Source organism: Periophthalmus magnuspinnatus, chromosome 6 (assembly GCF_009829125.3).
Source record: "Periophthalmus magnuspinnatus isolate fPerMag1 chromosome 6, fPerMag1.2.pri, whole genome shotgun sequence".
Classification (NCBI taxonomy): domain Eukaryota; kingdom Metazoa; phylum Chordata; class Actinopteri; order Gobiiformes; family Gobiidae; genus Periophthalmus; species Periophthalmus magnuspinnatus.
Genome location: NC_047131.1, coordinates 3198662 through 3342840, shown reverse-complemented (window position 1 = coordinate 3342840; position 144179 = coordinate 3198662). Strand labels below are relative to the sequence as shown.

Here is a 144179-nt window from a genome sequence, read left to right as displayed (position 1 = left end):
CGGGATAAGTAGGAGAAAATGGATGCATGTTCTTATTATGAACTCATACATTCTTACTGTGATGGGCTTGCCTCTCCACAGATCTGACCTGTAACTCAAATGGAGCTAGATAATACCATACCATGTGGAGTATTCCAGGCAAAGCAACAACTTATGGGATAGAAAAGTGTCATAGTGCACCTTTAACTCTAATAGTTAAGCTGAATAAAACAACATTTCACTTCTGCAGTCCACGTGTGTACTTTCCCCCATTATCCCTTTCCTCTTTTTGATTTATTCCGATCTCTTGGTCAATATTAGTGCTGTGTGAGGGTGAAGCGCCAGATGCTACAGAGAGGTCAAACACAACATTTACAACATTTATGAATGCTGTGTTGAAAACGGTGTTTATTTGAGCCAAGAAACACTGAGGAGGATCTGATCTCCATATCTGACACTTCCTCTAAGGAGAAAATACAATGATTTTGTCCAAACCAATTTCATCCAAAGTCAGCGCTCCTCTTTGAACGTGGAACAAGTCAATAAACAAAAACAGCCTTCTGTTTGGTATTTCAGGGTTAGGAGAGAATCCAAACACATCTGCCTCCTCTTGTGTTACCTTGTGCTATTTGTACTTACTTTTTGGCAGAAAAAGGAAGTAAAACCTTGGGACCAGTTGCACCTGTTTTCTGAAACGTATCATTTTTTTTGTTATATTCAACAGATTTGTAGCATTAATCTTGATGTTGGAAGTTCTTTGACTGACCCTGAGTGTACTAGTGTGTTGAGTAAATCACTTTTGAATACTAAAGTCTGAGAAATATTTCACCTTTGTTAGTGACAGACAAGACATTGACCTTTAAAGTAAATGGTCACATTTTTATATAACGCTTACATATAATCTTCAAGGCTCAAAGCAGTTTGCATCAAGGAACCACTCACACATTCACACACACATTCATACACCAGTGCACACAGACACTGGTGGGTTAACAACATGTTGGATCGCAGTGTGACTCTGAAGTGCTGTATGTTTGCAATGTGTTTTCTCAACAACAAAACCCACAATATCGATGAAACGTTCTGCACCGACAAAGACGCCGACGAAGGTTTGAACTTTGAGAGAGTTTAAACAAGAGAGAAATGTGAGAAAATGTTAATACCTGTGTGAGAAAAGTGTATAAAGTGTGTGGTGAAAAACATATAGAATATTTGTAAAAAATAAAGCTGATACTTTTATAACAAAACCCCCGAGATAAACCAAAATTCTGATTTAAAAAAAAAAAAAAATCATACACGTTTTTTTGTAGTTTTCTCAGTTCTGGTCAGTTTTATAATTGAACTTCCTTTGACACAGGCGGCAGATGTGACTTACACCATAACCGTTAGCTAAACACCATTCTGTAAACAACGGCTAATTTACACTAAAGTAATTACTGGACAAATAAAAATCTTTGACATCTTTATTTAGTTCAATAAATAAAATGTGTTCCTTGCGCATACATTCCACAGGACTTGTTTGGATTTCTGTTCTGTGGGGAACTTTGCTGTAAATTAATAATTGAACTGAATGCATTTTTAAACTTTTCAACTTTTCTGCACAAACTGCCACTTAAAACTATGAAAAATATTCTCCATAACTAAACAATAATTGGAAAAACATGAAAAGCTTGAAACTATAGGGGCGGTTTAGAATATTCGTCACGTGAATGAAATCATATCGACCCAAAATAGCGGGCAACACTGGATCCGGCTGCCTCGCTGACCCTGCACTCTGCTCCATAATAGATCCCATTTGCCTGGACATGTAAAGAATAACCTCACATATGAGACACATTTACTGTTCTTTACAGTTGTGTTGGATGATTGAATCTTGGCTGGTTTTTTAATAGTGTTTCATGTTGGAATCACGCGAGGGGGGGTGGTCTTCCTGCAGAGGTCATGGACAGGGTGAACGAGCTAGATTGGAACATAAATTGATAGAGAAAAAAACACATGAGCTTGTTTCAGTTTGTTTCATCTCAGTCAGAGCAGATGGGAATATGGAGATTCGGATTCAATCGTGCAACACTGTAAAAAATAGTGTCGATTTTGAGTAAATATGGGCAAGTTTCAGATGACATCACAATATTATATACACTGTGTACCGTGTTTCCCGGACTATAAGCCGCGCTTTTTTTCATAGTTTGTCCGACTTATACTTGTGTAACAGTGTGACAGCTACGCAGAAGAGGAATCATCTACTTCCTGAGCAGGTGGAGTTGTTCAGAGGCGACAACGAGGATGAAGAATTCAATGGATTTAGTGATTTGGAGTGAGATTCAGAGTGAACTTGTGAGCTTGTTTTTTATGCTTTATTTATCTGACTAGCTGTTAATTCATAGATAAAATGTCTGCTCTTGGTCTTAGATTTTGTAAAATAAATTTCCCCAAAACTGATACTTATAGTCCAGTGCGACTTGTGTTTTTTCTTCATTATTATATATATTTTTTATACTCCAGAGTGACATATAGTCTGAAAAATACAGTAGCTTTTCTTGTGGAGGGTCTGCAACTTTCTTGTCTCCATGACGATGTTATTGCTTTGCCTGGAATGTTCCCCAGTATAGCATCAAACTTACATATATCTCCAGGGAAACAAACAAGCTAGCAGTCAGATCTGTGGAGAAGCAACATCGCAAGTTCACTGCAAGAAACTATGACTGATAAAACTAACTTTAGCTGAGTGAATAAAGGATTGTTATATAGGCTGGTTTAATGCAACACTGTGGGACATTTTATGCAAAGGAATAGCATCCCTCCATGAAGACAGAAAAGTGACATAATGCAGCTTTAAATTGAATGATGAAGTTGTGTGATTTCATGTATATTTGTACAGTGAGTTCTGCTCTCTGGTCTCCTCTGCTCAGTGTGTGATGATCTTCCAGGTGTCATTTCAAAACACACACATCGTTCATTCAGTCTGTGTTTCTCCTTGATCTAAGTGAGATTAAAGGTCAGGAGCTGCAGGAGACGGCGATAACAAACCAGATGTGTAATTCTTGTCTTTTTAAATGAGCCATAAACCTGTCTGCAGAGTGTTGCAGCTGAGGAATGATAAAACTCTGGCTGATATCTGTGGACACTGTAACTTTCAGAACAGAAGAGGCCAAACTTTTTCCACTGAGGGACAAATATTGGAACATTTTAAGTGGAGGACAATACAGTGAGTCAGGACCTGGATCCTATTGTACTATATCCTATATGTTTAACCTACAGTATAATAACACATAACAACAACAGGCAGATTCTGAATTTAATTAATGTTGTCTCTGTTTTAGCAGTGCAGCTCGTTCAAAGTGTTTTATTTTGAAAGGTCTGCTTTTCCAGTGTCCGTAATCACACTCTCATCAGAACAGTCTGATCCCGGCGCTGTCAAACAAGGAAAACATGTTTGAACAAAACGCCAGAACCACTCATGTGCTTCCTGTAAATGCTTTGACTTTTTAATGAGCTACATGAAGTGATTTTATCCTGTATTATTTAAATGACAAGAGACACGTGGGTATTTTTGCAGTTGGGTTTAGAGACGAGTAGCAAAATACTTCAGGCTACTCGAGTAAGACGAGTGTTACCTCATAATAATGTTACTCAAGTAGAAATACAAAGTGAGTGGGTCCAGGAGTTTACTCAGGTAAGAGTAAAAAGTATTTGTCAAGGAGGTAATGTTTGAATCATAATTTTAAAGTTAATGTAATATCATCAACATGAAGTTTTTCACAACATGAAGTTAGTGTCACTAATAATAATAATAATAAATTTTATTTATATTGCACTTTACATTTCAGAGAAATCTCAGAGTGCTACAGACACAGAAGAAACATATAAAACATTATAAATCAGAGAAAGTAATAAATAAAAAGACATTACAACTTAATTTACATTTGCAGACATTAAAATAATTAATAGCTGTAAAAAAACAAGTTAAAAAGTCATAAAACTTGATAAGACTTTAAACGAAAGAATGTCTTAAGGCCTTTTTTAAAGGCCTTGACACTTTGTGGTGCCCTCAGAGACTCTGGGAGGACATTCCACAGTCGAGGGGCAGCAGCCTGAAAGGCCCTGTCTCCCATAGTGGAGAGTCTGGTCCTGGGCTGGTGGAGGCAGTGAGTGGTGGATGAGCGGAGATTGTGTGAGTTCGTATGTGGGGTGAGGAGCTCTGTGAGATAGGCAGGGGCAGTTCTATGGATGCACTGGTAGGTGAGGAGACAGATTTTGTAGTGTATCCTAGACTGGATAGGCAGCCAATGAAGTGAGTGGAGAACAGGGGTTATGTGGTCATATTTGCGCCTCCTCGTCAGGATCCTGGCAGCACAATTCTGGATGTGCTGGAGCTTTTGCAGGCTCCTGCTGGGGATCCCGACGAGGAGGGCATTACAATAGTCGAGCCTAGAGGAGACAAAGGCATGGATCAGTTTTTCAGCACTACTTCCTGTTCAAGTTTATCTCTATGAGGGTTTTGCAGAGTCATGATAAAATGAATAAATATTTAAAGATGAGGCAGTGACAGGGAGCTGCAGGTGGGTTAGGGGTCAGGGGTCAGAAGTTAGGGGGTTAGGGTCAGACATTGGACAGGGAGCTGCAGTTGGTTGGGAGGCAGGGGTCATATGTTAGGCCCTAACATATGACCAATGTCTGACCCTAACCCCCTAACAGTTAAGGGGTTAGGGTCAGACATTGGACATGGAGCTGCAGGTGAGTTAGGGGTCAGAGGTCAGGGGGTTAGGGTCAGACAATTGACAGGGAGCTGCGAGTGTATTAGGAGGCAGAGGTTAGGGGGTTAGGGTCAGGCAGTAGACATGGAGCTGCAAGTGGGTTAGGGGTCAAGGGTCAGAATTAGGGGGTTAGGGTTAGGTAGTGGACATGGAGCTGCAGGTGGGTTAGGGGTCAGAGACCAGAATTAGGGGGTTAGGGTTAGGCAGTGGACATGGAGCTGCAGGTGGGTTAGGGGTCAGGGGTCAGAGGTTAGGAGGTTAGGGTCAGACAGTGGACATGGAGCTGTGGGTGGATGTCACTGTCACATGTTAAACACTACACAAATAAAATAAATACTTACCAGAGACACTTCTGTGTTTAGAGAGAGACATGTTTGTGTCTCAATGCTAATGCTAATGCTAATTTTGGGGTATAATAAAAATTAAAACAACAGCAAACTGAAATATTCCACATATAAAAATAATAGGGTAGCCTTTATTTTCATTAATTTGCATTTTAATAGGTTGTTTAAGTTATGTTTTTTTGATTTGTATAAATGTGACTGTTAGCTTTACCCATCACATTTACCCACAATGGGAAAAGTTACTAAGATTACTGCAAAATGACTCAAACAGGAGTAAAGATGTGAAAGGGTCTGAAAACTACTCAGAAAAGTAGACCTACCACTTTATTAAAAAGCCTGAGCAACTGCATAACTCAGTATCACCCTCCTCCACGTACATAAATATACATTCATTGTAATACTGGCAACATGAAGCGCCAATAAATCAGAAAATTGCAGCAAAATAAACATCTAATTTAGTTGTGCGGCTGGGTCGTCTGAGGCTGAAATCACTCTGCAGGCATGCCTTCATAAATCTGGATCATTTGTCTCATATTTGCAGTTGCAACAGCGCTGGCTAAAAATGAACACTGCACCAGGGAGTTCCCATAATATTTACCTCGATACATAGAGCAACCGATAAAATCTTTGCCAATAATAAATCTTCTCTATATGACCCACTGGCCATCTGCTGCTGCTCTCCCAAGATGGCTGCGTTCCTCTCTGTTTTCGAAGGATAGCAGAATAAATGAATTAGACAAACATGCAGGACTTTTACAACTGGCCAGATGTTTGAGCAGCTGTGTGAGTGAGAGGAATGCACCGAGGATCCTTTTGCTTTCTTTAAATGTGAAACTAAAATAATGTGTGTTAGTGGTGCGTTTAGAGGTCGTAGGAATATTGAGCGCTGTATTGATCTGGTCTGTGTCTACTAATGTATCTTACAAATGGGTATAGATTTTTTTTACCTGTTGTTAATGGTTTAAAATGTTTTTCTTGTAGATGTTGAAGTCATTATAAAAGTTAAATGTGCAGGGTCGGTGTAGGGTTGCCACACGGCTTTTTCATCTTTTACCTGGCATGTTCTGCAGTATGGCATTAAATCAAGAGACAAGCAAGTTCTAGGTCATCAGGGGTTAAAACAGGTTTGATGCCATACTGTGGAACATTCCAGGCAAAGCAATGACATCTCCATGGAAACAAGCAGCACCTTTAATATTAAGGAGGAAATAATATTAAGCAAAGTTGTAGTATGAGTACTTGTAGTAGTAGTATAAGTAGTAGTAGTAGTAGTGGTAGTATGAGTAGCAGTAGTTGTAGCAGTAATAGTAGTATGAATAGTAGCAGTAGCAGTAGTAGTAGTAGTAGTAGTATGAGTTGTAGTAGGACTAGTATGAGTAGTAGTCGTGGTGGTAGTAGTAGTCGTATTAGTAGTAGTAGTTGTAGTAGTAGTAGTAGTAGTAGTAGTAGTATCAGAAGAATACAAAAATCTATTACTAGCATAGTAATGTTACAAGTAGTCATAGTAGTAGTAGTAGTAGTATGAGTAGTAGTAGGACTAGTATGAGTAGTAGTCATAGTAGTAGTATCAGTAGTAAAATGTATTCCTAGGATATTAGCAGCATCATAATTCGTGGTGTGGAGAGAGCCACATCTAAACATAAAAACATGCAGCACTTGTACAATTTTTTTTTTTTTCAAGGAACAGCAAACCAAAAGACAGAACCAAGTGTCAGAACAACAGACAGCGCCATTACTCTGAGCTTTATTTTCTTAAACTTGAATGAACGGAGTAAACAAAGAGAGTGAGCTCTTCTCCAAAGTAAACATGCTCAGACTGCACACGAGGCGATCTCAAATGCACTGTTATATAAAAACAATCACATCCAATGTTAATACAGAAGGTGTCTCTGTGAAACTGACGACTTGTTTGGACGTGTCTTATGAATGAAAAGAACAGCTCCGCTCCACAACACAGACTTACAATAGAACACAGAGAGGAGTCTGGTATGATTGGTGTTTTATTTATCAGGACATATTGTGCAAGATGCCATTGTTTTGAGGATCTCTGTTACACTCCCCCTCACACAGGCTCAGTGTTGTGTACTTTCTACAACTGGCTCAAAAAATAAAAAATAAAAAGAAATGTGTTGCTCATGAACATGATCTGCAGCTATAGCAGGTCTGGCAGCGTGGCACGTTGTTTTGATGATGTTTATGACAGAAGTGTTAAACCAATATTGTAATTTAAAATGTCCAAACTATACGTTATAAATATTGACCTTATTCCACCCATCTTTGCCTCTGAGGGCTGCTGAACAGCCAAAACATGTCATAAAGTACACTGATTTGTGTAAAATGTCATACTGATTCTGTGCGAGGCTTTGGAACGGCTTTATAGTCCCTATAGAACTTATACTACCTGTCAAAAGTCTGGACACACCATCTCATTCAATGTTGTTTTTACTACTTTCTACATGTTAGATGCATATGGAAGACATCAAATATATGAAGCAAGATATGTGGAATAATGTAGGAAAGAAAAAGTTGTAAAACTCTACAAAAATATTTTTTGACAAAGCAAATATTTTTAATATTTTATATGTAGTTGTTCACCTTTATTCTTTGCTACATAATTACATATAACTTACTTCATATATCTTATGTCTTTCTTTAAAAAATAAATAATAATAATAAAAAAAAAAACATTGAATGAGAGGGTGTGTCTAAACTTTTGACTGGTGGTGTCTTTGCTGTCAACATCAGCAGCCCCACGTAAAATAATACAACCCGAATGACGACTGAGGCACCCACAGTAACTTACTGAATAAGGTGGATGTCACAGACAAAAGCTTAAAATGTCTTCTTTAATTAATTTATCCCCTTAAGACCTGAGCTCTTGCAGGGCATGGCATTATTCATTCCTCTTTGTTATTTGGGCTGATTGGACCTGATGAGTGTAAAAATAAAGACTTTCCTTTATACATTTTGAGAAAAATGATGTCCACATATGACGATGTTCATTCTACAAAATAAAAGCACATTTGAATAATGATTTGCAAAAACTATTTATTAAGTGAATGAACACAACAACATTTGTCCTGAGTAAAAACAAAATGAGAAACAACAATTGTGCCTCTTGGAACAATGTGTCTCATGTGAAGAGCTGCAGACAGGAGCAGGAGACATGAGCCTTTAACAAAGTGCATCTTGAATCTAAACTATGATGTGTTAAACTCTTCTGTTGCCTTTAAATGACAACTTAATGTCCTCACATGTGGACACCAGGACTTTGGAGAGTTTTGAGAGAAAAAATTGCATTGTGGCCTAAACAACCGAAAAATGAGTTGTCAACATATGAGGACACCAGGTCCCAGGAGGTCCCTGTCCCATTTACACCACCCGCTGTCCACCGGCCTGTCCCTGCCCCATTTCCACCACCCGCTGTCCACCGGCCTGTCCCTGTCCCATTTCCACCAACCGCTGTCCACCGGCCTGTCCCTGCCCCATTTACACCACCTGCTCCTTTACTCTTTTTACTCTTTTTCATGTTATTCCTTCTATCTTTCAGGTATGAAGGGCATACACACCGGTCTTCAAATACCGCCTTGCCATAATTTTTTTTTATAAATACTTAGTTTAAAATAACAAAACTAAAACATCAATGTCGAACGTGGTGCGTTTAGAGGTCGTAGGAATATTGAGCGCTGCATTGATCTGGGGTAGTTGGATGAAGCAAGTCCAATGTATCTTAGAAATTGGCTATGGATTTTTTTTTACCTGTTGTTGATGGTTTAAAATGTGTTTCTTGTAAATATGTTGAAGCAATTATGATGGTTAAAGATGCACTATGAAACTTTTCTGATGGAGAGACCACCACCTGTTTGTTGTCATAGAGATGTTATTGCTTTTTGCTGGAATGTTCCACAGTGTGGCATTAAATCTCCATGGAGACAAGCGGGTGGGGTCAAGTTCATATTTACACTGTATGAGGTTGTGGTTCTTGGACTGTACTCTGTGGTATCCATGGAGATGGAGTGCTTGTCCACTGATCCAAAGGTTGTCGGTTCAAATCCCACTCTTGACATAAACATCACTGGTAGAGCAGAGGCAGATTCACTCATCCACAGTTTGGTGGTGCGATTCCAGCTCCCACCATACACATGTGTGTGTACAGTGGTGTATGAATGTGTGTGTGAATGTGTGTTGATGTAAAGTGCTTTGTGTGCCTTGAAGGTGGAAAAGAGCTTTATAAAAAATGTGACCAAATACAGAATGACCATATTTACCATATTTCTTATGAATGAGATTGTTCTTCATGTGTTATTAAGGCTATTTAAGGTGTAGTTTTTATAAAGAGTAACCCAGTTATTATAAAGAGTAACCCAGTAGTTGCCCCAGTATACACAGAAACGTCCTGAACTTGAGACATGTATATCTTCAGTTGTGTTTCCCGGTGTCAGACATCCATTTGGTGCTTTTCAGAGTCTGGACTGTGATGATGTCATACTCACAGATGGGGGCACGAGACAGTTTCCACATTGTTTACATTGTACTTTGCCATGAAGTATCCAAAAGGTAAATGCACAAATGTTGAACCTGATCATTTCTCTTAGTGACTAGACCCTAGAGTTCCTTACATTTTAATCATTTTAGTTGCCCCCGTATGTGTTAAATATTATTGGCTTGTGGAATGTTGTGAAACCCAACAATTCTGAACAAAATATACAATCACATTTTTCAGCGGCCTTGTGACTATGGGCACTGTCTCATTGAAACTGGGTCAATTTTGTTCTTGTAGATTAAGTCTTTGTTCATGCTTTATTAAGGCTAATTAAAGGCTAATTATATAAAGAGTAACTCAATAGTTATGTCATTGTGCAGTCCATCCTTTTAAGACGTCATTTTAGGCCATAATCTGTGTTTAATGTGGTAAATTCATGGACCCATCGCTAAACTCCAGATGGATTTTCTGACTAATTTAGTTCATTAATAAATTCTCCCATAGCGTCACATAGAGACCCCTGCCCTCCATCTCAAATTATTACTTCAAATTCTTTAACGTCATGATCTTTCACTCAGAAAGCAACCCCATGCATTATATTTCATTGTTGCTATGGCCACACTGTCTCTAGGGAACTGGGTTAATTCTGCACATATAGATTGAAGTCATAATTCAATTTCATCCAGTACATTTTCATTTAAGACATGTCTGCTTCCAGCTAACTCTGATATCACACAGCACTCCATAACCAATACGTCTGCACACACACACATACACATACACACACATACACACACACTGGGTTTGGATTACACTGATTTGCTTTAATTTTCTGCAGACTAATTTTAACTATTGACTACTTACCACAACCTAAGCCTTAACCTGAACCTATTAATCCCATGTCTTAACTTTAAATCATGTTGTTGATTTAACTATAAAGGATTTACACCATGGGGACTGGAAAATATTTGCAAGTCCCATGTTATGCTTTTGTCTGCTGTAACTATAATAATAATATGACACATGCAGAACATTAATTTAACTAATGGATCATTTTGGAGCATCCTGGGCAACTTCTGAACCATTTGAATAAACAAAACAACCGTTGCCCAAAAGAAAAAAACAGACACAGATGTGCCGGGGAAGATTTTTCAATGACTTTGTATTATATTATATTGAGAATCAATAGGAAACACAATATAGCATTATAAATATACAGTAATGCATTATCAGCTGTAGAGTGTTGCAGTGTGCCTAACATTTTCATTTGGATGCACCGAGAGCTGGAGGCACCAAAACACACTGTTTATTTAAGTCATCATAATATATTGTTCTTAAATAGCTTCAACAATAAATAAATGGCTAAATAAATGTAATATGTTAGTGTAAATAAGTGCAGAGTGAGACCTCTTACTTTCAATTTCAATTTCATTTTGTGTCTAGTTTTATTTTGATTGTCACCTCGCTCATTGGCAGCCTCATTTAAGTAACTAAACCCAGTGGAGCTGCAGGTTTGATGCTCTAAAGATAAATAGTGTCTCATTCACAAACAGATGAAAAAAGTCAAACTTCTGAGCTCTGTGGTGCAGTTAGCTCTGTGCTCAGAGTGTGACCTGACGCAGCGGCCTCTGACTGGCTTTAACAGTCTGCTCGGACATGAGGCCAGAGTCAGGGAATTAATGATTTTTTCATTTAGTGGTCAATTAAAACTGTGATTTAAGTGTGTTTTATACAATTTAATCCGCATTTATAATGAGGAGAGAGGAAACAGGAGAGCAGATGTGATGAGGATCTGTCACGTGCACCCAAGGACATTTTTAGTCAAATAAATGACCTTAATAAAGAATGAACAAAGAATGAACAAATAGTTTACTAAGAATGACTCACTTATAGCTAATTCATTAAAGCTCTAAGCTTAACTAAGCCCTAAATCATTCTTATTAAACTATTGTTCATTATGAATTAGGTCTTTGTTCATGGTTTATAAGGTTAATTAGGCTGCAGTTATTATAAAGTGTATCCAACTAAACATACAAAAAAACTATACCAAAAATATAATAAGCAGTTTGGAGGTAATAAATAAGGTAAATAAGGCAAAGTAAATGTTGTTTCCCTAAGCCACATTGTAAGACCCCTCCTCTTCTTCTGCAGCTCCTTGTCCGTGGAGCCTGGAGGCTGTGCATTATCACACATTCACATGTTTTTGTAGCTCGTGGGGCTCTGTGAGTGTTGGAGATTAAGCAGATTCTATCCTATAATAATCGCATTAGGGCTGTGGACACAAAAGCTTAAAGTTCAGAGGTAATGTACAGAGACTATGTCCCGGATCACTGTACTTACTTTAAATATTGTACTGCACTTTTAAGATTTAGTACATCAAAGTGTAGAGTGCGTGGAGGGGTGAGGGGGTAAAGTGCACTCAGGGTAAGGTACAGTGGAATAATACTCATAATAACCAACAAAATAGTGCTGGAGACAAAATGCATGTTCCATTTCATTTAAAATTTCAGATTAAACTGATTATAATGTGGAATTATTCTTGATTACAAAAACACTGGACTTAAGTTGATGTTATCATTTCATGTTTTGGTTCTCAAGACATTTATTCAATACAAAAGGTTGCCACTTCCTATGACGAAAACCAGCTGGAAATAAATCTAAAGGGACACGCTCTGATGCAGCTCACTGAGTGAATCCTGAATTCCATATAGTGAGAATGAAAAAAGAAAAGTGTACGTGTTCTCTGTAGCTCTGCAGGTTAGGACATAGTGTCTTACATACAGTACGTTGCCTTTAACTTTAAGTCTGAACATCTTTTTACTTTATATGGTAGTTTATGCTCAGATATTTTGTCTAATCTTCTACAGGCCTAATGAAATGACCCCTTGTTCTTGGTGCATGGTTTGTGATTAGTAACAGTTTGGGGCCGTCAGGACTGAGTAAGGGGCCAGGGCAGATCCAGGAGCTGATCTGGGGTCATTCTGGGGGCTCGTTCACAGGTTTAAGTCAAGCAGAAGACACAGGGGCGAGCGACTGATCAGAACACATTAAGATTTCAGAGAGAGACATAAGTTCATCTTTATTTTACTTTCTGTTTAGCGCAGTATTGATCAAAAACAACTTTAGCTAAGTGTTTCTTCATAGTAGTTTTACATTTACGTTGAAAATGGTTACACATCACGTTTTAACCCTGTGTTTGATCTGTGAGTCTAAATCAGGACATTAACGCAGAGCAGATGTGGAGTTAGGTGCAAATTTTCTGAGCAGTCAAGCCTCAAATGCTGGAAAATACCGGATTACTCAAATATGCAGGACTCAATCACAAGTACAGTTCAGAGTAAGCGCTAGTGATGAGGGAAAACCAATACTTGACCAACGCTTTTTCACCTTCAAGGCTCAAAGAGTTTCACATCAAGGAACTACTCACCCAGGGACAGACACTAGGTGGGTTAAGTGTCTTGCCCAAGGACAGAAGGCATTACTCATCTGTGGGAGCACTGCCGACCTGTGGGTGAGTGAATCTGGCCGCTTTACGAATGATGTCTATGTCGAAACTGGGATTAGAACCGTCAACCTTCAGATCAGTGGACAAACTCTCTACGCTCCTGTCGCCCTGGTGGTTAAAGCTGATTTTGCGTAATATTTCTTCTTTTATAAATCGATATCTTAACGCTGTCTCTCGTACGATGCGTGCATAATATTGATTTTCATGTTTTCTTTGTTTTTTCTTGACAGATTTTTATGTAATGTTTGTATTAGGTTCATGAAAAGTATCAAAAAGCAGATACTAATCGATACTTAAACTAGTATCGAAACTAGATACTCATTTACTCAAATATTGATACTGAAAAAACCCTCATAACTGAATAAAGTTTGAGTTTTCCTGAACAGTTTCATCTTGAGTTTCATAAGAACCCTGCATGGTGTAATACACAAATGATATTTAGTGTTGAAAATTACAATACTGTCAATGGAGCTTGAAATGTTAGCATCGTGACAACACTAGTTTGTCGGAATGGGGCACAAAGGAGCAGCTGTTTGATGTTAAAACATTTGTATCTGGAGATTTAAACAGAAACATTGTGAACTTGAGAAACATCACGTCTTCATGGTCCCTTATGTCAGATTATGTCAAAGATCCAAATGTGAACAAAACAGCCAATCATATTCTTACTATGGGAACTCTGTCTCAAACAAACTGGGTTAATTTCATCCCTATAGATTAGACTGAAGTCACAATTCAATTTCTCCCAATAGATTTTCATTTAAGACGTGTCTGCTTCCTGCTAATGTGCTCTCATTTCAGCTCACAGTTCTATGCGATTAGCCAAAGAAATAGTATTTGAAGTTTAAAAGTTGACAATGTAACTTTTCTGGGTGAAGGTCTGTCATGTGTTATCAGTTAAACACTACAACATGATGCGAAAGATGTTAAAGACGTAGTTAAACCATCGAATGATTTGCACGTGCATAAAGGCTGTCCAAAGAAATGCGGTTTTATAAAGACATTTGCTGAGACTTGAGATTTGGGCTTGGACAGGACCCAGACAAAGATCACTGGAGCTTTATGACCCATCAGGGACTAAACAAATTAGTGAAAGGACTAGAACAAATAAACACAGCGATAATCCAATTTCCCACAATCTAAATTTGATGGGATTTTATTTAATAACAGATTACTGTAAGTGATTGTGTCATAGATGAACTCAAATTAACCTTTAGTCTTGCCCAGTTTCTTATTTTGTGCTGGTCCGTGGAGAGACTTGTTCAAAAGTAGAGCTGCTTTAAAATGTGCTTGTACTTCCTGGTTCTAGTCAGGACCCGAGCAGCAGTGTTCTGGATGTACTGCACCTGTGTTAAGGCTCGTTTAGAGAGGCCAGTGAGCAGGACGTTACAGTCGTCTAACCCACTGGAGATAAACGCATGGATAAGTCTCACTCAGTCTGGTTTTGACAGTTCACCTTTGATTTTTGCAATGTTTTTTAGGTGGTAAAACGCTGCGGATGTTATTGATTTGATGTGGCTGTTAAAGTTCACGTCTGAGTCCATTATTACTCCTAGATTTCTAGCTTGATTTGAAGGTTTTAGAGAGAGAGACTGGAGGTGACTGCTGACACTTTCTCTATGTTTCTGTGGCCATAGACTGTGACTTGAGTCTTGTCTGAGTTTATCTGGAGAAAGTTGTTTTTCCTCCACACATTGATCTGTTGGATGCAGTGGCAGAGTGAATCCACTGGTCCATATTCACCTGCTGCAGTGAGACATAGATCTGAGTGTCGTCTGCATAGTCGTGGTAGGACACATTATTGCTGCGTATTAACGGCAGCAATTCAATTCAATTCATTTTATTTTTGTAACGCCCAAAATCACAACAACAGTTGTCTCGAAGGGTGTTCATGTTTTGGTTGATGGGGGAAACCGGAGTACCCAGAAGAAACCCATCCAGACACAGGGAGAAACATGAACAACTCCACACAGAAAGGCCTGGGCGACCTGGGGATCGAACCAAACCTTCTTGCTGTGAGGCATGAGTGTTGCCACTCAGCCACCGTGCTGCCTACACACAAAAACAAACAGGAAAATCAAACAACAGGAAAAATCAGACAAAACAAGAAAAATCGACCAGGCGAGGAGGAGGGAGGGGGGCGGAGGAGGGCCGGGCGAGGAGGAGGAGAGCCGGGCGAGGAGGAGGAGAGCTGGGTGAGGAGGAGAGGGAGGCGGGTGGAGGAGGGCCAGGAAGGCCAGGCGGGGAGGAGGAGAGGGTCCAGCTGTCATCGGGGCATCTGAAAGAGTTACACAGGGGGAGTGGGACAGGGGACAACATGTGAATAGCATTGCTGATGAGAAAATAGCATGTAGACATTGAACAACCCCTAGCAATCATTATGTTAACATGGCCCAAAAAGCTAAATTACACAATAGTTATGATTAGACAAATGCTTTAAACTGTCTGAAAAATGCCTTGCTCCTGCCTGAATTGTCTTTGCATTATGGATGGAATTTTCTCCCAACTACTTCCTGTATTTTTGTATTTTTCATTTTTACCCCATAAAGTGCCACTTAACTGATGTCTGGCAGTTGATTTTTTGCCACAGCTGCCCTGGGGGAGGCTGACGATATATGCCATTGGCCCCTCCAGACTCCAGCCACCACACATTTACACATTCAAACAGGATAGAAACATACTAGAGGCTTTCTCTGTTACAGCCATTGTATTAAACTGCGATGATTAACAACCATCTGCAAACCACCAAAATGGATAACCATGAAGAATACATGTACACTATATATGTCCATGGCTTGTGTACATTTATGTTAATATCATTAAATATCCTCTGTGCACTTTCCTTTTATGCAGCTCAAGCTTAAGCGTTTGAAAGGATTGTTATAATGAATTTATGGCCCAAAAGATTTAAGAGCACTCCTCTTTTTCTCCAACTATTAATCCCCAAAGTTTTCCGTAGACTAAACCACATTGTTCCATGTTATTTAAAGAAACCATAAGCCATTTATTTGTTCAAGTGCTGAGTTGACAAGTGCGCTTAATGCTTCACACAGCATTAAGCGCACTTTCCACACTCCCTCAAAATAATGGAATCGTTCTTATTAATGCTGCCGTACCTGATTCTTACTTGACGTGAAATCATGAAAGGCAGAACTAGCCTATTTTAAAGAGGAGGTATTTTAATTCTACGTCATATCTGCTGCTAACACATAGATCACCATGTTTTCTTCTATTGTTTTGAAAATGCTGCAGTATATTCGCCCCAAAACAACGTATTAACATGATGAGTTTCACATCTGTTTTTTTTTTTTTTTGACGCTTTGTCTCCCTTCCCTTTGCTCTCCACGCTAAGTCACTCCCTCTTCAGAGCGCTAGTAGGTGACATAGACTTTTAAGGATTTTAAGTTTTAAGATTAGCGCTGCATAGAATCTTACAGCTAACAGTAAGAAGTGAGAGATTGCTAAAATTGCTAAAATACCCAACCATGCACGGATGATATCTAAAACCTCTCAAGGCTGTTTTTAATGAAGGAACAATGTTACAACATGGTAGAAAACAAACCAAAAAAAAAGTCGCCCCCAGTCCAGGCAGTGTATATTTAGCATAGTAACAATTGCAGTGGTCCAAAGTTATTCCCCACTTACCTTATGCATTCTGACAATCCTAATTATTCAGTGTCAAGAGTGTATAAGCCTTTTCACAGTTCTCAGACAGCCATGATGGTAACGCAACAAATAGCATGTCAACGCACACTTCCTGATTATCTGAGAGTAAAATGCTTTCTACAAACAGTACACAGCAGACTTATTCTGATCTCTAGACGTGCTTCTACTCTATATCTGTTCTGGGGTAAGACACATTTAGCTGAAATAGTTTAAAGGCAGCACTTTCAGCTCAGTATGTTCATTATTTTGTGATGTAACGTTTTCACGGACTGTTTGCAGATTCCCTCACGAACGGCTAATCAAAGAAGTGACAATGGTGTTCGTGTGAAAATTCCCGGAGGAGAACTGGGCCACACCATGAAGTAAAAGCAGCACGGGTCAGTGATTACAGTGAGTTATAATGGGAAACATGCTTATTGCACAGTACAATAAAATGAAAGGTAATAGACTCATTACTATGTCAGTTTAAACCAGAATTTAATCTTTGTTTTCTTTGTTGTCAAGTTGTGAAGATTGAGTTTCCGTGCAGAGAAATTTTCATGTGGTTATTGTTAAATCAAACTCAGTCCCACAACAATTTGGCTGCAATTTGATTTTGCATTTGATTTTTGTTACAACACAAAAACTTCCCACTTTAAGACAGGGGCGTAAGAGAAGCCCAAAGCACCTGCCCAACGCAACAATTCAATTCAATTTATTTTAGTTTTGTGAAGCCCAAAAAGAGCCTCCGCCACCGAGACACGCATACACTCACACACACCACATTCACAGTAGGCAACGTGGGTGATGTGTCTTGCCTAAGGACACAACAACAGTATTCCCAGCTGTTTCCCGTCTAAATACTAAACAGGCCTGGACGTACTTAGCTTCTCTCACCACGATATGGACAAGGATACGTTTAATGTCATGGGATTTTCAACAGTCTGATCCTTAACAGACCCAGTTTCACTTCAGTATCGTGATCCCATTTGAGCAGCGGTGGAACAAAACAAAGTAAAAGTAGTAAAGTACTGCACTTAACTACAAATTGTTGGTACCTGTACTTTACTTGAATACATTTTTAAGCGTATTTTTTTACTTTCTTCTCTACATTTTGAGCTGGACTGAAATGTTCTAGTGCTGCAAAGGCTGAGGGTTTAATTTGAACATGTTTGCAGTCTGAGCAAACACAAATTAAAACAGCAAAGTGAAACAGCTAGAAAAAGTGATTGATTCAGTTGTTTCTGTTGAACAAAATTTACTGCATTTTAAGCTTAATTAGATCAAAATCTGCACAAAATACTTGTACTTTTTCCTCTAAAAACAGGTGCTTTAATACTTTTACTTAAGTAGATTCATGTGATACTTAGTACTTCTTCCACCACTACACCTGAACCCCCCACACACATTCATCCCGTGTAGTAGGTACATGCAGTAACCCCTGTGTGAAACCCCTTTAGTCCGATTAGATTACCTCCTCCAAACACTGTACACACACTCCATGGTGATGTTGTCTTTCCATATGTTAACACTCCGTCACGCGCTCTGACCACCGGGGGCGCTCTGAGACAAATGTGAGGATAAACAGCTCAAATCCACAAGTAACTCCCTGGGGTCGGGTGGTGGGCAGGTGGGGGCCTTCAGTAGACACACTGCTTATGTCCACAGAGCTTTAGCCTGTGCTTTGGTTACTGTACATTTATTTCACTGTGTTCATTTCCAAGAATCATGAATTATTTCACGTGAGCTTGGGCCAATGCATTTGTTTTAATTTACATTTCTTCATCATACCAAAATAAGCAACTAGGAGCAGAGTGGTTATTTGATTAACGAACTGTGTAACTGTAAATGTTATCTGTGACTAATTATGATATTAAAGGTACACTGGATCTTTTCCAGCGGGTTGGTCATCCCACAGTTCCACAGTACTGTATTAAGACTGTATCCTGTTCACTGCAAAAACAAAAACCCCCAAAAACTTGCTTTGTTACAGTGAGCAGGATCACTTCTTCACAGATCTGACCTGCAACTTGGCCTGTTGACGTCACCTCCTGTGGAACATCCCAAGCAAAGCAATAACATCTCCATGGAGACAAGAAAAAAAAAGATGCTCCATACATGATACAAAGGAGCTACAGGGGAGAAAGAGGCAGGGATGTGCAGTACTTCTTATAATTAAGTCCATTTTAAACAGTGGTGGAAGGTAAAAAAGTAACAGTAGTAAAGTAAAATACTTGCCTGTGCTTTACTGAAGTACATTTTGAAGTGTATACTTTTTACTTTTACTTCACTACACTGAGAGCAGTATCTATACTTTCATCTCCACTACATTTATGAACTGGGCTGAAAAGTAAAATTATTTTTCTTGATTCTCTGAGACCTGCTGAAAAGTCTGAGGGTTTATTTTTGACACATTTGCAGTTTGAAAAAACAGGAATACACAAATAAAAACAGCTCAGAAAAAACTATCAATTTACTTGTTTCTGTTGAACAAAATTCAGCATAAATCTTTATCGATCTAAAACTTTTGAAGCTTTATTACATCTCAAAATAAGCGTTAAACACTTTCACTTTTTACATGTTTGAACAAACACTTTACTTACTTTTACCTTTTGATGTATGAGTACGTCTTCCACCACATGTTTGTACTCTTTTGTGTGACAGCTCAGTCCCATCACTTTTAAACTGTACAAGATGAAGCCATGTGTGATGTGTGAACTTTGTGGATTTGAGGAGTTTCATTTGGGCGTCCTGCTGTTTGTAAATGTTGGTTTAAAGCTTTTATGTTGATAGTTTTCACAGGAGGTCACAGTATAATTGTGTGGGAGCTCAGGGAGGTCAGAGCAGTCATCAGAGCTGCTGTGTGTCTAATGTGAATCACTGTGAGGGGCCAGTGTGAAGCAGGGACAGAGCTAAACACTGTGCGTGCATCACTCAAACTCACACACTGCTCAAACTGTGTGAATGTTTCCGCTGTGTTTCCGCCAAATAAGTTCTAGGCATCTTTTCTCAATATGTGTTTTTAAACTGAGATGTTATAGCTTTACCTGGAATGTTCCACAGTATGGCATCTGTATTCTAACTCTAAGTCTTTTTATTGCTGCTAAATATTAAACATAAATTCTCCTACTGACTCACCTCTCCACAGACCTAGAGTCCTATAATCTTGATGTCATACTGTGGAACATTCTCAGAAAAGAAATAACAAAATAAACAACTAAAACAAGCCTATAGAGAGAGTAAGCTACTTCTGATTAAACTCAAAATCAGGAGGTGGGTCAGGTGTCCTCTGCTCCTGACAGGTCGCCCCAGCAGTACTTGGATGGGTCAAATGCAGAGGACAAATTAATATATGGGGACAATAAAGTGTGTCTTAACCTTAAGATTAAATGCCTATTCTAAGTAACATAAATATATATAGTAAAAGATTGGAAATGGGTTTAAATGATGACTTCACCACAAAACAAAGCAAAGTTTAAAGAGCTTGTGGATGTGAGTGTGACTATCATCCAGATAAGTCCATTTCACAGACTTCACTCTTAACTTGTTTACTTTCTGTCCACAGCTACTGCTCTTTTCTCATTGGATCATTTAACACTATAGTCCCTCTGAGTGGACCGCTCTCTATGTGATTCAGTGTTTTTATGTTCTCCTGATTGAGCTGCAGTTTTTCCCAGACGCGGTGACGATGAGAAACAAAACAAATCTTTTCCAGATGTTTGAAATCTGCGACCCTCATTTACAACGAGAGGCGCTTTCCTTCTATAGAAAAGACCCATCAAACCCAAACAAAGGCCAGTACGTATGTAATTACAGCGCTACAGGTTCAGACAGCTGATAAAAGACTGTGCAGTTCTCCAACGCACACAGACACATTTGTACAACTGCAGTGTATTGTGGTTTTAAGACTCCATGCTGTGCGTTATATTTAATTATATATGTATATATATATATATATATATATATATATATATATATATATATATATATATATATATATATATATATATATATTTAAATGAACTGTATGTAGCCTGCCTTACAGTTTTCAAAAAGGTACTACTGACACAATCGATGTAGGCCTTGTTCCAATTCACCAAATGTACTGTTTGAAGTACCCTTTGATGTACCTTTTGAAGTACCGTTGGAAGTACTCGCCCAACGAAGGGTACTCCTCCGTGCTGAAATGGGAAGCAGAGAGTAGTTCAACCTCTGTCTGTGTGTTGGCGGAGAATTTGGCACCAGTGAATAAATAAATAAATGCATTAAAAAAATGTATTCTGCCATCTGCTCCTCGCTCCCCAAAGACAAAAGAATATTCTCAAATAAGGACAAATATTAAACATTATGACAGCTACACCAATATACAAGTGTAAGGGATAAGTCCTCTCACCGTTTGGTCATTTACACAACGATACACAAATGAACAGGATTTCACTGAGGTTGAGTCGCCTCATACAGATCTTTACTCACATTGTAATAGTTTCATGTCGCACTGTTGTAGGTGATGTAAACCAGTACTTACATTTAAACGTGTATTGCATTTGCGTAGGCACGGTGCATGGTGGGAAATAGCAGTGTGTGAAGTGTGCTTGGATGCACGCTTTGGCTTCAGTCGATCTCCGTGGAAACGCACAGCACATTTTCGGCCACATTCGTTGGGTCCATGAAAAGGGACAGCACTTGTCATGTCGGAAGTTATGTGACGAATTGGGACACGGCCATAGAGAACGGACACAGGTTTTTCTCATCCCCGGTACATAAACAGCATAGACTGGAGCAGCACAGGCTCTGGTTAAAGACTGTCTGCAGGTGCTGGGGTTTAGGGAGTGAGGATTCAGATCAGAGTCATTTCAGGTTTAAACCAACAGGATTCAGCACTGAAACTGGCAACCCCAATAAGAGACTCAAGTGAGGCTCGATCTGCTTTCTGATTGCATAATCCTACTGAGAACAATTTGGCCATCATGTCAAATGTTTTTGTAATTAAGAATAAATCAGTGTTACAGTTTTTATCAGTAAAAGCTATATTTAATTTGAACGTTTGCCTCAGATCTGGGGACACTGTTAGGTCATGTTTATGGAATTTAAAATCTACATACAGTTCCTTTAGTCCTTACTTGTACTAATATTTATGTCTAATCTTTACATGTACATGAGCAAGAAAGCGGTAATTCTTAAATAACCATGTTGTTTATTATGAGTTTATTATATCTACAGTTCTGGCATGGGTAAATGTTTACTACAGGTGTCCTGTTTTTACGGTTTGGATTGAATGTGAACTACTCTCGGGAGTGAAAAAGTGTTATCAATTTTGCCCTATGAAAGACTCTATAGTGTGCTTGAAGGAAACCTGGACTCTTTTGTTAAGGACTGGACGCCTCTAAGTGACTTTTTTGGCCCAGAATGGCAGAACTAAATAATGGTGCAATAATGTGGTGCCTCTTGTAACTCCATAATCTGTCCTATGAATGTACAGCAACCCCCTTGTGCATTTTTTTTTCTTAACGTATTTATATGTGCATTTATGTGTATCTATCTATCTATCTATATCTATCTATCTATCTATCTATCTATCTATCTATCTATCTATCTATCTATCTATCTATCTATATATATATATATATATATATATATATATATATATATATATATATATATATATATGTTGATATGTCCTCTCTCTGCATCTTAAAGCACTGGCAACAGATTCACTTTTTTTAAATCAGTAAAGGTGCAGGCTTCGTAGAGTACCTTTAAACTATTTCCTCTTTGCCAAAATCAATAACATTACAAGTTATCTTAAAAGTAAAATGGATTTTAAATGGACTGGAGTATAAACTATCTTATTAGAAAAATGGCATGTTTCTTTCATCACTTAAACACATCATCAAATTGGAATAGCAGCTCCGCAGCACGTGTTCAGACAGTGTTTACATTCTACAGGAGGACTGGAAAACACGCTTAACCTGAACGGGCTTTTCCAGACTGAATGAATGAAAGATTATGTTCAAACTCAGCTGAGAGCATTACCATGTGCTACAAAAACAAACTCACTGCACACGACGTTGTCGGAGCTCAAAAAAAAAAAAAAAAAAAATCCCTCACAAACCTAACGCCACCTTGGCAGCATGTTACCGTGACGACAGAAGAATATATTTATTGGTGTGACAAGAGTATAAGTCTACCTTTTTGTCATGATTAAAATATATGTGATTTTCCATCATCTGCAGCCTGTAATAACAGAGTAATGAGTGAGGGGGGATTGTGCTCAATATTAGCCAAAGGGAGGACAGACAGTGAGAGGTCATATAGGTCACACAAGTAAACTTATACTCAAATGTATATGTTTTTTTCCTCATATGATTAATCTTGCCAGGAATAGTTACGTAATTTGGCTTAGAGAGCTTTAAACCAAACACTGGTTGGAGGTTTTGAAAAATGTGGTGACATTACCCCATGTCAGAAGACTCACTATGACAGAAATCCTCCTGTCCTCTGCTGGAGAGTGTGGACACCAATGAGCAGATCACTTCCACATTCTGTGGGACTGTCCACTGACTCACCAATACTGGCCTGACGTTCATAGAACACTGCAGGACATATTCAAATGTACATTTCCCTTTGGAATAAAAACTGTCTTGTTTGGATGTGTACCACAGGACTGGATGAAGGAGGATAAATGCCTTTTTAGTGCCTTGTTGGTCGCTAGTAAGAAATGTATAACAAAGAAATGGTTTTCACAGGAAAGACCAAATCTGACAACATGGTGGGAAAAATCATTAGACATTTATCAAATGGAAGAGATGACAGCATTTCTAGCAAGTCTTATTGGTTAAAGTGGGTTGAATATGCAAATCTAAAAAGGCTCAATTTTATTTAAGAGTGTAAGTAAATAGATAAATAATGTATATTTAGTGGTCACTCCCTTTGGTTCCGTCTGTGTTCTGTTTTCTGTGTGGAAATGATGGGAATGGGTGTTGGGAAGAGAAAAAGTGCTTGTTAAATGTTCCCACCATTGTAAAACATTGAAATTTATAAATAAAGAATTTAAAAAAAGAAAGAAAAAAAAGAAAAAACATGGTGTCAAATCCAAAAAAAAAAAAAAGTCAACATACTTTTCTCTTCATCACCTTTAGCAGAATTTAAATCTGAAACTAGGTCTTAGCCAGTGACGTGCAGTCGGGGGGGCATCACAGAAAAAAAAATAATGAAATGGTTATATTTATCCAATGATTTGTACAATAAAGTTATTTTATATTTAACTTTGCAATTTTAATTGTGTGTTGTTTTTTTTGTTTTTTTAATCGCAGAATTTTTACTTTTACCGTTCAAATACTGGGAAGAGACGTACAGAGAGGCATCAACTCATGCCTCACCATGGACTGACTGTGCTGTGCTCAGCAGTGACAGCTGCTGATTTAAGCGGCTGTGAAAAGACGCCGGGGGAGGCTGTAGTTACCTGGCCTCATCGTAGGGGGCACTCGTGAGCCCAGGGATTCTTGCAACTCCTGGGGCAGCAGAATAGTGACAGAAAACTACAATTTAGAGTTAGCAAGTCAAGTTTAGCAATCCATTCAGTTTTTTCTTCTTGTCTGGCCCTACTTTTTAAATAGAGGAAGATTACAGATTACATATTAAAGCTGAAGCTGTTTTCTAAACTGGTCTTTCGTTCAAAGCAGGAGGTTATAATTAAAGGAAGACCAACACCGGAGCTAAAGGGTTTGCTCCAGACTATGGCACGAAAGACTCGCTCTTTTCAAACAGAGTGGTAAGAAATGGTAAGATATTTCAATCCACTGAAAATTGTGGAACCAGAATAAGAATAAAAAAAACAATACAAATCCAGCTTGCTTTTTATTTCATACTGTTAGAGCTATTTCATATGGACTTTGGAACTTTTATTTTGAAATTCTTTTTTATTCTGGCCCCAAGTCACTTACTATGAGAGAAATTGGTCCAGGGCCAAAATGACTTACCGACACCTGGTTTACATGTTTGTAAATCTGATTGTGAAGACATCAGTGCCTCACTAGTCACTACATAGTATTCAAATACTTGAGTTTGTGCTTCTGGGTTTGCAATTGATGGAGCTTATTTAAAGTATTTTACGCTATTTTCTGATGTGTTATAATGTTGTTTCCTCATTAAAAACAACAGCATTCTAACATGGCTTAAACCGCTCAAGAATCCGTTTTACATAATATGGGACTTTTAATAATTAGATACAGTCTGAGTGGTCTGATTATGTCACAAACTGCTGCTTGTAAAAATCTACTCTAAAACAACATGCACGCTGCTTACACAAATACGGTTTGGTATGTCAGCTTCTTGTGGTGATGTACACTGATACATTTAAGGATTAGGAAATTGAACTTTTTTTTTTTAAAGAGATTAGTTAATTTGCCACAATAGGCACAGAACAGAGGTAGCACCTTTGAAGCTAAGATGGCCTTAACAGTGCTCTTAAAGGTGCTCTTAAAGGTGCTCTTAAAGGTGCTCTTAAAGGTGCTCTTAAAGGTGCTCTTAAAGGTGCTCTTAAAGGTGCTCTTAAAGGTCTACCATCTACTTACTTTGCCTGGAGTATTTCACTGTATGGCTTTAAATTTATTTATTACAAGTGTTCATTGCCAAAAAAAACTTGCATTCACACTGTCAGTTTGGATAAGTTTAATGCCATATTGTGGGAAATTCCATAGCGAAATCCAGTCATAGTGATAATTTCATTAGTTTAAAACATAATTTTACAGCACAAAAAAATAAATGAGTCTATACACAGAGTTGACTTGTGTGATCTTGTGATTAAATGACAGTGATTTTGTTCTTTCCACATGTGTGACCCTGTGGGAGCTGCCCCTCGTCCATGTTTAATCCATTCTTTATCTCTTCCTTTCTTTACATGAAGAAGCACTTGGCCCAGTGGCTCATGGGGCAACAACACTAATGCTAATTCAGGACTAAAATAACACTGCAAAAAATGGCTTTAAGATTAGACCCTATGATTCAAAGGCTTTACCTCCAGTGAGCTCTCCACAACACATGTACACAACAGGATCACATTAATCCATATGATAATGTTTATTTTCTTGATTTAACATTTAGATGATTGGGTGAACACAGCAGTGACTGGAGTAAAATGTAAATTATTGATGGAAAATGTAAAATATAAGTAAAGGAGTAAGTAAGTATGCATATGCAGTGTGGTGGAGACCATGGATCTTAAACGTCTCACACCAAGTTTCACCCAACTTAATATTTGGATTTCCAAGTACTACCAGACCTAAAACTGGATTTTATCAGGCCTACATTAAAGCTGAAATGATCTACAATGAGACTATATGGGTCTAAAACAAGACTAAACCAGGGTAAAGTAGTTGTAGATCATCGTTACCTCAAAGGAGCTGAAAAACATGAAAAAATGTGTCTCCTAATAAAACAAATTCTCGATATTCACTATTGTAATATTGAGATTCCCCTAAATCTTACATGTGTTCCTATGCCAATAGATTGACTGGTTTTATGGGATTCACTACCGCTTTGTTAGGGTTAGATGAATTCACTATTTTATGTCTATATAAAGCATCTTCAGTAAGCCTTTCCCAAATAAGTTTTACAAAAATTGAAAATCGAATAAGATGTGTCAATTCGTTATTATCATGAATAAGATGATGTTCCAATCCTAGCATTCATCTCCACCATTGTGCCTTTGAGCAAGGCACTTCAAGTGATTTGCCTAAGTGAGGGTGTGATTGGTGGAGATTGGCAATATCAGTCCAAGTTATATATTAGCAACTCTGTATTATTGAAATGTTCTGAATGTAAATGACATGTACATAAGTGCTACTTTAAAGCTCCTATATTACATAAAATCGACTCTTGTAACTTTAAGTGATGTTATAATGCTGTTACCTTCTCAAAACATAGCTGGAGTGTTTTTATTATTAGTCTGTAACATCTCCAAAGCTCAAAATGCTCTGTTCCACCTTGTGATGTCATGAACTGATAGTTTTCAAGTTAACAGCTCCTTTTACCTTTAGTTCAGTAGAGATACGCAATTCCAGGTCTGAACTCATCCAAATGATTCTAGTGAAGGTGCGTGGAGTTTAGAAACACAGCGGAGCACTTCCTGTATTACCACATGACATCACAAGGTGGAACAGAGTGTTTTCAGTTTGAGAGAAGAACTCAGCCTAAATATACAGGGTTTGTGCGTTAAACATGTGTGAATGAAACAAAACACAACTCCAGGTCTGTTTGTGACGAGGAAACAACATTAGAACAGAGATCAGAGAACAGCACAGTATGAGCCCTTTAATGACAGTAATAGATTACCCAAAATACTTATCATTCAGCAGCATTTGATATTTCTCGTATAGTGATACCTGTTCGTCCTATACACTTTACTTATTGTGTTCATGTTTATTCAATGCAATATTTTCTCCTAATCACTTCCAGCTACACTACATACATAGCGCACAGTGACATATTGAGGCCATGTTTGGAGTGGTGTGCTCTTTCAACATCTCCAGTCCCATATTTGTAATCCATCTTTTTACGCCGCCTTTCGTTGCCAATAAATTTAACATGTGGCTTGCAATACACACAACATGCAGCAGGTGGTGGGTCTATGCTCGGCTAACAGCTAATTCCTCCCCCGCTAACACATGTCCGGAGCGGTATGTTTAAATCCGCATATGCTTGGGAAATTGACTGATTACATGAATGTTTCGAGTTACACGAAGGCAAAAATAACAATTCCTAGAAATAAAGGAAACTTGGGGTCACGATATTCCATGGAGGGAGATTTACTGTATAGCGGTCAGATGTACGACTATCTTTGAATGCATCCCCATAGAGTTATCACTGCTGTGTCTTATCAGGGCTCTGGACAGTGTAGTGGTTGTGGCAGATGGGAAGAAAACATCTGGTAAACATTGCGTTATTTCAACACGCACATTATCGAGCCAAATATTTGTAACAGCTCCACACTTTTAAGGCCAAACAATGCAAGTTATGAAAATTCTTTGAGATAGTAAACTTTAAAATATGTGTTTTGGGGGGAAAAAATATTATTGGTTGCTTGTCATGTCACTTGCTGATTCAGCATTATAAAAAATAACTTATTTTTCAGCTTTTAGAGCTAAACCGTGGTCACATACAGTATATGTTTCCAAAGCTTGTCAATATCTGTACGTTCTTATAGTCACCTTTGTTTTTTGTGTCATATCCTGACTGTATACATAAAGGCACATAGCTAATGCGCTAGCCACTGCATTCCAAATAGTTAGTGAGCATGGGCACGCTCCGGCTCCATCAACTCTGGATTTAATTCACTTTCTATTGAAAAACCGTGGCCCCTCTCTCTGTAACTGCTGGTGTCAGACTCGTCATTTTAGTCTTAAAATGTTCGTATTAACCGGCTTTACGTGTTCCAGCTGTTTTTGTTTTGCTATTTTATCCATAAATCAAGATTATGAACATTAATAACAAACAAATGAGGCACCTTCTTTCCCCAAGGTCGCTCATGCTAGTGTTAGCAACAAGTTTGATTGACAGCGTTGCTAAGTGCCCACTTCCTGATAAATGAGTTTAGTGAAACTGCAGGCCGGAGGCACAAACCTCTCAACCCAGCGATTTCACGCTGCAGTTTCACGCCACACAAGTTATTTGTGACTGTGCCAATCTTGTGTAAGTGGATGAACACAATACAACAGCCACATGTCTTAATACAAGAGTAAAAGTTTTGTCAATAAGTTTTTACATGTGTCTGTGTTTTATGTAGTGTTAGTACAAAATCAGTGTCTATAGTATAAATGATGTTAGCTTGACTGGATTTTGTGTTGCAAAGAACTTACTTGTGTATGTACTGTTAGAATTGAGTGTGCCCTGTAACCTAAGTACATTTCTATTTTTTAACTAAAATAAAGTTAGACATGCTTTAAATTTAACAATGCAGGTTGTCACGGTGATCCTTAATCCACACCTAATACATTTCCAAACCTTAACCATGACCATAAGAAACCTAACAAGATTCTTAAACAGTTAAAAAAAATAAATGCTATGTAATTAATTAGTTAACTCACAGTTTATTATCATTTGTTGGGTCAGACGACAACATAGACATCTTTATAATGTAATATTATAACTTGAACAGTAGGTGGCACTGTCTCGAAAAAACAGAAATGTCAGTGGGATTCAGCTGCTGAAGAAGAGCACCGCAGTGTGAGACTGTGGCCGGTTTGAGAGTTCTGTAGTTCTTGTGGTCGGAATTCCAAATATGGACCTTGTCTCCAGATGCTGCCTCGATGAGATTCATTTGACTGGAGCTGAACACTGCGGGTGACGTTAAACTTAGTCCACTCCTTTATACAGTCTGTGGTCATACCTGGACATGTTTGGGCTGCACTCTGCCGCCTTCCTCAGGAGTGTTACGTGATGTTGCTCTGATGTGTCTGGTGAGCTGATTTAAACAGATTTTGGAGCTGTCTTTGTACTTGGAGCAGTTGAACAACAGCACCACCTGCTATCCGACTTCTTCAAGACTGTATCCCAGGTATGAGAAAGTTAGTATGCCCCCTCGTTCCGATGTACAGTCCGGTGTTCACGTTTTTGGATCTCGATGGCCTCCCTGATGGTGGCTTCTGATTACTGACACTGATTATGAAGTAAAGTAATGATGTAATTTCACATTTGTCATCTTTATAACAAAAGGCAATGGAGGTGATGTAGTCCAAAACATTTATGGAAAGCACATAGTCTTGGAAAGATCAAGATATAATTTCTTTCTCAAACATATGTAAATGACTTCTGATAATAAACCTATGTTCCCACAGACTCGCATTGAACAAAAATATATGCATGAATAATAAGTACAAATATATCCCAGAAGGCGCAAGATATCCAAAAAGTCAGAGGCTGATTTTTGGCTGAGAAGTGAGAACATAATTGAGTGACGAACCCAGAGATTGAATCAGGACTTTATCTGCAGCTCTGGAAAGGCCAGTCTCTTTTGGCAGAGTCCTCTTCAGTCTCGGCCCTCTCAATGACATAACACAAGATAACACAAATTTGAGGTTTGTGCTGACGGGTTATTTGAAGTTAACAGCAACATTTCTCAGTAAACTATACAATTGTACCAGATAGTGTGACTGAGTGCTTTCTTTCTTGAGTTCTGATCCAGACTTAGATTGAACCGGTTCCAGTCTTGGTTTAGCATGGGTCTTAAAGATGCACTGTGTAACTTTCTGCTGGAGGGTCCGTCCGATGAGGTATTGATACTTTGCAGCTGATGTCATCAACAATCCTTGAGGGGGGCGCTGCTCTGTCTGAAGCTCTGTTAGACTGTAATCTGAGCTTTATTTTAACACAATCTGACCATAAAGAATTGACTTAGCTGGAACTACAACAGGTGAGCTGATGTGTGCTGTTAAACAAGTGTCTCATATGTAAAATTACAGTCGCTAGCATTAGCCAACAGTTTTAGAAACAGTTGGCTAATGCCAGCAGTTAGCAGTTTAAACAGGTTTGCAAACAGGAGCTTCTCTCTTAGTGCTCCATGTTCTCTGTCTTTGTCTCTTTCCCGCACCTTGTCCTCCTCTCCCTCTGCACTTTGTCTTCCTCACTCTCTGCACCTCATCTTCCCCTCATTCCTCTCCCTCTGCACCTCGCCCCCCCTCCCTCCTCTCCCTCTGCACCTCATCCTCCTCTCCCTCTGTCCCTCTCCCTTCTCTCCTTCTGCACTTTGTCCTCCTCTCCCTCCTCTAACTCCTCTCTCTCCCCTCTCCCTCCTCTCCCTCCTCTTCCTCTGCCCCTCGTCCTCCTCTCCCTCCTCTCCCTCTGCCCCTCGTCCTCCTCTCCCTTCTCTCTCTCCTCTCCCTCCTCTTCCTCTGCCCCTCGTCCTCCTCTCCCTCTGCCCCTCGTCCTCCTCTCCCTCTGCCCCTCGTCCTCCTCTCCCTCCTCTCTCTCCTCTCCCTCTGCCTCTCATCCTCCTCTCCCTCCTCTCCCTCTGCACCTCGTCCTCCTCTCCCTCTGCACCTCGTCCTCCTCTCCCTCCTCTCCCTCTGCACCTCGTCCTCCTCTCTCCCCTCTCCCTCCTCTCCCTTCTCTCCCTCTGCCCCTCGTCCTCCTCTCCCTCCTCTCTCTCCTCTCCCTCCTCTTCCTCTGCCCCTCGTCCTCCTCTCCCTTCTCTCCCTCTGCCCCTCATCCTCCTCTCCCTTCTCTCCCTCTGCCCCTCATCCTCCTCTCCCTCCTCTCCCTCTGCCCCTCATCCTCCTCTCCCTTCTCTCCCTCTGCCCCTCGTCCTCCTCTCTCCCCTCTCCCTCTCCCCCTCGTCTTCCTCAGAGTGGTGCAGACATCTGGCAGGTCGGTCACTTGTCTGCAGTGAGTCTGTGGAGAACTGGTGTTTGATAAACTTGTACCACTGTGTGCGTATTTAACATTTCTCAGCAAAGCGGAAAAGAAGGGATAATATAAATGTGTGTACAACATCTATTGGTTATTTATGCTTAATATTACCAAAGTTGGGGTCAGTTAAATTGTCAGGGACTTGGATGGAGATAGGCACGTGGAGAGACAGTGGTATGGTGATTTCAGATTTTATAAACTATGTCCCCAGATACAATATAGACGTATTAAAATGAAATATAGCTTTTACTCAGAACAACTGTAATGCTGATTTATTCTTAATTACAAAAACATGTTTATCTTATAAAGTCAATTATCCAATCAAAAGCAGAATTAGTCTCACATGAGTCTGTATTTGGGTTGCCAGGTTCAGTGATGAAATTGAGTTGGTTTAAACCTAAAAGAACTGTTCCTGATCTGAATGGTCACTACCTAAACAACAGCAACTGCAGCCAGTCTTGAGTCAGAGCTACTGCCCTTCTCACCTTCTCTCCACCTAATTCTGTAACTCCATAATGTTGTTCTTCAATCAAAACATTCACACGCTCCATGACCAAATTCTACAGAACATCATGTCCTGTGCCCCCACTCGCTACACCCTCTTCACACTTATTATCTCAGTAAGTTTACCCGTCCCTCCCGGTGCTTGTATTTCCAGACTCTGAGCTACTGTCCGTTGTTCATCCCTTTATTTCTTCTGGTACTCGGGGGCAAGCACACTTGGCTTTCCTCTTTATTCATTCTCCCTTCTTTGCAAAGAGCTGTCATCCACTTGTCGCTGTGTTGTTTTTTGCAACTGTAGGAAGTGTGTAGAGTGCAATCCTACTGGCCCACTCAGCAGATCTCACAGGCGAAACGGCACAAAGATCATGGTCAATGTTTAACTGATTTTGTCCAGGCCATAGCACCCAAGTGTAAAAGGCCGAAGTTTACCCCCTGCCTGGACAATACTTGGGTTAAAGGGGTAAAGCTAGATATTTGTTTGAGAAAAGATCAGTTTAAAAAGAATGTAATCAATAGTCATGCACAGTGAAATAAAGTAAAACATACAGTCAAACAATAACATCAATCAGTAAAAAGCACCAGCACCAATACAAAATACAAAAGAAAATCACAAAAATCTAATACTAAACAAGACCAAACTTGCCAGTGACTAATAAAAAATAAAAAAAATTAGAAGAGTTTGAGCTCAAATTTTGGTTGAGACTCAGAGAGAAAAAGAAAAAAATGAAAATAGTGCCTCAAAAATCAATTTACACTATGTCAACATAAAAAGATGAAGCTTAAAAATAAAACATAAACTAAAATGATATGATGGCCTCGCCCTAAACCCTACAGACAGTCATATAGGATCAAACCCTGGAGTGACAAAAGTGCACACCATTGTTCTTTTGACATCTCCTCCAACTGTTTTCATTACAAACACTTCAAATTTGTCCCAAAGACACCAAACCCATGTGCAATTAACAATAATCAATTAGATTTGTGACACAGGGTTGGGCGTGGCCATGGTGATTGTTCAACAAAATGGCAAATGCGTGCAGGGAGATTTAAACTCCAGACACCTTCACCAGAATCATTTTGATCCTTTGTCTCATTAAAACTGCTTCACTCCTTGATGCACCAGCAGATATTAGAGACGTTCCATTGGCAATCTCAGCTGTACAAAAGGTAACTAATAATGTTGTTGTGGATTATAAATTTGGATATTTCTTTCAAATGTTCTAACTCTCCTAAAAGTCCAGTGGTTTACGCAGGTGGGTTGGAGTGACTGGGGGGTTGGCTGTTTGGATCGGTCTCTCCTGGAGCATCTGGAACTGAACTGGGTCTAAATTAGTGCTGAGCCAGGGCTAAACCAGGACTGAACCAGGACTTAACCAAAACTGAACCAAACATTAAAAAGACATGAGAATCACAACACAACAAATCAAAACATAAATAATCATAAATACTTATCATAAAATTAACATTAAAAGAGAAGAGTACAGAATAAAACCCTTTCAGTCATATGCACAGATAAACAGAACTGTTTTGAGCCTGGATTTAAACATTGTCAAAGTAGAGGGCTGTCTCACATCTTCAAAAAGACTGTTCAAGGTTTCAATTACATAAAACTGAAACACTGATTCTCCATGTTTAGTCCTGACTCTAGCACCAGCAGGAGGCCGGTCCCTGAAGTCCTCCTCATGTGAGATGGTTCATGTGGCTCTAACATGTGGGAGATGTTCTTTGGTGCTGGTTCATGGAGACACTTGTTCACACAGAGCTGCTTTAAAGTCTATTCTCTGAGCCACAGGAGCCAGAGACCTGAGCACAGGACACATGTGTGAAGTACTTCCTGGTTCTAGTCAGGACCCGAGCAGCAGTGTTCTGGATGTACTGTTCTGTCTTAAGGCTCGTTTGGAGAGGCCAGTGAGCAGGACGTTACAGTAGTCTAACCTACTGGAGATAAATGCATGGATAAGTTTCTACAAGTCTGGTTTTGACAGTATATCTTTGATTTTTGCAGTGTTTTTCAGATGGTAAAAAGCTGCAGATGTTATTGATTTGATGTGGCTGTTAAAGTTCAAGTCTGAGTCCAATATTACTCCAAGATTTTTAGCCTGATTTGAAGGAAGAAAAACATATTAATTTGTCAAATGCAGTTTACCATATCGACTGATCATTCAATAAGTGACACATGGAACAATATTTTTGGGGTCAATATATGTTGTGGGTACTTTTTAAATGTTTAGATATATTTCTGTACTACAGTAAGATCTGATCAGTAGATGGTCGAATAAAAAACTTGTATGACTCATTACAGATGTAAACTACTGAAATGTTTAGCTCAATGCTATTGTACATTTAGAATGTTTCTGTGGGGCTGATGATTAGCTTTCAAAAGTGCATGTTTAACTACAATATGTTAATAATGTTAATAGTCCTGCATAACATGTGTATATCTCTCTACTCACTGTTAATCAAGCCCCGAGCTCTAAACATGGCCACCCATTGAAGTCAATGGCCCGTGCTCAGTGGCACATGTCGTGAGTTTAGCCTTTAAAAAGCGATTTTTAAGACAACAGACATATTTTAACCTGAGAAAATTTTTTGATCTGAAAATAGGTAAACGTAGCAACAAAATTTCACCTTTGTGAAGGCTGTCAGCTCCTGTCAGTCCCAGAACAGTTTGTGATTACATTGAGCTCTATAAGAACAATCCTTTCTGGGCACGAGGGATTTTTTTTCACTGTAGTACCAATGACCACTAATCCAACTCAAAAGAGCTCTAAGCACCATTCTGTACAGTTATTTTAATAGATCCATGCTGTTAATGTTACCTTAGCCGAGTATAGCTTCTTATCTGAACTTGGTACACTTTCTGTCACACCTATAGCCTTGTTAGTGCTAAACAACTGTAATTCCTTTTGAACACAAGATGTGTGGTAAAATAAAGTCACCTGTAAACATGTCCATGTTTTCAATCAGTTGATGCTCCTTGGACCCCCAATCCTACATCGAGCTCAATAGTGACCACCCACCATATGGTTCTGTAACTACATTTCCTATAAATTTTTCTCATAGACTTTCAGAAAAAAATTCATATTAAAAGTTCAAGGATAATCAGCTTTATGGTAACTAATGACCACAGGACCTCGGATTTATTTAGAGTCTGTTTCTGAAACTTTATAAACCACAAACTTATTAAAACATTTTGCAGAATCATCTATTTTCGACGCCCTTCTTGGACTTAAAGGGGAGACTATGCTTTTTGGGGAGAGACCATGTGTGAGACCATACTTTTGGGGAAGAGACCATGTGTGACCACTGTGCTTTTGGGGGGCAGACTGGGCCTCTCCACTGCCAGAGCAATATAGCTCAGAGTGATGAATGCAAGGAGGATATGCTCTAAGAGAACAGAGGAGGTGAAGATCTGGAACATCATCTGCAGCCTGCACGTCACACACAGGTCAAATTTAATGAATAATAATATTCCAATGTCCATGGACTCAGATGCTGAGCAAAAATAGGCCTTGGACACAGCAGGTATATTAAGTCAGAATTAAAAACATTTGCACAAGTAGAAGTACAAGTGCAAGAAATAGAGAAAATATTAAAATGGAAGAAAAAGTACTAATAGGCCTTTAGAGCCCTCCCCACTTTGTAGTGTCCTCAGGGGAGGGTTTTCCAAAGGCATGGAGCAATGCCCTAGAAGTCGCCCAATTTGATCCTGGGCTGATTGAGACAGGTGCTTCAACATTTCCCACCTCCTTTAGGTTAGTCCTTGTGTAGAACTAGTACAGGAAGTGTGCAGTCCTTTTGTAGATGTGGTTTAGCTATAGTTTAGACTCAGAATAGTCCTATTTTAGACTTGATACTCCCTACAACAGAAGCATAGCCAGACTAGACTGTACTTGACTGGAATAAGTAACACTATTATAATGTTTTGAGGGTTCATGTCTCCGGGTCCGGGGTCTTGTGGTGATGGTCAATAAATGTCTCCTGTGGTAGAACTCTAGCCTCTTGCCTTTTCTCTTCATCTCTTGGACTACAATGATTTATTCTAACACTGGTAATATTTAGAAAGGCACATTGCTGGATGTGCCTTTAAACTCTTAATATTCTAATTTTTGAAAAGTCTGACAAAAATAAATGGAAAATGTATTTCTGGTGCCGCAGTGGGTGGGACTGTTGACCTGCATAAAATGTGATGATTTGGGTAAATGAAGGAGAGCAAAGCCCTGAGAATGTTACGACCTCTTGTGATCATCTGCAGACTGTCATGGGAGTGGATCTCTCTTTCACTGTGGTTCTCCTCGAGGTTTCTCTTTTTCCCACTGTTTTTTTTTTTTTCTTTTTCCTTGCCAAGAAGGAGGGTCTAAAGACAGGGGATGTTCTGAGATTCAATCTGCTTGTTTTCGATAAATGTTGGTTAATTTGCTTGTCCAATGTCTGTTTCACTGTTGGATTTTCTAACTTTCTCTTGGTTAAATCAATGATCTTGTTCAGCCCTAAAAGGCAACTGCTGTGAGTTTGTGCATTACCAAAATAAACTGAATTGAAGAACAAATGGACAGTGACAGATGGTGTGGCAAAAAACCTGTTTCTCAGGCCAAAGTTGAACAGTGAGTAGTCTTGGCAATGTTCGTTCCACCTCAGGATTGTGTAGAGCAATACCACCTCCTCTACAGCGAAGAAAAACAAGCAGCCTGTGGACTATAAGTGCGCTGAGCATGCCTGAGAAGAATGTTCAAATATCACATTCAGATCAAAGACACAAACTGGCAGCTATTCTGTGCGGTTGTCATTGCCATAAAGATGTTATTGCTTTGCCTGGAATGTTCTACAGTAGGGCATTCAACTTATCTAACACGTATTCAATTACAGGTCTTTTTACTTCAAACTGTGAGCGTGTTTGCCTCTCCACAGATCTGACCTATGAATAGTTTCCAGTGACATCACCCTGCGGGGTTCTGCATGTATGTCTATGGAGAAATATTCAGCAGTTACAATAGTGACACAGTGCACACAAGGTTTTACTTTTCTGTCTAAAAACTCAAGAAAAAAAAAACAAACACATTTTCAGGAGCCTTTGATCAATATGAGCGCTCCTGTTTAGTTAGCAGCATAATCAAACCAGGATCAAACCAGGATCAAACCAGGATCAAACCAGGATCAAACCAGGATCAAACCAGGATCAAACCAGGATCAAACCAGGATCAAACCAGGATCAAACCAGGATCAAACCAGGATCAAACCGAGACCAAGTGAAACCAGAAAAACCCTAACCGACCTGGAACACGATGACCATGGCCCACTTGAGGTTGTCAAAGTTCTTCCTTCACATTTCGTCCTTCACCAGAAATGAACTTACAGCCAAACAGGTGCATGCCCAGCTGGTGTGAGGAGAGAGTGAGAAACAGGAGGAGGAGGGTGGTGTGGGAGAGTGAGAGTCAGGGGGAGGAGGTGTGGGAGTTTGAGAGTGAGGGGAAGGAGGGAGGTGTGGGAGAGTGGGAGTCAGGGGGGAGGAGGGAGGTGTGGGAGAGTGAGAGTCAGGGGAAGGAGGGAGGTGTGTAAGAGTGAGAGTCAGGGGAAGGAGGGAGGTGTGGGAGAGTGAGAGTCAGGGGAAGGAGGGAGGTGTGGGAGTATGAGAGTGAGGGAGAGGACGGAGGTGTGGGAGGGTGAGAGTCACTGGTTCAGTCCTGATTTAGTCCGGGTTTAGTCCGGGTTTAGTCCGGGTTTACTCCGGGTTTAGTCCGGGTTTAGTCCGGGTTTACTCCGGGTTTAGTCCGGGTTTAGTCCTTGTGTAGCCAGGCCTGGAAAAATCACTCTCTGTGGACAATCGCAGACATTTTAATTCTATTTTAAATGTAATACTGAAAAAATCCTGTATTTTTAAAGTTTTTTTTTTTCATTTTTGGTGGAAAAAATTCTGAGGCACAACAAAGACAAATGTGGAATCTAATGTGCCAACGTGTGCTTCTCTAAACGTGGCAGGGCTTATGGTTTTGCTTTTGTTTTTGACTGGATTTAGTGAAGCCATACAATCAAACTGTACTCCTGGCAGTCCCTCAGCACACTAGTGTTTGCTGGTACATTGGTGGAAAATCAGGGGAATAAAGGTTTGGAGTGTAAACCATAAAGATGCACATGTGCTGCAGTCCTAACCCCTGAGCCATCAGACACATACTCACCACACATGTACTGCCTCAGACAGTGCCACCTTCAGGTCTACTCTGTCAGAGCACCTGCAGGTACACTCTCATCTCTCTCTCTCTCTCGCCTCATCCTCCCTTCTTCCTCTCCTTTCTTCCTCCCCTCACTCTCCTCCTCATCCTCTCCTCCTCTCACTCTCATCTCACTTTCCTCCTCTTCCTCTCCTCGTCCTCCTCTTTCTGATATATTTTCTCAAGTACTGAAAAACTGTCAAACTTGAGGTTAAAATCTATTTGAATCTGTTGAATTGTGAGACTGACCAGAGCTGTGCAGAGGATCCAGTTTGTCCTTTTTTAAAGTCAACAATCCAGCCTTTGGAGAGGTTAGTGTTCAGAGAGACTTCACTGGGGCCAGGTCCTGGTTCAGTCATGGTACAGTCCTGGTTTAGTCCTGGTTGAGTTCATCCAGGTCTGGAGTTTTCCATTTTCCTCAAATGAAACAAACATAGCAGTGATTTAGGTGTGACGGAGCATGTCTATGTCATGATAGAACTTTCAGTGCAAGTAGATTAATGACAGTTGTATAAAGTGACAGGTGCTACAGAGTGACTGGTGTTATAAAGTGACAGGTGTTATAGAGAGTTCATGAGTCCAATGGCATAGGGGAAGAAATTGTTCATGTGCCAAAAGGTTCTGGTCTGCATGGATCATAGCCTCCTGTTTGAGGGAAATTAACCAGAAGTTTAAATATACTATATAAAAAGACACATACTCTTTTTTTCTCACTTTCTGACATAAAATCAGACTAAACTTTTCCTGTTTTATGTCAGTTAGGATTACCAAAATTATTCCTATTAGCAAAATACCAGAATAATGAGAGAATTATTTTTAGACACATTTTTATCACTTTCTTCAAAGTCAGAAGTTTTCACAAGATTATTATGCATTTAAACAATATGGGAAAACCCAGATGATGATGTCATGTATTTGGAAGTTTCTGATTGGTTTATTGACAACATTTGAATTAATTACAGACACACCTGTGGATGTACTTGAAGACACACCTGAATCACTTTAATTCTTTGTGTAGCATCATGGGAAAGTCAAAAGAAATAAGCCAAGATATCAGGAAGAGAACTGTGGACGTCCAGACTCCTGAAGGTGCCTCATTCATCTGTTCAAACAATTATCCACAAATATAAAGACCATGGGAATGTCCAGCATCACACCACTCAGGAAGGAGACGGGTCCTGTGTCCCAGAGATAAACGAGCTTTGGTCTGAAATGTGCAGATCGACTCAAGAACAAAAGAAAAAGACGTTGTGAAGATGCTGCTGAAGTTGTAAGAGTGTGTCATTATCCACAGTGAAATGAGGACTGTACTGACATGGACTGAAAGGCCCATTTCTGTACATGGGTCTGTAATAATGTCCGGAGGGACCAAAGATACAGACTCGGGAAAACAGTTCAAAAGAGTTTATTAACAATTTTAAAAATGTGAAAGATAGTTGTTGGAACAAGTGGTGGAAGGCTGGGTCGGCTCTGGGGTGTTCGTATTGGTAGAGGTGAGCTGGGTTGGAGACTGCACTGCACGGATAGTCCAAGCAGCAAAATCTGGCAAAAACAAAAAAGATCAATTGAGCACAAAACACAAGACTGAGCCAAGCGGACTGAACCATGAGGAGACACTGACAATCTAGCGGCGAGTGCCCACTAATCCAGTTAGTAGATGCTTTGGCTGCACAAAAAAGTTGTTAACAGTACAGAAAAGAGAGATAAAACTGGTCTACAGCTTCAGCCTCTTTCACCCGCCATAATCCTGTTGTTACCCAACCACTAAGTCATGTCTCCCTGAAGACTTCACCAAGTTTGATTTCCCAAGTCTCCTCTGTTGAGGAACCAATGAAAGCAAAATTGACTCCTATGTAGCACTCACGTAGGATAAAGACTGGTGAGTGTGTCTATTGTGGCCAAGTAGGACATTTTATAGCCACTTGCCCCATTTGGCTAAAAGGGGAGGCTCACCAGTAGATGTGGGGGTGCTGGTTCAGTCATTCTACCATTGGCTCTGCCCCATCAAAATGTTAATACCAGCTACAATTTGTTTCAAAAATTTAACAATTTAGCCTTAGTTGACTCTAGTAGAAGAATTTTCTTGACAAACTTTGGCCTGTCAAAAAGTCACTAAAAGCAATCGAGTTTTATTTAAAAATATGTGAGTATGTGTTGATTTTTCTTTAACATTACATAATTGATAACTTTTTGAAACATCGTGCAATTTAGTTTGCTGTAGTTTGATTAAAAAATTTGTCAGTGGCTTGTGAAAATGGGACACTTTTCCTATGAGATGTCGTGATGTAAGTGATTATCTGTAAATGTAACAATTACTGAGATTAATAAAGTTAAAGTGCTGAATATTGATATCTGTCTCCCATCTTGCTGTCATTGTTAATAATTATTGTGAGAAATCATTAAAGTGATCAGTGTGTTCACATAGATGATTATCATTAATCTTTATTAATAATGTAGAACTAAAGGCAAACTGAGCAAATGTGTTATTTAAGAAGAGCGTATCAGCCCTTCGTATGACTCAGTGCCCATGAAGTAGCTCTCAGTTTCAAAAAGGTTGGTGACCCCTGCCCCATTTTGATTGCGCTGGTGGGAAGGTGTTAGGACTATCTGTTTGCAGTCTGCTCTTCCTCCAGCAGGGGCTTCCACTCACTTTTTGACTCCCATTAGTCCCTCGTGACTATCACGACCTTCAAGAAGATTTCAGTATGGACCGAGCAAAGTCTGTGCCTCCACACAGACCATATGACTGTGCCATAGTCCCTGGTACTCTGCCCTCCTCTTGCCTTTACAGTCTGTCTTGCCATGGAAAGCTACATCAAGGAATCACCGGTAGCAGGTATATTATGACCATCTTCTTCCACTGTTGGTGCTGGCTTTTTCTTTGTGGATGAGGATAAATACCTTTACCCATGTATTGACTATCAAGGTTTAAACAAGCCACTTGAGTACTCATTGGACCTACCACTCACTTATTTGGTGCCACTGGACTAGCGAAACAATTCACTGACTCTGGACAACCTCAAATCTCAATGGGACTGTTATGTTCTTATTGTCCATGTGTATGTATGTATATATATATAGATATATTGCTGTAAATCTCCATTTTGATTTTTGCTTCTAGAAGCTGATTGTCCGATCTGGTGTTGGTGGTGGTTTGATGGCAATAGTTTTTTATACTTACAGTGCACTGTTTATTTGTGTGTGGTGTTCATTTTAAGTATCATCCTCAGTAGCTCCACTCCTTTTCAGAAAGGCCTGTTTGTTGGGGTGAGTGTGTGTGAATGTGTGTGTGGGGTGTGTTTTAACAAGGGTCATATTTGGATTTTAAGTGAAACTATTCTAATAAAAAAAATTGCAATATTTCTAAATAACATTTTACCTTTTTCAATAAAAATTGTGAATTGGAATTGTCTTTTGGCCTTAGGCTTAGCATTTTATACTCTCCAGGTGAAATTCCTGGTGTGATGTTGTTGGATGTTGATGATTATTAATGTAAAAGTGCCAGCCGATTAAAGTTTCTACAGTCTGTACTCCACCACTACCACCATATATTACAGTTAAATACAAATATGCACTTAATAATAATAATAATACATTTTATTTATAACGCACTTTACATTCGAACAACAAATCTCAAAGTGCTAATTCCACTTCCACTAATTGATTCTTCATTCCAACCATTACATCAGGAAACAATATTTTCCAAGCTTGATTTAGGAAATGCAGACCACCTAGTTTGTATTTGAAGGGGAGATGAATGGAAAACTGTTTTCAACACCCCTATTGGACATTTTGAGTATTTAGTAATGCCCTTTGGCTTGAGCAATGTCCCTGCTGTATTTCAGACTCTCGCCAATGACGTTCACAGAAACTTCCTCAACAGATTTGTTTTTGTTTATGTAATTTTAAAATCTCCATTTTACTCTATTGTCTGAGCTATGTTATGTTTCCTCTCACAAACAGACCTGAAGTTTTGTTTCATTCACATGTTTAACACACAAACTCTGCATATTGACTTGCTGCAGAAGACATGGGGCAATACTTTAAACTCCAAACACCTACAGGTGTTTTATTGCAAAAAAACAAAACAAAAAAAAAACAACCCAAAAAACTAAAAACTACTGGTCCTCAGGGAGATAGATGAGTTAACTTTTATAATGTGAAACATTCTAGACAAAGTGATAACATTTTGTTGGTAGATTGGAGATTGTGAAAAGACCAGATCCAGCCTTAGTCAGGACAGTGACAAATGGGTCAACTGGCAAAAGAGAAAGTAATGCATGTAATCAGTTATTTCAGAATCAGAATCAGAATCAGAATCAGAAAACTTTTATTGCCATAGTCTGTGAACACAGTTCACAAACTAGGAACTTGCTTCGGTGAAAAAGTGCAACATAAACACACTGAATAAATACAAATACAAATAAGGGCATGCACAAAGTTAAAAAGATATGCTTAAAAAAATCAAATGAAATACTTAAAGGGAGAAAATATGTACACTAGCAGCATCAGAACAACAGTGCAAAGTGGCTTATTAAAGTGACCGGTGTTATAAAGTGTCCAGTTTAGTGCAGATATTATAAAGTGTTCATGAGACAAACGACAGAGGGGAAGAAACTGTTCTTATGACGAGAGGTTCTGGTCCCAATGGACCGTAGCCTCCTGCCAGAGGGAAGTGGCTCAAATAGTCCATGTCCAGGGTGAGAGGTGTCAGCTGCTATACGGCCTGCTCGCCCCCGAGTCCTGGAGACGTACAGGTCCTGTATAGATGGAAGGCTGCAGCCAATCACCTTCTCAGCAGAGTGTACAATGCGCTGCAGTCTCATTTGAAGTAAATGTATTTAAAAATGTTCTCCCAATTGAGAGCCAAATATGGTTTACCTTCAAGTGACCATTATAGATACTTACAGTTAAGAAATGATATTATAAAGCATAAGGACTGGGATTATATCAGGACAGACGCAATAATGATGGAAAATATTTTAATCATTTACTTAAACTCTGGTGTACTGAAAAAGCAAGTGTCTTTGATTTACCAAAAACTGCTGATGGATGTGTTAACACAAATCATATAAAACCTCAATGGGGAATGAATATGAATGCAACCTTGGATGATGTTACCTGATTTGCTCTGGTTGTCATGGAGGTTTGGGAAGTCAAATCTGGAAGGAATTTGACTGGAAGATTCTTTAGAACTCCACTGAAAACGTTTATTTCAAAATGTAGTGTAAGTGACAAATGTTGGAGGAATTGTGGACTTGTATAGGTGATCAAAGTGACGTATTTAGGGACTGCCCCAGTAAACAACATTTCTGGATTGATGTTGAAGCTGCTTTACAAAATATATTAACAGTCAGCCTCTCTTTGGACCTACTGATCTTTTTGCTTGATATATTTCCTGATGGTCTCTCTCATGATCAGTGTTTTCTGCTGCATCTTCTCCTGATGATTGCAAGAAAAATGATCACAATCTACTGGCTGAAAGCTGCACCACCTACCTCTGATCAGTGGATGTTTATACGATGGAACTGTTAACAGCTCAACTACAGCTAAAAGTGCCAATTTTTGTCCAGCTAGGTTCCGTTGGAAAAGAAAATAGAATTCTGTCAACTTTTGCCAACTGGAAGAAAGTTTAATGAAAAAGTGGTCAGAATTCAATTTTCTTTTGTAACCCTGGTAATGCCTTGCTTTCCACAGCGACTCAAAGAGGCAATTTGAGCACAAAAATGACCGGAACAATTTTGGTTAAGATCTCTAAAAAGACAAGAAATTTCTTGGAGTTTTGAGCTCTGGAGAGGGAGACACTTACCTGGCAAGTTAAAAAAGATATGTATTTTTTTATACAGATGGATATCATTCAGGTCCCACTCCCTCCATCACGCATCAGGCCAGAACCATAGATGATTGTGCATTGTATTCACATTTGTTTATTTCACTGAAGCATGTGAAACTTAGGAACTCTAGTCATCTATCATTTTGACCAAAATCACATTACTCTTACCTTAGATTAACCTTTCTGCAGAAGTCAGTGATATTTTCCAGTCCTCTGTGATATTATTTCCCTCTTTTCCTCGTAAGCGACCATATCTGTTTGATATGGACGGACCATGTGTGTCCCTGGTTGGCTTATGCACCTGTCAATCATGCCCATGTGATCTCATTCTGGAAACAAGCACTAATGAAAGCAGAACACTCCAGGTACACTCTACGATGAAGAACATAATGAAAAAAAAAAAAAAATTAACTATTAATTTAGCATATAGCCCCTTTAATACCCGGTTGGCTGTAGCTGTCATATTTGATTTGTTTAGAAAAATCTTTGTGGCTCTCCTGGGACCTGTCTTTGAGAAGCAATTTTGACATTAAATGACATTTTGGTGCTTTTCACTTTGGGCTGTGTGGGCTGAGCTCTTCTGACTCCTGCTTTCCTTTGAACCCACATACAGAATTCATTATTAGTTGCCATCATATTGCACTAGGTGGGTTATATATTACTGAGTATGTCCAGGTTATATGTCTACAATCCCCCCACCACACACTGTGAAAATATTATTTTTTATACTGGTAAATTGTTCAAACGACCTTTCTTTCTGTACTAGATTAAGGAAATATCAACTACATGCAGTGTGTACTTTGAAACCTTTATATAAACTCTTTAACTCAGCCCATCGTTTCATAACAGGTGATGAATTTAAAAACCATCTCTGTTCACTCTATGGAAAAGTAGGTTGGCCATTGCTATCTGTTACAAGAGAAGAGAATAACACTGTATAAAATGTATTTATAAAGGACTACGACTCAATATCTCATGTTTGTTGAGCTCTGGAACAGAACAGGAACTTTTAATTCAAGATCACATGATTGTCCACATCTAAAAACTGGCTGCACTAGAACTGATTTTTTTAAAAAAAAAAAGGTTTTTGTTATTTTGCTTCCCAAAAATTGAACATATTTCAAGAACAAGCAAAACTGGATGCATCGGTGCCACAAATACAATTTAATAATAATGTGGTGATGAACATTTATCATCACACCTGCACCTGTTATTGATGTTTTCACCTATGGACCTATGCATGTTTGTTATTTTTTGTTTGTATTGTACTCTATTGTAACAGGGCACCCATGACTGGGCTGTGTAAATAAAGATACATGAAAAATAAATAAAATTACATTAATTACAGCGACTGAAAATAGTTGTTTCTTTACTGCAGTTCTTTACTCCTCCCTGTTTTTATATGAAAATGGGTACAGTACTTACAAATGCACAGCTCAGAGTAGGAGAACAGGTCTATAGTTGCAGGGCTCATACAAACCCATTATTATTCACCAGTTTGCATGTTTTGGTAGAAGGAAGGGCAGAGAATACATGAAAGGCTAAACCAGATCTAAACCATACTCCAGAACAAATTGTTCAGTCAGTGCACAGCAAAACAGTATCTATAGCAACTATGGACCTCAGGTGGAAACCATGTCAAATTGAGTTTTTCTGTGCATTCAGTCACTATAGCAAAACATTAAACTGGGAATGAACCTGGAACTAAACCAAAACTAGACCAACCCCAATCTACATTCGCACTTAACTGAGCCCAAACCATGACAAGTGAAGACCCACTTTATACAGAATAGCTTTGAGTATTCGACAATTCTCTTTCATTTCTTGGGAAACTATAGGAATAATCTAGCAATAAACCAAGACTAGACCAGAACTAAACTAAGAGATTAAAATAACTTCAGCACCACTAGCCATACTGCCAGCTGCCGATCGTGTCTGAAAACATAGCTTTAGATTGAATTTGTATCTGAGCTGAGCTACTATGACCCCCTTTTGAATCGATACAGTTTAAGTCAGGAGTTTTTTAAACAGGAAGTCAGTGATGTCCCATATTTGGGCCCAGCGGCTGTTTTTCAGCACATAAATGTCGTCATCGGAGACATAGTTTGTGGCAAAGTTCATTAAAACAAGTGAGTTAAGGCCATGGTGTATTTTTAGCTTCAGATAAGACAGGCTCTTAGGAAGTAGATGTAGAAATATCCCTTTCCTCTGATTGTGTTGGATTGTTTTCCCTCTGACCCTGAAATGCACAGAAGATTATATACAAGGAGCACATAAGTGCCTTCAAACAATGTCACTATTCTCATGGATGGTCTGCCACGTTGTCCACATGGAGATGTTATAGTGTTGCCTGTAATATTCCACAGTACAGCATCAAAAGTATCTATTTCCATCCAGTAAAGCAGGTAACATCACCAGACCATTTTACAGGTCAGATCTGTGAAAAGGCGACCCCATTCAAAGTATGAAGGCATTTTGGTGTGTACCAGTGCACTATTGATAAGTTTAATGGCATACTGTGGAACATTCCAAACATAGCAGGCGGAGACAAGAAGAGAGCAGATTTCTCATCAGAAAAGTTACATAGAGTGGTTTTAAATTCCGGTTCAGTTCTAGATTAGTCGTTAAGTCTTTTGGATCTTGCACTTGGTAATCACTATTTATTTTGTTTTATTTCCTAAATGACCTTTTCTGCATTGATCTCATGGGTTTAGTCCAGTTTCAGATCTGGCTTAATCTTGGGCTCATTTTGCTTTAATAAAGATGGCGCTGTGATAGATAATCCAGAGGTTGCTGTGAAAGTTTGAGAATTGCCACCCACCCTCGAGACACTCTGGGAAGATCTGAGTCTGACCAATACTTTAATGTCACTTAATTGAACTTTAATATGATCACGAGAACTCAAGCACGCACTCCCTCCCTGCAGATGCTACACAGTCCACAGCCAACATGAGAATTTATGAAGGATCCTAAAAATAAACATTTGTGAATAGTTTTGGGGGGCGATTTTTCTCTCTGGGACAAACTAAAGCAGACTTATTTTTGGTTTAATATTGTGGATCACGACTTGAATAAAATGTCCTCCCCATGAGTCTTGTTTTCAATATAAACACATTTCACAGCTACTACTAAAAATAATCATAACAATTTTAGACACCAAAATGTCATTTCAATTCAATCTGTAGGTCATAAATGTTTATCTAAATCTGAAGTACTTTTTTATCACATCCATAAGTTTGATTTCATAAAGCTACAGGGCCTACGCTGGTCCACTTCCCTGGACAGAAGAGTAAGCAATGGTGAATATGACAGGGTAAAAAGTCTTTTTCACTAAAACATACTTAATCTATTTTTATTTTTTATTTTATTTTATTCTGGTGAAGTTTTTAATTTACTTCCTGGTTAGACCGCAGATATTACATAGGTAGGTTAATTCCAGTTATGTTACCTAGCAACTATAATGTTAATAAGGGCCAAAACTTGTCTGAATTACACAATAGTTATGATTAGACAAGTAAAAATAGATGAATAGGCCAAATTTTTGTTTCTGTTACGTCTTGTATTTTCTCAATATATATATATATATATATATATATTTTATCACAAACTGCCACTTAACTGATGTAAAACTATGATTCATGCAGGCAGGCCTCCTATCCCACCAAACAAAGTGCACAACAGCACACGCCAACCTCAGTGTCACTGCTTCCTGTCCAACCCGATCTCTGTGAGGGTTTTGCAGACTCACGCTAAAATGAATAAATATTTAAAGATCAGACAGTGGAGAGGGAGCTAACATGTTAAACACCACACAAATAAAATGTACACTTCACTGGAGGACACTTCTGTGTTTAGAGAGACATGTTTGTGTCTTAATGCTAACCCATCCATCCATGTTCTTCCTCTTATCTGGGGCCGGGTCGCAGGGGCAGCAGTCTAAGCAGAGACTCCCAGACTTCCCTCACCCCAGACACGTCCTCCAGCTCCTCTAATGGGACCCCAAGGCTAACGCTTATGCTAATTTTGAGGTACAATAAACATTAAAACAAAGCCACAAACTGAAATATTCTAGAGATAAAAATAATTGTGTTGCCTTTATTTTAATGAATTTGAATTTTAACAGGTTGTTTATTTTATTTTCTGATTTTTATAAAGGTGACGGTTAGCTTTGAGACACAGTGTGTTAGCTAGTGTGCCTATTAGAAAAACATAAAAATGTGTTTCGTGCACTTTAAACGAGGCTTTGTTTAAAGGAGGTGTAGAAGTGTGACGAGGCTGCATACCTCGCATATACTTTACACCACTGCACAGAAGACCTTGAGATGAGACCATGAAGGACAAACCTAAACAGGGCATCTGAATCTAATCACTCTGAAAAGTGTCACCAAGACAAGGGCGTCTAAAAATGTGACAGCCACAGGCCTGTGTGGATGCACTGCTACTGCAGCACCTCTTTATGAGTTAATAACACATCATCTGCTGACTCACACTAGTATAGGGCAATAAGAATGGACAAGGGCACACAGGATGTAAAACACATCAGAAGTTGTAGAAAATTATACACATAACCAATAGCCAATCTGAACTTTGAGCAGGTACTGATGAAGATTACTTCAACAGGACCAATTTGGACCTTTCCTGGGTAATTTTAGAATGATCTTGAAGAGGGGGTGTACAGTATTTGTGAAGTTGTAGTATATAGTTTTATATCATGCTTTTGTATATTTATGCTTTATGAGGTGAGCATTGAACAGAATTGTACTGCTAACCGTAAGGAGGGTTTGAATAGGGAGAGATTGCTGGAATAATACTCAGACATGCATGGATGGATTTCTTCTTCATGCATGTTTTTGATGAGGGAACAATGTTATAACATGGTAGAAAGATCCTAAAAGTTGATTTTGTCTTCATCTTTATCAATAGTAGGCTTCAGTATTGTCCAAAAGCTCATGTTTCGCCACACTTCTAAAAATAACTGACCCACTGACACACCAGTCTTTTTAATCATATTTTATAGCTCATATATTTTATGGCTGAGTCAAGTCCACTGCTGTGGACTGCTGCTGTTTGATCATGTATCTGTGTTTGCGTGCTTGTCTGCCTCATTTATGACCTCACAAAAAGGCAGTTCCAGGTAATTTGAAATGTACTGAGGCTGATGTGGATTCAGCTGAAGTCTGGTTTCAAGAAAGCACAAATCAAAGACAGAAAATGACTTTTTTACTCAAATAATTAAAATTACCATCAATACATTTTGTACTTTTGCTGAGGTGTTTAAAGAAATACGTGGAGTACAGAAGATGAATAGTGAATAAGTAATTCTTTGAAATATAAACCTGTTTGCAGCCTTTATCATGCTGGTGATACATACTTGGATTGAGTGAGCGAGAGAAAGACAGACAGATAGATGGCGTTAATGACATGTTTGTGCTAATCAAATTTACACTTGAATACAGACTCTACATATGGATATCCTGAAGGCTTGGTTGGCTGTATTAATTGTATCTCAAATCAAATATCAAATAAGCTGGCATTGGCATTGGCAACAACCAAAGACAAAGAGACTTCCCATAAAAGCTAACACAATGAGCTATAAAAATGTTAAATTGTATTGTTATTGTTTTAGAATCATTGCATAAGCCAATAAATAGCAGTCAAGTGAAGTTTTCATGTGATTATAGCGCCATGTTCCGACCCAATACTTTGGCAAAAATAAATACTTTTTTGCCAGACTGTTCTGTTTAACTTACTTTTATTTATGGCTCATTTGCAAGAATTCTGTCCCCTTGGTTAAAAAAGGCATTACAACATCATACATAGGAAATTGCCTATTTGTGTTCAATACTGTCTCATATAGTGATGTTTATTTATTTTCACAGCTGCAGGGGCAGGATGTATGGGATTAGAGTGAGTTTATTTTAGGTTCATGTCAGGGTTATTTGTGTTATTTTTAATAGTTAAGGTTAGGTTATGCTGACAGGAAAAGATAGATTTGCCCTGTTTTTGTTTTGACTTGCAGGAGAGCTAAAAACCACCATTAACGAAAACCCTTCTCTTAATGCAACCATAGCATGTACTCACCGTAACACGACTAATTGGTTTGGGGAAAGCGCAACAAATAGCATGTCTCTAGAGTCTCCTCTTGACTCGTATTTGCACATAGCTCCATGGAAATGCCACAGTGCAGTAATTGCTTGTTGTCATCTCAGTATAGATCAGAACACAATTGCTTTTCACAATAGAGACAAATCATATCCAAGTCATTAGCCTATAATTGCATGTGTGAAGGCTTTTGTAAAGACATGAGCACTGACCTGCCCTCTTTTAAGTGATAGGCTGCATGCTCATGGAGGTGGAGGTACTTTCTGTATTTTTTTCTTTGCTGAGAAGGACAGTCTAAGGACAGAGGGCAGTCTGGGACAGTTATCGATTTGCTCCTTACCTGTGAATGTTGGTTAATCGGCCTGTCTATTATTGACCAATGACTGCTTCATTGTTTGAGAACTTTCTGTTGGTTCAATCAACAATCTGGTAAGCACTGTGAGGCATCTGCTGTTGTGATTTTGGGCTATGAAAAATAATAAATAAATAAACTGATAGGTATTGTACACAAAATTGTATTTGGTAGAGAGTTTGTCACCTGTTTGTCTCCACAGAGGTGTTATTTCTTTGTCAAGAATATTCCACAGTATGGCATTAAACACATCTATCTCCAATTAGGATAAGGCAGGTGGCAAATGGTCAAATTACAGGTCAGATCTTTGGAAAAGCAAGCCTGTTAATACAGTGAGAATGCATGCTTTTCATTGTTTTAAGCAATCAAAACACATGTAATTAAATAGTAGGGACATGTCCATTCCAGAGACTAGCATACCACTAAAAAAACCCTACTAAAAATTACAACCTGTTTCCTGTTATCCTGTGTTTTAAAGGCAGGCTATAAATTAGGTTAATGCTAGCATTTACATTGCTAAATGCTAACATTGCTGTAAAAGAGGATTAGATCATGTGCCATAAGGCGATATCTCGTTTTCTGTATGTGCCAGTCCGAGTTCATTGTTTTTACAAAGGAAATGTCGCCATCGCGTGTTACTTTTGGTCTATTACATCTTCAGCTTTCTCAACCATTTCTTGTAAACCAACCTTGTGACTATCTACAAGGCTTTCTATTGGTCAGAAGACACGTCAATCATCCAGATCTGCGTTCTGATTGACTGATGAAAACACCAACAACCAGCATGCACTTGTGAGGGATTTACAGTGCTTAGCTTTAGCTATGTGAATGTGTATGACGTGAACTGGACAATCAACAGGTCAGTGATTAAGTTTACACATTTGATCAGAACATTAAAACAATATGTTTGTAAATCCGCAGACATTAATACACAAAACGTGCTTTGTCTGGTTGGGTTTCGAGTAGCATAAGTTATCCATCTTTGATAATTAGCGTCCATGTACAGTTGGCACTGGCAGCATTGCACTTTTTTCACAGAACGGGTCATGATTTCAACGTTGTGCAGCTATTTTCTGTCACGTTTCCTCTCAGTCGTGTGAATATAAGCGCACATTGTAGCTCCAGCCGTGCATAAAGTGTTTAAATGTGGCGGTTTGTGTGATTTGGAAATGACGCCGTGGGAGGCGCTGCGTGCAGCCAATTCTACGTCCTGTTACTAGGCAACCTCACATAGCGCGTGATGTCCTGCGCTGTTCCTCCGGTGCTACTTCAGTTTATTTCATCTCTGTTATTACTGTACTTTCAAATAGACATTGGCATTTGTTGTAACCCAGCTCACGGCAGAAAGCGCTGATGGAAAATAAATAAGCATGTTTGAGGTAACGTTATGCTCATCCAACAGATTGCCATAGAAACAGCAGGATTTGTTCCGATCATGCTACTAGCGTAATATGCGACTGTTTACATGGGACAGGTTTAGGAAATGATAGGTTTGATAGGTATCTACGTGGGCTAAGCTACCTGCTAAACCAAATCGAAAGCTAAAAAGGACATCGTTTTATAAGTGATGTATCCAGGTTTACCGGGTAGTACAGAAATAGTGTTTTAACCTTAGCTTCAATGGCAACTGTTTACATACTATGCTTTTGATCTCAATATAGATGTATGCTCATTTTAAACACAATTTTCAAAACAAACTCATTTTGTTAACTAAACGATGCTTTTACCTGCTCACGGTTTCTGCCCTCTTTGCTAATCCGATTTTCGCCCCTTTTAGGTAAAGATCTGAATGGCAGGTAGTGACAAGGCGATGTTGTGCTGTCGAGTACAATGAAGAAAATATTCAACTTTGCCAAGAAAAAGAAGTCATCAACAGGGACTCCCGACAATGGCAGCGTGCTCTCTGTCGGATACGAACTGAGAGACAAGGATTTGGGGAAGGTGCACAAGGCAGCATCTGTGGGAGATTTGGCCAAATTAAAACAACTAGCCACCAAACAAAAGAATGACATCAATCAGCTGGATAAAGAAAACAGGTATGGGGTGTAGTAACAGAATTATGACTTGATCAGATTTTTCCCTTTCAATTGTTTAAACTATTCTATATTCCGTACAGTAAGCAAGTCAAATACAGTGTCAGCGAGCCATTCCATATGTGTTGTAGTAAGTTGGGCTGCGCCAACTGTCAAGTGTGAAAACTACCAAGTCAACATTTGACACCTGTCCTGTTGTGTCCTTATGTTGCATGGTTGGATCTAGTTACCTCTCACACAGTTAGCCATTGTCTGAAGCAAGTGGTATCCATACAGAAGGCATGTTTTACTAGTATTCTTAGTGTTATTATTATAGTAATAAAAATAATCATAGAATTCTCATCAAATAGTCAAAATAAAGGTGCATCATATCTCAAAAAAAGTTTAGTATCAAAGACGACGGTGAAAATACATGCAATGTGTGTGTGTATGTATATATATATATATGTGTATGTGTATATTATATATTTATAGTAATTACTTTCAAGATGATTTCTTAAAAAGTGCATTTTCTCCTCTGCTTTCAGAACTGCGCTTCATATCGCCTGTGCTGCTGGACATGTTGAAGTGGTGCAGTTCCTTGTTGAGAGTAAAGCTAAGCTTAATCTATGTGACAATCAAATTCGATCCGCTTTAATGAAGGTAATCCCCAGCTACATGCAGCACTGGTCATTATCTGTACATGTTTTCATATTCATCATATAAAAACAATCCTTAATCTTTCTGGGTTTTTTTACATAAACACAGTACAGTTTCTTGATGGTTCTTTTCGTGTTTTTTTTTCTTAGGCGGTGCAGGGGCAGCATGAGAGCTGTGTTAACATCCTTCTGGAGAATCATGCCGACCCAAACCTGGTGGACATCAACGGTAACACAGCGCTGCATCTGGCTGCTAGCATCCCCTCTGTGTCCACGGCAGTGCTGCTCCTGGAGCATGAGGCCAACATAAATGCCCCAAACAAGGTACTGTTTTTAAACAAACTGATACTGTAGTGAGAACCATGTTGTAACAGTGTAATGCTTGTCCACACTTTTCAGGAGGGCCTCACACCTTTGAGTGTAGCAGTCCGTGAAGATCATATTGAGATGGCCGAGTTTCTTTTAAAAGAAGGCGCAGATGTCAACGCTGCTGATGGCAATAAAAGGTCAACAGCAAATCAGCTATTCTCTAATTTTGAGAATGGAGCAATAAAATTAAATTTCATTTAAAATTCATGTGCAGGTCACCATTGATGATGGCTGCTGGAAATGGCCAGTATGACATGCTTCAGCTGCTTTTACGTTGTGATGCAGAAATCGCACAAAGGGATGATAGAGGATGGTCCGCTGATGACTACGCTATAAATAATGGACACCATGCGTAAGCCCTTCTATCAAGTTTTTTCCTCCTATCCCTAAATTTAACAATCATATAATTTTAACCTAACACATTTTTTATATGTGTTCGTAGTTGTTCTCATCTTATCGATAATCACACTACACAGAAAAGTGATGGGACGTCTTTATTACATCAAGACCATGGCAAATGTAAGAAAAAAACATCTGCTGCCTCCCAGCGTGCTGAGGCGGGCTTCCCTCTGGGCGGACCAGCCATCGACAAAGACGGTAAATATCTAATGGGTCTAAAGAAGTCATCAAAATTAAACTTGTGGATGAGGCTCAGGTAGTGATGGTGTGACATTAACAACTGTATTTATTCCTCATGCAATACCACTGACTGGATCTAGAGCATGGAGCAAATCAAGCAGGGGGAGGTATTGCTTTGCTTAGCTGTAGTTTAGTAGCACAATGTTAAATGCAGTTTCTTGTCATGGTTAATGTTTTTCCCAAATGTGAGTGCCATGTGGAAGCTGTGTGGTGTGTTGGGTTTGAGTATTGTGCCAGTCTGCCAGAGCCTTGGAAATGCTATTGCAGAGAACTTCAACAGAAATTATACAAACTCTTTTTGCTTTTGTAGATTTTGAGGACATCTCCCAATCAGAGTCTGTAAGTCGGTGAGTAGAATCAATTAAAATACTTAATAAATATCTATATATTTGGTATTACATTTCTGGTTCTACTTGATAGTCCATAAACCAGTTTTCTATCCAGTCAGTGTTATTTTTTCTTTTCCATTGATTAAACAAGCAACAATAGTCTCCCTCTCTGTTTTAGCATCTCAAAAAGTGGTGCTGATGATTGGCCCTCTTCAGATAATGACGACGAATCTCCCATGATTCAAAAGGTTGGTTCTGATCATTGGCTACTGACTTGGGTAATACAATTTTGTATTTGCCTCAACCCCATTTTATTTTATTCTTCAGAAACCCAAGAAGTTCAACCTAAGGCAAATGTTTGCATCTAAAGCAGGAGGAGGTAGTTCACGTGACATTTTTTAATATACTAAAAACACGCATGCAGTCTAAGTTTATGGTAAAAATGAAAACAGTTCTATTCACTGACATAATTACTGTATATTGTTATCCGTACACACAGGGTAGGACAATTACATATTTTCTGTCATGAGTTAAATACTAAACATGGACTGCAATTTTAATCACAGTGAAACTGAAATTTCAGTTATTTGTATTGCAAATTGCAAAATCAAAGGCTGCAATTATTTTGAAGGTGAACAATCAAGAAATATTGCTTAAAATATAATAATGGAAAATAATGCTAAACCTGAAAATTATTATATTGTATTAGTTTAGCTAGCGGTTTAAATTTCAGTCTTTTCTCAAATGTTAATGCTCATGCACGTGTAAAATCCATACTGTGTACTGAATCCGAATGTGAAATTATAAATCGCAGCTTTTGTATAGTCCAAATGTACAGTTGCATTAGTATTTAAACTACTTGAATGATCAGTAATTTCCTTATTTTCTAGTATATAACTAGTCCAGTATATATTTCTGTGTACCCTCTTTCCAGTTTTGTGATAGCCACATAATTCCCTTTTGTGCCTTTAGCCTCTGCGCAGCTTGACACATCTCTGAGTGGTGTAGAATCTGAACCAGAGCCTGAGGTAGTTCCCCAGATCGCTGCACCTCCCCCCAAGGCCTTACCCTCCACCAGCGCCCCATCCAACCCAGTAGACCCTCACCCCGAGACGCTCCCTTTCAAACCCCCACGGATGAGCTCCACCCCTCTCTCCAGCTATAACAGGGTAAAATATGTGTTTTAATCCTAAAGCATTTCTTCTGTCTTTTTCCAAAGCGTTTAAACTAACAGGAAGTAGAGCTAAGAAGGGGAAAGCTGCTATGTCTGAGCAGCCTTCATGCAGTAAAGCAGCGATGAAATCTCAAGAGGAAAGCTCTGATGAAGAAGAGGAGGAGGAGGAGGAGAAGGAGGATGATGATGATGATGATGATGAAGAAAGTGAGGATGAGGATGAGGAGTGCGAGGAAGAGGAGAGCGAGGATGAGAGCGAGGAAGCAGCTTCTAGTTCGAAAAATATGCAACATCTTTTTCAATTTCATTCCCCTAAAACTGTTGATATTGCAGACCATCAAAATGAAACAAAAAATGTAGCCCGCGTTTTAAAGAATGGAGAGAAAAATGAAACTACAGAAACTACTGCTAACATTCAGAGTGAAGAGTTTGACCAGCCACTTGATTTGCCGAATTCTGGTGAAGATGAGAGTGAGGAAGAAGATGACAAAGCTCAACCTAGTGTAAAAAACAACCTTTTAATCGGTTCAGACAGTCAAACTAGTCCAACTTCAAATAGTGAAGCTAAAAAAAAGTCTACTCAAAACATTGCTACATTACAAAATGAAGAGTTTGATATGCCTAAAGATGTGGTAAACTCTCCACAACCAGTCAGATTAAATGTGAAAGAAGACTGCATTGTATCGGCCATTAGAGTCGAATCTAAGTTTTCAGATGAAGAGGACAGCATTGGAGGTAAAGCTGGCATTGAAAATCCATTGGAAAGTGCAGCTAGACCAAGGAGCCAAGGGTCTGATTGGGACAGTCTTTGTGAAGATGAGGATGCAATACCAAGAAAACGCAAGTCCTCATGGGGTTCTTCAATAGAGAGTGAACCAGAGTTACCCAGTGACAAACAACCAAATAATACACAAGAGGAGAGCCATTTAAAAGATATTACACCACCAGCAGAAGGAGTAGCAACAACGTCAAAAAATGTAGCCACTCCTGAATGCACATCACCTCCGCGAGTCATGGATAACTTAGCGGTAGAATTGGCAACATCTCCCAAGTGTGCAACAAAACCAGCGGATTCAGAGTCCGATTGGGATTCGCTCTCAGAAGACGCATCCTCTAGAGATAATTCAGCGAAACATCACACAATTGTTCATCAAGTGTCTAGCGACCAAAATAAAGACATGAATAAAGATGAAGTAAAAGTGGAAACTTTACAAATGGTGGAGTTGGACTCAAATAAAGAGAGCGATTCTGATGGTGAAGGTAGTTGGAGTGATCATGAACAAAACTTATCAGACACAAACAAGGTCCGTCCCACAAATATTGAAACAAGTGAAGATTCAGACAGCCACGATGAAAAACTGGAGTATGACTTTGCCACAGCAACGGTCAAAGTACCAGATGAGAGAGATGCCCAAGATGCAGCCAGATTGGTTTCCTATGTGCCTTTGGAGGAAGGGGCAGATAATGCTGTTACAAGGCAGAGATATGAAGAAAAAGACTGCAGCCTGTTTTCTGATAAAGCCGTACCACAAACAGATGCAGATGATGTGGGTGTTGATGCACTTGATGGGAGTTTCAATCATTCCTGTCCTAAGAAGAAAAGTAAACAATTGGGTACTAAGGTAACTTACAATAAAGATTAGGAAAGTAATTTAGAACGTGACGGTTGTAGTTGTAGTTTCTAGTTGTTGCTGTTTGCGGCTTTTTACTATTCTGTTGATTAAAGGACCCATATTACGCTGTTATAATGTTTCTTCATCAAAAACACAGTCGACGTTGTTTTGTTTCATTCACACATGTTTAATAGAAAACACTCCTGTTCCACCTTGTGATGTCATGTGGCTATACAGGAAGTGCTCCACTGTGTTTTTAAACTCCATACACCTTCACTGGATTCTTTTGGACAGCGCTGTAATTGCAAGTCTGCTCTACTAAAAAAAAGGTAAAAGGTATAACTGTTAACTTGAAAACATCGCTTCACGACATCACAAGGTGGAACAGAGCATTTTGAGCTTTGGAGATTTTGGACATCATAATAATAAAGGCTTACTCACATGTGTGAATGAAACAAAACACATGATGAGGTAACAACATTTGAACATGGCTTAAAGGTCACAAGAGTCAGTAATATAGGATCTTTAATACATTGATGGGTAGCAGTTATTCCCAACTGGTGGTGATCCAAATCTGTCATGGAAAGGATTAGTATAGTTTCACTTTCAAGCTTGATGTTGAACATTATCTAATTTGTGAAATAGCTATAAATTGTCTGAGCCCTCAGTCTACCTACCTACCTTAGTCCTTAAAATTCTTAGGAGGGTTTAAAAAGAAAAAGGTTCCTAGAAAAGACCAGTTAAGAATCACAGTTGTATATTCTCTCCTACTATAATATTTTTAATGTTAATTTGACTGAACTTCAAAAGCTGAAATCTACCTGCAGAAAGAAATCTCAACGGACGATGACAGTCAAAACGAGGACTTAGAGGACCAGGAGGACCAAGATGAAGAGGAGGAGTCTGAGGAAGAGGAGCCAGAGGAGAGTGACCACTCCCACGACGCAGCCTCCACTATCCCAGAGACCGACACCTCCAAAGACAAGAAGAGAGGTATTCAATTATACTATACATGTAATATACCTGCAAAGAACTTGTGTATGGTTTCACATATTGTAATGTATTATCAAGCAAACTGAACTTTGGTCATGATCAGTTTTCTTAATAATAAAAAGTTTTACTTGATTTATTTTTTATTTATTTAATTAATTTTTTGAATTGTAGGTGTTTCATATCCCCAAAACTACCTTTTGGTCGTCATGGAGATAAGTGCCATACAATAGAATCTTCTAGGCAAAGCAATAATATCTCTATGAAGGCAAGCAGGTGGTGGACCCTCAAGGAAATAATTTACTTAGTGCACCTTTTAAAGTATGAGTTCACCATTAACCTGAAAAGGAATAGTTTATGGATTGGAATTGGCAACTAAGGCACTTGGTAGTAATACGTAAATACATAAAACCTAAAGGGATATAAATGCTAGTAACAGCAAAATGTAAATATCATGGGCAGTTATAATTTCATCTAAGGTATCTTGTTTGTTTTAGATTTCATGTCTGAGTTGGGTCTTAAAAAAGATGAACCTGTGCAGGATTCTTGGGACTCTGAGGTACAGTCTTTCACTTAACATTCATTTAAGTTGTCAAATGAATTCTCTAGTTTAATGTTTCCTTCTCTTTCTAGTCTGACTTGGATGATATCAATTTACTTAATGAAAAGAAAGAAAATAAAACTGTAAATCAAGAGGAAGTGCCCACAGTCAAAGAGGACAAGGAAGAAAGTGAGACTTTTTAAAATCTCTTGTTCACTTGTTCTAGACTGTTTCAGCCATTTCAGGCCCCATTTCATGCTGCAGTTTCCTGTGACCTGCAGACAACTTTGTGGAACATTTTAAACACACTTTTTATTTATTTTATTTTAAGCCGCTATATTTGACCAAAGAATTAACTTAAAGTGGTGTTGCATCTCTCTTGTAGACTTCTTTTATATCCCTTCGTTTTTAAGAAGAGAGGGGAGCGGGAGGATGGCTTTGCTAGACTCTCGGAGGAGTGTAGACAAGCCTAGAGGCAGCCAGGGAGAGGGTAGGCGTGCTTGTCCTACTAATTTAAGGAACAGCATGCTCCCATTATTCATAGCTATGTTTGTCCCATTGTGATAACATAACACTATGCATGGCATGCCCAATGTAATGCAAACAACATACTTAACTGTCATGGCAACCATATTGTCCAAACATGCATTAGAGCAGAGGGGTTATGTATTTTGCTTGGATAGGAAAGGGACACTATGTTACTTAACTGGTGAATGGTCTGCCACCTTGTTATCTCTATGGAAATGTTACAGCTTTGCCTCCACAATATGGCATTAAATGTATCCATCTCCATCACCAGGCCACGTTACAGGTCAGATCTGTGGGGAAGCAAGACCGCTGATAGAAAGGATGCATGTTTTTTATTGCAGAATATACCAAGTTGAATAAATCCAATATAGACAAGTTTAATGCCATACTGCAAAATATTCTAGGCATGTCAACAACATCTCCATGGAGAAAACCAGGAGACAGCCTCCATCAGAAAAGTTGCATAGTGTGCCAGTATTTGTTTGTGTTACTGACATTATAAGCTTGAACATCTTATGCCACTACTAGACCATACTTGCTTTTGTCATGCTCTAACTAACCACAATGTGACAGTGCTTATTAACCATGTAACACTTTGCATGGGAATGATGTTGGCAGCATTTTGAGCCGAATCCTCTGCAATCCTCATGGTGGCTGATAGAAAACAGTATATGTAAATTAATGCAAAAATAATATTTGTGTTTTTTGTAGTTAACAGCAGTGAAGTAACTCATGATCAAGACCAAGATGCTCAAAGTGAAAGTTTACAGAAAGAGGTCAGTTATTGTTTAAAACGAAAATGTACAGAACAAGCAACGAAAACTAAGATTTATGTGGTTTTTTTGTTTTGTTTTTTTCATATATATATATATATATATATATATATATATAGACCGAAAAGGCAAAATGGGAACCACTTCTGAACAAACTCGAAGGCGCTTCAGACCAAAAGACAGGTTTTCTCAGCATCTGTTTTCACTGAGCTACAATTTGTAAATGTATTTTTATTCACATTAGCTATCTCTTTTTCAGACTTAATGGAAGAACTGGGATTAGGAGATGCAGATGATCTTGCAGGTGAAATAACATCCAGACAAAGAAGGCATTATACTACCACTTAATAATAACTACACTTTAATTACTCTTAATAAAGCAGTAACAAAAACTTCATTTATATTTAGGAATGATTTAGATTTACTAACTACTTTTGGGGTTAGTGTATTAATTAAGTAGTCGTTACTAAGCCTGAATTGTTATTATTTGCTTATTATGAATTAAGCTTGTTCATGCTTTATTAGGGCCAATTAGGTAGTTATTTTAAAGTGTTATCTGTATTACTAGATAGGATAGCTCTCAGTGCAATCCCTCAGTTGTCCTGGTACATTCCATAGATTCCTTACAATAAATTTTTAATAATGTTTTAGCTGTTGATGTGCATGTAACCGCATCCAGTGACTCACTCTTCTCCATTTAGAACTTAAGATGGAATTGAGTTTGTGGCGACATGTCCTCAGTCCAAAACTTTAATTAAGTTTTATTTTATTTGCTATAGATAAGACAAAGGAAAAGTTGTATTATTTTTCTGACTTCATTTTGTGCAATATCTTCAGATGCCTCAGACTGGGACTCGGCTAGCACCACCAGTAAACAGACTCTTCCCGGGGGGCGCAGGATGCCTTCTCCTGGGATCGAGGAGTTCCCAGAATCCCCTGAACCTCCAAAGACAGTGGAGGTCTCTAAAGCTGCTCTAGTCACTCCTCAGAGAAGCTTCAACTCCAAATCAGCAAGTACTGCCTCTGCATCGGCTCCCAACCCACAGCCACGAGCCAGGAAGATGACCCCTCGCAAATCTGAGAGCCAAGAAGGTGAGGTCCAGTTATTTGTTACCAGAAATTCACAAAGGTTTACTATTTTGTGTTGAAAATGACAATACATAGCATTTTTGAAATTCTTGTGGTATCTGAAACTGTCAAGTATGGAGTTTATTTCTTAATCCTTTGTGTATCGTGACAAGTCTATATAAATTATAATATTGATACTGACGTTTCCTCAGTTCCCTTATTGAGTAACCTTTACAAACATAATTATTATCTCTGTGTAATCCAGGTTGGTTCCATGGCAAAAGAAGGTTAAATTATGTCAACTGGTCAAAGAAGCCTGTTTGATGACGCACTAAAAATGTGTCCAGGTGACATAATTTAACCTTCTTTTGCCTTGTCTTATTACACAACATATACTGCCAACCCTGATGTTTGGATCTCTACAGCTTTCTGAAATCTTTTAATAGTTTAACTGTTCATATTTCAGTCTCAGGTTTCAGTCAAAGTTTCTCTTTTTACTGTAGTCTTTTTTCATGCAAATGGCAGAACTTGTATACATTAATTCATTCTTATTTGTTTTTTCTTTTATCTTCAGAATCAGACTGGGACTCTGATCGGCAAAGTGAAAATCACATGATGGAGGCAGTTTATCAGCAGGCTTTAGATCAACCAGGTGAAATTGATTTTGAAATCAAATCAAATGAAATAGAATTGAATTAAAGCAGTTATTTTGAATTTATATAATGTTATTTAACATTGTTTCTCTGAATCAGACTCCCCAGAGCCAAAGGCAGCAATGACAACTGAGTGTCCTGAAGAGACTGATGAGGTGGAGCCTGTGGTGAGGCGAAAATATATTGAATATAAAATTGCTTTATTTAATATTGTTTATTTCTATTATTAGTTGTAGTTGTTTTAGTAATGAGTAGTTGGCAATTATTGTAATAATATCTTCGTTATTCGTCATTTTAGGGCTTAAAGTATTGGATCATGCCTTATTAAGCATGTTAAATTTTGATATTTCAACCTCATTGTCCTTAGTCTACCTTGTCCTTACTATTAAGAATCCCTGGTTTATGTTTTGCACTGTATTGCTAATGTGATGTCTTTGCTAACAATTCTATCTTTATACAATAGACAAGTGTCATTGGCGAGTTTGAAATTTGCCACCATAACTAATATAACTAAATTGGTGTTACAATACATTAATATGTATGTCTATTATGTTTCCATTTACCCTTGGCTTGTGTATATTTTTGTCTGTTTTTGTTTGCCTCCATCTTCACCAAGGAAAGAGACGCTGATGCAGTAGATGTAGGAGAGTTAGATGTAGACCCCTCACACCCTTCCGATCAGCCCAGATTTGACAATGAGGACAATTATACTTTGAGTGACCAAGATTATTATGAAGACCATGAAGTAACTACTGACTCTGTACCGTGGCAAAAACGCTACGAAAAACTCTGGGTCGAAGTTGAAAAAAGAGAAGTTAAAACCACTTATAAAAGCGTGACTGCAGAATTAAAGGCACGATTTGGAGAGGTTTTTAAATCTAGACAAAGTGATACAGAGGAGGAAGAGGAGGAAAAGGAGGAGGAGGACAAGGAGGATGAGGAGGAGAGGTATGAACCTGCACCAGAAACATCTAGTGATGAAGATGAAGGAGATGTTATTGTGAGGCCCATAGCAAGAGCAAGACAAGCTACTAGACTTTTAACCATACCAGAGCAAAGAGAGTCGGGCTTAGAGGACTCTGAATCGGCTGATAACTCAGTGTGTGAACAGGTGCATAACGACTCCAAGTATGAGCAAAATGACCTAGAAGAGGAAGAGGAGGACAGATCACCTTTACCACGACCTAGAAAAATCACAACTACTAATGAAGGTAGCGGCTTTGCACAGCTAGTCTCCCGGGATATCACAGAAGAGAATCAGGTCAGGGCAACTTCACCACCTACAGAAGATGGTGCCATTTCTTTTGCAAATAAACCAGAGGAGGATAGGTCTTCATCACCGCTTTCGTTACAAGACAATGCCTCAAAACCAGACTTAAATGTGAATGATAATACTGAAATATTGAAACAAGATGAAGATTTTGAAGACGTGTCCATACAACGTAGTAGCAGGGCACTTTCTCCACCTCCTACAGAAGATGGTGCCATTTCTCTTGCAAATAAACCAGAGGAGGATAGGTCTTCATCACCGCTTTCGTTACAAGACAATGCCTCAAAACCAGACTTAAATGCGAACGATTATTCTGAAAAATTAAAACAAGATGAAGAGTTTGAAGACGTGTCCATACAACGTAGTAGCGGGGCACTTTCTCCACCTCCTACAGAAGAGACGTATGGATTTAGTTCTATTATAAATGAACAAGAAGAATACCAGACCTCATTAAAAGTCTTAAAACAAGCTACTAAACTGGATCCCTCACTTGATGTAGACACTTTTAGTGAAGATGAAGATATCAATTCACACGGTGCAGCATCTCCAAAGTTAAATGTAGCACCTCCTATAGAAGTAATTGACAATAGTGATTTTACAAATGCCACTAGACCAGACTCAAATGTGGGCAATGCTTCTATACTCAATGATATTGAAGTATTAAATCAAGATGAAAAGCTGGAGCTAGTATCCAATGAAAATCAATTAAAAATGTCTTCACCACCTCCTATAGAAGCTTTAGATGCAACTTTCTCAACTGAACAAGGCTTGGAACTGGACCCTAGCTTGTTAAAAGACAGTATGAAAGCACTTGATGAAGTTGATGACACTAATGCAAGTTTGGAGGAAGAAAACTCAGACTTTGTTGAGCCCCAAGCCCCTCTCACCCTGAGCAGAGGGTCTATCTCCAGAGCAGGAGTGTCAGACGAAGAACTGGAGGAGGATATGGAAAGGTTTAAACAGGAGGTAGGGATGCTTAAGGTTGTCTTCTGGGATTTGGAGAGAGAAAAGGCCCAACTTCGAAAAGAGGTAGAGGATTGTCTGACAAGTTCTCGTGTAGTCCTTCTTTATGGAGTCCCCTTTCTGTCACTTTACTAGAATTAGCAGGTCCATCTTTTTTCTCTTGAGATGTTTTGTGTGATTTGGTTTTAGGGCTGCTCCATGTCATACTGCTCATGTATATTGTTTTAGTACTGTCTTTATAATGAGCATTTCAGCAGATTTTTGTCTCAGTTGTGAGGGAAGGTAGAAAGATAATATAGTTAACAGCCAAAGAGTCTTAACACTGACTGTGGAGGCTTATAAATTTCTCTTAATATTATGATATAAAGTGTAAAGCCCCATCGCTCTATTCAAATGTTAATCAGATGAGGAACAGATCTAAGCCAATTGGTCATTCTAAATTTGTGTGTTTTTAGTATTATGCAAGTATATATGTAAAGTAACTTAGTGCCATTAAATGTGATATGATTTTCGTTGCATGTAACTTTTGAATTTTGCATGTAATATTGTGTGAACACTTCAGGCTTCTTTTTTACATATATAAAAGAAGTGCCTCAGCTTTAGTTATTCTCATAGATTCTTTGTGTGTCAATTTAATTGCTGTGTTGTGTTTTCATTTTTAAGATGTGTGTTTAAAGAAATGTGTGCATTGTTCCTAATTGGAGCTGTAGTTGCATTTCTCCAACACTGAAAAAAGTCATTGTTAAACCTGCCAAACTACCCTGTATAAATTACTAATACAGCTATAGATGTTGCAGTGCACATATCTCGCTTCTGTGTAATTAACTAAAAATACTTCACCCCATGGAGTAACTGCTGTAGGTGTTAGGTCTCCATTGGCACGAGCCACACTAAATTATGAATGACAAAGTATACAACTACATGCTCCAAAATGCATCTTAAGAAGCCGGCCTGGACTTTTTCAGGCGGAGATTAATTTCTTCATCGGGATCATGAAACACTTGCTCTTCTTATTGCAGGCACGCAAAAACATCACCACAGAGACAGTGGAGGAGCAGCATCTGTCCACATTACAAGAACAAAGTGGAAATCCAACTGAAAATGTGGGATCTGGGAAACTTGAACCTGGAAGAGGATTCAGGGAAGAGTTGACAATACAGACACCTCCACAAGAACAGAAGCCAGTGGCCAGTAAACGGTAGGCATTTGACTTTGTGTTTACTTTAACTTTCAATTTCTAGCTTGCAGTTTGCTCTATAGCAGATTTTCTCAATGGGACTTATTTGAATGTATTCAGATTTTTACAGCTGTTTTTCAGGACCAAAGCAAATTTTCTATGATATAATCAGTACAGGTAAACGCCTAGTATTGTTTTGTTCATACAGGAACACCAATTCAAAAGACACGCGTTAAGATAATTATTATTATAAACAACACTTATATTATTTGTTTTATTTGTCTGGGACAGTGCATGTTAGTGAACATCCTGTATATTTATCACAAGAGATTGTGGCCACGAGCAAATTCCCTTCTCTTGTCACACATTCACTCTCCCAAACTCATTCTTTCTTGCACCAGAGTACCTCAGCACTGGAGGGAAGGTGGGTATTGTCCATAAGGCCAACAACAGTATGCACTAGTCTGATGTGGGTTAGAACTACCAACTTTTGTTGGTGGACCAGCACTCCAACCACTGAATCACCCATTTTAAACTCCCATTATAACTAGGGGCCCTTCTCCAAACCATATGACAATGACATTTCTTGTTGTTACTTGTTAAGTTAAATTACTATCAGGTTTATTCTTCCTCTCAGCACCAACGGAGCCCCAGCCCTCTCTTCCCTGCAGCAGATGCAACGCGGCAGCAGACAGGACCTTCAGGCCGCTCAGGAGCCCAGACCACAGGGTCTTAGACATGTTAATGGAAACCCTCTCTCTGTGTTTGACGATAGCTCTTTAAGTGATGTGTCCGAGGATGAAGGAAGGTATAAATGCAGTATACGTCGTTGCTTATCTTTACTGCTACTAACCCTCAAATGTTACACTTCAAAACATTATAGTTTGGCATGAAATTTCTATTTTTAATTTTGATCTAAAGTAAATTAATTATATCTGATGGTGGGCTACAGGGGTGCACGTTTTAGTTGCTGCATGGTTAAGAGTAGGCTTTGCTAAGACTTTAAAATTATCACACACTGTTGATCTTTTAAACTTTATTTGCTATGATACACATGGCCATGAAATTTTGAACACTGCGTGAGGCCTTTTGTCAAGTGCAAATATATCTAATAGTTAATCCCTATTCAGTCAGTTTGTACAAATATTTATAATACTTTTGTTTTGGGTTTTTTTAGACTTCTGTAGCTTCATTTTGTGTGATAATTATAAAGTGTTGCCTAGAATTTTTCAAACTAAATATACTGCATTATACCAATATAACACTTCAAACTTAATTAGTTTAAAATTACAGTCTATAATGACATGTTGTTTGTTTTTTATCTTCTATTTGAACCAGAATGCCAAAACAAGTTAAGAAAACTGAGGTAAAACCATGATTATTTTTTATGTTTTCATGTGACAACCAGAATACAGTGTTTAATGTTTTCCGTGTGGTGTATTCAGCATTCTGAGGAGGTGGAGATGGCAGAGGACTTTGATGATCTGACTCAGTCCTCAGACACGGCCACAGACGACCTGGACTCTCCATCTGCGGGTTACAGACACGCCGCTCTGCTGGTGGACAAACTGGACGCCACCTCTCTGGGTAACACATTTATCTATAAACATTTAAAGCAACACAGTCCTATTATTTGCTAATACATAAACAACTGCTACCACTTCATACCTTACCACAAAAGACAATGATTCTCAATGAACAATAATACTATACAGAAAAAGAGGGTTTTAGGTTCCACCTAAAAATGTTAGATTTGACAATTCTCTCATGCTGTATGTATGTTTTATTTCCTAGACTCCAGAAACATGGTGAAGCTGCAGAATATTTTCCATGAGTACGAGCACACCATTCAGAAGCTAAAGAGCCGCCACAGTTATCTATCTGACAAAGTGAACCAGCTGGAGATGGAGAGAGTGGACATGAAAAACTCCCTGGAGGAAATCAAAGAAGTCAAGTCCACCCTGGAGCGCAACCAGCTCGAGCTACAGACCGAAGTCACTAATCTCAAGTAAGAAATGCCTGTTATAGCTAACCAGTAATTAGGATTTTTTGTTAGTCGACTGTCTCTGTGTAAAAATGTTGTTTATGTTGCCTGTGTTTTAGAATGTCTGTAGTCCAGATACTGGTTAACAATTATTACATATTATTATTAAAGAATATTTTATATATATATATATATATATATATATATATATATATATATATATATATATATATATATATATATATATATATATATATATATATATATATATATATATATATATATATATATATATATATATATTACACACACACATACAAACATTTATTTATTATTAAGCTGACTGGTGGGCTATTATTTTTAACAATTAGCCATGATAAAACATCTTTGTATGTCTGTAGTCCAGATAACGGTTAATAATCATTATATTTTTTGCCTGTTATTTCTATAGTCCATAGTAATGATTATTCTATTTATTATTATTATATTATTATTAATCTTTATAAAAGACACAGAGGGCACATATGGTCCACAAATAAGAAATACATTCATATGGTATATTGTTAAAAGTAAACAATATTACATAAAAAGAGATGCATAGAAGCAATATTATAATATATCTTCCCCCGCAGTATATGGGCATATTTAGTCATTACATCCCAAAATATAACCTATTTGCATAATATTTGTTAATTTTGCATTTTTATTTATTTATTTTGTATTGTGTAGTATGTAAAGACAACAATAATCTAGTTGGTAAAGACATTCAATCACTAATTCGTGCCTACTTGTAAAGTCGGTTTCTTTCAATTTAATCCATTGTCATTTTGATTGCAGATTTCAACTGAAGCAAGAGCAGGAGAACCGCCGTAATGCCACAATGATGTACAATACCACCAAAGACAAGCTGAAGAGGACAGAGGAGCATCAACAACTGGAGGTCCAAGAAAAACAAAAGGTGGAACTCACTCTGAGAAACTTGGAGCTGGAAATGAGGACTCTGGTCAACAACATGAAGCAGGCAAGTCATATTGGTCTGTCTGCAATGTAGTAGATACTTCATGTATTTTTTACTTTTCTTCTCATCATAGTTTTAGATCAGTTAAGTGGCATTTTGTGGAAAAATGTTAACTATTCACGTACTATCCCACCAAACAATGTGCATATGACAAGATTTCATGTTTTGCAAATTATGGCTTGAAGTCTTTGTTCATGCTTTATTAAGAGTAATTAAGGGTTAAAATTTTGTTATTATAGAGTGTTGCCATGTACACTCTGTCTGACTGGATAATATGTACTTTATGCAGCTTGAGGAGGACCACAGTGAGACTCAAAGGCTGCTGGCCCAAGAGCGCAGTGCACGGGCTCTTCAGGAAAACCTCCTCAATGGACATCTGCGCAAACAACAGGAGATTGAGGCAGAGAACAAAAGAAATATCAGCAAAAGCAACGAGGTACTAACTTAAAAAAAAAAAAAAAAAATCTGTAAAAATTAACACTGCAAGATTAAACATAATCGGATCAATCACAGTTTGAATGGTCGCAATTTGCAAAGGCTACAATTTTTTGAAGTTCCATAATTTCTTTCTCACACAACAAAATCTCCTGTCTTACTCAGCCTAAAAAACTTCTAACCCTGTAGTTTAGATCTGTACAAACATGTTCTGAAATATGATTCTTGTATTAGTTCATCAGTTCATATTTCAGTCTTTTTGTCAATTTTCTGGACGTGTTTAAAATATCAAGTTACAAATCTTATTGTTTTTCAGAAAAATTGTAAATAGATCTTTTTCCCCAAATCGATCTGCCCTAGTAACAATATCTGAATATAAAACGGTAAAATGTGTTTTGGTCCAGGCTTTGTCTCAGCTCACAGAGGCCAGTGACCGGGAGAGAGAGCTCCTACAGCAGACATCTTCTCTCCAGGAGCAGATCACCATCTTGAGAGCCGACCTGGAGCGCTCCCAGGCCAAAAGCAGCCTCAAGGAGGGCCATCTTGTGGAGGAGAACGAGACGCTAAAAGAGCAGCTGGAAGACGCCCGCAGAGAAGTCAAAGCCAACAGTGAAGCCCTCACCCAAACTGTGTTCAACTGTAATAACCAGCTCACAACACTGAAGTCTGAACTGGCCATCACAACAAACCGCTTTGAAAATGAGAAACAGGCTCGAGAAACATTGGAGAAGGAGGTTGAATCAACTCGTACTCGTCTGACCGGAGCCGTGCAGGAGGCCGAGCGGTGCATGGCCGCGAACGCAGACACTGAAAAGGCTCTGCTCAGAGAGAAGGAGGAGAGCCAGAGACTGAAGGACAGACTCACAGGTCAGTTCTGACAGTCTGTAGCATTACATTTGTCTAGGTCTTAATTTTGTATTTAAGTTGTATTTAAATCCTGTTTCTAGCGGAGGGTTCCAGTCACCGTGAGGCTGTCAGCACGCTGACTCAGAAGCTGTCCAAAGCAGAGACTCAGGCCAACAGCCTGGAGAACGAGGTGCACAGAGTCTCACTGCAGCTCACAGAGAAGGGGCTACTGCTGGACGTCCTGCAGAAGGAGAAGGACGCTCTGGTTGCACAGGTCAAAGATCTGGACAAAGCTCTTCAGGCTCAGAAGGAATTATCCACAAAAACGGGAGCACGCCATGAGGCCACACAGGAACGCTTGGCCCAAGCTCAGAGTGAAGGCATGTTGCTACGGCAACAGCTGGAGGAGGCCAATAACAAAGGAAGCGCCAAAGAGAAGGCCGTGACTGACGCACAGGAGCGCTTCAGTGACATGCTGACCAAGCTGCGCGCTGACTGTGAGGAGAGGGTCCAACTGGTGGAGGAGAGGAACAAGGAGTTGGCCAGTAAGGCTGCAGACCTCCGAGACCAGGTCTACAAGCTAGAGGAGGAGAAGAATGACAGAGAGGTCAGTTGTACTACTTGCTCAGAAGTCTATGAGTTCTCACAGACATTTATCTAATGGTTAAATATATCATTTCTGTCTGAATTTTCCCATAGACAAATCTGAGGCAGCTGCAGCAGGAGCTTGCCGATTCTCTGAAGAAACTGTCGATGAGCGAAGCCTCTCTGGAAGTGAACACTCGTCACCGCAGCGACCTAGAGGAAGACAAGGCCCGGATTCTCAGGGACTCCGATAGACTCAAAGAAAAGGTACAAGGAGGAGTCTATACTTTCTATATACTATACAGAACATAGTAAATGATTTGTGATTTATGGACTGTCTGCTGCAGCTGGCAGAGAGTGAGGACCATTACATGCAGGCTGAAAAGCGCTACAACTCTCTGAAGAGCAACTTTGATGACAAGGAGAAAGAACTCGCCATAACAGCTCAGAGACTCCAGGAGGCGCTATCTGCTTCATCTGCTTCTGCTGCCACCATCAAGCAACTAGAGGAGGCTGTTCAGAGGTAAAACAGCAGCCTTTGGTTATACTCCAACTATTAAGGTAAGAGGTGAGCATTGTTTTTATTTCATACTTCCTCAGGTTGGAGATTGAAAATGCGAGGCTGGAAGCAGCTGCAAAACAACAGTCAAATAAAATCGAAGCTCTACAAAAAGGGGCCCAGGAGGCGGCCATGGTGAGAGCAGTGCACTTTTCAATAAATGCATGTAATAGTTCAGAGAGGATACTATAGTATAAGATACTATTAGATACTATAATCTGCTTTTAAAATGAGTCCATGTTGGATGTTGAGGCATCTGGTCTTTTTCCAGCTGTCTGACTGGTCTCCTGAGGAAGGGGTTGGTATTGTAAAGTAGGATTAGCTTTGTGTGGACTTGCTCTTCTCCTTTGCACATTATAATTCAGAAAAGTAATGTGTATAAAAATCAAATGTTTCCTGGGCCTCAGGGTTCTCTGTGTCTCTGTCTAAAGCTGAAGTAGAAATAAACAGGTGGATGTAGGGTGTTTCTCTCTTGTCCAGTCACACTTTTCTTCCTGGTTTGTGGGACACTGTTCTTTGAGTCAAAGATGCACGATGCATGCTACTATATAATATTAAAATGGACCAGGACCAATCGTGCCCTTTCCATATTCCCTGTAGGTCAGGGGTCATTTGGAGGAGTTGGTTACAAACCTCCAAAGTAGTAAGATGTCTTTGGAAGACCAACTCAGTAGAGAGGTTTGTGTTTTTCCTTCACTTTCTTTAAATGTCTCTTTTTACACCATCTTTTCTAGTGTTTTGTGTTGTTTCATAATTTCTCTTCTCACTTTTAAATGTTGGTATTCCATTTGATTTTTAAGCACCGCAAATAAGACTGTAAGTTGTATATGAAAAATGTAATGATTAGATTTGTAATGAGTATGTTTTCTGTAGGTGCAGAGGCAGAGCGTGTTGTCGCACACAGCCCAGGACTCCCAGGCCTTATGGGAGCATGAAGTGAAGAGTCGCTCCAAGTTAGGCATTCGTTTGTCAGAGCTTGAAAAGGAAAAAGGGGAGCTCACCTCACAGGTAATGAGACAGAAAAAACTGGTAAATTATTGAAATCGATATTTGGATAATAGAGCTAATAGAACATATAGTAGTTTCCAAACGTGTCCCCACAACCTACATCATTTTCATAGTGTTGGCATTTTGGCTTTGTGCGCACATAAATACTACCCTTTTTAATTCATTATATGTATAATTGTCAACTCTTCTAAACTTGTTCCAGATTGAAATAGAGAAGAAAAAAGTTAAGAAAATTACAGAGCAGAAAAAATCAGCAGACACTCGTCTCGACCAAGAGATCAACAGGAACTCTGAGCTGCAGAAAGAAATGTACAGGTGAGCCAACCCCAGACTGATTGTGACTTTAGAGTGGAATATTGTCTCCTGTCAAAACTAAATGTTATAGTTAAATTCCATATATTTTATTAAAATATTTATATATGCTTAGACTACGTACATTATTGAAAACGGCCAAGAAGAAACTGCGTGATCAGGAAATGGGAGCAGAGTTTAATTCTCCCATGAACAGTCTGAGGATGGAGATGGGCCGACTCAACCAGGACCCCCGGAAGGTTTGTAGTAGTTTATACATTTTAAAGTATTTTTATACTGTATTTTTATACGGTAGTTGATAAAGTGGTATTGGGTTTGAGAAGAGGAGCAGGACAATTCCAGTTCACATTGTAAATTAAAACGGGATTATACTAATACCCCCCAAAGAGTTTAAAATGTGCGCTCTGAACTACTTTAAACATTGCTCAGCCCTGTATAACCTTGTTAATGTTCTTTTATTCATTTATTCAACTTTTTATTTAATAACTTTTATCAACACTTTTTTTGCAGTCCTTTGACAGTCGATGTACTTATTGTTATTCTATTTTTGCATATCTACAAAACAACAATTAGTATTTTAATTGTGTAGTCACACTGTCTGCTATGAATCCAGGCAGACGATCTCCAGGTGCAGCTGGACAGGGAGACTCTGCGGCGCAGTCAGCTTGAGAAGGACAACAGCGACCTGCGGGAGGAGCTAGCAAGCCTGAAACGCTCGGGACAAAACAGGCAGAAGACTGAGGAGGAGCTGCAGGAGCTGAGGCAACAGATAGAGGGCGCTCAAAGGGAGCAGAATCAGGCTGAGGAGAGGGCCAGGCATGAACTGCAGCACAAACTGGAGCAGGTCAACCTCTTCCTACAGGTACAAGACTGATGATGTAATATATATACAACAGGGACTGGGGGCTGCGTGAGTTATTTTCAGTGGACAAATACAATATGGCAATCTGATTAATAAGATTCTAATCAAACTGTGATCAAAGTAGAACTGTACACTGATCACAATTTTTTGTCCAAGATCCATTTGTTGCAAATAGTCAATGATCAACTTAGGTCTTTAAATTGAAATGGTCCATCAGGCAATTCAGTGGCAGTAAAAGCATGCGATTTGGAGAGAAGATGGATTTTGAGGAAATAAACTGAATTTGTGGTAAATTTAAACTGAATTTGTTTAATTAAATGTGTATTAAAGCAGAACAAAGTAACTTTAGCAGTAGCACTCCCCCTACAGGTTGCTTATGAGAATGCACTGTTGTAAACACTTAACATTTCCCACCTCCCCACTGCTCAATTGAGTGCTCACATTTGTTTTCACACTTTACATCGGGGCTAAAGTTGCTTGTTGCTACGTTTGCAAAGTGACTGACAATGCTGACTGCCAACAAAGAACACATGTAACTGCTAAAGCGTATAACATTACTCCATACAGATGAAACATCTGTCAGGTCGAGGTTACTTCTGTAATGGACAATCAGTTCGATCACAGGCAAATGTGTTACCCCGTTTGATGCTGGGCATGAAATTTGGCACATCAGAGCTAACTTTGCACATTGCTCTTGTTTACACACTGGCGTGGTTCTAGTTGCACATATCCTGCAGATGTAGATGTCTACTAATACAAACAATTATATGACAAACATATGGACCCAATACCTGACAAAAAATTATGTTCAAAACTTTGTCATTTCTTTCAAAAACAGTGAGTTGGCCATAGAGTTGTATAGATTTTTACCCTCCAGCTTAAATATTAACATCCAAGTCTACATAGTCATGAACACAGTCCATATTTGTCCTCTGTCTCTCAGACCCAGGCGGCTTCTCAGGAAGCACTGGACCAGATCAAAGCTGCCAATCAGGCGTCAGTGCAGTCTCAGCTGGAGCAGAGGATCCGGGAGCTGGAAGCAGAGATGTCCCGGGCACGCTCCACTCAGCAGGACAGCCTCAGCCAAAGAGAGACCTCCCGTGCAGAACTGGAGAGGTACAGAGGCATGTATTCAGAGGAGCAGCGGCTGCGCAAGTCTCTGGCTGCCAAACTAGAAAGGTAATGATAAGACAACTAATACAAGTGATACTCGCGACCCGGCCCCGGATAAGCGGAAGAAAATGGATGGATGGACTATCAGAGTTTAATTTTGTATTTGTTGTATTAGGTCAGTTGGTAAGTCTTTATTGCCCGAGGTTAATTTAAGGTGCACTGCGTAACTTTTTCTGATGTGTGGGCCTGGTACCTGTTTGCCTCTATGGAGAGGTTATTGCTTTTAAATGTGTTTAAATATGTTTCACTGTGTGGCATTAACAATTCGATCTATCGGTTATTAAGTGTGTTTTCATTTCTCAAAATACCTTGCATACATTCTTACTGTGAGTGGTCTCTTTCCAGAGGTCTGACATGACACCATCTGTCTGTGTCCATGTAGATGAATAAGTTAAATGACATACTGGCAAACATGCAGGTGTCTGACATTACAGACAGACTGTATAACTTTTGGTGGAGGGTCAGAGTTTGCTACTATCTTTGTGTTGCCTCTGCAGCTAACAACCCGTCGTCCTCTCGTTTTTCCTTCAGGGCCAACACACGACTGTCAGAAGCCAATTCAAAGTTGCTGAGTGAACGCAGCAAATCCCTGATTGCCGGTTCTTTAGTTAACAGCTCTGCTCTCGGGGGCTCTCTGGGCTCGTCTCCTGGGACCCTGGGACTGGACCGGAGTCTGGGTCTGTCTCTGCTCAGCCCTGTCAGCCCGGGACACAGCAGAGGGGTGGAGGACTATCTCGCTAAGGTCTGAACTCCACTCACATGCCACGCTAAGTACTGTGGTGTATCTGGAACCATTGACATGTCCATAGCATCATAGTCCATAGTATTTTGGTATGTGTTTAATGGCATTCATTTAGGACAGCAAAAGCATATTTTCAGAACCCCTTGTTGTATAGTAGCTTTGATTTGTGCATTAAAGGTGTACTATGTAACTTTTTCTGGTGGAGAACCTGCTACCTGCTTGGGTTCATGGAGATGTTATTGTTTTGCCTGAAATGTATATGAAATTAAACTTGATTATTTCCATGGAGACAATAGGTGAAATCACAGAGCTACTTTTTTTGTTTATTCAAAGCTAAGTTTAATGTCATACTGTGGAATTAAACAAAGCAATAATATCTCCACAGAAACCAGACCACCAGATAATTTAGATTGTGCACTTTCAATAATACATTCAACTTGTATAGCACTTTTTGGCCACTCAGAAGTTGCTTTACATTACATTATCCCTTCACTCCACACCTGGTGATGTTAAGCCACTTCTGTAGCCACAGCTGCCCTGGGGTAGACAGTTTAAAGCAAGGCTGCCAATATCAGACCACCGTCAATCACTCAGACAACTCTTTCACATGCATACGTACAGTGACAAGGTGTATGGAGTGTCTTGCCTTAGGACACAATTTCAGAGCTCGGATAAAATCACAGCGTTCTCCTTCAGCTACTTCTACACAACCAAAATACTATAAGAAGAGTCCAATAAATATGTAGGGCCATGCAGTATTAAAGGTAGTAGGTCTTGCTGATTTTTTTCTGTGAGTAGAATGCCTTCTTGGTTCATGTTCTCTCACCTTTTTTCTATTCTCTTGTCTGTTAAGCTTCTACTCTCTATAAATTGAGTCTTCTGTGTTTCACTCTTGTAGCTTTTAGCTCAAAAGTCTGTCTCTCACCTCTCCTCTCTTCAGCCAGACTCCTAACAGGTGTGTAGACTCTAGCCCAGTGTCCTGTCGCCTGTTCTCATTCACCCAGACATGGCTTTGCCTGCATCCAAGAGTATTACTGCTGTAGTGAAATGTTAAAGTTAAAAAACTGAAAACACCCACAAAATGCAAATAAACATACATAATATTATGTTAATTATATTGATATGAATACACATAATAAAAGAAAGCAATATATCTATCTTAAAATGTGAGCCCTCACACCCCAGTACATGACAGGAAACTGCAGTTGCACATACAGCATGTTTTGCTGCATTGTGAAGCTACTTGAGTTGAATGACTTTTTATGCAATATGTATTTTTATGTTATGATATTTTTGTTTGCTTCCTCTTGAGTTGTATTTTAAGTGGTTCATGCATGTTTGAGTAATCCTGCATTGTCCCGTCCTCAGCTCTGTGCTGACCTCTGTAGTCACTAGCATGACCTCTAAAAATGTTTACTCTGTATCACAAGAAAAAAAATTCACATTGTAACAAAAATCATTTGCTTACTACGATGAAATGCTATGAAGAGGCATGGCCAACAGCAGAGAATCAAATCTATAGTTTTGAACAGAAGTCAATGGACCATTTCTATCATTAAGTAATTTTAGATCGGGGGTGCCGATCTTTTTCTTCCGGTGAGCTACCTTTACAAAACCATACTGCCAGAGTGCTACTAGCTTAATTTTAGCAGTCACAAGAAATTGAGTATAGACTATATAAGAGCCACAGGAGCCTTAGATGCAGTACAGTTAGACGCCTATAAGACATAAATAATTATCTGTTTATTAGTGCTCAAAGTATAGTATGTTTATTTTTGAAGATTACAGCCTGCAGACCTTGCCCTAAAGCAGAGCATGCATGTTTTCCAGTTGCATCTCATGTGTTTTGGTGATTCGTACATTGCACTTGTCCACTCCATCTTTATCATGTTGATGAAAATATCTAATACTTGTGCTGCTTTGTTTTACAGATGCGAAATGAGTTGGACAGAAACATATCAAAGGAGCTGAGAAGTGGTGAGTAATCAAAGCTTTACAACTTATTTTTAGTCATTATTGGCAACATTTTCCCCTCATTTGTTCATATATGTCAGCAACTGTGTACATCTTTAAAGCAATACTACATAACTTTTTGGTGGCTGCAGCATTACATTTTATGTAAAGCAATAACATTTTTATGAGAAGTAGGTCACGTTTGAGTCAGGTTTGTGGAGATGCAAGCTCAGTCAGTTTTTAGTGCAATAAAAACAGCCATAAAAATACAGTATATGCTTTTAGTTTAGGATATTTTCTTAGGCCAACAAGTTTCCCCGTGGGGCTTTAAGTGTTCAAAATTACTAAACAGTGAGGGTAGCATTTATGTTTTTTGTTGTGTCTTTTTGTTCTATTCTGTCTTTATTCTTCTCTGTTCAGCCACTGCAGAGCTGGACTTGGCCTCTGCACGTCTCTCTCCGGTGGGATCGGCCACTCTGGACCCCGTGAGCCGAGCCACGCAGGACTATCTGACGGTACTCAAGAAGAACTACCACATCTGAACCCAAAGGTCACAGCTCAACGGACACAGATCACAGACACCTGCTTCAGAAAGTTAATCTTTATATTAGAAAAATAAAGTTCTAACAAAAGCACTAAAGGCAGATATTTTTAAAGCTATTTTAGCTGCAGCTTACAGAGGCTTCTACTATATTTTTGCTATTTCAGCTTGTCTCATACTGTATCACTGTTGCCTCTATCATATGTACCTAAATATGAGTTATATATTGGAAATTATATGAACTAAAAGGGCAGCCCAACTTGGAAAAAAAAACAACTCTTTATTTTCAAATTGGTTCTTGCTCGTTTATCTTAATAATTAGAATAGAATAGATCTTTATTGTCATTGCAACATGCCACATGTACAACGAAAATTTAAAAGTGTCGAGCAGTTTAAGGTGCTAAGGAAACAAACCCCCCTCACACATACATCATACATTCATACATCCCACCTATTTCACAATCACATACAAATAATAAATATATATATAAAAAAAAAAAAAAAAAAAGCTCTTTCATTGTCCATATGACTGAACCTTTTCATCCTGCTGTTCTCAGCTCATGTTAAGTTTAAAGTTTAAATTGCTGCTTTTTCATTTCTCAAGCCTTTTTGTGGCTTCTGAGACTCAAACTCTAAAATGTGTTTAATTTCCAATGGTCACCTGAATGCAGCATTTTATTGTCCTCTGGGTTTAAGAGTAGTGTGGCATTCGTTAGTACAATACTGTAGAGCAATGTGACAAAAAATGATCAACCACAATATTTGATTCATGACTAAAACTTCTGATTAAAACAATATTAATTTAATTTAATATTAATTTGCTGAACAATACGAACCTTTCATAATTTCAGTGAACATAGAAATTTCAGATTTCTTTCTCCAAAGTCTAAGCTCCAGATTACACGCTTTTACTGACATCTTATTAAAAATGACCCAGGCTGATCATTGATAATTAGAAATAACCGAACCTTAGACTCAATTAAAAATTCATTAATTGCACTGGTCTACAATATTACTTTCTTTGCATCGTCTCTCAAACATTAGATTATAGCCAAAGATCTGCCCCATTTTAAACGTCTCTATATTTTACCATTGTATATGTTTTTCTGTCGCTTAAACAAAAGAAGAGGAAGTAGCCCGTACGCACATTGCACTTAACCACTCAGGAGTAAAGGGCACAATTTATATTATTTTAGAACTGCAATTTTATCTGAACTTTTAAACCGTAAACGTATTGTTATTGGTTAATCTGAGATGTTGAGTTTCACAGTATTGTCCAGGATTGAGGTTTGAATTTGTAAATATTTGGTTTGTTATTACATTTGAATAAGTATTGTTGGCATTATTTCATTATATCATAAGCCATGAAGTGTCCCATGGTACGTGCCATCGACTGGTGCAATAGACTGATATGAGAGTATTGTGTGCAATGTTATTTATTTGTTTTTTGTTTGTTTTTTCATAAATGTGAGATACTTGAAGCAGACGAGCTAGAGACTCTCTGGCCATTTAACAGGGTGCCTACATAGGCTATGTAACACTACCAGCATTTTATTGTTGTGGACAGATTATAGGAAATGCTTATGACGCCTGTACAGTGCAGAAGATTCAACATTGTAAATAAAATTGTAGAAAACCCTGGACTTGGGTTTGTGTTAATGTCTGTGTTATTGTTCTTTAAAAAAATCACATTTCACAAAAATTCACCAAAAAAAATCAAATGAGAACAAGAGACAAACATAGATTTTATATACATAGAACATTTGACAAATTTCAAATTGCCAACAAAAACATTTAAGCAAAGTAATTTAAGATGTATAATCTATAAAGTGACATTTCAACAATAAGCACCCAAAATCATAAATCTGCTGCACATCAACCCCATTGTAGATCCCTTACTCCTTATATGGACCTATACCTTTTTTTTCTCAAATAAACCTTCCTCAGTCTGTCTGTATCTTAACCCTTATCTCATTATCGTGTTTTGATGTGTTCGTGTCTTCACTCACTTTTCCAAACAGAGAAATCACGCTCGCTTTAGGTTGTATTTCTAATGGCCTTTCTTATGTCTTTCCACTCCCTTTGATCCATCCTCCTCATCACAAATCTTAGATATTCAAATTGCATGGCGTTTATTTTTGTTTTCTGACAGACTTGACTATTGGCTGTTTTAATATTCCCCATATATATTTTTATTCTAATAAACGACAATTCTAGCGCCGCACGGAGAGCTTGTTCTGATTGAGGAGGTTACAACTGTTGTCAAAGCAGTTTAGCAACACGAGAATAAAAGCGCTGTTATTTTGAAAGCAGCTATAAAACAATCATCGCTCGTCAATGGGTCGTCAGCTTCTGTTTAAACGCCTGTCCAATGTGATATAACTAGGACTAAACAAGTGGTATACGGAGTAGTCTTTAAATACATAAAGGATTCTCTCCTCTGTACCATGTATCCACTCTCCCTCCTCTGTACCGTGTATTCCTCTTGTGTTCGTGCTCAAAACATCTTAATCTGGACATGTGTCTTCATCAGCTGTCCCTTTACTGAAGATGGAATCATTTTTTCCTCAACTGGAAAATTTATAAAATATTCCCATTCCACTGTATTTTATTTAAATTTGCATTTTAGAAAAGTTTTAACAGGATATTTAACACCTGAGGCTTGTGGTTCTATTCCTTTTACTAGTTTGTGTCCTTTGCTCAACACAAATGGTAAAATCTATTGTACATTGTATATTGAGTTAGTTGTATTTGAGGATTTTTCTTCCTATTATATGCAACAGTTTTTTTGGGGGGGTTTTTCCTATTAAAAACATTTTATTTTTTTTTTTTTATTATTAATCACTATGGCAGCTGTCCTAATTTCTCATCATTCTGAAATCCACAGATAGAGCCTGTCCAAAGTTGCTTCAGTTTTATGTATTATTCAGTCACTTAAAATGACTGACTGACAAAGAAGTGACTGTCAATCAGCGCATGGACACAACTGCATTGTCCAGCAGTGGAATTGAACCACCAGCCTCAGCATTTGCAGGTGACCACTTTAACTACTAAGCCACTGTCTGTAAAAAAAAAAAAAAAATGAAAATCTCTCTATAATTTCTGCTCTTTTCTTGCACCTGTGCTGTGTTGTTCTGATTTACTGCACATACTGCTTATGTGTAAAGGGTCGAACAAATTGCACAGGACAAGTGGAACAAACCTATATTTACTTGTTGGTCCCAATATCTGTGTGCGGTAAATTACCCGTCATCGCTGCTTCATGTCACGCTTAAATCTAAACATGTTTAAATAACACACTTAAATTCAATTCACTCTTCACCTGACAGCGCGTTTTATTTTTGGCTGTTTACTCTGCTTCCTCTCTGCAACTTCTAAAGGAAACGCTCTTCAATCTCAGAGATGAAGAGAAAATAAAGCTGCTTTCATGTTGTTTTGTATGACAAATAATAAAAAGGCTGGAGGAGGAGATGACAGCATTGTAACGTGCTTCGTTTTTCTGCAGAAAGGAGCGAAAAGTCAAAGCTGAACTCTCACAACATCAGAAGTGTGTTGAACTGAGACCTGTGTGTGTGTGTGAGCCTCCAGAGGTCAATGTCTTTACATGTAAAACAAAAGGCTTTATCAAGACGGAAAAAAGTGAGAATTGTCAATAGAAACACGATTTTACTTTGAAATGATCTAGAGTCTGTTGATTCAAAACCTCTGCATGAAGTTGTAGCTGAGGATGAAAAACATAAATATTACTGAAGCATTATTTGTTGTACATTTCTTAATTAATGTTGCAGAGTGACTATTGCACAATGTAACAGTAATACTTTACACGTGCACGTAACAATAGTCTGAACCAACATTTGGGTGTGTATGATTTAAATGACTAACAGCGTATCATGTTTATAATAAATACAAGTATCAAAGAGTTTAGTGACTTTCCAAGCAGGTCATGGGGGTGAGCATAGTGTTTTAAGTGTTTTAAGGGTCGTCAACACATTTCTTTTTCTTTCATATATTGCAATCAAATAAAATATTAGTTTAGTGCAATTATCGAATAGCAAAAGCTGGAATTACTTAGATATTTGATCTGTAAAGAATGAACTACCCTGTGTTAAAGAGAAATATTGTACCATTTAGTGTAAACCTCTTCAGACATGTTCTAAAAGTCACGTGTTTGTTTTATTAGTTTATCAGTTCATATTTCAGTCCTCTCTCAAATTTAGATATTCCTGGAGTTGTTTACATTGTGCACTCTGAACAGAATTCTATATTTTTAACAAATTGACTGTATACTGTGAAATTACTGTTTGAAAATCATCAATATTCTGCACCATTTTAACCTCTCTTGTGTCCATTATTAAAATGACCTCGATAGCCCTGTTCCTCTCAGCTCCTGTGGCAGATCTGGCAGCACTCGAGGCAGAACTCCAGGCACTCTATGGGCTCACAACAGGACTGGACCAGGACTGAGTGACAGTGGGTGTGGCAGCTCAGTTCCTCCACCGGGGGGCCCTGTCCGGAGCAGCAGCAGTGAACGCAGCCCTCCCCACACCCCAAACACAGAGAGGAGAGTCCAGAGAAGCAGAGGTCCAACAGGCCCAGGAGGAGAGCAGAGCAGTGACAGAAGAGGCACGACAACAGCAGGTCAAAACACACGTCTGAGGAAAGGAAGAAAGAAATGTGCAAAATATATTTTAGGGACAATAATATAGATCACAGTTTATTATGGCATTTTCATTCTTCAACTGCATAGATTGTGCTCACGTGCATCATTAAAAAGCCTGTTTTTGTGTTTCAGCTTCCTGTTAATGGAAACATTTTAAGGACTTTTCATCACTCAGAAGATAGGGGAGTTGCCATAGCAATTAAAGAGCCTGTACCAATTTTTTCCCCTTGTGTATTTCAGCAAAATTTGTCTTGCCCCAGTACATGGAGCAGGAGGGCAGGTCTTTTCTGGGTCTGCTTGTGTCCATGGAAATATCATTGCTTTGCTTGTATTGTTCCACTGCATGGCATTATTAACTTATTTATCATCTTGGAAATGAGCAGGTAACACAACAAGGCTAAATTACAGGTCAGATCAGAGGAGAGGCAAGCCTGCTTTCAGTGAGTAGGTGAGTTTGTCAAAGGTTTTTGCAATAAAAACACCAATAATTGAAGAGTAAGAATAAGATAAGATTGGTAAGTTTAATGCCGTGTAGTGGAAGATTCCAGGCAAAACAACATCTCCATAAAAACAAGGAAATTGATGGACCTTATATCTGAAAAGTACATAATACACCTTTACGTTAGAATAGTCATGACAGAGATGCCTGGTCTATGGCTAATATCTCTAATCACTGTGCCAATCCACTTGAAACAAAAACTGATTCTTGGTTTAACATTTCCTGAAGTCGAACCAACAACCTTTGAGTTTGGGGGCCAATGCTCTAACCATTGATCCACTGCTGCCCAGCTTCACCAGAGATTGCACCAGCAACCTCCTTTCTGTTGCGCCTCCAGCTAAGACAAACATGGCACCAAATACCTGAGCTGCTACTCCTGCAAGTCTAAAACGCTGTCAGACCTCTTCAAACGCTGGATTAACGACACGATTAACCCTAAATTAATCTCTCACGTGTTTATTTGTTGTGCCAAAACTTAGAGCTTTGTTGTAATGATCAAATATAACTGTGTTTACTTAATCACGGCTTGTTCGTTCCTTGGGGAGTGTAAAAAAGGGCCAATGATCAACAACATCTATGGACGAAACTGTCAGCTGATAATTGTACCAAATTAGCCACACATCCAATTGCATATATTAACCCTGGTGCTATGCTAAAGTGCATGTTTTACAGTTGTTAGCGTTGCATTGTTTTTCCGGCTTTGGTTTTTCATCCTTGTATGAGACCAAGGAGTGTAGAGAGCTCATGCAAATTGAGCTGTTTTATCCTGTTTACTCAAAGGAAGTAAATGAAGGAAATGGCACTATCCCTGGGGAGAGGGGTCTGGTGTATTCGGTGATCCACCCCCCGGTGCACATAACGTATGCTAATGTCTTTGTGATAGATGAAAACAGGCATTAAATCAATACAGAAGCATCATATAATAATAATAAAGCTAACTTCATAGGGATAACAACATGGACACAGTGGTAAACAAGATGTGGCCCTCACACTTTGATAAAACTAGAACAAAGTGCACATTCAAAGTCTCACAGATACAAACTTTACAAAGACTAATTTGATCAAAACAAGATTCACTTTAACTCATGTTTGTTAAGTTTTTATTTGGCCCAATTATCAACATTTCATACTGACTAAAACACTGGGCAGCAGGGCAGGTCAGAATTCTATGGTGGAATTTGCCATTAAACTGTTAAAATGCAGATGTTTTGTCCTTGTTTATAGTTAATATCTCTGTAATTACTGGGCCTATCCACATGAAACCAAAACTCACACAAAGTTCAACGTCTTCTCTGTGGGCGCAAATGAACAAAAGTGGAATTATTTTTCACAATAGCTTCTGAAAGTGGTGACATTATTCAACACCAAAGACGCTGAGAGGACTTTCAAGCCACGAGTTTGTGGGAATAATCTCTAACAAAAAATAATGACTGTTCAGAGTGTAAACAACTCCAGGAGCATTAACAAGAATCTCATTCATTTCAGAATATGTTTGTAGAGGACAGAATCTCCTCTGCAAAGAATAACATTTAAATTAACTATTAAATTGCAGCCTTTGCGATTTGATAATTGCAGCAACTCAAATTTTGACTCGATTGCAAAATATTGTGGCGCAATACAGGAAGACATCTCGCTCTGTATGTTCCAAATATACATGCTCATTCACACCGACATAGGCTCATATATCTTGCTGTGTGTCCCTTGTCTTTATTTTTACCTCCTAATTGCCCTCCTTGGGGGATGCACTGACCAGTGTGTGTGTATGTGAGACATGGTAAGGTGAGCAAGTCTAAAACTGTACCCACTGGTTTCATTTGAGGGAAAATACTAGTTGACATGTTTCCCCACCTCTCAATGGGACCAGATGTTTTTGTCAACGCTCTGTGGGTTAAGGGTTACCCTGAACTGAATAAGTGCTCTTCACTGTTCTTATATCATGCCAAAGAAATTGTATTGGTGTATAACTAATGATTTGGACATTTTATTATTTTTATTATTATCATTATCATTATCATTATCATTATCATTATCATTATCATTATCATTATTTTTTATGTATATTTTAATCCATTAAAATGATGATTGCAGATTATAAAAACCTATCATTTTAGATTAAACCCCATAAATACACAGGTAGCCTCTAGCCAATGTAGGTCTTCAATAAAAAATAACAGTCTAGATGTTTGTTGTGTGGAGGGCACAAGTCAGATTCAAGGTGAACTGAACTGAAAAGTGTGTATCCCACGTTCTCTTCAAACTTTGGCTTTGCAAATGTAAGTGAAATGCTTACCCCCATTTCTATTAACAGGAGGTGGGTTTAGATTGGCCACACTGCCTGCTTTACTCTGGCTCTTCTTGCTGTTTTTGCTGTGTACAGATAGACTGGAGCCGCCTGGTCTTCTCAGGTTTTTGGACTCTGGAATTGGCAGACTGCACTGGGGACAGGTGGGTCTGGTTTGGGCCTTGGACTGGGGTCTTTGGGGTCCATCTGCAGCAGCCGGAGAATGGGCCAGGGCAGCAGCAGCAGCAGCTACAGGCTGGGCTAAAGGAGATGATAAGACAGTGGTGTGAGAAGGAAAAGTCATTACAAAATGTCTTAAGTCATAAAACGGTTAACATATAAACATAAGCCTGCAGTGCCTCGAGAAAAAAAAAGGATTTTAATTCTGGTTGACAATTTGTTAAAAAAACAGAACAAATTACATTCATATTTTTATAAATGTAAACATTACAACATTCAAGATTCCCCGTAATCTAAAATGGAGATAGAGGGCAGGTCAGAATCCTATGGTGCAATTTACTGTTTATGGACCTATTAATAACAAGTGCAGATCAGTCGACTTGGGCTGGTTTATGGCTAATATTTCTGTATTTACTGGGCCTACACACATGGATCAAAAATGGTTCCAAAACATCTTCTCTGTCATTGTAAATAAAGAAAGAGTAATTCATTTTAGCTTGGCATTTTCAGCCTCAAAGACAGCACTGTTGTCAGTTGTAAGGACTTAAAGATTAATGCAGCAGGTTTGTGGAGCCAAATCCTAACAAATAATAAGGTTCAACATCATCAGTTCAGAAAACATTGACTCTCCTTTCCGTTAGGATTAGTTTATTTATTTATTTAATTAATTATTTATTGTTAATTTTTTTTATTTCAAATATACAAATATATAAACAAGCAACAACAACAAGAGGCTTAAGCATTACATTACATTACATTACATTACATTACATTACATTCATAGGGCATGTGCAAAAGAGTTTAGTTTATCAAAGGGCCTCCATCTGAAATGATGACGTCATCAAGTGCACGTGACTCACCACTTCTCTAAGCTAACAGCTAAGTAATGTTAGCCTCATTTTTGGATGAAGTAGTCTGACTTAAGTTACAATTTAAATGTACACTGTACAAAGGAGTAATAATTCTCCAAATAAATATAAATAATCAACAGAAATGTTAATTACTACTCAAGTGTTTGAGAGATTCTCATTGCCAATGATAAATAACATTAGCTAATAGCGCTAACAGTTAGCTGTTAGCTTGGGAAACAGCTTCATAATCCATATCAAACCAACTATATGGAACGTACACAATACACAATCAGACACAAATATATTAATAAATACACGATTATGATTGTCACACATCAGTTATTTGGAGTACTATCTTAAGTATTTTTGATAACATTAGCTACTTTATTTTGATGTTAGTTATTAAGTTGTGTCCAATTTCACAGTTGCCCTTATAATCATAACTCTAAAAGCCCTTGGACATGAACTTTGTCTTAGTCTAGTGTGTCCAGATACATACCCGGGTTAGGATGGTTGGTATAAATAAAATTACAAAGAGAGGTAACATTGTCCACTCTCTATGGAAGCCCGTTTCCGCCATGAAAAAAAAAATAAAAGCCCCACAGAAAGTCGAAATTACGAGTTTTAAACTCGTAATTATGAGTTTAAAACTCGTAATTATGAGTTTACAACTCGTAATTATGAGTTTAAAACTCGTAATTATGAGTTTAAAACTCGTAATTATGAGTTTAAAACTCGTAATTACGAGTTTAAAACTCGTAATTTCGACTTTTAAAACTACTAATTATGAGTTTAAAACTCGTAATTAGGACTTTTAAAAGTATGAATTATGAGTTTATAACTCGTAATTTTGGGAATGTAACATTTACAAAAAGTGAACCTTATCAATTTTGATTAAATGAATTTGGTATTTTAATAATTTCCTCAATAAACCAGCGGGGTTGTGACCAGCTGGCACTCTGCTCAGACCAGGAAAACGAGCGCTCACAGACACAGAGCACAGCTCATGAGTGGTCAGAACAGCACTCAGGGCCCACTGATTTGTTCAAGACGCCAGAAACTTTACTGGAGCTTAATTTATTCATTTTTTAAAAGTATGTAGGTGATAAACATAACAGTCCTCCTCCTGTCTCCTCTGCTCTGTACACTCAGTTGCAGTGTGCTACAAGCTCAATTAAGACTTTAAAAGTTCTAATTACGAGTTTTAAACTCATAATTAGTAGTTTTAAAACTCATAATTACGAGTTTTAAACTCATAATTAGTAGTTTTAAAAGTCGAAATTACGAGTTTTAAACTCATAATTAGTAGTTTTAAAAGTCGAAATTACGAGTTTTAAACTCGTAATTACGAGTTTTAAACTCATAATTACGAGTTTTAAACTTCCATAAAGCCCGTTTCCGCCATGAAAAAAAAAATAAAAGCCCCACAGAAAGTCGAAATTACGAGTTTTAAACTCGTAATTATGAGTTTAAAACTCGTAATTATGAGTTTAAAACTCGTAATTATGAGTTTAAAACTCGTAATTATGAGTTTAAAACTCGTAATTACGAGTTTAAAACTCGTAATTTCGACTTTTAAAACTACTAATTATGAGTTTAAAACTCGTAATTTCGACTTTTAAAACTACTAATTATGAGTTTAAAACTCGTAATTATGAGTTTTAAAACTACTAATTATGAGTTTAAAACTCGTAATTAGAACTTTTAAAGTCTTAATTGAGCTTGTAGCACACTGCAACTGAGTGTACAGAGCAGAGGAGACAGGAGGAGGACTGTTATGTTTATCACCTACATACTTTTAAAAAATGAATAAATTAAGCTCCAGTAAAGTTTCTGGCGTCTTGAACAAATCAGTGGGCCCTGAGTGCTGTTCTGACCACTCATGAGCTGTGCTCTGTGTCTGTGAGCGCTCGTTTTCCTGGTCTGAGCAGAGTGCCAGCTGGTCACAACCCCGCTGGTTTATTGAGGAAATTATTAAAATACCAAATTCATTTAATCAAAATTGATAAGGTTCACTTTTTGTAAATGTTACATTCCCAAAATTACGAGTTATAAACTCATAATTCATACTTTTAAAAGTCCTAATTACGAGTTTTAAACTCATAATTAGTAGTTTTAAAAGTCGAAATTACGAGTTTTAAACTCGTAATTACGAGTTTTAAACTCATAATTACGAGTTTTAAACTCATAATTACGAGTTTTAAACTCATAATTACGAGTTTAAAACTCATAATTTCGACTTTCTGTGGGGCTTTTATTTTTTTTTTCATGGCGGAAACGGGCTTCCATAGATGTCAGTGCATTTTTTTTTTTTTTTTTTTTTTTTGCCTTTTGCTAATTTTCAAGCACAATTCTCTGTATTGTAACAAAATAACAATATACTCCCTTCTTTACTGTAGGCAAATATAAAATTAGTCAAAACAGGGGACACCTGGGATGTTTCTTGTGTAAAACTGGGACAAATCAATGGCTTTGGATAAATCTGCCGGGACATGGGACATAGGGCTCTAAACTGGAACTGTCCTGTGTCAATACGGATGTCTGGTCACCCTATCTTACTCCCCCTGTATATTATAGTCTATCTGCAGCAGTCGTAACATTGAACTCACAGCTGATGAGGTCAGGGCCAATGGCATTTCCTTCACAATCAGGGACCAGCTCAGGAAGTCGCTCAGGCTTTAGATTCAGGCTGCCTTCAAATGCATCAAAAGAAATACGAACTCACAGTCATATACAGACCATTTAAGCCATAGGTCAGTTAAAGCATGTTATTAGGAGTACACAATACATCTAAACCACTATTTTAAGTGACACAATTATCAAATTGCAAAGACTGAAATGATCTGCGTAATCGAATGCTCTCTGTATATAACAAAATATCCTGTCATCATCATATGGAAATGTTGTTAACCTTGATGTCTCGACCTCTATAAACCTAAGCATTAAGCAGTTCATATTATACAAAATGTGCACTTTGAGCTGAAACCTGATTTGAAAATATAAATCACAAAGCTAATTGCAATTCAACTTTTTTCTCCACAAAACATGTAGCAAATTACACTTGATGCACTGGCAGAAAACTCAAATAAATTCCTTCAAGTTTTTACTTACTTGTACCTATGATATTGAAAGTATATAAACTTGCCTTCAGTTTGGTCAGTCTCTGCCTTCACCCCATTTGTTGGTATGTGTTGTCCTGGTACCATCTCTAACTCTCATTTTCTCTCTTATTGTTCTGTTGCAGGTTCAGTCACTCCTCTCTTCCATTGCCTCAGGACAGTCCACAATACAGAGGCCAGGAAACCTCCGCCCAAAACTCCTGAGTCACCGCCTCCTGATCGTGAACTGAACATGTCTGTGTTGTGTTGTTTGATGACTAAAATACCCTCCTCTCACCTTCTCCCCCTCCCTCTTGGTCCCTGTGTCCTGGGTTAAAAGTTTGATAAGGGCCACTCTGGAGCGCCCTATTTTCTGTCCTCTGACACGGCACAGACACATGTCACATCTGTGTGTGAGGCCAGAGTAATGTATGCGGCTGCGCGCTTTAAACAGACAGACAGAGAGGAAATTAATATGACTGAGATTAACCTGATATGCATGACACCCAAAGCTCTTTACAGTGCATTATCCATTCACTCCATATGATGGTAAGCTATTGTAGTCACATCTGCCCTGAGGCAGACTGAAGGCTGCCAGTCTGAGCCGACAGCTCCTCTGACCACTGACACTCACACACGCCGCATTCATACTAGACTGTGGATGAAATGTCTTGTCTAAGGGCACAATAACAGTTTTGACTAGAGTCACTGCTGCCCCGCTGTGGCACTTGGTGTTCCCAGAGGCCTCCCATACACAAAATGTTATTTTTAGTTTAATTCGAACAATTTCACTCATAGTTGTTGTAATCTATCTCAAAAACAATAGGAGATGCTTATGCAAATGTAGTATATTAACTGGAGTATTTGTGGGTTTATCAATTTGTTTTACTGAATCCATTTATAAAAGTGGATGAAGAAAAAAGAGAGCTTTAAAAAAATAAAATAAAAATTCTTTACCATCCTTTGGAATCTTGCTTTATAGGCCAATTGTGGATGCAATCATTATGTTCCACATGTAACATTTCACTTTTCTCTTTTCCAGAGGCCTCATGTCGAGGTTTACAGGAGTTTGCATCCATGAGATTTGAACCAAGCCTCCCAAAAGAGAGGTGATGTGAAAATTTTACATAGAAAAACTAAATAAAAATGCAGATAAATTATGTAATTGAAATAATTGCTAATTGTTGATAATTCTTCATCAGTTCTGTGTATTAAGGAATTACTCAAACCATTAAATGACACTGAATCTGCTCTTTATTTTCTAATCTGATCTTTTTGTTTCCCTGGTTTACAGTCAGGAGGCATTGCACTAACATCCCGGCCTTCTTTAACACACTGTTGACTGTCAAAATATCCAGATGAAAAAAACAACACGTCCGCCTCACAGTAAGTGCACTTCACTTCAAAGCTGCTCATAAGTGACACTCCTGAAGTTGTCAAGCTCTACGATAACTCCAGTCGATAAACAAGACAATCAGTGGAAGGCGTCATCTAATGGTCTGACGGCGAATCAAAGCACGCCACCGGAGGCAGAGCTAAAGTCGTTATCAGGCCCGACAATTACTGACATTAGTCAAAACAAGCATCGTGGAACCAACGCTTTGTTCTGCGTTTGAGAGAGAAGCCCCAGTAACAGCTCCACTTTGGGCTGTCTGTCAGAGCAGGCGGAAGGGCTAGGCTGTGTTTTTTATATTTATAACAGTACAGTTGTATTTACATATAGGGGGTGGGCGATATATATATAAATTTAATCTATAGCAGGCTTCAAAGCCAAGGCCACCATAAAAATAAAATATACATTAAAACAGTTAAATAATTTTAATTATTCCTCCTGATAAGGAAAATCAAACAATTTTAAAATCAGTCCAACAGAAATGTGCTAAAACTGTGTTAGGTTTAAGTATCAGACACAGGCTGCTCTTACATACACACTCAAAATGTAATTATTATCACATTTTTAGTAAAATCAGCAAATTTCTTTCTGATCATGGTCCCTCTCAATACTCACATCAGATTTTGTGGTTTGCATGCCATTTAATTTTAAATGCCCAGAATTCAGATAATAATCAGATTTTTGTGTGCATGTGACTGGAGCCAAATTTCCAATGATGCTACAAAATTACCCACAAACGTTCAAACATATCACTTTATTTTGAAATTTACAATGTCTGTCATTTTGAACCGTTCTTTTTTTTTTTTTTTTGCTATAAATGCTACTCCATATTCAAATTTTGCATATCTTGAAACTACATTCACAAAATTCTATATCTATATTTCAATAACCTATTCCATATATGCTAGGAAGAGCAATAGTCACACTATAGGTCCGTTGATGATTTGTTGAAAGTATTTAGAAATCAAATATAATTTACAAACAACAAAGTATTTTGTCTCCTCAGGGTGTAATAATATCCAAACTACAATTAGTATTCGATGCTTTACAAATAGGCCAATGGGAAAGATTTATGGACATTACTTAGTGACAATAGCCATTGCACCAAATCATATTTTCCAGACCTACAGCTGTATCTTTTAAAACAATGTTCTTCCTTTTCCTTTTGCAAATAGATGGAATAATAATAAGAACAGTGGGGTTCATTTCAATGGTTATTTTGAGTCACAGCATTGTCCCACATGGAAACAGGAATAACACATGCATGTCCCAAAACATTAAAAAGAAATATAGGCTCTTGGTCATTTAGCTGTTAAGTCAGTGAAAACATTTTATATACCATGTATAATTATCACTGATCATTCTGGACTTTGTCTCTTAAAACATTTATTTACAAAAAGAGTACATTTTGGCTCAGATTCACTTCATAAACATGTAAACACATACGGACCAATGTACTTTATGATTTATTAACATTTAACATAAATAGCAGTACTATTACTGAAATGCTATTTAAACAACAATATACATGTATTTTAATGGCATTTATTGTGATACAAAAATGCAAGTAAATAAGTTACAATGAACAAATTCACTTTCTATATGGCATAGCTTTGCTCCACAAAGACACAAACACGATTACTGTATTAAAGCTGGGGTCCTTGAATTTCAAGTAGATTTAATATTTAATAATAAATAAATAATAGATTTAATCACAAAGTGCTGCTTTTTGAATAACTATTAGCAAACAAAATATACTCATTTACAATAAGTTTGGTACCCCAGATTTAACTTACAATACAGTAAATACAATGGAAGATGAAAGTGCTTTTAAAATTATGAAAACTGCTATAGCTCATAAAATTATAAATTGTTTTTTGAAAACAGTGTAAAACTCTTTATGATTGATTAGATTCATACAATTACAAAGACAAAACAATGCAGGACACCATGTAGTCAATACTTGTTTGTCACAGTGAACTAAAGATATATGGCTTTTCTCTCTATTCTACACAATACATTTAATTCATTTAAACTTTTTTTACTTGGGACATATCATATTTGAACATAAAACAATACAAAACACACTGACTATGAGCAGTATTATAACATGTGCTTGTTACAGATCAGCCTTTGTAAATTATAAAATCATTCAAGGTCAACAAAGGGGTCATCGATTTCATTCGTTTTCAGATGCATTTCTGACAGAGAATCTTGATCTGTGGGTTTGAGGGACCTGCAAAAAGTATATTGTCATTAGTAGAGAGGGCAAGAAGATTATTTATTTGTTTGGGGGTTTTTTGTTTTGTTTTTTGTTTTGTTTTTTTTATCATCATGTGACATTAACTGGGGCCACTCAGAAAAAAAAAAAATATTAGTGCTAAATGCAAATATCACAATACAATATTTTACAACAAACATTATACCTGATAACAGACCACTCACTTTATATTACCTACACATTAATTAGCCTTAATAAAGCATGAACAAAGTCATGATGAAGAAATAGTGTATTAAGAATAGTTCAGCCTTAATAAACAAATTAATTGATACCCTAACGGTTAGGGTTAAGGTATCAGGTAGGGGTTAGGGCCTAACCCCTTAATGCAGCTTTTACTAAGCCTGGATGATTCTCATAAGTGTTTGTTAATCTTTTATTAGGGCTTAAGGTGTGGTTGTTCTAAAGTTGCACTGATCATTCTTATGTTACAAACAAAATCAAGTATTTAACTCACTCTTGAACTCGTGCAGATGCGTCTCGGTGGGTGTTTCTTTTCTCTAATGTGCTTCCTTGTTTTCTGTTGAAGAATCCATTTTTCAATCTTGCCACTTCAGCCAGTGCAGTCTAAAAACAATTGAATCGTTACATTCAGTGTGACATTATTTTACCCAGAGTCGTGTTTTTGGGTTATTATGAAATGTAGATGTGGACCTCACCTGTAAGCTGCTGGGCATTGGCATCCCAAATCCACTTTTTGTCACAGATCCAGTCCTGTAAAGTGAATAAGACACAAACTTATGAACTTATTACATTTTACATGTTTCTGAGAGAATTAGCTCTGATAATACTGCAATATGAAAACATTAATATTAACTATACTCTCAAATATAACTACCGCTTGCCCCAATTCAAATATATATTACACCCATATGCATATTGTTTTCTCTCAAATGTTGTGTTAAATGTTTTAAGTATCATATTTCAAATGGTGCACAAAGTAACTTTTCTAGTGGAGGCTCCACTGGCGGATAAGCAGGAGCTTTTAAGTAATAAAAACACCTGTAATTGAACACACAAATAGTTATCATATCATATAGTTATGGTACTGTATGTGTACCGTCTTTACCCTGTGATCTTCTGGGACCTCCTCCTCTGGTACTCCACCTCGTCCACAGTCCACACGGCTCCTTTCACATTCTCCACTCGAACAAAACACTTGTGCAGACTCAGGTTGTGCCGCACGGCATTCTGAAATAAGAAGAGGCAGGAAAATTAGACAGGAACACGAAATAAAATAATATATCCTAGTGGAAGTGAGTGACAATATATGAGTGACAGTATCTCAATGACCATATTTAGACAATAATATCCATCAGAGATGTGCTAAAATTGCACATAAATGTCATGGCTAAAGTTCATGTATTGCACAAAAAGTGAATGGACTGTAACCTTAACCATAAAAGTACAGAAATATCTATTTATACTTTTATTTGAAAGATTACACTGCAAGTTTATTTAACGTTTTTGCAGTCACTAAGTGTTTTTACTATAGACGCTTTACTCAGTATAATCCAAGTACTGCGTACCTTCCAAGTGGCGGCGTTGCGTCTAAAATAAGCGAAAGTTCGAGTGAACCAGTTGTAAATCTCATTGAGGGTGAGCTGCATGTCTGCTGCCTCCATGATGGCCTAAAGATAGAGAAGGTCAATACAAAGAGTATTGTTAATAAAATTATATTACTAGTGTTTGGAAGAATACTGTTTTTATAAAAATGTATTTAGTTTCAAATTCCAAATACCTCCTTTAAAATGCACTTCGTAATACATTCTAATACATGGTCCAATAATTCTGAATACTTTCACTTTGAGTTGAAACAGTTGTATGTTAAACCGTTTGATACCTGTCTGATGAGTGTGGCGTAGGTGAAAGGAGGTCTTATATCTGTGTTCTTGTAGAGTTCATATTCTTTCTCTAAAGAGGAAAATAAAGCAGAGAGCAGATATACTGTTACTTTATTTATTCATTTTTAGTGAAGGCTGCTACAGTGATTGAAATTTTGAAATAATCATGTTTGATCCTAAACAGGCCTAATCACAGTCTAACACATGGTAAAAAAAATCAGTTTGTTGTTGATAGTTATTTTCAGCTTGACCTGATGACAGCGAGTAGACCAGCGGGTGCTGTCGTATTGCCCCAGTGCAGGGTGAGTCTGGTGCCTCCTCCTCACTGCTCTCAGAAAGGACCCTCTCAGACAGGACACTCTCAGACAGGACACTCTCAGACAGGACACTCTCAGATGGGACGCTCTCAGGGTCCAGAGTCTGTGCAGAGTCCAGACTGACCGAGGTGAGCTTATGAGCGACCAGCACAGAGGCAACCTGAGGCAGAAGACACATCACACAAAGAAGCAGTCTTACAGGTGGGGTATCAGCTTCACAGTGTTTACGTGCTCACAAAAGTCTTTTTATTATCTGGATTTCTGGACCTTCAAGATTATTTGCAAACTGTAAAATATGATGTGAGTAATCTGAGAGATCATCATAGAAAGAAATCTGATTACTCGCTTCAGATTTTGCTGTTAAATCTGTGGAGATGCGAGTCAAATCATATTTTTAGCTGTAAAAACATATAGTGAATAAGTGCAAGATAGATAAATTTGATGTCATACTGTAGAACTTTCCAGGTATAGCAATTTAATCAACATGGAGATAAGCAGGTGGCAGACTCCCGTCAGGCAAGTTACATAGTGCAGCTTTAATGGTTTTTTTTGTTCATTTACTTTTTTTTTTGCTGTAGTTTTTGTCAGCTACAATATTAAGCTGGCTGTTACCATGACAACACATATTAGACAACACAATTAACACATTAACAAAGGGTTTAAGAGCAGAGGAGACACCAGACAGATGCGACAGACTGTAACAAAACGATCGGACACGCCGCTCAAACAGAGCCTCTCTAAAATCACCAGAGGAAGAAGACAATTACGGATAATTAAAGGGTGAAATTGTTTGGGAGTGTTGTGATTACGGAGCAGTATTTGTGATATTAACAGCTGATTAGTTTGTATGTTAAACAGAGCGTGTCTCAGGCGCTAAACATAATGGACCCATCTGGCACAGCTGCAGACACTTGGAGCTGTGAGAGAAGGAAAGTAATAGTTTAATATTTTCACTGATAAAATGACAGTCTTTATGATCATGAGTCATAGTTCCTTACATTTGCATCTAAATGTTCCATATATTTTAAAGACTTTGTGGTATGCTACTTTTGTAATGAATGCATGATTTTTTGTGTTCAATTCAATTTATTTTTGTGAAGTCCACAATCACAACAGCAGTCGCCTCTTAGGGCTGAACATGAGAATTAATTTAACCAACAGAAAGTTAGAAAGTCAACAATGAAACAGTATAAGTATAAATAAATAAAAATTTCAGTTCTAATTGCACCTGTGCCTGACTTTTATTTGTTTGTTTTTTTGCTCAGGAAGAAAGCCCTTCAGTCCATACAGTGTATTTTATAAGCATCTATTTATAAAAGGCTAAATGATAATGCATATACAAGAACTACCAGGGACAGATCTTTTATCCAATCAAACACATTGTTGGCTAAGACAGCTCCATTTGACAATCAGACAATTGTGTTTCTGTCATGGTTCAACAGAGTGGGAGAAAGGACCAAGTGAGCTAAAAGTTCATTCATTCTGAAACATGTTCTCACTCACGGTTCGAAATTGGGCACAGACCATGTCATAGTGTCAAGTCAACTTCAATGATGAAACGTGAAACCAAAACAAGCTATTTTCATGCCATAACTTTGTACATGTTTTCCTTACAGCTCTGTAGTAGGCTCGTTTCACGGCTCATTTGCCTTTGTTTCAGTCTTTACCTGTGCAGACAGAGGGTCAGCGGGTTTGTCCAATGGAGCAGGAGGAACCTCTAAAGAAGGCAAACGCAGGTGAGACATCATGGCCTGGAGACGCTTTTTCTCCTTACAGAGCTGTTCACAATCACACATGTAGTCAATATACAATAAAAAAAAAAACTAATTATTGGAGAACATTACCATTGTTTGATTAAACGTTTTTACCTGGACGTGGAGCTGTTGCACCACCTGCCGCTGGACTCTGCACTGAGCTGTGGTTTTATCATCCAGACTGTGGTCACTGTCCATGTGTCTGGAACAAAAGGTGAAGTTGTATTGAAAAGCAACAATACACATGCAGTTTTATGTTTTTAACTTTGACATATTAATGCAGTTCAGGAGCCGTTAGTTGAGACGTACTTGATAAATTGGCTGAAGTCGTCACAAACTGCATCACAGCCAGGCCACAGACACACACCATGACTGAAGAGCGTGTGTGCAGAGTCTACTTTAACAACACTGAAAACCACAAAAGAAACAAGTGCCATCCAAAAGTCCTAATCAAACATGACACACATTTTGGGAAAATAATTACTTGTGATTTTGGGACATGTAGTTTTAGAGTTTAAAGGGTGAAACAAACACAAGCAGATAATTCCCAGTGGGACTGTACCTCTACAAAGAACTGTGTGAGTAAGAAAAAATGTATTTGATGTTTCCCAAAATACAGAATATTTTGTTTTCCACTTCAGGTTGACTGCATTTATAAACTGTACCTTTTGGGATCAGAAGTTGGAGACTTGTGCTCACTGCTGTACTTCTCTGGTGGGATGTTATCAATGAATTTAGCTTCTGTTATTCCACTCAGAAGCTCCTTCCAAATTTGGTGAATTTCTGCAACAAAAATATCTATATTACCGGTACTTGTATTATAGTATTGTATTTATCATTTACTTTTATACTGAATATTAAAAGGAATGTACCCAATTTTTACATGAAATAAAGTACACAGCTCTTGGAGTGAAAATGTCTACATTTAATTATAAAGAGATTTATTATCAGCCGCAAACAAGCAAAGTAATGTTGTTATTTACGGGCCTCTGGAAGATGTGAAAAGTGCTTATCTGTCCAGAAAAAAGGGACCTAATGTGTGCACAAAAAAGACCAACAGAGGGCACAAGTTGTTGTTGCACTGAGTGGTAGAGCAGTTTTAATCTGGCCAAAATAGAATGTAACTGCTATTTTGTCAAAGTTGAGATATATAGAGAAAGATAAGCAAAGAATCAATCATCTGTCGTAATTTGATGTAGACAGAGTTGAGACCTGGAGGGAGGGCGGAGGAGGACACTGGCCTCTGGACGAGCTGCTGCTGCTGGAGCTGAAGGAGCTGCTGGAAAACCCACTGCTGAGAACTGGGGCCCTGAGTCAGAGACACAGAGGGACAGGTAAATGTACACAAGCACTGTGAAGTCTATGGAGCTACTGGTTAAATGAGACGTCATCTAAAACTATGGGCACTAGAATCTTTAGGTTGATATAATGGCGTGTTAAGAAACAAAAAAAACGACTCACGTCTTTGAGTTTCTTTCCATGGTGCTGTTTGAGGAGCTGCAGGTGGATCTGTTGTTGTTGCTTCTTGTAAAAATCTTTCAGATGTTGCTGGTTAAAAAAAAAAAAAAAGTATCTGCATGACCAATATCATGTATTGAGATGGCCGTTATATTGTCTACACACAGAACTGAAGATATGAAAAAATTGAAACAAGTATATAAAATAATACAATAAAATAATCATACTAATAATATAATAGTCAGAATGATAATCATAATAATAGAACAGCACTTTTTGTGCACTTTTGTTTTTAGTTTATTTATGCCAGATACTTGAATTTCAAGTAAGACATTTACAGACTTATGGCCAGATATATGGAGATTCATTTTGTCATCATCAATATCCAGTGTCATTGTACATCGTAGTTCATGGTTGTTATACAGTCTTATTACCTGCTGTAACAGTAGCGCCTGCTGTTTGTGCTGGAGCAGAGCCTGGAGCTGGTTTGGCGTCAGGAGCTGCTGCTGTGGAGCCATCATGGCCATCACCAACTGCACAGAAACAAGAGTCTTAATCATAGAATAGAATAGTTAGGAGGCTAATAATAATAGGTTGGGTTCACTGTTCACATGGCTTCACAATATGGCTCTTAGTTTAAAGTTGACCTGGAGGGCAGGTCACAATTCTACGATATCATTTGCCTATTAAAGTGTTAAAATGCTGCTGTCCCCGTTAATGGTTAATTTCCTATCCACACAAAAGAAAAACTGGCATAAAGTTCAGTGTCTTCGATGTCAGCAAAATTCAACTTTTTTCAGTTTAGTGAAGTGGTAGCATTAGAAATTGTATTGATCCACTGTAGCTCACACATTACAAAACATACAGAAAACATGAATAAATGGTAATAAAATTTGTAAAATATAAAACAAAATGCTAGTGTGACTTGAGTAATATTTCGCAGACCCAATAAGATAAGATTTAACATTAGTGGATTTTTTATTAGGCTATTTCTTTGTGAAACAGAGAATCACCCACAGAGTCACCCCACAGACCCATCAAATTCTACAATGTCATGAACGCAACTTATACCAATATAAGTGAAAATAAACAAGACAATAGACAGTGCAGGAGGCAAGTGTCAGTGTTAAACAGTAATTCACCTCCATGGAAATGTCTTCAGTTCAATTACCAAAGTGTTGAACCTTTGGAGAACATCATTACCGCAGATGTGTGGTGACCCTGAGCTGGAGCTGACCATATAATTAGGAACACAATTACATGCATGTTGTGGCCCTAATAGAAGTGTATGCGTATTAATAAAGCCAAACACTCACTGAATAATAATTGTACTTTATCCAAATAACGCTGGGATTATCAGCCTTTGTGCAGATGCAGTTTAACGTTACATGCAGTGAAATAGGGCTGAACGATTTGGAAAAATATCTAAATGCGTTTTTGCTGACAAGAATCGTGATTAGATTTGCGATTTATGTTTTAATAACAGGATTCTGTTCAAAGTCCACATTTAAAAAGGCTGAAATATGAACAGACAAACAAACACAATTTAGAGATAATAATTGTACTTCAAAAATGGTAGCCTTTGTGATTTGCTAATTGCATTTGAATACGATTAATCCTGCAGCTCCACAAACAAACTAAAAGGAAATAGTTGCCAGTTTCAAATATTTTCTTTTTATCTTGGAATTATCTCAAACATTGCATCTAAAGGCCAATCAAATGGTTTTATGGATGATCCCATTTGGATTTTTTTCCCAATCAGTACTTGTATGCTGTATTTATATTGTTGTGGATGAACGTAGCACATTTACTCGTCACTACTTGAAATTAAATGTATCTTTATGCAATATAATTTGTAGTATTTTGTCATCTATTGTAACAGTTTAAACAACCCCTCAGGTCTAGTCACATAAGTTGAAATAGAACAATTTTTGCACTTCAATGAAAAATGGGGAAATGCTGCTCTCAAGTGTCAGGTCTTGTAAATGTCATTAAGTTCTTTCTTTTTTCTTCGGCAAAAAACTGCATTTGTTGATTTTTTTTCTTAATATTTGCTAAAGACATTAAACATAAACTGTATTTGACCTGTGCACAGTGGTGATTCTGGCCAGGACAACTCATATAATAAATGAATTATCCATTGACCAAATAATACTGACATCCCATTGGTACTATTACATCTGAGGTATTTCTGTAGAAAATACAGCTATAGACATCACAAGTAATCTAATTAGCTGCAAAGATTTCCATCCAAACCATTTTGACACATATTTCTGAAAAGCCACTGACATAGCACCATCTCCATTATCCCGCCTCACAAATAAGCAGGTAACCATTTGTGTCGTGTGGATTAAATGCAAAACGACATTACACCGGAGAGGCTGGTCTTTTATCAAACCCGAGAAAACCTACCTCTGCTGTTAGGCGTCTTCATTTGAAATACTTTTGGACTTTTTTTGGTACGGAAAAGTTTCATATCACGAGCTGTTTTTGTGCTTTTTAGGTTGAAAATCACACTCCAGGATTCAGTGGCGTTCTGACATTGACACTTCATTATAGACGCTGAGAAATACCCCAAATTTATAACACATCTTAAAGCGAAGATACGACATACAACCGCGATTTCTATAGTGTTTCAGCAGAAATTAAAACAAAGTATATCAGTTATAGATTTACTTTTAGTTATAAGTTAGGAATGGCAGCAGTGGCTTGGCTGTTACAGAATTTGCCCATCAACCAAAGCCAGAAGTCAGTGGTTTAATCCCATCTACAACTACTGCATACATGTTTTATGTCCTTTGGCAAGACACTTTGCCCACCTTACCTAGTATAAGTATGGTGTGTGTGTGTGTGTGTGATTAGTTGGAAGGGCCGATAGTTCTTCTACCACTCTACTCCAAGGCCGTTTAGAGCCTCGCACCACAAAGTGAAGGAAAGTGAATGCAGATGCAATGTTAAAAATGCATATATACTAAATGCACTGACAAGAAAACCTTTATTATTTTTAAGTAAAATATATAACACCTACATGAATTACTGTCTCTTGTAACTGTATGTACATGTTAGACGCTCATTCAATTTTCTGGATTTGCCTTTTATCCATTACAGTGTATTACTGTATGGGGCAATGAGGGTATGCATTGTAGCCTTGTTTTGAACCAATTACCCTCTGGTCAGTGGGCAATGATCTACTGACAAAAGCGTGCTAAATGGTTCAAAACGCTCGCTGTTACTGGCGATTACATTTGCACTCAAAATCTGATTATGAACAGATTTCTGGTGTTTAAAATTGTCTTGATTTCTGATTAGATTTCACTGTTTTCATGTCATTTAGGAAATCCTAAAGGTCCAAAAGTCAAATATTAATCAGATTTTGTTTTCTTTTGAGCATGTAACCGCAGCCAGTGTTCCTGCAACTTGTCTGGCCTGTCACACACTCTGAGAACGTTCTAGGAGTGTGTGACAGAGCTCGTTGATTATGTATTTCTATTTGTGATTATTTGAAACAACATTTATACACAGGTAAAGGTTTATCTGTATAGGAAGAAACAGAACAGTCACCGTAAAACCGATATGTGCACTGTTTAGTAAAATCTTTCATAAGTTTATTTCTCCTTTTAGAATTTAATCTCAGGAGGAGGGCAGTACGAGTCTAATACTCAATGGGTGAGCCACTATTTCTGAATGAAAAAAATCAGCAAATAACTGACCACTGACCACACAAAACAGCTACATTCAGCAAATTCTAACATAAATTTTAATGAGAATTTTGACTTGCCAATGAAAAATGTAGTCTGCAATAAGTGTAATATGTTTTTTTCTCTCATTTCATGTGGGGAAACACAAACTAAAGCTGATGTCTTCTTATTTTAAGTGCTGTTTGACTTTTCCAAAGGCTAGGATGAGACTATTGTGTCCTTATTATTGTCCAGGAATAATCTTGTGATATTTTTGTTTTGTTTTAGGGTGCAGTCTTAATAATTAGCTTTCACTGAACACAATGCATAATAAAAATGTAATTTATTATTAACTACGTTTAAACATAAATAAATTATGTGAATGTCTTGCTTTGATATTGTGGTTCTATTATTCTTTGCACCATCTCGTGGGATGTGTCTCAAATCAAGTTTAGTACTATTTAATTCAGCTTTGTCATTTTCTCTGTCTCTGTCGATCCAGAGGACTCACCTGTCTGTGCTGGAGGCTGTGCCAGTTGTGAGCGTTGGTTTCACGGCAGGACGCCCCATTAGCCGCGCTCTCGTTCCCCCCGGTGTCGGAGTGAGAGAGGAGCGAGCTGACGGAGCTTTGACGAGCTGCAGAGGGGCTGAGGGGAGACTCGGGCATTGCTGGTACTCACACTGTAAACAACATATACAGTGAACGCAGAGGGAATCAACTTTAGTCTAATGGACATTTACTCATTTGGATAAAAAAAATTAAAAAAAAAACATCAGAGGGTTTTAAAATGTTGAGTGATGAATTGATTTAGGGATGGGAAAATACAATGAGAAATATAAGCACACATTAAATGTGTAGAAAAAAATTGCTCGCAAACATTTCAAGTTTTCATTTGTTCCCTCTTGAATCTTTTTCAAAATATAACTTTATTTTATAGTTAACATAACAAATAGATAAAAAAACAACACAATATTATTATTAAAATAATAACCATATTTTTTTTTACAAAATCACGTGATATTATAAACTACAAGTGGTTATAATTTTTTTCTCACCTCAAAATTTGAAACATTTAGCCAAAATGTATACGATCAACTTGTGCACACATTATACGATCAACTTGTGCACGCTTCAGACAATTACCAAACTTCTGTGAAAGTCATTAACATACATACATTTTCTGATGTGATATATCAGTATAGTAATAGTAATAGGGGTGTTTCTTACCTGTGTATCTGTGTAGCTGTATTGTGAGCAGAGCTGAAGTCTCTGTGTGGAGTGAGCCTCAGATCTGAGGGACTCCTCTTTTACCTGAGGAGGAGGAGCCTCTGTCACTCAACACCACAATACAACACACTACTAAAACCATTCATAATGCTTTGATAATTACTCATCAAGTATAATTTAGAAAACTCAGATGTGATGAGATGTTATTTTATTGAATCCTCAGAGTCATCCGAGGTGCTGGTTTAAATCCTGCTCGAGTCAGTTCATGCTGTGGTTGTGTCTTTGGGCCTTACACTTCATCCATCTTGCCTTGGTGTGTTTGTGAGTTATTATTGTGTAGAATATCAGCTACACGCCTGTCAGTTTGCCCCAAGGCAGATGTGGCTACAGAAACGGCTTACCATCATCAAGTGAGACTAATTAACTGAAGAACTGTAAAACCCTGTGAGAACTTTGTTAACTTTGAAAAGTACAATATAAATAAATCAAATTCATGCTATTGGTATAAGTGTTGAACAAAGGGTAAAAAAGGAAAGTGTTCAGGTAGTAAAGAAAAATCGTAACAGTTTTCCTCTTTGGTAAAGGGACTGTACCAAAAATAAACAAATAATCTTTTTTTTGGCCATATTTCACGGCCCTAGTGTGGATTTTTCATTCTTTTCCTTTCTATATTTACTTTTACAGTATTTTTTTGGTTGTGTTTGAGACTTTATTTAGCATTGCTGCATCTAAGAACAACAACAGTCAAAGCAGAATCAAAGAGCTATTTACAGTCCTTTTTTAGTCTTTTTTATCATCCAAAACAAACAAAAGGATAAGTGCTTGTGATAAAGGCCGTAACCCAGGTGATAGAGATTAAACACGTGCAGAAATGGAGAAACTTTATTTTAGAGCAACTTTGTAGATGGCATGTCAGCACTGTGGATCATTATTTTAATATTATTCATGGAAATTTGTTTTGTTGTTGTTGTGACTTATTAGACAGAACACAAGACAAGAGGACAGGCCAAGTGAACCTGTGCCATGTAAACAGTCTCAGTGTGAGCCAGGACATAAAAGTGCTTCATAAAATATATTTAGATCCAGTGGTGAGAAGTAACATGAACCTCTCTCTGTCTAAGACTCAAACCAAGGACCTTCTTGCTGTGAGGCTGAAGCACTACCCACTAAGCCACTGTGCACAATTTAATATAGGAATTTACTTTCACAATTCGATGAAAACATATATTTTCTTATTAGTGTATGCAAAGGCCATTAACTTCTCAGCTTTGGTGGCAGTTGTAAGTTTGTTAGCAACACCACAAAAATGTTAAATAAAAAGTATACATGATCTGGGATTTCAGAAATAATTTAGTACAAATTCCTCCAAATAATTACAATATTTACAATTAACAATTATTTTTGCTTCTAAAATTACAGTTATCCTTTGAGAATACATATATATATTCATCCCTAGATATGAAACTGTGAAAAGAACATTTTTAAATTGGACTCTATTAAGTGGACGTGTGCTTTATGGTTCCTGTTATTTGATCAGTTATATCATGAGAACTGCGTGTAGTCCAGTGTCTTGTCAGTAGTAACTAGCACTGCAGTGCTGTAAACTCACATGGACATACTGTGTCTCTGTACGTCTATTTATAAAACAGTAAATGGTGTTGTTTTGACAGGATTTGGTGAGATGTGAGTTCTCATGAGGGTCTCTGCCAGTCTGAATGTGCAGGTGTACTATATTCGCCTACTATAGTGGCATGGACCAAACTCTGATTTTATTTGTCTAATAATATTTACAAGAAAATGCATTTGAGTACATCTGTGTTATAAGACAAAGGAGCACAGGTGTGTTGTCTATGAGCTGTTGATTCTTCAGGTAGCATATATTTTAATTTTACCTCCTTTTAGTAAAAAAATAATCACAACTACTTTTCTAATTATATAAATATCTGAACAATTATCCTGATTATAAAAATGAGGATAATCGCTAATTTGAATGAGTGGAAATTTTAATTTTTGTTACATTTTTCCATAAACTTTTTGAAAAAGCCATAATCATATTGTTTTTGAAACTTTACGAACAAAAAGGGTTCACACTTATTATGTTAATTTAAATCCTTTGGATGAGCGCACACCTCCACCTCTTACCATGTTTAAGTGGCTGTTTTAAGACTCCCCTGGAGTGATTTATAAAACCTAATATAGAATTCTCTTATTGTAGTCACAGTTTTTACCCTTTATGGTCACCTTTAGAAAATCTTAGTCGAAATTGAATGTCCTATGAAAATGGGGCAAAAAATCTAAATAACTCAATAAGACAGTTGTCCAAACTTAAATGGGATGCAGAACAGATCAAATACTTACTTTTACTCACTTTGTTGACCTTAAATTTCAATCAGATAATTGACACAATACAAAAAGCTATAACGTGATGGACATCATTGACATCATTACTGCAAGAATAGAGAAGGTGAAGTTCAACCTTTTGCCAAGATTTCTTTATCTTTTTTTTTTTTTTTTTTTTTTTTAATTTCATTACTAATTACAAGTCCAGACTTACAGTTAAACACTTGGGAGAAGATAATATCGGAATTTACATGGGCCAGTGCCAGAACAAGGATCAAATTCTACTCCACTCGCTGTCTGAGAAGAGTGCACAACATCCAACATCACCCTGCGCACCATCTTTTTCACCTGCTGCCCTCAGGGAGAAGGTACAGGTCCATACGGGCCAGAACATCCAGACTGACCAACAGTCTGTATCCACAGGCTGTGAGGCTCCTGAACTCTGCCCCTCTCCCCTTTCGGCCCCTCTCTGCCCCCCTCTCACGGACAGAAACCACATCCAACTCTTAATAACACTGAACTGGTTGCATTGTTGCATTTTGTCATCATTCTCCGGTCCCTGTCTGTATGTGCCTGTTTTGTGCACCTTACTAACACCATCATGCTGCTACAAGAACTGTCTCATGTTGTACTGAAGCCACACTGGGTTAATATTTACACTTGGGTTTAAGGGGTAGTTATTATTTATGGGTTTGCACTTTATGGGATGCTCCAAACGCAATTTTGTTGTTCTTCTGTGACAATGACTACAAATAAATTGAATTGAATTGAATTGAATTGAAATTCCAAACACTACAAATGAGTAAAGATTATGATGGTTTGACCGTCTCTAACTTGAAAGAATATTATTATGCAGCTCAATTAAGAAATGTAGTAGTATGCTGGTGTTCTCCTGCCACATGGAAACACATTGAGTCGAGTCTGGGAAACTCTCTGCCAATGTCACAGTCAGGAGAAAAAAGGTGTGTAATAAGAGAAAGTGTATTGTGGAGAATACTCTAACGTGGCATAAAGTTATTAGAAAATCTCATATGCTGAAAGTGTTTGGGATCTTGAACTGGCCTTCTTCCTCCTCGAGGTTTCAACCAGGTGGGACAGACCCAACCTTTTCATTTTGGAAAGAAAAAGGTTTAACAGCCCTGTATACATTTGTGGAAGGAAATACTTTTAAATCATTTGAAAAACAGAATTCAACTCGGATAACATAGATTTGTTTAAATATCTATAATATATATGGTACATCATGGTGTCTAAAAGAATTTACAGATACTTCTGCCCCTTAAATCAGTGTCAAAACTGTGTCAAGGCTGCAAAAACAAAAGGGTAACCACAAATTTTATGACAAATCTAAATTGGAAGAGGAGCTGAATACTGTTTTGTCTGACAGTGATTGGCTTATGATGGGCAACACACAACAGGTACAAAATTAAAACCATTCTGGGACAATGATTCTACAGATTCTATTTTGACTTATGTTATCCCCAAGGATCCTAAGATATTTTTGTCAGACTTTCTGCCTGGAGATGTATTTGAAAAAGAGGACAGGTGCCTTTTTAAAATTCTGTCAGTTGCATCTAGAAAAGCAATTACAAGAAGGTAACTTAAAAAATGAACCACCTTGTGCGACTCATTGGCTCGACATCATAGAAAATATATATTCTATGGAAATATTCACTTTTTTTTCAACATCTTAAAGGACATATGCTTATTAAGCTTTGGAAAAATGGATGGAATATAAGCAAAAAGACACATAATCCACCTTTTTATTTCTCCATTATAATTAAACAGTGCCAAAGTTTTGAACAAAAATTAATGGGGAATATAGATATTTAAGCCCTGCCCACTGTTGTGCTATTTATGACAAGCTAATTCACTTCACTTACATCATAAACTACACTGTCCTACTATTAAATTGCCCTCTTGTGCTTTTTAGTAATGGGTCGCCTCTTGTGAAGGTCAGAGTTCAAACTGTTGGATCCCTGTCCCAGTGAGGACCAGCTGGTACACTGCAGATCCCATTAAACAGGTGTCACTGTCTGCAGACTGTAACTCAACCCCTCTTTTTTCCAGCAGGGGGCATTGTGCCACTGACTGAATACAAGTCTGCAGATAAGACCAATAATGTAAATATAAAATATATTTTTTACAGAGGATTGGTTCAATAATAACATCCAAACAACATTTATAAGGCTTTTATTTATGGATCACTTAAAATATCCAAATACCTAAATAGTTAGATTTTAATTTGCAGATAAACTTCCAACTTCCTATGACCAACTTTGTTTAACTCTTATATACACAGCATAACTGTATTTAATGTCTTTAGTTACCTCTACAGTGATTGTATTGACTTAAATTTCCATCCAGTCTTTAAAAACTGCATTGTGTTTGTTCTAAATGTCAACATGCTTTATTATTGGCTAAAACGCAGAGCTCAATAGTTCTTGTTAATTGAGGAACATAAATGCCTTGTCACATCACGCAGTCGCCATCTGTTTAACTACAGGTCTCACGGGACGGTTCTGGTCCCAACGCAAAAATAAAAATAACGTGCATGGATCTCATGCTCCTGATATTTATAATGACCTCCGAGGACGTGCTTGTCTCCACGCTGATATTGCTTTGCTTGGAATGTTAAACAGTGGCAATAAATTTATCTGTCTACATGGGGATGAGCAGGTAACACCACCAGGCCAAGTTACAGGCCAGACCTGTGGAGAGGCAAGCCTGCATACAGAAAAATGTTAACTCAAAGTATTAACTCTATGGAGACTAGCAAGTGGCAGTTCATCTGTGCTGATAGAAAATGTCTAAAGTGAATTCATTTCTTTATTTAATGTTGCTTCTAAATGTGGTGTCATTATTCAATCACAAATTGACACTTGGAATGACTTTAAACCACCAGATTAATATGACATTTTTGTGGAACCAGGGCCTGATGAAAAAATAATGAAGTTCAACATTTGTAGATTTGGTCTTTTCAGTCATAAAGTTTCTCCCATAGAGTCAGACTATACACCCCTGTCCTCCGTTTGAAATTGTGACAAGGAATTCTAAAATGCTGTGAACCCAACCTATTGTCCCACTTCTCCTTCTGAAGTGAAAGAAGGTGGAGCGATGGAAGGCATGATCTTTTCTGGCCCCGATCTGAGACGGCACTGTACATAGCTGGAGTCCCTTCTCTCCTATTTTTAGTCCTGGCCCTTGCAACAATGTCATCTGTAACCCTACTCCATCTGTTAAGTCATTCCCAGTATGTTGAAAGTCAGTTGCCAGAGACAGAAGCTATCCCAAGTTCCAGCCAAGCTCACAACACAGAGAGGAGCGCCGAATGGAGTTTGTGGGAAGTCGAGGCTCCTTTGCTGGGGGCTCTGGGCTGTTGGTGGTTCCTGGTCAAAATTATCTGGAAGTAGATTCAGACAATGATGATGAAGAGGTTGTGATTGGAATACGACCAAAATCTTCTCCCCAACCAAGAAGGAAGACCTCAGTTAGTGAAGAGGAATCAGATATTTCAGAGCCTCCTTCGTTGAGTGGGTCTCGTAGAGTGTCATTTGCAGACACTGTAGGTTTAAGTTTGGTGCAAGTTAAGGAGTTCGACAAATGGGATATCCCGCAGCTTCCTGACTTTTTGGACAGCACAAATAACGACGAAGATGAATATTTTATCTCACCTTTCAACTTCCCACTATCATTGCCTTCTGATGAGATTGTTGCAAAAGTTTTGGATCAGAAAGTTGAACTAGAAAGCATTGAGTTACTCCCCGGGACCACTATTTTGAAAGGGCTAATCCGTGTCCTTAATATCTCCTTCACAAAAGCAGTTTATGTGCGCACCTCTCTGGACAACTGGCTCAGCCACTTTGACTTGCTCTGCGAATACATCCCCGGATCAAGCGATGGGCATTCAGACAGCTTTTCATTCAAACTAACGTTAATGCCTCCGTTCGCAGAGCAGGGGGCTAGAGTTGACTTCTGTTTGCGATATGAGACACCAAACGGGACATTTTGGGCCAATAATAGAAATAGGAACTACGTGTTGTTTTGTTATAAGAGGAAGAAAGAAATTCAAGACAAGCCGCAAAGGGAACATTTGAACAAGAGGAGCTGCCTCAAGACTGTCAGGTGAGAATAATGAACTGTGCAAGTTTGAGGTTTTAAATTGCATAACTAATTGCTTTTGTGCTTGGGTTGGCAACTTGGCAAGGTGAATGCACTGTAATAGATTGGGTTCATGTGAAATAATATACTAGTGCCCACATGCTTTGACATTGAGCTGGAAGGCAGGTCATAAATCTAAAATGGGTAGAATTTGAAGTTTAAAGGACAAAATGCAGATATTTTACCCTGGATTATGGTTAACATCTCTGTAGTTACTGGGCCTATCCATGTGAAATAAAAACTGGTACAAGGTTCAATGTCTTAGTTATAAGTAATATTATACAGTCACTTTCATTCATTTGTGCTGAAAGAGATGTTGAGCATTGTGCCCAGTGTTTCATATGTGTAAGCCCAGTAATTACAGAAATAAACCATAAACCAGGACAAAACATTTGTACTTCATGAGTTTAACAGTAAATTCTGCTCAAATGAAATGCTGTGATGTCACTTGAACCCAACATATCTGACCTTTAGCTGCTTTGACATTAACTTTATGTGTGCTTGTGTCTGTAATATGTCTCAATATATGTCTGTGTAGATCTGGTTTCTACAACACTCTGTAGATTGTTATGAGTGGATTTAGATTAGCTTGATAAAGTTTATTTAGAAAGTTGCACATCATCAAATTAGAAAAACATGGAAAAGCAAAGTTCCTGTTCATGGTTTTTTCCTGTTTTTCTTTGATGCCATTTTGAGTTTTCACCTTTTAAAACTTGCAATATTTAGTTTTGATAACTCTACTAATAAGACCAATGCACACATCAAGTCAGCTATTGTATTAGCTTCAATAAAATAAAGAAATATGTGAAATATATATTTTACTCTTTCACTTTAAATGTGCTTTATGTAACTTGTCTCCATGGAGATATGATTTATTTGCTTGGAATATTTCACAGTCCGACATTAAACTTGTATGTCTTGCAAAGATTCAATCACAGGATCCAATTGGAACTTATTACCAAAAAATCTGGCTTAGTGGTGTCACCCGATTGTCTTCATGGATATATGAAAGTTTAATGACATACTGTGGAACATTCTGAGCGAAGAAATAACATCTCTGCCAGAGCTCTCTCCCTAAAAAATGACATATTACACCTTGAACCACTTTACCAAAAAGTAGTTCCTGTAACATTCTGATCTATTGTACGTTGGTCTTTACTCTTTAATAACCTATACTTTGTTTTAATTTGGGTGTTTTTTGCATAACTAAATCTAAATGTGTTTGTATAAATCCCACTCATAACACTCTCACTAATTCACAGTCAGAGCTTCTCCGTGGATGAAAGCATGTCTTGTCCGGAGAGAGAAAACCATGCACCAGGTGATACTTACTATTACTATTTAAACTGAATGTTTCGTTAAAGACTTCTGAAATGCAGCGGTTCATAGATAATATAATATAAATGGCTTTGTCTTTAGATGTGACAACGCAGCAGAAAATCATCATTGAAACAAGTCAAACTAGTGCCCAAAGTGACAGCAGTCCAGTGAAATCTGAAGAAGAGGCTAACACATTACAGGTGAGAGAATGGAACTGTTCAATAATGGTATTGTATTGGGTTTACACATATATTGATTTCTTTTATGTGACGTGCTTACATAATTAACTGAACATTTCAAAGTTAGTTTTAAATATAGTACCTTGTTCAGGCTCATCTGCGCTCTCTGGTCTTCTTCTGTCAAACCAAAGCTGGCACACTATCTGACAAAAGCAGCGTCGATAGCATCTAGTGGTAGAGTGTGAGAATACAACAGGCCCTATCAAATTACAGATGGTAGCTTTAAGTTGAAGTGAATGTATTTTAGGTAAGATAAGATAAACCTTATTGAGCCCTGTGGGGAAATGTTTCCTTTCTATGATACTCAGACACCTGTCAGGACCAGCTGAAGCCAGACTTAGGGTACTAGTTTGGTTAGAGCTGTAAAAAGTAAATAGGGGTTAATTAATGGCAGGGGTTCAAGTATAACACAAACAGTGAATGGGCTGGACATGCTGGTTTTTTTTGGTTTTATTTCACTTTTTTGCAGTTTTTGGCAGTTTTCTTATTATAGATGATATACTTGTTGAGTAGACTGCAGACCTGGCCTGACCCTGGTGTACTCGTGTCACCTGAGTCCAGTCACATCTTGTACTACACTGACTCAGCTCTGCTCAGCGTCAGTCACACCAGATTCTGCTCAGCCTTTTACATCTGCTCTCAATCTGAAAATATTGTTCAGTTAAAATATTGTTAAAATCTGCACTTTTATTACAGATTACGCACAGCAATTCAAAGTGCTTTAGATATAAAAAATGGTGTGTTGAAAGTACATTTGAAATTGCAGTACAATTATTACCGACAAGAAGTCACAATTTTGTCACTGAAAGCTCAAAAAATTGTTATCACTTTTTGTTGATGTTGAACAGGGGGAGAACAGAAGAAACCGCAATCGTCGAAATCGCAGAAAAGCAGCGCGTATGGCTCGGGTCAGGGAGCACATGGCTCAAAAAGACTTGACATCACAGGACAGTGAGACCCAGGCACCCCCGGAACAACATATCCCAACGGCACAGGAGCAAAACCAAAACTCAAAACTGTCAAATCCTAAAGGAAGTGTTGAATTTGACTGCACTGCTGATGGGTCACTGTCGAAGGACTCAAATTGTACGAAATATGAGAACTTCAATCTGGCTGAGGTTGTAGCAAATGATAGTCGCTGTGAGAGCAAAGACATGCCAAAAGTAGCCACTGCACTGCATCAAAATACTGACAACTTTGTCTGCACCGGAGAGGAGACAAGTCTGGAGGTGGCCAGGTACTGCGGACATCATTCAGGAGAGAGGGATGACAGCAAAAGCCTTGTTAGCGATTCCAGCGGCTTCGCATTTGGCACTGTGGTTGCGCCACTTTACCAGGAGGTGTCCGGGAAAAGAGTGGGGAGTCAGCTATATAGTGAAATATACAACACATCAGAAACAATGAAGGAACAGCAAGAGACAGAGGAGAGGAGCAGCAATGCAGAAATAAATGTTTGCAAAGATATAGGAGGTTGCTGCAATGATGGGAAAGTTGAAAGCAGTGAACAAGTCGGGGCTACTTCAGGCAATGATGAAATTATAAACATTGATACTATTGATGCTATTGAAAAGAGCACCTCTGAGAAGATTTGGGACTTGGAAACTGAAAATAGCGGTTTGAATTTAAACCATCAAGTACACTTAGAAAATGACAACTCTAGCAGTCGTATTGACATGAATACGGAAGAAACTTTATTGACAACCGGAGCACAAGATAGTCCATTTGAATTTGAAAAACAGCCTTGCCAGAATGTTATTAGTGACATAATTGACCCAAATATGGACAGTAGTGATCCCAATTTAGCTTTACCACCACAATGCAATGTGTTGTTTCAAGAGGCAAATGCAAAAGCATCTTTGCTTTTTCAACTTTCTCAAAATGAGTGTTTGCAAAATGAGACATCAGAGAGCAGTGATGGGGTTCAAATTGGGATGACATTAGTTGACAAATCATTGGCTACACCATTACTAGATGCCTCTGGAAATTCTAAGGAAAATGTATCTTTGCTATTTCAGCCTTCACAAGATGAGGAGTTGGTTGACCAATCTGCCAACATTAGCAATGTGATTCATGATCCAAGTCTGGTTCCTGAAACTTGTCCAATTGTATCACCAAGTCATTTATCCAAAACATCTGAAGAAAACTTACATATGAACCCCCAGATTTCACAAAATGGATGTTTGCTAGACCTTTCTACCCAAACTAGTAAAGCTAAAGATGAAATAAGTCTAGAATTTGAAGACCAAACTAGGGCTGTATCACCAAACCATATCTCCGAAACACCTGGAGACGCTGATCAATCTTTATCACTTGAACAACATTTGACCAAAAATGTGTCAGACCAGCCTGCGAACATCAGTAATCCTATCAATGAACCAGGTCAAGACAGTGAAGCCAGCATTTTAATTGTTTCAAGCCATGTATCAGCAATATCTGAAGACAAAAATACACAGTTGACCTTACAGCTTTGTCAAAATGCTGATTGGTCCGACCACGAAAACAAAAGCATAGTGTTTAAAGACCAAAGTGTAGCTATATCACCAACCTGTACTTTTCCAACTCCTGAGAAAGGAAATCTGTTTTTATTACTTGAACAAAATAAGGGTTTTGTAGACCAGCCCAACAACAATAGTGACTTAACAGGTGAAATAAATCTTGACAATGACTGTTCTCAAACCCATGTAACCAAATTATCTATTGAAGAAAACACGGCTGATGTTACTACGGTGATCACACAATCCTATCAATGTGAAATACCCGAAGAACGGAATGTATTGCCTGAGCAAAGTGAGAATTTGGAAAACAAGTCAGAACAAGAACATAACTCTACAAGGATAACTCAATCACAAGAATTCGATGAAAACGTTGACGAAAATGCATGTTTGTTACTGGGAGCAAGTAGCTGTTTGCAAGACAATTCAAGTAACCATAGCGACTTTATGGATGAAGTGTATGATCGTGATGCGGATTGTGTAACTGTACCATCCAGCCAAGTATCAAAATCATGGTCTCCTCAACAGGCTCAAAATGACAACCTCACAAACCCGGATGAGATAAACATACAAAATGATGAAAAAAGCTTAGAGATATCAAATTTTGCAATATCTGATGAAGAAAACAAAAAGCTGTCCATACAAGTTGAAAATGAAGGTTTGCACGACCAGCTCGACAATAGCAATGACCCTATAGTTGATCTTGCACTAGATAAAGTAATGGGCAAAATTGAAGCTGTACAATGTCAAGAAACACATAAGGAAGAAAATGCATCTTTGCCTTCTGAAGATTTAAAATGCAATCGTATACTTTTGGTAAACCAGCCAATAAACGCCAATGACCTTTTAGCTCAATCAGAACTAGTGCTGGATTTAACGGCAGCTGTATTTGAAAAAGAAGAGAAAAAATGTCTTGCAAATATTGCATTAGAAAGCCATGACATTACAGCAAATCCAGGAATTACTTTTGAGGATAAATCAGAGGTTGCAGAAAGTTGTGCAGAGACTGAGCTACAAGATATAAGCAAACGTAATGAAGAGAAATTAAATGAAACTGTTGAAATGGATAGACAATTGATGGTTGATAATATAGTTGATGATGTAGTTGAGTCAGAAACAAGGACTAATTGTAACAAAGATGACGAAATTACAGCCTCTGAAAATGTAGCACACTTTGAAATATGGTCCCACATCGAAACAATGGAGCTTACTTTGGAAGATGAGGCTAAAAGCTGGGAAGTAATGGTTGACGAGGAGCAAGAAAACTTAGATATTTTAACCACAAGTGAAGATATTGAGGATGTTATAACAAGTTTGAAGGAAGATGACAAAGTAGAGAGTCTAGATTCAAAAATGGGCAATGTAGAACTGTTAGAAATTGCTAGCGCAGTTGGGATTGACGGTCAAAATGCAACAAAGGATATTCAGACGAACCTTGATGCACTGGATGAACTTGAGACTGCACAAAAGGCAGGAGTAAATAATGATGGAACATATTTTGAACCAGTAGAAAATGACAAATTGGACAGTCTAGATTCAAAACTGGACACTGTAGAACTATTAGAAATTGCTAGTGCAGTAAGGACTGATGTTCATTATGCAACAGAAGCCATCTGCAAGAAAAGCGATGCATTGGATGAATGTGAGAATGCAAAAAAGTCTAAAGTAAATAAGGACACATATTTTGAACCGGTATTCGAAGTTGAAATGCAAAGTTTTGCAGAAAATGTGGAGGGTTGTGCAAGTGTAAATGAGAAACAGTTGAATGAATGTATTGAAAGCAACTTAATGGACTCTGTGGCCAATTTGCCAGTTTTTGAAAACACAGATGTTGACTATATAGGGGAAGTGAAAGTCAAAATGCAATTGAAATCAAATGAAGAGGAAAGGTTTAAAATACCTCCTCGCAGAGCTAGGAGTAACATACCTGCCCGAATGGACAATGTGCAAAAGGGCATTCAAAGTATCCAGGTGGAAACAGTGGAAGAACCAACACATATGCCAATTGAAATAGGCAACACAGATTTGCTTTCAAAAGACACCATTGATAATACTTTTGAGTTGAAATATGATCAAAATAGCGATGACAGTAGCACTTCTGAGTCTGAATCCGATTCTGAAGATGAAATGGAACTGTACATGCATTGTCTGAGAGCAGTTTATGGGCAACAGAGCTCTCCAAAAGCCTTAAAACCAGAACTAAATCGAGATAAAGAGTTCAAAAGACTGCCTTCAATCAGGAGTAAACGCTTGTCAACATCATTACCGTCCATTAGTGAATCTTTAGATGAGGAACAGCCTGTAAACATAATTGAGCCATTAAAAAACATACAAGAAAAAGATAATGAGACAGTCGAAGCTCAACCTGTAGCTCCAGTTTTGCCTGATTCAAGTCGCAAAGAGGAAAATGATAATTATTTGTGGTGGAAGCAAAATATTTCCTGCAGGAATATCCTAAAATCATTGCTCTATGCCATATTGGTAGTTCTTTTTTTGGCAGTGTCGTACCATTATGATTTTATAGCCTGCTTTGGACTATATGTGATATCAGTGATCTGGCTCTTTTTTCAAGGTGAAAAGCAGACAGAAAAAAAGAACAGTTAGCTGAAATATGATGAATAATAAACATGAGCAGGCATAACATTAAGTCTATAGCGAACATCCTAGACTTATTTTGTGTTCACGCAGTTCTGGTGCGATCCTGGTTTAGGTCTAATGTAGAGGTGGTTTTGTCATTTTCTAGTCCTGATTTCGGCCTAATCTAGTCTTGGTTTATTTCCGGGTGTAGTCCCAGGTTAGGGTTTGTTTTAATATGTTGTCTTTGGTAAATTTCGTTCAGTAAAGGTAGGTTCACACTAGCAGACACTAGCAGGTTCACATTTGTTTGCTATGGCTCAACTGCACATAAGTACTTGAAAAGCCATAAAATATAATACTTAAAATATAATATAATAATATACATATTTTTTATACGCTTAATGGAACTGTAATTGAAAGGGTTGCTAGCCATAAATCTTGGGTTTTGGCTTGACGAAAACATATCCTGCAAAATACATATCTCGGAATTATAAGAATTTAAATTTAAATGATAAACAATTTAAAATCAAAATTAACATTTCATTATAGAAACAAATCTTGTATCCCATTGGAAAATAAATTGTTCAAGTAACCTTTTGCACTGGAGTATGGAGAAGTTGTACATGCAGACTTCAGCCTTTACTTTGAAATATTTAGATACACTCTTTCAAAATGTGTTTATAAGGGACTATGACAGTGGACTGCCTGAATATCTCACTTGCTTATTGAACTTTGATATGGGAACTTTTAAAACAAGATCTCCTGATTGTCTCTGTCTAAAAACTGGCCACACCTGAACTGAAATTGGAAAAAAAAAAGCTTTAGCATGAGGCAAAATAACCTAAACTGGATGCATCGGTGCCACTAATGCACTTTAATAATGAGGTGACAAATATTTATACACTTGCACCTGTTGTTAATGTTTTAAATGGATTTATGTAATTATTTGTTTTGTTTGTACTGTATTTTAACAAGACGTTCATGAAAAAGAGAGTCAGGTACTCTCATTTGGCTCTCTCTGTATAAATAAAGATAAATGAAAACAAATGAAAATGAAATAAAAAAGATATATGTTGCATATAATGATAAAAAGCTTAATAGATGCAATATTCAAGATTTTCATATGCCCAAAGCTAGAAAAGTGAGTGGCATTCAGTATATTAAACATACATATAGCAGATTTTGGAGGCAATAATGAGCAGGTTTGACAAATTGTGATGATTGTGATAAATATCCATCTGATGTTGTTTATTTTTTGTTTTAGTTCTAATTTAGCCCTGATCTAGTGCAGTGAGGTATTCTCAGTCTGCAGTGGTCAGTATCTGTCAAAAGGGGTCTCAGTGATTTAGTGAATCTATAGATCAAATAATAATAGTAATAGTAGTAGTAGTAGTAGTAATAATAATAATAATAATAATAATAATAATAATAATAATAATAATAATAATAATAATAATAATAATAATAATAATAATAATAATAATAATAATAATAATAATACAAGTTTGTAGCCCAGGCTAATTTGGCATATCCTCTGCCAGACTGTTTATTCATGTTATGTTGCTGCAGTGATAACATTACAGATGTTTTCTGAAAAGCCCTAGTGTATTCCCTATGGGAGAAAGGGAAATATTTTTGCTTTCATGTAAATAACAACTAAAGCCAGCAGATTATGGACCATTGCTGTAGCTCGTCAGATATACAGTGCTTTTAATTATGACGATTGATAGTATACTTCGTGAACTTAAACAACAATAAAAGAGTAATTGTTTTAAATCAATTAAAACAGCTTGTTTACTGCAAGTTGATTTAACACGTGGTTAGTGACATCTAGTGGCAATATTGTAAAACTGCAACTATATGAGGCTACTATAGTTACCGTATATTGTTGAACATAGGCCTCTGAGTCTTTCTAATTATCTTGCTAAGTACACCAATGTAGCCTGGTGTAAATTAGCAGCTCGGTAAATTAATATTAACTTTTAATGCAGATTATAATTTGTCTTTTATCAATGTGAAAGAAGACACATTTTTACAAGACAAAAATATTACTAAACAAAATATTTTTATTTATTTATTTATTTTCAATATAATTAATATACAGATATTCTGCTGTTAGGCGATTTGTTGTCTTATTTTTTACTAGGCTATGTATTGATCTTTTTGTGTCTGAAAATCGTATCCAAGCAGCGCCTGGAGACGGAGGCCTGCTTTCTGCGCTCTGATTGGCTGCTGAGCTGTCAGTTCTAGAACGTGCCCGTCTCCGCTGGCCAATCATCTTGCGCGTTGTTAGCAGGTGGACTCTGTTCTTTCGCCGGTCGGGTTGCAGGCTGCACAGTTGCACAGGCAGCAGCTGGGAAAAGGGGAAGCCGCTGTAGCTGCTCCTGACGGCGGCTTCGGAGCGGTGCGATGGACCCGAGGGGCAATGCCGAGACCGGGGAGACGGAGAAGGAGCACGGGGAGCTCTTCTACATGCCCATCCCGCACCGGGAGCCCAGCAAACAGGAGCAGGAGAAGCTGTCCGGGGTGGTGAAAAATGTGCACCGCAAACTGCGTAGGAAATACAGAGAGGGTAAGAGCTGTGGAGCCTCCTCGTTTGGTTTGGGGCCCCCTTTTTCTGCCCCTGCTGCTCCGACATGGGCTTAGCTTTAGCCACACACTGAGACCTAGCCAACAGTACAGTCAATTGATTTAAATAGACATGCTAACCGTGCTAAACAGATTAAACCTTAAACCTTTTTTTTTTTTGTTGCACTGATGTTATTTACTGCAAAAAATGAATAAGGCCTTCCTCTGCTTTAACCATAAAGCTTTTATATCCTGACAATCAATTAGATTGAAGATACTTTTGTCATGGACCATATTATATTTCTTTTCATAGGCATTATTCTTAAGAAATGCAAAATCTAAATGTAAATACTGGTTTGTGCCACTTTTGTTCAAACATAAACTTCTTAACCATATTTTAACTTTTCTATTTGCCAATATGAGTTTCAGTTTGATTAAAATAAAAGTGTTCAAACATAATAATACTAAAGAGCTACTAACTTCTGCTTTTCGGAGCAAAATAAAGAGGGTAGAAAAATTCCCTTTTTATATCATATGATAAAAACAAGTGTTATACAAATGGATCGTTCAAGAAACTCTAAAATAATAAATGCTCTATTCAAATAGTCCTAAAATAAAATCTGCTTCAAATTGTATCTAGGAAAAATAGCTAAAACTTTAATCTGTAACCTCACAATATTATGCACAGTACACTGAGAACATAACTCATTCTGCTGGTTGCACACATAATGGTACACTATGTAACTATGTAAATATACACCCACCACTAAAGCTGTGCATGATTGGTGTTCTATAGTGTTATGAAACCATTTCTCATTTTTTTCATCAGATAATTGTGTATAGATTTGGTTTAGTTGTTCAAATCGTGAAATGCTCTACTGTTGATGGGACTAAAAATGAAGACATAATCATGGTGAATGTAGGGGGTGACAGAATTGAAGTTCATGTTTTGAAAGTTATTTGGAATTTCCTGATGACTATATTCAGCCATCATCAGAAATGTGCTAAAACAAGCTTATAAATGTTAGCCAAGTGCAGAAATATGAATTCATATTTTTCATCACCTTTTTCAATTATGCAACCTTAGATATGCAAAACTTTTAATTTTGCATATCTCAAAAATAAATAAATAAATAAATATAAAAAAAGACAATTGTGATGTCGATTTTTGTCACCCACATGGGCAACTGCACAAGCAAAGAAATAACATCACCACAATGATATGAACTCAATTCAATCAAATTCAAATTGAGATTTATAAACACCAAAAAAAAAAAAAAAAATTAAGTTCCCCCAAACACTTCCCTTTTCCTCAGTATGTTTTATAACCGTCTCAGAGTTGTTGTGTCTGTTTTATTATTTACATACCATTCTTTATCAGATGTGCAATGGATACTTGGACACAGAAAGATAAAGGATTAGCCGTACACATACATTGTCTGAAGTGTACAGATGGCTACAGTAGCTTCATTGTGTGGGGATTTCTTATCATTGGAAAATCCCTCTGTCTTCCAACAAGCTGTAATAATGAAAGTTTATGACATTCCATTGTCCAGAGAAGGATTGAAAGTACTTCTAAGAAATGACCAGATACACAATAGATGGACACAGATTTCAACATGCACAGTAGTTAGCCTCACTTTACCAGTCTATTTTAGCAGTTAGATTTTGTTTACACTTGCTTCAAAGTTAAGCAAGTATAAAGCTGGAACCATTTAAAACCAGTTAGTCCTGCTTTAGTCCTGCTAATACTTGAAGCAGTGCTGCATAGTTAATCACAACCAAATTGAAATCTGAATTTGATTTGCTTGAATTATAAAATCAATGCAAAGTTTAGGCTTATACAAACATGTTCTGAAATGTACCTGATTCTTGCATTAGTTTAGCATTTCGTATTGCATCCTTCTCTCACATGTGCATATAATGTGCACTGTGAAACTGAATCCCGATTTTAAAAACTACATCTCAAAATTACAATTCATCACATTCACAATATTTTTATAGCCTTAAAGATACAATATGTAATTTATCTGTCTCCATGGAGATAGCTGAGTAACGCCACCAGGCCAAATTACAGGTCATGTCTGTGAATTGCCAATCTTACTCAACGTTGTTCTCCAAAGAGACAAGCAGCAGGTAGTGTATCCCCCACCAGAAAAATTACATAGAGCAACTTTAACTGGACACATATTTTCTGTGATTGTTGTGGCACTTGGTGTAAAAAAATGTCAGATTTGAAAAAACAAAATAAAACAAAACAACTGTGATGATGAAAGATGGGTATTTAGTAACCTGTACAATCTATAAGCTGGAACCATTATTGGAATACTGTTGGAATACTGACCAAAACATGTATTCATCGTGATTGTTAAATAAGTCAGGCATGATCAGTCTTGAGCATTGAATCATCAGTCACGCTCTCTGGTTGTTTACAGCGACTACTGGCCTGTTGTCCTTTCATTTCTGCAAATCTGATATTCCATTTCTTTTTTTTTTTTTGTTTATGGTCATGGGGTTGTACTGTTATCAAGTAGTTTGCCTTCGGACCGTGAGTTCCACCACAGTTAGTAAAGCTGAAGGGATTTCAATGGAAACTGCTTTTGTAACTTTAAAATGAAGACGATTATTTTTTTATTATCTCTGAGCCTGAGCTTTAGTTTAAATCTGTTTTTCTGCTCGGAAGAACAAAGTGAACAAGTAAGTTCAGTAGTAGTTTCTTTGTTTTTTATTGGTTTATGACTAGTCTAGTCTAATGTGATACAAAGGTGTGTAATGTGATACAAAGGTGTTCTTATGGTTAGCTGCTTGGGTGTTTTATTTTCCTGTTTGTGAGACTGTAATTTGTCTTCCAAAGTTATTGTCTGGTCCAATTGTATGTATTCCAAAATTTGTAATAGATCAAGAAAGAATACACTGACAGCCCAATGAACCCACACCAAAAGTTACAGTGTCTGGATATTAGATTTGTGACTATTAAGGCCATTTAATCGGCAGAAAACAAATTTTCTTAGAAGGTGCTTTTTGTAATCTTTCTGGTGGATGGTCTGCCAGCTCCTTGTCTCCATTCCGCAGTATGGCATTACACTTGTCTATCTCCATGGAGACAAGCAGGTGACGTGACTAGATAAAGTTAAAGAGTCAGATCTGTGGAGAAGTGAGTCTGATCACAGTAAGAATGCATGTTTTTCAAGTAGGGCTGGGTGAAAGGTTTTTGATTTGATTTTACTTTGTCATATAAAAACAAAAATTCAAGCATATCATTGACTGTTAGAAAAGTTTCCAGAAAAGTGACATAGTGCACCTTTTAAACAATATTAAATTATTTTACCATAACATATTTTCAAAGGATAAATACATTGATTTCTGACTTTTCAGAATGTAACGAGCTAAACCCCAGATTAAGACTTGATAAAGTTAAAAAAAATTAAAAAAATCTTGTTTTGTTTTTGAATTTTGAACTTTTGAACTGAAAATTACAGCAACACCCATTTTTAGTTAGCACATAATTATTTTAACTTGCTCCTGTCAAACTGAATTGTCTGTCAACTGTTGATTTTCTTGTGGTTTTAGTGGGCGACTTTGATAAGATCTGGCGGGAGCACTGTGAGGACGAGCAGACATTGAGTGAATACGCCAATGCCATGAAGAACCTCGCAGACCACCACTGGACCAAGAAGTGTGAGGGGGAGGGACGCATCGACTGGTGCCGCAGGTAATACTTTCAATTCTGATATAGTTTAGAGACAAACTGTCAGGTTTTCTGGTGTCTCACACTCACATAAGGCCACGAGTAGAGGTAGACCCATTTTTCATCTGTCATTTTTTTTAGTATTCAGAGCAGCTGGTGGCTAATCTGTTGAGATTTTGGGGCTGATTTGTAAAATTATAAAGATATATCATATAAAATTACTATAAACTCATTTACTGCCTAAACTGTTCACTGGTGAATATAAGAAAAGAACAGTCAGTAATCCACAGCCTTGTTTCAGTACAAACCTAATATAGCAGCATCATCACATTTGGTCCAGTGCCTCCTTATTTTCTGGTGGTTAGCTAAAATCCCTGCATCTACCTTAAAGCATCAGCCTCATATTTCAGCCGACTATCAGTCTTTTTCTAGCCTGAAGCCAGTGCTCCTGTTGGTAAAATTCAATAGTAGAATTTGCCTTTAATATTGCAAATGTATTGAGCTGTTTTATCTCTGTAATTACTTGGCCTCTCCGCATAGGCCTGTCACAATAATTACTACATTACTTATCGTTTAATCCATGATAGACTGAATCATATTTTTTGGAGGTCAGTATATATCATGGGTACTTTTTCTTTGTACTATTGGGAAAATTGTGGTTATATTTCTGTGTTATGGACTTATGAAATCTATGACTCATTATAGGCACAAACTACAATAGGCACAGACTACTTTTAAGTGTTTCATTTATTGCAGCTCAATATTGCACATTTAGAATACTTTTTTTGGATAATTCTGCTTTGGTGTTTTAGTTTCAATATTATCGTTTATAGTCTATATTTACTTCAACAATATATCGGACTTTAAAATGTGTTATTGTGACAAGCTTGTATCTGCAAATCATAGTTCAACGTCTTCTGCAGCACAAACAAAATGATTTTATTTGATTGTATGTTTTTTAAATGTATGTCCCTGCAGTGTGTGCCAGGAGTACTTTTTGGATGGAGGGATGAAGAGAATGATTGAGAAAGATGAGAAAAGTGCCGCTGCTTCTTTGGGTTTGACCACAGCGACAGGGAACAACCCGAGTCAAAGCTCTGTTCCCAGGTGAGAGAGAACAAGTTTATATTGAGTTGTACCAAAATGACTATGCGACGCTGCCGAATCCTACGAGTATCACAGATTAAGAACAAGTAAGTAGAGAGCAGGGAGCGTGTGCCGGTGGAGGTGCAAACAGAGGCTGATCAACAAAATGGCATCTTGAAAATAAGTGATTTAAGTTGGCTCAAATAGGCACGAATCACTCCAAATACAACTTTGAATGAGTACATCGTTAACATGGTTAAAATCTCTAAAAAGTCAATTTTGCATAATAGGTCGGATTCAAGTTTAATAGTGTAGACCTACCACAAATAAATAAGATATAAAATAAATACATACAAGTTATAGTGGTTTAGATAATATATGCCATAGACTTGTTTTCGTACCGAACTAATTCTGTTATTTTCTTGTGTTTTTCCTTCAGTTCTGTGTCTCCGATGGGAAAGATGCGCCTGTTGGATGTAGGCAGCTGCTTTAACCCTTTCCTGAAATTCGACGAGTTCCTTACTGTTGGGATTGACATCGTACCAGCCGTCGAGGTGCGCTCTATTAATCAATTTTATTGATGCTGTAACAGCAGAACAGTCACATACATTGAATCTGTTCTCAGTAAAGGTACAATATGTGACATTTACAATGTGCACGGTGTGTCTGAGCATTTCTGTGCAATTTGAATCATTTATTCTGAAGTAAATTAAATCTAGGCCTGCTATAAATAAATACCCAAATAAATCAAAAGTACTTAATTTTACATCATTTTAACGGATGTTTTTGTATTACCATAAGTTTCCTGTTGTTTTTGAGAAGCTTGTTGTCATAAACAGTGTGAGGTTTCCGGTTGAGCAGCTGACTTTGTGCCTTTGAGCAAACACACGGTCAACTCTGACTCATGAAATCATCAGATGTGGTTAAACCATGTGAAGAAAGAGGAACTGAAAGTTTTTGAGAAAAAAACGTTTGCAGCTTCAGCAAATCTCATGTGAAGACGATTTAGAAATCCTCATGCTATGTAATGATGCACTTCCCTTTTGTTTTTGAAAATTGACAGTAAATTAGAATAACATGGAAACATCTTTTGGTTTAGGAAATTACCCTCAAATATGTATTAAGAATGAGAAAGAAAGTATATGAACGTATTGCTGGGTTTCAGATGACATCACAACATTCAATAGGCCAGTATTTAAAAATGATCAAACTGACTTTAAAAGAGAACTGTGCAGATAAACCCTTTCAGTCATGCAAACAAAAGCTGTTTGTTTGATTTTAAATGATGTTAAGCACTGCTGTATTTTTAGTTGATTACTGTGTGAAATGTGCTTAGCTTCTATAGCTATACCACCTGCTTGTATACATGAAAATGTTATTGCTTTTCCTGGCATTTTCCACATTATGGCATTTAAAATAATCTTATCTATCTTCATGGAGACAAAGAGATGATGACACATGGCCAAGTTATAGGTGTGATCTGTAAAGAGGTAATCCCATTCACAGTTGGAGTGCATGTTTTTCAAGGTACTTTTTGAGCAATAAAAACACCTGTAACTGAATAAATGGAAAACTGACTGTGGAGCGTTCAAGGCCTAAGTCATACCATCTCCACAGAGATGAGCAGGTGGCCGACCAATTGCGTAGTGCACCTTTTAAATAAATAACTTAATGTTGTTGTAATTATATATCTGTTGTTCTGTATTTCTCCAGACAGTGCACAAGTGTGACTTCCTGAACCTCCAGCTGCAGCCCCCGGTGCAGTTGTCCCGGGACGCGGTGGAGGCCTTCCTGTGTCAGCTCCACAGCCCCATCGACGCCCTCCCCGCTCAGCTGTTCCATGTGGTGGTCTTCTCCCTGCTGCTCTCCTACTTCCCCTCCCCCTACCAGCGCTGGATCTGCTGCAAGAAAGCCCACGAGCTCCTGGACCTCCACGGCCTCCTCCTGATCATCACACCCGATTCATCTCACCAAAACCGGCACGCTCTAATGATGCGAAGCTGGCGTGTCGCGGTCGAATCTTTAGGTTTTAAGCGCTACAAATATGTCAAGTATTCGCACATGCATCTTATAGCATTCAGAAAGATTTCCCTAGCAACCACCAGCGATTTAGTGTCACGAAATTACCCGGAAATGCTTTATATCCCGCAAGACTTTAACACAAGTGAGGAGGAAGAGAGTTGGGATGTTCCTGTGTACGTTCGCTCCGAGTTTGAGGATGACCAGGTGGCATGGGGATTTAGCGAACTTCCCGAGACACCGTACGATTCGGATTCAGGGGAGAGTCAAAGCAGCTCCGTGCCCGGGTTTCATGAATTCGAAGATCCTATTTTGCTCCAAAGCTAAACCAGACGCTAGCCGTTAGCTTATCTGTGTCTGAAGCTACAGACAAGTGTTCATTGAGAGAGATGGTACGGGTCAGGTCAATGCAGTGTTATTTTTGATGACTCCTAAAAGGTCATCTTCTTAAATTAAAATTAAAAACTATTTTTCACACATATTTTGAGCAAATAACATAAAATACTGTAAAATAATAAACAAATATGCAAAGTTAGACTACAAACAGAAAACATATTTGCAAAATGATTAATGCAGTCTTTTAGCAAAATTGGTAATTAGAATTCTTCATGAAATTGACAGTTTGAAAATTAGATTAGGTCTTGGGTCTGATTGGGTGAGCAAATTGTACTTGTGATATTTTTATTGTGACCCCTTTTTTCAAGAAATGTAAAATTATTATTACTAACTAGTATAGATCTTTTGGACAGATCTTTTTATTTGTCCACTGCATTTGACCCATTTCCCTGGAAGCAGTGGACCACCACAGTGCAGTGCCTGGGGACCCATCTCCAGATCTTGTACTGTTAAAGAAATAAAATCAACAATTTAAATTTTAAATAGGGTGATTATCTTAAAGTGAAGTTGCATTGCGCTAATGCTAAAATTAGAATTAATATAGTTTGACAAAATGTCTTTTTGAAAATATTGACTTGGCAGAACTTATTTCACAGTAAAGCTCTATTAAGAACAAAATAACTACTGAACAAAATGACACATGTATTTTTGTCTGTTTGAGTGGCTTATTGTGGCAATAAAGCCAATATTGCAAACTATAAACGTATAATTTTATACATTTTTTATCATCATGACTTGACCCGTACCATCCTGCTTGAATCAAACCCCAAACTCTCTCCCTCTCGTCTGCTGCGCTGCCAAATCTACTGCCTCATTCTCCTCGAGCTCCTAACACGATGCAGTTTGCACAAAAAGACGTTTACAATATTTCTCATATCAAAATTACACACACATCACATATGAATACATTACAATACAATACGCACCTACACTTAAGATGGATATATTTTGATAAATATCTAGTTTTTTAAAAGTTGGAAAAAACGAAAGCCCCTAAAAATCCTTGCCCCCTTGCTCCTATTTGTCTGCCCCATCTTACACTCAACTCTTAAAGAATAAGCTAAAGTGATAGGGTGCTAAGTATAGACCTTTTTGGTGATTGTAAATAAATGGCTGTGCACACAAAATGTTGGAATTAAGACTATCGCACAACTTTATGGTTTTGGTCAAGCCATCAGCTTCTTCAGCATTCGAAAGTTATTGATGCACAAGTAATTTGGTGTGGTAAAATATATACAACAGTGATGTAGTATTTATAGTGTTGGCTATATATTTTGTATAGAATAGTAGACCTTACCTGCTTGTATTCATATTGTCATGGCGATTGACTTGTGTAATGCTGTACTGTGAAACCAGCAAAGCAGTTCCATCTCCATGGAGACAAGTAGCTGGCAGATGATACTAGACACAATATTGTAACACAAAAACTATTCCTCTTAATTCCTCTACAATAAAACTCTGCTCCAAACCACATGTTTTACTGACAGCGGATTGGCTGTAGACCTCTCCATTATGATCACTGACAGAGAGAAATGACTGAATCTCAATCTTGATTCAAATTTCATTCATTGCAAAGCCATACTAGGTATTTATTAAAAATTGTAGATTTCATCCAAAATGACCTAATTCCACTGTTGCCTGCACAGCTTTTTGATTACAACAAAGTGGTCTATAAAAGCCAAATTTGCGAGATAATTGCACTGAAGCAACTCAAATGAATGATACACATTACTAGCTTCTTTCATGTAACTACAAAACATCTCTTGAACGCTTGTATTTAGTTTACAAACAACAATCTCTCTTCTATATAATCTGAAAAATATTGGTGTTCGGTGTTGCCATTTTCACTGCAGCATCTCAGTTGCTCTGTATTTTGTCAGATTAACATTGTAGCATTTCAGTAATACCAGTAGAAAAAAAAACATTTTATTACTAATGTGAAATGCAGTGAAAATACAGTGAAATACAGTGTTGGCTAGGTGTCTTTGTCTTTGAACTATTAATACTCTTGCATTTTCTAGTTTTTAATTACACGTATCTCTTGAAATCAGATCTGAAACTTTTGTAACTTGAATTTGAAAATATTCTCATTGGTACTAGGGCCGTCAGGATTTATACAGTTGCAAAAATATAAATAAAATAACCATAGAAATGTTGGTAGAAGTTAAAATCCCTAGTAAATAAAGGTACACTATGCAGCTTTTCTGGTGGCAGGTTACCATGGAGATGTTCCACAGTTTGGTATTCAAATTGTGTCTTGATTATTCAATTACATTCATTTTTTAAATTTCAAAACTACCTTGAAAAACATGCATTCTTACTGTGATCAGGCTTGTCTCTCCGCAGATCTGACCTGTAACTTGGCCTGGCGTCATCTGCTTCATAGAAATTGAATATCTTATCTAAACTATTTCAGTTCATTTTAAGTTCACAGTTAACAGATCCAAGCAAACTAATAACATCTCCACAGGTGGTGGACCCTCCATCAGAAAAATTCCACATTGCACCTTTTAAGGAAATGCACCTGCACATTGAAAGCAAAAGGTACACAACTGAAATGATGTTTATTTACATAAATCCTGACGGTGTAACATGCCTTGTCGAAACTCCTTAAATTAAATTATTTCGGAAAACCTTATTTATCTATTTCTTTGAATCGTAATAGGCAGGCTATGTATTAATAATTTCATAGGAATCTTGTTGTAGATGAAGGACTGCACCAGTTTGGGAGTGTGCCGATGGCTGTCCACTGTAGACAATAAGTTATGAAACTGATCATCAATCTACAAAGAACAGCTTGTCATTTTGAACTCTCCTTTCTTGTCTCCCCTCCTGCTGCTTTTGGTCAGTCCCTTTTCTCTCTGTGACTGAAGACTTTTGCTCGAGTGAATGTTTTTGTGAATAAAATCGTTGTCGATTTTAGCAGTAGTGATTTTACCCGATGTGAAGTTCAGTGTGTTCAAAATTCAGTGGTTGTCAAACTGAGTACACCAAGTACTTGTCTGTATTCGGTTAGGTGTTTTTATTTCAGACTTTGGAAACATTGAACATCATTCCTTCATACTGTGAGTGGGGTTGCTTCTCCACAGATATAACGTGCAATTTGGCATGGAGATAAGTTTAATGCCAAGCAACCTTTCAGGCAAAGCAAAGTAGGACCTTTCAGAAGAGTTACATAGTGTAGCTTTAAGTACTAAACTAAACTAAAGATCCAATGATAGGACTTGAACAGGATTACATTACATTACAAGGGCCTTATTTGATTTAGTAGATTAAACCCGGCCTTAGAGCAGGATTAAACTAGCCTAAACCAATACATAATACTAAAACTGCTATTTTCCACCAGCTCTACTTGTACTTGCACCACAGTTTGACAACCTCTGCTTCATAAGATATAACAATATTAGCTTAAAACACTACCTTAAATGATGTGTGAATCTGATCTGAATGAATGAAGGAAGGTGGCATTTAAACGCATTAAGTCTAAATTATTTTCTTACATTGAAATGGTCATACGAAGGTGCCTTGACAGTCACACTTGTGTTGCTAACAAACATTTTCATTTCTCAGTTCACAAACAGCAGCATCAAGTTTTTGACCAACTTGGTATGTAGTATTCAGGGAATCTCCAAGGTTTTCCCTAGTAGGAGGTTGTTTTTTTGTATTTTTTGGGGAGTTTCAGACTCAACAACAATGATAATATGAGGTTGCTTAAAGAAATCATCAACATAATATTAACTGTATCTTTTCTAGGTTGCTTGCCAATATATGAAGCATTTGTAAGTGTTTAAACAAGACTCATGTACTTCCAAAAGTGCAATATTAGTGGAAGGGGCTAGAAATCTTGCCAGATTCCATTATTTTATTGTGCATGGATATACTGGTCCATACTTCACAATGGGTCCCTAAAAACACTTCTGATTCACTGTTAAATGTTTGCCTATTTCAAGTTTTGCACAAAACCAAAGTGGTATGTCTCATTGAAAACCTTGGATATTCCCTGGCACTGGTTTGTCTCTGGTGTTAAGCATTTACTTGTTGCTATTGTATCATATCACTCTATATATCTGTACTTACTGAAGCTGACGTTTTCATGGACATTAAGTGTTAAATGACTTAAGTTATAATCAGTTGCATTGTCTTCCACTGTTTCTTTGGTCCGTTGCATGAAATAGTTTTGTCATTTTCACCAGCGCAGAACAATGAGCTTTTAGTATGGTTGTATTTCTCTATTTTATAAATGAATGTAATCAAAATGCTGTCTCTTGTGTGTTTTTTTTTACTTGTTATTTATGTCTGTGATGAAGAATGACCCAGCTGCTTTGGGCTTATTTCAAAAAGTGACAGCTGCATATTTTACTCCAGTATTACATGTGTTCATTTTCTAATTTATAGAAAAAGCCAAAAGTAAAATCTATCAACTCCCAGAACTTTTTTGTCCAGTTGACAGATTTTAATTTTGGCTTTTACTGTGGATCAGACCTGGATGACTGAGGGATCACACAGACATTTTCTAATTTTACATTTCCATAAATGTATATCAGTATTGGCAGAAACATTACACTTACATGAAGAGTTTTTTTTTAAGGAATTAACTTGTGGGCAAAGTAGATTGTCTACAAAGTGATGACAGATATTTAAAATTCAATAAATGTGTTTGTTTTTTGTTTTTATCCATTCCACATTATTTCTATAGGCTAGCATATTTATTTATTTATTTATTTATTTATTATTATTATTTTTTTTTTAACCATTGCTACTAAGAGCAAAAGTGAAAGCACAAGTTATAGCTTTGAAGAGTACAGAAAATATATGGTTTCCTTAATATATGTTGGACACTGTTTTATTTCGATTACAATAACTTGAGAATAATAGGAATGCGCTTTCGGTTTTCATATCCATTCGACCCTTCTCTCTTGCCGTAGTGGACGCTCCTAGCTGCAAACATGGCGCTGACAGCTGACTCAAAACTTTTACCTAGAGTAGTTTACTGAGCTAACATGCACTGCACGTCCGTCAGGGACTCACACATCTACAAGACGATTTATATTACAACTTTTCATTGAACCGAAATGAAAAGAAGTCGAAAAGCAATGTGAAAAATGTAACTTTAGCGTTGTTCTACGTTGGCCGGGGTTAGCCTACGGGAGCTAACGCTAACACGGTCAACAAGTGAGCTGCTTAAAGCTCTCTAAACTAACTTCTCTTTTGTTGATCGTGTTGAAATGAGCTCAGATATTCTTCAGCGGAGTTCAGCTTTCATTTGTGCCTTTCGCTGACATTGGTTAGACTTGCAAATTGTCTAAAAATGTGTCGATTTTTGCGCTACTGTGTTAGCCATTGCCTCCACGCCGCGATGACCCGGCTGGAGGAGGTGAATGGGGAGGTTAGTGTCTGGTCCTCGGTCCGATGGTTGGGATATTTGTCTGGCATTAATCTCCTCATAGCCCTTTTTCTTGGGCTCTACGTGCGATGGGAGAAGACGGAGGGATCTACAATACTTGTCATTTTAATTTTGGCGCTACTCGTTCTGGGCATAGCGAGTGTTTTGCACTATTTTTTCAACATGGAGAGAGTAAGCTTAAGTTTGCTGCATTTGTGGTTTGGATTTTTGCTCGGGCTGCTCTGTTTTATCAATAACCCGGTCACTGTGAGGACTGATGAGAAAGAGTTAGCGGCAAACTACATGATGCTGGTCAGTATGGCGCTAAGGACTCTATGGGCGCTGTTGGAGAGGCTGTTTGGGCGCACCAGGTATATTAACTTATCTTACAACATGACTTTATTACATATTTATGACAATAGGATGTTGCCCCTGTTTCAATGAGAAAATTTAGTCCAAACTCAGAGTTTGTTAACCCAGAAAAGAGCTCATCTCAGAGTTTTTATATTCTGTCACCATGGTAACTGTGAACCTGACCTGGTCCAGAGCAGGTTTTATTTCTCTAACCCCGAGTTTAACCAGTATCTGCTCCTGAAGAAGAGCTCTGATTGATCAGTCACAGATGGACCAGGTGCACTTAATAAGAGTTTAATGATTTGACTTGTATTCATTTCTTCTTGCCAATTATTTTACTCAGATACTTCTTTCATCATCATATGCACTGAAGTGTGTTGGGAAGTGCAAATCATCAGATTCATGGATCATGCATTATGCAATTTAATGAGCTACACAGCTCTCTCCATGGTGAGTCCTCTTTTCTGGGATCCATTGATAAAGTCTTGTGTCCTCTGCTAAACTCGGGGTTTATTATCCTTGAGTTTTCTAACTTTACTCCAAACCAAGGTTTATTGAATCTCCTTTCGAGAAATGGGGCTGTTGAGTTTTGCTTATTAAAGGTTACACTATGTAACTTTTCTGGTTGTGTGTCTGTTTGTTTCCATGGAAATGCTATTGCTTTGCCAAATGTCCCAAAGTATGGAGACAAAGACACCAGGTCAAGTTAAAGATCAGGGGCCTCATTTATAAAGCATTGCATAGGAATTTTCCAAGCAAGTACATACTAGCGGCCACAATAAGTGTGGGTCACACAAACTCCTGATGTATAAAACCCTTCATGCGCACTCCACCACGCAGTCTATGGTTTATAAATCTCACCTGCAGCTAGAATCACGTCACGCCCTCTCCAAACCTTCCTTTCATTGTAAAAGGACCATACAAAGTGCCTTATATTTACCTAAATACAAGTGGGTTTGACTGAGACACTGGGGACACAGAGGGAGGGAGAGACACTCAGGCCCCAAATGGGTGCTCTCACACCTATAGCAATAGTGATAGCCAGTATGCAAAAAGCCTTGAGTTCACCCATTAGGGGCCTAAACAATTATCCAAAATATGACTCTGGCACAGTTCACACTTTATGTATTTCAATAGACCTAGTCAACAGACACTGTAAACAACATAAGTGTGTTAGTTTCAGTGTACTTAGGGCCTAAGTGCATTGTAGTTGGCTCCTTCCTTTAGATAGACATAAGTCAATATCCACCTGCAATCTGACCAGAACTGTAGAAGCCGTTCATATGAGCGGCGAAACGTCTTCAATCTAAAACGGTTGTCCAGTTGACAGAATTGAATTATTCTTTTCATACAGGACATAACGTTTGTTTTTCAGACTGGCAAGTGCATTCTGTATTATCATTAAATATGTTACATTTTTGTTTTCTGATGCTTCATGTGTTCTCATTGCACTTAATAGTAAAATGATGGTTTTAGCAGGAGCTGTCATTCAAGTTCAAGTTCAAAGTAGATAATAAAAGTATAGTTGCGGTGGATGAAAAACAAAACTACAGAATTAAATAAAAATATGTCTTAACATATGTCAAAACATTTTCTTTGATAAATTCTCTCCTTTCTCACAGGTACCGCCCAGCCTTCCTGACCTCTGCTGAGCGTCTGGAGTTGGCTGGCTTCGCGGTTGCCAGTACTGCTCTACTCATCCAAAAGTCCCTCTCCGTCATGGTGCTGCTGGTCTCTCTGGGCACCGTTATGGTCGCTCTGAGAATGAAGGCTCTCCTCTCTCTCCCAAACCTCGTGTCTTTTGCCACCATCACCGGAGTGGCATTTTTTAAGTCACTACATTTGGATATAAATCCTTTCGCGTTGGCCTGTTTCTTCTCTCAGCTGATCTGTGATCCTCTGCTGGACCTATACTTCAGTGGCCTTTCTGTGACTGAGCGCTGGCAGCCATTTCTGATCTGGAGAGGCCTGTGGAGGAGGCTGTCATTGCTTCCTCTGCTGTTGGTAATATGTTTTTAGATTTTAGTATGTATGTTTTTAGATTTTAGGTGATTTGTCCCGTGGGGTCCGCCACCTGCCTGCATAGTCTAAAAACAACTTGTATGGTACATTGGAATAACAGAATCACACTATACACTTATTGCTGATTTTATTGCCATAAACCTAAATACTGTTCCCAAAAGACTGCTTAAATATGAAGTATAGGCAATGCGTGAAATGTATATTCAAGAAATTATATGAAAGAAAATGATTCATATATAAATGAATTGGGCTTTACTTAGTCTGAAATCTATGGGGAAACACTGATGGAAAATGTTATTGCTTTGCCTAGAATACTCCGCAGTATGGCATTAAACTATCTATTTTCCCAGAGAGAAGCAGGTGGCACCTCTAGACCAAGTTACAGGTCAGATCTATAGAGAGGCGAGCACTTTCTAAACTGTGAAAATGAAATTATTGCATTTTCACTATTTTGGTTTATATTTCTAAAATTACTGTAACTATCCACATGCAGCAAAATCTTTTTCACTATAATACCAAAGAAATACAGTATATAATTGTAGTATTATTCAAACTTTATACAGATGTGATTGTTGTCAGTGGAATGACTTTAATATAGTTAAATATTTATGTATTTTATGTTTGGAGTTTTCCTTAAAAGATGGTAAACCTTTTAATACCCTTTACCAGTGGGCTTTTGCCATTACTACATTTCTCAAGCGTTTTTTGTATATTCATGTAGTATAGTCAAACATTTTAAGCATCATAAATCTTGCATTTTACTATTTGAGTAGATTGTTATAGAGTTATTTAAGAAATTGTGGATGTTAATGCTACGTAATCACCACAGCCACTGCAGTAGTCTAATACTTGCCTCAGTTGCCTGTAGGCACTGTAGTGGTTTGCATGAAAATGCAGCTAAACAACTTTAAAGCAATGTCATGAGTTTGCCGTTTGAACTTGCTGAAACTTTTCCCGCTTCAAGCTATTTTTAGTGTTTCTTCTCCTATTTCTATGTGAGTAGTAGCATTGGTTTGGTTAGTTTGCCTAAAGTTCACTAAAGTATCAAATATTTAAGTGTCAAATACTTCAAGACTGAATATGTGGTTGAAGCAGGTTTTGGCTAATAGTTAACTCGTGTTTGTCTTTCTAATAGGATGTCAGGATTATTAGGTTAATCAGTAATTGTGAATATTCAGCCCACAATATAATCCTAAGAGCTAAAATATAATAATTATGAACATTTTAGAAGTATTTAAATTATTTCAATTAAATCTGTACTCCAAAAATATATAGCTAAAGGGATAGTTTCATGTCAGACGATGAGAAAAAAAAAGCTTGCGTCTTTTTATATAGTGTATGTGTAAATTAAGGATATAATTGTTATTAGGGATGCAACAGTAAACGAAATATCCTGATATCATAGTATAGTAACGTCAAAAGTCTCACAATAATATCGTAGGCCGTCACAATATATCAAATTATAAGCTCACTTGCTTAAATACTTTCTTTTATTGCAGCAGCTAAAAAACAGAGGAAACTACATAGACCATGATCCTTTGCTCTGTTTCAGTGTAGACTGTGACAAAATAACTGCTAAAAAGCACAAGTAACATTTCTGTAATTCTGTTAAGTCTCCAAAATATTGCAATAAATATCTGATACTTAATACAATAAATGTACTGCAAGATGCATATCGTTATATCATATAGTGGGATTTGGATATCGGTGCATCCCTGTTTGTTATGTGTCATGAATAATTGTTTCTTCCAAAAATAATAACACTTCTCTCGCTCTCTGCAGGTGGAGGGGGTGTTCCTGGCTCTGTCGTCCCGTAAACTGTTGCACTTGGACACGTGGTACCTCTTGGTCCCCGGCTTCATCGTGGCCTCTCTTTTCTGGAGCATCTGTCACCTGGTTTTTGTCATCACCGTTTGGGGCTTTCACACCAAACTCAGCGACTGCCAGAGGGTCAGCTGGTCCCAGGGGCCCGACCTCAGTGGACTGGACAAGGTCATGGCCTCCAAAGGAATGAGACACTTCTGCCTCATCTCAGAGCGCCTCCTGCTGTTCACACTGGGCTCTACGGTCGCTGTGGGAGCTCTGTGTTGGCAGGTCAGAGTCACAACACAAAAATGGTCTCATCATCAACATTTTTCATGTCAAGTACCATCTTATTCAAATATTCAAATTCAGGGATATCACCAGATGTGAACCGGAGAGAAGTAGCTATAATCACATGGGTGTCATTATATTTTTGTCAGATTAGAACCATTAGAACAACCTGTGTTTTGCAACTGTTTTATGTTTCACTAATGTTTCCTGTCCTCACCAATCAAATAGTCCATAATTTCAGAAAAAAGAATAAGAATCATAAGGGTTTTATTGCCATTGTCAGTGAACAAAATTTACCAACTAGGAAGGCACTTTGACAATATGATGGAGCATAAAACAATGCCTAATACTAGTTAAAAATATAAACTAAGATATTTCTGCTCTCTCCCTCAGAGCTCGAGCAGTTTGTTCCTGAGTATGTTCCTCCTGGTTCTGCCGCTGGAGTCTCTGTTTCATGGACTCTTTTATGAACTGGGCCGCACCCTCGGAGGGACCTGTGTGGGCTACGCTGTGGTCATCCCAACTAACTACTGCAGGTAAGGTAACACAAGTACGATGGGCGATATTGACAAGCATTTTTGTCTCTCTTTTTGCATTATCTCAGTGACAATGTTTTAAAAATGCATTGGGAGTGTAAATGTCTTGGGTGAGGTTCAAGTGTAGCACAAAACATGAATTAACCATAATTGACCCCAAAAGAGCAAAAATATCAGTGTATACCCTTGTTTGGGAGCTGGAAAGTCAAATATCATCTTAGGTGGTACTTGGTGTGAAAAAGTTTGAGAGCTACTGGACTAGGAATAGTAGAGAATGCTACTAAAACTCCATGTACACAGCAGTGTTTCCTTCGGCTTGTCGTGGTGTTCCAGAGGCTTGTCGTGGCGGTGCTGATATTTCAATGTCACGTGATTGGGGTTGGGGTTTATTACGTGCATATGCTATTAGTTCATAATTCATTGAAACAAGAGGTCAACTCAATTATTATATAGTCCAAACTAATGTGATATTGCAGCGATTAAACTTAAATTATGTATTTGTCAAAGTTAAAAAGTATAAATATAACCCATTTCCAATGAATGGTGCTTTGACCCTTAAGTTACTGTGACAGTAGCTCTGTCGTTGAAGTGTTCATCCATTGATCCAAAGGTTGGCATTTCAAATCCCACTGACTCTCTACATAAAACATCATTGGTAGAGCAGTCAGAGCCACTTACCCACAGGTTGGCATTGCGATTGCAGCTCCCACAGATGAATACTGTTGTGTGCTTGGGCAAAACACTTAACCCATCTCACCCCCACCAGTGCTTTGAGTACTTTGAAGATGGAACAGTGCTATATAAATGTGACCATTTACTGCAAAGTGCTATATAAATGTATGTGACCATTTACCAATAGCTTCCCTTTGCTACTAAGAACAACATGGAAAAACAGGAGAAAACGTTATTGAAAGAAGCGCTGATATCCTGTTTCTCTTTCCTGTGACTTACCACAATCTCATACAAGTTTACTCCTGTGTGTGTCAGTGTGCTCAGCCCCCTGTCAGAGGCTAGAGTCCAGTGCCACACGATGACTTACAAATCACTTCAACTTAAGTTGAGTTACAGCAGAACACGAGTTATTTAACGCGTTTAACACAAGCTTATTCCTAGTGAAATTTGTGTAAACTCCTCATAGACAGTGAATTTTAAAAAGGAATTTAATGGTGGCTGTCATTTGATGCACAAATGAATGCAGCAGAAACTCTGCACAGTTTAGTCATTAAAAGTTGATATAGTGTTGAGTCCACTACACCATTCTAATCTCCCCTCCTCTCTCCTCCCTCTCTTCAGTCCAGATGGTCAGCCCACTCTGCTGCCTCCAGACGCGGTGCAGGACTTGAACCTTCGCTCCACGGCGATGCTGAGCAATGTGCAGAGGTTCTTCGCTCACCACCTCATTGAGTCGTTTGGCTGTGACTACTCCACCAGCGGAGTCACTCTGGAGGCTCTGCAGGCCAAAGTCCGCTCCTTTTTAGATCTCAGGACCTCAGACGGACCTCGGCATGATACTTATATCATCTACTACAGTGGCCACACACATCGCTCTGGAGAGTGGGCTCTGTCTGGTAAAGAGACCACTGATACTAATGTTTTGTGACATCACATAGTGGGGTGGCATGAATATCTATGGAGGAATGTTCAGCGGTTGATATGGTAACACAATGCACACAACAAACACAGCAGAAGTTTTTAGATGGTCTGAAAACAACACATTTTCAGGAGCCTGTGATCAATACGAACATTCATGGTCCTGTTTAGGTGTTGGCTAATTAAGTCCCAAGCACGAATGTGCGAGGAGGGCGAGTCAGTGACTCATCCGCGAGAACCTGTTGTATTTGTACAATTTTGAGAAAAATCACAAAAATCAACCAGTTACCATTTAAATGTCTATACATTATTTTTTATCACAAATTAGTGTTCAGCGAGGTCTAATTTTTAATGAACAACCCAGAGAAAAAATAATGAAAGGCCACCTTAAAAATGGATTGACATTGCACCAATGGGAGCCCAGCCCAGAAAAATGTCATTATAGACAAATTAAACTTGGCATCAAAAATGGGTCACATTAGGACATATAAAAACGATATTATGGCCCCATCCTAAACTCTACAGGCCATATTGGATCAAACCCAGGATTGACTAAATCACTCATCACAATCACATCATAATCTTTTGACATCTTCTCCAACAGTTTTCCTCAAAGCATTTCAAACTTGGCCAAAAGAGACAAAACCCATGTACAATAAAAGGTTATCAATTACATTTAAATTAAATGTTGGTGATTTTTCAACAGTGAAGCGCGTGTGCACATTTCTAAGATGGACGTAATGTCATGCAGATTAGGGCTCTTTTAAGATGGCTCTATAGCGCCACTTTCAATTTTATTTATAAAAAATGTAGCATCTGTGTATTTTGATGCGCCAGACAAAATGATGTGTGGATTAAAATTCTATCTTTAAAAGTGGCCCCCTGCAAAGTTACAATGGGCTGTAAACATGTATCTCCTACATCACACCGTAAATATTGAATCACACATGAAGCTAAGGCAGCTAAGGGCTGTGAGGGCCCTTTATCACTGCGAGGGCCCTTTATCACTGCGAGGGCCTTTTATCATTGCTTGTACTTTAAATGCTAAGTTGTAACTGTAATGTTATATGAAAGGGACTTGTTTTACTGTACAAAATCGGCTCGCTTGTTGTAGTTCCTGCTATGCCAGTTTTTTGTGGTCAGATTATGTTAAATTAAAACGTTTAAAAAGTTAAAGTTGAGTAACAGACTGTCAGTCATAGCAGTGCCCCTTATGTGCAAAATTTAAAAATGAAAAGTGACTTTCACACCGTAAATAGAATAATATTAAATATAATAATATATTATATATATAATAAACATTTTAAATGGCCTGTATTTGTTTTATTGCAGGTGGAGACACTGTTCGTCTGGAGCAGCTAGTGGACTGGTGGAGGGAGAAGAACGGAGGGTTCTGCTCTCGTCTGATCCTGGTCCTGGACTGTGAGGACTCAGGGCCCTGGGTCAGAGAGGTGCAGGGACTGGAGGGGGTGTACGTGGCTGTGCAGGGCGCCACTCTGGCCAAAACACCGGGGGTCTCAACACAAAACCCACAGGTGGGTACAAATATGCCAAATATGTATGTAAATACATTGATTGTTAAGTACACTTTTTGCACATTAAAATGATGAGCAGATTTTCTAAACATCATTTATGTGCTTTAACTATAACTTTGTGTTCTTATATCAAACCAAACCAGCATAGTTTTTACACCAGATGTTCTTCCTGCTCTTGTTAAAATTTATTTTTGGTTCTTTAAAAACTGTGAATTGCGATCACAGAATATCATGTGCAATATATCGATTATTGCATGTGTCGAATGTAAACAGTTTCACACCTTTTCTAATTCTTTTCAACATTACTGTACTTTTCTAACAAATGTATAGTATAAGTGGTAATAAAATTATTCCTTGTATTATTATTCATTCTAAATATAGGAGTAACTGCCCATTTCTACCCCTCTCTCTTTGTACAGGACGTCCCGCAGCTTGGCGACTTCACCTCTCAATGGGTCGACTACAACTGCAACCCGCACAGCGACATCCGGTGGTCAGAGCAGGGAAGAACAGTCAACGCCATCTACGGTCTGTCCAAACAATGGGGCGACTATACGTTACACTTGCCCACCGATAATGACGTCACAAACCACTGGGGGGCGTACTTTCCCCGTATTACGTACCCCGTGGTGCAGTTGGCGTTGTGGTGTAGTCGACTGGACGTTTTGTGGTTGTGTGGAGTTTGTTTAAGATGTTTAAAAAGGTTAAAGCTAACATGGTTTCCTCCTGCTATTCTTGATACAGGGCAAGGCTTCAAACTAGTGCGATCGTAGGGCAAGAGGCGAGAAATACAGTCCCCTCCACTAATGTTGGCCCGTTTGGTAAATTTGGGGGGGTGTAAGCTGCTTTGGATGAAACCTCTAAAATTATAACACAAACTGTGAAGGAAGGGGGTAAGTATTTGAACTGTTCTCTTCAACTCCAGCTTATTCTTAGCTCTCACAAACCCTTCGAAAACATCTCTAGTATTCACATGCATGACCTCTGTCGGGCACATGCACAGCTTTAGAACAGATTTTTCAGATGGAGAAGTCAAGCAGGGTGGACCACCAAAGCACTGCCAGTCAGCTCCCATCCCAAAAAGCAATCTTTCTTTATTTGTGGTTTGCAAAAGATAAAATGTTTTACAGTTAGATGCAGACAGAGTGCAACAGTTTCAATGTACATAATATCTCTATAACAATATTAATCAAAGTTTTTGTAGCCCTCAATATTTTCCACCCTGTTTGAAAATCTTGATTGAAATAATTCAATTTCTTTGATTCTAAAGGTTTAGCAATAAATAATCACATTAAACATTTTCTAATTAATTAAGTACCAACATTTGTCCCAGTATTGGTGGCACATACACTATATTTTCAATAAGTGGTATAAGGTTTTTTATGTTTTAGAGTGTCCATAGCATATTATTTTTCATTGTTTTGAGCTTATGATAAACCTTTTGCAACAATGGGGACATTTTTCTCTATTTCCAGTTTGTTCTAATCTTTCTGTGCCAACATGAGCGGAGGTTATGATGTATTTCGAGCCGGTCAAATTGGGCAGCTACTGTAAACTTAAACTGAACACATTTATGAAAGGATGGGTTCACACTGGAGTATAAAGTGTCTGGTTTCTAATGTTTTGGGGTTTTTTTTGGTGGCCAAGTCTGAACAGGCTGGTCTCTGTTTAAGGGACTGTAGTGAACGCTAGTATGAAGACTGCTACAAAATTAAATTAGCTATTAGTTCAAAAAGTATTTTTTAATTAGAAATGTTCTATCTTTTCTATAATTTCCCGGTCCATTTTTAAAATTCTACATATATTTCTTTCATTTTATATCCTCCCTAGTGTTTGTTAGATGCTATCATTTACACTCAGTGTTGTGTTTTAGTATTTAAAAAGCCTCTAGCCCATTGTGAACCATGAGTGAAGAACATCTTTTGTCAAGGATAGTGACAAGCTGTATCCACATGGTTCTCATCCAGCAATGTTCCATCCAGTAGCAGTTGCTTCCTTATGGTTCTCTTCCAACAAAATACTTGAATTTTCTAACATACTTTATTTAAGTCCTTTTGAATGCGCCATAGTGTATTATTATTATTATTATTATTACTATATTATTCTTGGTCCACTTTCTCTCCATTGTGAACCCAGACTTATTGAAAGACGGTTACTGATTTAGCTTTTTATACAGATTTGCTTTTTTGTTGTTGTTGATAAACCTTAGCATGTTTGTATGAGGACAATACAAAGCACATTGAGAACATTTGCACATGTGAACTGTATTTTGTGTAAATCTGTGCCTTAAATATTGACCACCAAAGACCAATGTGAACCCAGTAATTTCACAAAACTAAATGACAATCGTAGACTAATATATTCCTGCTATACGCTATGCATTTTCTGATACATTTTTCCAAATATTTTCTAGTAAATTCTTATTTTTTTGCATACTTTGAGACCACTCCAGCTGTTTAAGACTCCAAATAAAGCATTACACTTTTTATGCTTTTCACAAGATGAGATGTGATAACTTAAACTGGTCTATGCAAGTCAAGCCTGTCATTTTTTATACTTGTGCAAAATATATAACAGCTATGCAATAAAGCAGTGTTCACAACTTTTTAATGTGTATTGTATTTTGTTGGTCCAATTTGACTTTGTCCATTTCAAAGTGTTAAAATGGAACCCTTAGGAGATGGGTAATATAAAGGGACAGGACAAGACTTTGTGCCACATGATTGATTAATTGATTGACTGATTTTATTTTGAGCTGGTGAGCTACACAAAAGCTGTAGTTTTAAAAAGCAGTGCTAAACTTACAACAAATATATTGAACTTTTTTTTTGTGAGACCAAAATTGTGAATTGAACTGTATGGAAATTGTGTCTTGTCCCACTTCTGTGAAAAGTTGATTTAGAAATGATTTGTTTTGCCGAAAATCTTCAATTTCAGCTCAACTAAAATATAAGCATTTTTTTTAAGATGTAAAAAATAGCCATTTAAAACTTAACTGGAGATTTACTGTTTTATACGACAAAACCAAACTAGATACACCACCAGTTTGATGTCACACCAAAGTACCAGTTCTCACTCATGGGTGTCTTGCTCAAGGACACAGACACAGTATCGAGTGGGTTGAATGAGCTTCATTTATTTAAAACGATCAGGGATGCTAACGTTTTTTCCTCATTTTTAGCAACGATAAAAGCACCATTAACACCCAAATATCACGTTTTGCTTGATTTTATTGAAAACGTTATAAAACCGTATGATACAGCAGCATGTTTTGTTTTGGTTGTTCTTCTACATGTTTTTACATTTACACAACATGGCTTTTTTCATAGACTTACAATCAATCAACAACGATCAATAAACAATCAAACAATCAATAAACAAGGACTGCCCTCTAGTGACTGCATCTATGAACCACAAGCCCATACACAACAAAAAAATCTATTGGCTTAACATTTACAACAGCAAATCTAAATTTTACAAACAGAAGATTATCTGAAAGTATCAAATAAACATATTCATTTCTATATAGATCAGCTTATGACAGATGCCAGCTCTTTGAATTTTCAAAATAAAGCGCAAAATATACAAATTATTTAGCAAAAATACAGCTAAATAATACAAAAATACTGAATCTTCACATACATGGCAGTAGTCTAGGTTACAATATATTGCGATAACATTGTATTCATTAGTTACTTTTTACAAATAAATGAGGTCAAATTTATCAGACGTTTAAATCTTAAGTAGACTACAAAACATATACATCTACAATTGAGATTATTTTGAATTTCCAACATGTTAGTCTCAACTGTCATGTTTAAAGTTATTCCCTAAAATTTTAAACAATGTTGTGTCACTTGCGTCCATGGATACACATTTTTGCTTCAGATGTCAAAATCTAAAGTCTAATCTAAAGTTCCACTATGTAACTTTTCTAGTGGAGCCTCTGCCACTTGCTTGTTGCCATAGAGATGTTATTGCTTTGCCCGAAATGTTACACAGAGGTTTTTTTTTTAGCAATAACACCTGTAATTGAATAAATCCTAATTGAACTAGCTAACTTTAATGCCATACTATGAAACATTCCAGGCAATGTAGTATCATCTCCATGGAGAAAACCAGATGGCAGACCCTCCACTAGAAAAAAGTTACATAGTGTAATGTAAAAGTGTGTAGTGTAAAAATGTTTTGGCATTTTTAGTTGCTGAGCTTTAGACTTCTTTGGGACTATGGCTTTGAAGCAAAAACAGGCAAAACACTGGTTTAACTGCAAAAAAAATAAATAAAAAAAATACCGGTAATCATTTTTTGTAACGTCTCTCACTGTGTTTAATGATTGTCTAATTGCTGCACATTGTGTAACCTATTTTTTTGGGCACTAAATCAGTCTTAAACATCAAGAAAAAACATCAACCAATAAGCACCCAAACTAGACACCTCCCATCTATTATACACAGATCTATATGCACAATTTGAAAACCTACAGTATGTTACAACCTCATTATTTTTGTACATACTTTTTTTTTTTTACAATAAAGTCTTAAGAGCCATGGGTCCTTAAACAGTAAGTACGAAAACCATTGCGTTGAACAAAATATTGCAAAATTAAATGATATCTGACAAGTGTAACAATTATTTGAAGCCTAGTTTAGTTCCCTGTTCTAGTCCCTGTTCTAGTCCCTGTTCTAGTCCCTGTTCTAGTCCCCGTTCTAGTCCCTGTTCTAGTCCCTGTTCTAGTCCACGTTGGAACTGAAAATAATCTAAATCAGATCAGCCAATTGTAACTTACCAAAACTAATTCAACTCTCCCTTTGCAATTAAGTTTATATTTACACAAGTATATTTTAGCATAGTTTTTTTTTTTTTAATAATGTTGCCAAGACCCCCTTTTCAAGTTTAGGGATAAAATTCAGTGCATTCACGAAAAATATACCCTCCAAAATGACACAACTGTCAACCAAAAACTACCGGTACTATATACTGGTAATTGTTATTGGTTGAATTTAATCCCAATATTTATGGATTTTCAGTTGAATTTCCACATTAAGCTCCAAATTCCCTTCTAGTTTCAAATCTTTTGGTCAGTGTTTGATTTAAATGTCACATTTCTGGTTGTGCAAAAATAACGGTCTATTGAGCCACGATATACTATAGCAGAAAGTAGTGCAGTGGAAATGTGCGTATGTTCTTGTTCAGTTTTATCTTAACCAAATAATTACCTTAAACCCACAAAACAAAAATATTTTAAAGACTATGAGGTAATTCGCTGTGGCACTACTTGTCTGATAACTACACAGATCAGCCAAAATATTATGACCCTCTCTCTAAAAGGTAGAACCATTTTCTTGTCTCCGAGGATGCTATTGCTTCGCCTA

At 37.9% G+C, this 144179-nt stretch overlaps 6 protein-coding genes across 7 annotated transcripts; 4 read left to right on the top strand and 2 right to left on the bottom strand.

Annotated features, from left to right (window-relative positions):
- The first annotated feature begins 50893 nt into the window (after positions 1-50893).
- On the top strand, positions 50894-77318 carry si:ch211-272n13.3 (ankyrin repeat domain-containing protein 26). Its single transcript, XM_033968278.2, has 44 exons — positions 50894-50969; positions 51888-52146; positions 52671-52785; positions 52932-53105; positions 53181-53287; positions 53365-53502; positions 53593-53747; positions 53870-53896; positions 54100-54136; positions 54297-54366; positions 54446-54497; positions 55091-55287; positions 57733-57898; positions 58393-58454; positions 58529-58625; positions 58822-58926; positions 59676-59740; positions 59857-59920; positions 59997-60041; positions 60575-60829; positions 61380-61457; positions 61558-61625; positions 64711-64889; positions 65506-65676; positions 66207-66234; positions 66314-66455; positions 66663-66876; positions 67690-67873; positions 68160-68306; positions 68710-69172; positions 69253-69758; positions 69851-70003; positions 70084-70259; positions 70337-70430; positions 70567-70593; positions 70896-70973; positions 71169-71303; positions 71506-71618; positions 71731-71854; positions 72229-72477; positions 73421-73656; positions 74182-74392; positions 76324-76369; positions 76766-77318. The coding sequence occupies exons 2-44, from the start codon at positions 51941-51943 to the stop codon at positions 76885-76887; spliced, it is 6081 nt and encodes a 2026-aa protein (XP_033824169.1). The 5' UTR covers positions 50894-50969; positions 51888-51940; the 3' UTR covers positions 76888-77318.
- A 1300-nt stretch (positions 77319-78618) lies between these two features.
- LOC129456349 (myoD family inhibitor-like) lies at positions 78619-88704 on the bottom strand. Its single transcript, XM_055222726.1, has 4 exons — positions 88499-88704; positions 87967-88046; positions 84336-84587; positions 78619-81538 (listed from the first exon to the last, which is right to left on the bottom strand). The coding sequence occupies exons 1-4, from the start codon at positions 88561-88563 to the stop codon at positions 81267-81269; spliced, it is 669 nt and encodes a 222-aa protein (XP_055078701.1). The 5' UTR covers positions 88564-88704; the 3' UTR covers positions 78619-81266.
- A 2782-nt stretch (positions 88705-91486) lies between these two features.
- Positions 91487-101843, bottom strand: LOC129456327 (forkhead box protein P1-like). Its single transcript, XM_055222542.1, has 13 exons — positions 101688-101843; positions 97934-98032; positions 97566-97589; positions 97254-97350; positions 96707-96824; positions 96351-96449; positions 96156-96243; positions 95955-96065; positions 94222-94447; positions 93970-94040; positions 93656-93757; positions 93196-93317; positions 91487-91508 (listed from the first exon to the last, which is right to left on the bottom strand). The coding sequence occupies exons 1-13, from the start codon at positions 101841-101843 to the stop codon at positions 91487-91489; spliced, it is 1335 nt and encodes a 444-aa protein (XP_055078517.1).
- A 6232-nt stretch (positions 101844-108075) lies between these two features.
- On the top strand, positions 108076-117783 carry ppp1r3ab (protein phosphatase 1, regulatory subunit 3Ab). The gene is made up of 5 exons (XM_055222541.1): positions 108076-108869; positions 110168-110226; positions 110325-110425; positions 111313-115257; positions 117724-117783. The coding sequence occupies exons 1-5, from the start codon at positions 108076-108078 to the stop codon at positions 117781-117783; spliced, it is 4959 nt and encodes a 1652-aa protein (XP_055078516.1).
- A 77-nt stretch (positions 117784-117860) lies between these two features.
- Positions 117861-129546, top strand: bmt2 (base methyltransferase of 25S rRNA 2 homolog). Of its 2 annotated transcripts, none has more exons than XM_033968737.2 (5): positions 117861-118105; positions 121672-121813; positions 122768-122896; positions 123315-123429; positions 124589-129546. In XM_033968737.2, exons 1-5 carry the CDS (start codon positions 117943-117945, stop codon positions 125219-125221), a joined length of 1182 nt encoding a protein of 393 aa, XP_033824628.1. In that variant the 5' UTR covers positions 117861-117942; the 3' UTR covers positions 125222-129546. The 2 variants fall into 2 exon arrangements, with proteins under 2 accessions (XP_033824628.1, XP_055078700.1); XM_055222725.1 differs by lacking the exon at positions 117861-118105 and adding an exon at positions 120655-120798.
- A 662-nt stretch (positions 129547-130208) lies between these two features.
- Positions 130209-141399, top strand: tmem168b (transmembrane protein 168b). The gene is made up of 7 exons (XM_033968079.2): positions 130209-131044; positions 132650-133031; positions 134832-135143; positions 135537-135679; positions 136973-137247; positions 138602-138804; positions 139224-141399. The coding sequence occupies exons 1-7, from the start codon at positions 130599-130601 to the stop codon at positions 139575-139577; spliced, it is 2115 nt and encodes a 704-aa protein (XP_033823970.1). The 5' UTR covers positions 130209-130598; the 3' UTR covers positions 139578-141399.
- Positions 141400-144179: the final 2780 nt, after the last annotated feature.

What these genes read in the sequence shown, in the direction of transcription:
- bmt2 (XM_033968737.2), top strand. Translation starts at nt 117,943, where the DNA reads ATGGACCCGAGGGGCAATGCCGAGACCGGGGAGACGGAGAAGGAGCAC. An exon ending in CGCATCGACTGGTGCCGCAG is followed by an intron (nt 121,814 to 122,767) that starts GTAATACTTTCA and finishes ATGTCCCTGCAG; the next exon opens with TGTGTGCCAGGAGTACTTTT. An exon ending in AGTCAAAGCTCTGTTCCCAG is followed by an intron (nt 122,897 to 123,314) that starts GTGAGAGAGAAC and finishes TTTTTCCTTCAG; the next exon opens with TTCTGTGTCTCCGATGGGAA.
- LOC129456349 (XM_055222726.1), bottom strand. Translation starts at nt 88,563, where the DNA reads ATGGTACCAGGACAACACATACCAACAAATGGGGTGAAGGCAGAGACT. An exon ending in ACTGACCAAACTGAAGGCAA is followed by an intron (nt 88,047 to 88,498) that starts GTTTATATACTT and finishes ATTTGAAGGCAG; the next exon opens with CCTGAATCTAAAGCCTGAGC. An exon ending in TGGCCCTGACCTCATCAGCT is followed by an intron (nt 84,588 to 87,966) that starts GTGAGTTCAATG and finishes CATCTCCTTTAG; the next exon opens with CCCAGCCTGTAGCTGCTGCT.
- ppp1r3ab (XM_055222541.1), top strand. Translation starts at nt 108,076, where the DNA reads ATGGAGTTTGTGGGAAGTCGAGGCTCCTTTGCTGGGGGCTCTGGGCTG. An exon ending in AGCTGCCTCAAGACTGTCAG is followed by an intron (nt 108,870 to 110,167) that starts GTGAGAATAATG and finishes ACTAATTCACAG; the next exon opens with TCAGAGCTTCTCCGTGGATG. An exon ending in AAGAGGCTAACACATTACAG is followed by an intron (nt 110,426 to 111,312) that starts GTGAGAGAATGG and finishes GATGTTGAACAG; the next exon opens with GGGGAGAACAGAAGAAACCG.
- tmem168b (XM_033968079.2), top strand. Translation starts at nt 130,599, where the DNA reads ATGTGTCGATTTTTGCGCTACTGTGTTAGCCATTGCCTCCACGCCGCG. An exon ending in CATTGCTTCCTCTGCTGTTG is followed by an intron (nt 133,032 to 134,831) that starts GTAATATGTTTT and finishes CGCTCTCTGCAG; the next exon opens with GTGGAGGGGGTGTTCCTGGC. An exon ending in TCTCAACACAAAACCCACAG is followed by an intron (nt 138,805 to 139,223) that starts GTGGGTACAAAT and finishes CTCTTTGTACAG; the next exon opens with GACGTCCCGCAGCTTGGCGA.
- si:ch211-272n13.3 (XM_033968278.2), top strand. Translation starts at nt 51,941, where the DNA reads ATGAAGAAAATATTCAACTTTGCCAAGAAAAAGAAGTCATCAACAGGG. An exon ending in GCTGCTGATGGCAATAAAAG is followed by an intron (nt 53,288 to 53,364) that starts GTCAACAGCAAA and finishes ATTCATGTGCAG; the next exon opens with GTCACCATTGATGATGGCTG. An exon ending in TGGAGGACTATCTCGCTAAG is followed by an intron (nt 74,393 to 76,323) that starts GTCTGAACTCCA and finishes TTTGTTTTACAG; the next exon opens with ATGCGAAATGAGTTGGACAG.
- LOC129456327 (XM_055222542.1), bottom strand. Translation starts at nt 101,843, where the DNA reads ATGCCCGAGTCTCCCCTCAGCCCCTCTGCAGCTCGTCAAAGCTCCGTC. An exon ending in CCAACTTCTGATCCCAAAAG is followed by an intron (nt 96,450 to 96,706) that starts GTACAGTTTATA and finishes TGTGGTTTTCAG; the next exon opens with TGTTGTTAAAGTAGACTCTG. An exon ending in ACGCCACACTCATCAGACAG is followed by an intron (nt 93,758 to 93,969) that starts GTATCAAACGGT and finishes CTCTATCTTTAG; the next exon opens with GCCATCATGGAGGCAGCAGA.